Source organism: Salvelinus sp. IW2-2015, linkage group LG7 (assembly GCF_002910315.2).
Source record: "Salvelinus sp. IW2-2015 linkage group LG7, ASM291031v2, whole genome shotgun sequence".
NCBI lineage: Eukaryota > Metazoa > Chordata > Actinopteri > Salmoniformes > Salmonidae > Salvelinus > Salvelinus sp. IW2-2015.
The window spans coordinates 15983927-16128105 of NC_036847.1; the positions used below are offsets into that span (position 1 = coordinate 15983927).

The window sequence follows — 144179 nt, forward strand, 5'->3', positions numbered from 1 at the left end:
GTAGGTTGGTGGTTGAAGATATCCCTCTAGTGGTGTGGGGGCTGTGCTTTGGCAAAGTGGTGGGGTTATATCCTGCCTGTTTGGCCCTGTTTGGCCCGGGGGTATCATCGGATGGGGCCACAGTGTCTCCTGACCCCTCCTGTCTCAGCCTCCAGTATTTATTGCAGTAGTTTATGTGTCGGGGGGCTAGGGTCAGTCTGTTATATCTGGAGTACTTCTCCTGTCTTATCCGGTGTCCTGTGTGAATTTAAGTATGCTCTCTCTAATTCTCTCTTTCTCCTAAGCCCTAGGACCGTGCCTCAGGACTACCTGGCATGATGACTCCTTGCTGTCCCCAGTCCACCTGGCCATGCTGCTGCTCCAGTTTCAACTGTTCTGCCTGCGGCTATGGAACCTTGACCTGTTCACCGAACGTGCTACCTGTCCCAGACCTGCTGTTTTCAACTCTCTAGAGTTGCAGGAGCAGTAGAGATACTCTTAATGATCGGCTATGAAAAGCCAACTGACATTTACTCCTGAGGTGCTGACTTGTTGCACCCTCGACAACTACTGTGATCATTATTATTTGACCATGCTGGTCATTTATGAACATTTGAACACCTTGGCCATGTTCTGTTATAATCTCCACCCGGCACAGCCAGAAGAGGACTGGCCACCTCTCATAGCCTGGTTCCTCTCTAGGTTTCTTCCTAGGTTTTGGCCTTTCTAGGGAGTTTAACCTAGCCACCGTGTGTCACGTTCTGACCATAGTTCTTGTGTGTTTTACTTGTTTTAGTGTTGGTCAGGATGTGATCTGGGTGGGCATTCTATGTTGTGTGTCTAGTTTGTCTGTTTCTATGTTTGGTCTAATATGGTTCTCAATCAGAGGCAGGTGTTTTGTGTTGTCTCTGATTGGGAATCATATTTAGGTGGCTTGTTTTGTGTTGGGGTTTGTGGGTGGTTGTCTTCTGTCTTTGTGTTCTGCACCAGATAGGACTGTCTCGGTTTTCACGTTTGTTATTTTGTATTTTGTATAGTGTTCACGTTATCGTCTCTTTGTTCATTAAACATGTTGAACACTAGCCGCGCTGCATTTTGGTCCTCTTCTTCACCAACGGAAGAAAACCGTTACACCATGCTTCTACACCTGCATTGCTTTCTGTTTGGGGTTTTAGGCTGGGTTTCTGTACAGCACCTTGAGATATCAGCTGATGTAAGAAGGACTATATAAATACATTTGATTTGATACAACATAGCTGATGAAAAATATTATACCTGCTATATCATTGGTACAATGATGCTGTTGTTAAGTTGAAGATTGGGTTGTTCCACCAATTGAGTACCTTTTAGGTAGTGTAACTTTGTAAACAAAATGTGTTATTTCACCTAATTTTAACATTCTGTCATAAAGAGCACATGTTAAACTTAATAAAAAGATCCCATCTCAAGAGGTTAAATAAAAAAAAATACTATACTAAGTTCTTATGAAGTGCCAAATAAAGTAACAGGGTTGACTGTAAKAGAGTTGACCGTAACAGGGTTGACCGTAACAGGGTTGATGATTACATCTTAAATCAAAGGGAGGGGCAATTTAATGCAAGCTTAAATTTTTTTTTACATTGATAAAACATTTCTGGCCTGTCTATCTATTGGTAACAAGGTTGACGTGTTAAGTTGACCGATCAGTTCATCCACCACAAAACACTACAAAATGGCCAAAAAGACTAGAACAAGCTTTTAGCTATGATTTAATGTTCAATGTTTATTTAGAAAAAAAGTAATAGTTTAAATCAAATTAAACTGTATTTGTGCCGAATACAACAAGTGTAGACTTTACCGTGAAATGCGTACTTACAAGCCCTTAACCGACAGTGCAGTTCAAGAAGAGTTAAGAAAATATTTACCAAATAAACTAAAGTTAAAAAAATTAAAGTTACACAATAACATAACAATAACGAGGCTATATACAGGGGGTACCGGTACTGAGTCAGGTTAGTTGAGGTAATTTGTATATGTACTGTAGGTAGGGGAGAAGTGACTATGCATAGATAATCAACAGCGAGTAGCAGCAGTGTAAAAATCAAATGGATGTAGGGGGGTGTCAATATAAATAGTCCGGTGGCCATTTGAATAATTGTTCAGCAATCTTATGGCTTGGGGCTAGAAGCTGTTAAGGAGTCTTTCGCTCCGGTACCGCTTGCCGTGCGTTAGCAGGGCAAACACTCTATGACTTGGGTGACTGGAGTCTCTGACAATTTCATGGGCTTTGCTCTGACACATATTATATACGTAGGTCCTGGATGGCAGGAAGCTTGGCCCCAGTGATGTACTAAGCAGTACACATTACCCTCTGTAGCGCCTTACGGTCAGATACCGAGCAGTTGCCATACCAGGCGGTGAACCAACCGGTCTTTTTGAGGATCTGGGGACCCATGCCAAATCTTTTCAGTCTCCTGAGGGGGAAAATGTTTTGTCATGCCCTCTTCACAACTGTCTTGMTGTGTTTGGACCATGATAGTTTGTTGGTTATATGGACAACAAGGAACTTGAAACTCTCGACCCACTCCACTACAGCCTCGTCGATGTTAATAGTGGCCTGTTCAGCCCTCCTTTTCCTGTAGTCCACGATCAGCTCCTTTGTCTTGCTCACATTGAGGGAGAGGTTGTTGTCCAGGCACAACACTGCCAGTTCTCTGACCTCCTCCCTTTAGGCTGTCTCATCGTTGTCTGTGATCAGGCCTACCACTGTTGTGTCGTCAGCAAACTTAATGATGGTGTTGGAGTCGTGTTTGGCCACGCAGTCGTGGGTGAACAGGGAGTACAGGAGGAGACTAAGTACACACCCCTGATGGGCCCCAGTGTTGAGGATCAGCGTGGCAGACGTGTTGTTGCCTACCCTTGCCACCTGGGGGCGGCCCTTCAGGAAGTCCAGGATCCAGTTGCAGAGGGAGGTGTTTAGTCCCAGGGTCCTTAGCTTAGTGGGCACTGTGGTGTTGAACAGCATTCTCACATCCTGTTGTCCAGGTGAGAAAGGGCAGTGTGGAGTGCGATTGCGTCATCTATGGATCTGTTGGGGCGGTATGCAAATTGGAGTGGGTCTAGGGTATCCAGAAGGATGGTGTTGATGTGAACCATGACCAGCCTTTCAAAGCACTTCATGGCTACCAACATGAGTGCTACGGGGCAGTAATACATTTTTATTTTAACTAGGCAAATCAGTTAAGAACATCTTCTTATTTACAATGACGGCCTAGGAACAGTTCAGGGGCAGAACGACAGATTTTACCTTGTCAGCTCGTGGATACGATCTAGCAACCTTTCGGTTACTGGCCCAACGCTCTAACCACTAGGCTACCTGCCGCAGGTTACCTTCGCTTCCTTGGGCACAGGGACTATGGTGGTCTGCTTGAAACATGTAGGTACTGTATTACAGACTCGGTCAGGGAGAGGTTGAAAATGTCAGTGAAGACACTTGACAGTTGGTCCGGCATGCTTTGAGCACACGTCCTGGTAATTTGCCTGGCCCCCCGGCTTTGTGAATGTTGACCTGTTTAAAGTTCTTGCTCAGATTGGCTACAGAGAGCGTTATTACACAGTCATCCAGAACAGCTAGTGCTCTCGTGCATGCTTCGGTGTTGCTTGCCTCGAAGCTAGCATAAAAGGCATTTAGCTCGTCTGGTAGGCTCACGGCACTGGGCAGCGTCTGGGTTTCCCTTTGTAGTCTGTAATAGTTTTCAAGCCCTGCCACATCCGACGATCGTCAGAACTGGTGTAGTAGGATTCAATCTTAATCCTGTATTGATGCTTTGCTTGTTTGATGGTTCGTCTGAGGGCATAGCGGGATTTCTTATAAGCATCCGGATTAGTGTCCCGCTCCTTGAAAGCAGCAGCTTTAGCCTTTAGCTCGATGCGGATGTTCCCTGTAACCCATGGCTTCTGGTTGGGATATGTACGTATGGTCACTGTAGGGACGACGTCGTTGATGCACTTATTGATGAAGCTAATGACTGAGGTGGTATACTCCTCAATGCCATTGGATGAATATGAACATGAACATATTCTAGTCTTTGCTAGAAAAACAGTCRTGTAGCGTTGCATCCGTGTCATCTGGCCACTTCCGTTTTGAGCGAGTCACTGGTACTTCCTGCTTTAGTTTTTGCTTGTAACTAGGAATCAGGAGGATAGAATTATGGTCAGATTTGCCAAATGGAGTGCGGGGGAGAGCTTTGTATGTATCTCTGTGTGTGGAGTAAAGGTGGTTTAGAGTTTTTTTCCCTCTAGTTGCACATGTGACATGCCGGTAAAAATTTGGTAAAACTGATTTAAGTTTGCCTGCATTAAAGTCCCCGGCCACTATGGGGCGCCAGTTCTGGATGAGCATTTTCTTGTTTGCTTATGGCCTTATAGAGTTGGTTGAGTACTGTCTTAGAGCCAGCATTGGTCTGTGGTGGTAAATAGACKGCTACGGATAATATAGGTGAGAACTCTCTTGGTAGATAGTGTGGTCTAAGGCTTATCATAAGGTACTCTACCTCAGGCGAGCAATGCCTCGAAACTTCTTTAATATTAGACATCACGCACCGGATGTTATTGACAAATAGACACACACCCCCACCCCTCTGTTCTGCCGGTGCATGGAAAATCCCGCCAGCTCTATATTATCCATATTAACATGTTAATTCAGTTCACGTAACAGGGTTGACCTTAAAATGAGGGACTGACAGAAATGAATCACTAATAAGTAAATAAGTAATAATCTCCAGAAATGACTTTGTCAAATCAACAAAATAACTAGGGCATAACTAGGGCTTTACAATTATGGTGAAAACATGGAGAAATGTTAGGGTTAAATGGGTTAAAATCTTCCAAGAAGTCACAGAGGGTGCACAGAGGGACATGTCAAAATACTGAACTTTGGAACTTTAGAAAGCTCTATGCAGTCTGGCCGTCCGACCAAACTGAACAGTTCCTTGAACTTCATGGTATAGTGTCTGCTCTGACATGCACTGCCAACTGTGGGACCTTACACTGAGTGTACAAAACATCAAGAACACCTGCTTTTCCCATGACCTAGCCTGAACAGGTGAATCCAGGTGAAAGCTATGATCCCTTATTGATGTCACTTGTTAAATCCACTTCAATCAGTTTAGCAGAAGGGGAGGAGACTTTTAAGATTTTTAAGCCTTGAGACAATTGAGACATGGATTCAGAGGGTGAATGGGCAAGACAAAAGATTTAAGTGCCTTCGAACAGAGTATGGTAGTAGGTGCCAGGCACACCAGTTTGTGTCAAGAACTGCAATGCAGCTGGGMTTTTTCACACGCAACAGTTTCCAATGTGTATCAAGAAGGTGTTCTTAATGTTTTGTACACTCAGTGTATATAGACAGGTGTGTTTCTTTCAAAATCATGTCCAGTCAAATTACTTGGCCACAGGTGGACTCCAATTAATTTGTAGAGTCATCTGAAAGATTATGAAAGGAAATTTGATGCACCTAAGCTCAATTTGGAGTGTCATAGCAAAGGGGTGTGAATACTTATGTTAATGAGATATTTCTGTATTTAATTTTCAATAAATTTGATAACATAAAAAAAAAGGGGTTCAATTTGTCATTATGGGGTATTGTGTGTAGGTGGGCAAGAATATATACGTATATATTTTAATAGTTTTTGAATTCAGGCTGTAACACAACAAAATGTGTAATAAGTCAAGGGGTTTTGAATGAAGACTTAAAAAAATTGAAAAATACAAATATGTGATCTTGTCTCATCGCTACAACTACCCAATGGGCTCGTGAGGCGAAGGTCGAGTCATGCGTCCTCCAAAATATGACCCGCCAAACCGCGCTTCTTAACACCCGCCTGCACCAATGTGTCGGAGGAAACTTTCAACTGAAGACGGAGGACAGCCTGCAGGCGCCGGGCCCGCCACAAAGAGTCACTAGAGTGTGATGAGACAAGTAAAGCCCCACTAGCCAAACCCTCCCCTAACCCAGACGACACTTTGCCAATTGTGCGCCACCCTATGGAACTCCCGATCATGGCCAGTTGTGATACATAGTGTCTCCTCTAGCACTGCGATGCAGTGCCTTAGACCGCTGCGCCATTTGGGAYGTCCCAAATTAATACTTTCTGAAGGAACTGTATATCATGTGTATATGACAAATAAATAAACTTGAACTTGATAGTTCCATCTGTGCCACTGACTTAGTCTGGCTTTAATTCCAGTTTGTCTATGAATTAATAATTGATATGATGGATTCATGTCTCCATCTCAGGGCTAAATAGKATAARTAATGATATATGAGTGATAAAGTATGGTCACATTTCATTTTCTCTGTTAAACCTACCCTTTGGAATGACTTCGATAGCAACAGTGAATCTATTTCATTTTTAAGTGGAGATCTCTCAACAATCATTCTAACGACAGCACAATTGGTAATAGTCAGTGACAAATATCATAGCTAAGCAGGGCTTGGTTAAAACCAAGGGTTGGAAACGGTTGCGGGAACAGAACCAAAAACCAGAAAATATAGAAATGATTTGAGGAACGGAACCCAAAATGGAAAAAAAGTGATATATCCTCTTCCGGAACAGAACTGTTATTTTAAAAGCATGGGAACTGGTTAATTACATTATTTTACATTCCGGGCATTTTTTTCCAGTCCCACAAAAATCGCAACACAGCGCCTATGCAAAGCCCTCACTCTCACTCAAAAACMTATTCCAGCGTCTGCCTGCCAGCTGGAAATCTGTGTCAGGGTGTGTGTGTAGGCTACCTTTCCCTCCCCTCTGAAGCATAGGTTACTGTAGCCTACTGACAACGTTACAAGCATGATTCAGAATTTAGGGAGAGATGTTTAAAATAATGGATTAACCTATTCAATGCTAGTTAAGGATATTATAGTAATCATGTTTGTTAACTTCAAAATGGTAAGATGTGTTTTTAATTATTGTGCTGCTCTGCACACACAAGCATGTTAGCTAGCTAGCTAACGTTTGCTCTGTGTCACGACTCCCACCGAAGGTGGCTCCCCTGCCTGTTCGGGCAGTGCTCGGCGGTCGTCGTCGCCGGTCTACTAGCCGCCACCGATCCCCTTTCCCTTTTCTGTTTGTTTGGTCTTATTGGTTGCACCTGTCTCTTATTTTGTTTCTTGATTCATATCTATTTAAGCCTGTTAGGCCCGCCTATTTTTGTGCGGGATTGTTTTTCTGTTCGTCAGGTTGTGCGTGTTTGTGTTCCTGTACGTTTGTGCCCTGTGTTGGGTTGGACTATTTTKTGTCGATTTTCGCCCGTTGTTTTGGGCGATCGTTTTGGGATCCTAGTATCCTCTGCTCTCTGCATCTGACTCTGCACCAACCACTCCTGGCGTTTGTGACACTCTGGTCCAACATTAAACCAACTCGGAAATTCAAAGACATTCAAAGTTCCTCCATAGAAGACGCTCCTTCGTAGATATAATTCTGTGGGCCTAATTCAGATAATGTATGTCATAACAATATGCCCAGCGCTTCAAAGCAAGCTTCCTCATCCTCTCTCACTCTCTCTCACCGGCAAAATTTCAGTTGCCTCTCGTGCCCTACAAAGTGACTGGCAGCACAGTGTGTGTGCTTGTCTTTCATTATGATTAAACCATGCTGTTACGGCAAAATACAATTTTCTCTTAACGACTTTCCTATATAGATTAAATCGCTTACCCACTCCATAGCAAGATGCTCTACATTTACATTTACATTTTAGTCATTTAGCAGACGCTCTTATCCAGAGCGACTTACAGTAGAGTGCATACATTTTATTACATTTTACATACTGAGACAAGGATATCCCTACCGGCCAAACCCTCCCTAACCCGGACGACGCTATGCCAATTGTGCGTCGCCCCACGATTGGTGAAGTAAAGATCTGAAGTTGTTTTCAAGGTACAAATTCAACATATTTTKTACAATTTAAATTTGGTTATCATGATGATATAATCCTGAGGTTGTAATTTCACCCTCAAAACAACAGTTAATGTTGAGGACTTTTTTTAAATCCAATATATTTTCCATGTAGATTCCACTTCACAATATGCTGACAAATTATGTTGAAACAACATTGATTCAACCAGTTTGTGCCCAGTGGGATACTACAGAAAATCCTTGGTATGGTGCTTGGACACTGTAACTGTAACTGTAACTGTAGCATGATCCTTACTGATACACTGACAAACTAACTCCTGTTCTGAATACATTAGATGAAATCTCCATTCAGTTATCACTCCATTTGGTTTTGTCAGTGAAGCTTTTAACAGTCAACATGTGCTTTGCACTTGGATGTGGTGGGAGATGCATGCCACCTGTTCCTCTGTGAGAGTGAACGTTTGTATTATAATGTATTTGTTAAAATCATGTTTGTAACACTTTCTATGAACCACATCATATTTTATGTAGGCTTTTATAAGGTGACATTAGCTGTTACTAAAGCTTATAGCAAGTARAATACACTATATTATTATATATTACACTATATATAAGAAAATATAGTGCATAACAAGTCAAACATACTCTTTTGCAGCAAAAAAAACACTGAATGTTCTTTACGGTCTCTACCTGGCTTTGGACTAACTCCAGTTACCCAGGTATAGCCCAGTCCTCCCAAAGCAGGTCTCTAATTGTCCTCTAGAAGCAGCCAAACTGTATTGACCAAGAACAGGATTTATCCCCAACTGGATCTCTCCCTTCTTTAATGGGGCCTGGCTCCCTCATAGAGAGAGAGAARTCAAGGTACTCGGACCTAATGGACCCCACACGCATGGAGCTGCAGTGGGCAATAAAAGGTATGCCGGGTCGTTAGTCTTAGGCAAGGCTGTTGAAACCATCCTGGCTAATGAAGTAAGGCTACACCAAGAGTCAACCATAGAGTGTAGGAATTAATGAAGCAACCCAAGGAGGGCATCCTTCCTCAGTGCATTCTTAAATTAGCAAACAGCTCAATGACAAAGCAAAGTTTTTAGTTTTTTTTACAGCTATGTTCATAAAAAGTTTGTACAACTCGTGGTAAAGTCTTGTGTAGTCTAGAATACAAAGTTATGGTGGAAACAGGATTTGCAGTCCTGCATAGTTTAATGCATTTATGCTTTAGAGTATTTATGAGCAGTTTTAATTATGAAAACAATATTGCTTTTTTTTTTTGCTTCATTGCTTGCACAGTATTGAAGATACAAGTAACTGGATAAAGGTAACTTGTGAATATTTCACACAACATATTTGTGTGAAAAGGGAATCTTAAAACTTGGACATTTAGTTGTTTGTGTATTAAACTTCTACTTCTTTGGTAGAAACGGCTGAGTCTTACTGCCTGGCTCAAAGATATCCAAGTACCTCAACTCCTCCATGAAGTTGAGCGCAGACTAGAGTTTTTTAAATTAACCTCGGACTCGTCGATACCTAAAAAATGTACATTCTTAAACCCTTTCAATGTACCTATGTTTTCCCTTTGTTGTTGCGGGCCATTCTTTGTTTGCTGAAATCCATACTCTTTAATTAAACGTTAATCAAATACAACCACTGACTGTTTCCTCATTGCTGTTGCTCTAAGAGGGCAACTCAGCATGCCCATGTGCCAAATGAATCTCAATAAGGAAACAGTCGGTGGTTGTATTTGATTAACGTTTTATTGAAAAGAAAGGCACGCAACAACATAGGTACACGMTAAGGGTTTAAGAATTTTWATTTCTTAAGTATCAATACATAGCGACCCGAAGGAGTTGGAGGTTAATTTAAAAAACTATGGAGGAGTTGAGGTACTTGGCTAGCTCAAAGATAGACATGCAGAGGGAACAAATTAATTGAGGCTGTTATTCTCTAAAACTGGGCCAAACATGGAGGTTGCTCCATTGTGCTATTAACATGTTATCTTGCATCCATTTGCACTTTTCTTTGTAACTCCGGGTATTAGACAAGCTAGTCATGGTGGAGCATTTACATTCACTTCTCTGAACGGTTGAGAAATATAGCCTAATGACTTTTACAGCTTAACACACACACACATACAGARGGAGGTAATACCTTCAGGGTTCGTGCTAATCCGTGGTGCCTCGAGGCGGGATAAAAATATTCCTAGAGGCGGCTTTTCACAACAAGCTCCTAGGATCAAGTGCATGAATACATTACGGAGATAATTAAAGGAAATGTCAAATGGTGGCTGTATGGAGCATTATTAACGATGCCCTGGCCATGTTAAAGAATCCTGGGCTGAAGAGAGGATGATCAATGTGTGTTTAATAGGCATCTGGTAGACTACACAGGCACTGACTGTAGTAAAAAAGAGTTTGTTTCACTGGGTTTGTCCCAGCTATTGACCGTGTGTGTTTGTGTGTGTGTGTGTGCGTGTGTGTGAGCGAGCATACGTGTTAAAGACAGACAACTGGCTGATAATATGTGGGCCTTGTCTGAAGATAATTTATGAACTACAGTTATAGAGTGGGGAGGAGAGGTTCTCTCTAGAGGACTTGAAATAGATTAATAGCCTATCTTACTTTGTCATCAGAATAGTAGCATTGATTATTATTCCTTTACTCTGTGTGACAGGAATGTTGGAATGCAAATATAACTGATCCAGGACACAAACTCAGAACCATCTGCACTATGACACAATGTACACCAGAAGGTGCATTGCTCAAGTGCAAAATGGCAGGGGATGTCATCTAGGATACTCATGTTAGCAATCTTCTGGTTACCAGCTCATTCCCCACTAGATTTCCCCCATCAGATTTGGGATTTACACCGGTGACCTTACAGTTGCTGGCCCACCTGTCCAACCTTTAGCCTAGGAAATAACAGAATTCTTATGCAGAAATGTCTTCTTCAAGTAGCCTACAGATCAAGGGGGGTTATTATGACACATTGAAATCATGTAAAATATGATTTATAGATCGCTTATTCATGTTTAATTAGCCTACTGTAGCCTATCAAGAAATGTCAATATTTTCCCAAAACTTTGATCAGTTGAAAGGTTACTACACACAATTAAGAGTTGCCCACAATAATTGATCATAGCTTCTATTCAGTCTACACCAGCATTGGGGCAGATTCGGACCGCCATGGATCTACACTGTGCAATATTTCAAGTACACAATATATAACGGGCCAACCAGGACTCAGGGGTWGACGTAACATAGTAATTGTAAATCGGAGAAACTCTAATTAGTACGATATGTTACCTTACGTATGATATGTATTAATTTCTGGATGTTATTCATCCATTTCGTAGGATATGTTGTGAATTACAATTTGTATCATATGTTATCAATTGCAATTCGTACAATACGTTACGAATTGCAATCGTACAATAAATTACGATTTTATCAAACGTATGATATGTTACAAATTCCAATCTGTTGTGGCTAAAGTTAGCTAGGGTAGGGGTTAAGGTTAGGGATAGGAGTTAGGTTAAAGGGTTTTAAGGTTAGGGTTAGCAAACATGCTAATTAGCTAAAAATGCTAAAGATGAGATTCTAACTTTGGGTTGCTAGACATTGCCATTATAGCCCACCCCAACCAATTTAAGTAACCTACTGTCTTATGTAACCATATCAAATGTAACATAGGCTAACGTACTAATTTGAGTGTGCCAAATGTACGTTTACTATGTTATCTACTCTTCTGAGACCAGGCTGACCGTGCAGTTATCAACATATCAATTTTCATAATCCTATCAATACATTTTGATATCCTGATCATTTTTACGCAGTGATGTCCCCACAGTTTTTCTGTCTGCTCAGATCTCTGGCGAAGACTGGCGCAGTTCTTTGGCTTCGGCAGGTGCGTCTGCCATACCTTTCCATCATTTCTGCTTCTATCGTCTGCTATAGCCTTTTCACATGGAATACGGAGATCACCGCAAAATACTATTTTTTAACATAATCTGCCAACATGAATGTGGCTCGGAGATAGGTCTGCGTTTGTGCTCATCTTTCGTAACGTTGCCGATTTGATTCATGAGCAAACTGTGTGGGTGTTGTTTTTGGGAAAGAGAAAACGACGTAGGCTATGAGACGCTTGCCTATTTAGTGCCTTCGTTGATTGCCTGTTTTTTCTTACACTGACTGTTTTTTCTTACACTGACTGACCAGTGTTTCGGTTTAACCTGTATGAACGAGCTTGTGTTTCCGACATAAATCGGTGGAAAACGCGTCCGTGGCGGGTCAACTATTTATTATGGCTAAAAGAATTGAATTAGTGCACTGCTGGTCTGAATATATTTCAAGATAAGGAGAAAACGGCCGCTAGGTAAGGAAATTATCAAGCTTGGCATGTGTGGCCATGCCATTGAAACTGAAAAATCACTGAAACAATGTATGGCTGGATGTACATTATGATGGCCATGGTGACAATAAAACCAATTTACTTTCAATAAATTGTTATTTGATTGGTAGCCTAATTCGTTTTCTTGGTGGGCATCTATCTACCAAAGCCATATGCCTATAGGCTTTGKCATGAGGTGTTTCCTCTCAATTATAAACTCAATATAACAGTAACATAATAATAATAATAGATATTGGAAATATAATGGTGTGTGTGTTTGGTTTGATTAACGTTGATTGAGGATTGAGGAGCATATAGCCTAGGCTACTCGCAGAAACTGCAAGCACTCACGATGTGTTTGCCATTGATACACATTTGTTGGTTTGTACAGMTCATTTCTGAAGCTCTTTGACATATAGCCAGCCTAATGCTTGTTTGTCAGTTGAATGAGTTCTTATATATTTCTTACCTCATCTTTCACATCTCTTTGACTTTCCTATAGAACCCATAGGTGTTATCAACATCTATTGACATCACATCTAATTTTACCATTTCAAATGTAACAAAGCATAGATGTAAAATTGTACATAGGCCTAATGGGGGTTGCACTCAAAGCTGCATGTGTATTGAAAATTCATTGCATTGCCATGATAGAACCATTTAGGTGTTTCCAATGAGCTGCTGCTCAATGATACATTTTTCAAGGGACAAATGATGAGAGGTGGGTGGGTGCCTATTAGTTCAGTATCTTGAATATTTCTCTATGCAGAGAGATTCTGACTAACCTGCCAAGGTATGGCTCTGAATGAATGAGTCTGTCTGTTCATGCTTGGGGAAGTAAAACAATAATCAAGTAATATGCATATTCTTCTATTGAGTAAGTCAGTGGGAAGTCCTATTATTGTTATGAATGCAGATGTGGCCTCTTTCAGTTTGGGTTGCCTTGCTGTTGAAATGCTGTGTTATTTGGTTACTTGCAGATGCAGAGTAGAAGAGAGGGAGATGTGCTGCTTTTATGGGTTTCAATTGCTGTGATACAGGAAGTGACACAACTCCTTATCATCTGTCATTCATCCTGCTACAATTATTTGGCCTATTTATCACCAGCACATGTGGTGTCACATGATGTGAATTCTATGTATGGTGACCAAACACATGAAACCGTTTATTGAGCAGCTCAGGTTTCAAATAACTTATTTTACACAACTCCTATCACACAACAATCGTCAGCCCACAGTGAAGCCTATACAGTTTGCAGGGCTGTACTGTAGACCTACTGGAGAGGTAAAGCATGCAGAATTCTTCATGAGAAGGCGTGGAAAATCCAATTTAGGAGACTTCCAGCAGGAGAAAAGACCCAGTAAACATGAAAGACTGGAGGAAATACTCCCTGAGACCTTACAAATCTGACATTACAGCAGCCAACACACAATTAGCCCCTATAACTACACCACTAAAGCAGACTAGCCCAAGGATTATACCTTAAATTAGGTGTACATCATGTTTGAATCTGTGTGTATGTTTGTGTGTGTGTGTGTGTGGAGAGAGAGAGAGAGAGAGAGAGAGAGAGAGAGAGAGGAGAGAGAGGAGAGAGGAGAGAGAGAGAGAGAGAGAGAGAGAGGAGAGAGAGAGAGAGAAGGAGAGCGAGCGAGAGAGAGAGAGAGAGAGAGAGAGAGAGAGAGAGAGAGAGAGAGAGAGCATTTGTGTGGTATCACATTTGTGTGTGTTTTGTTCTTCAGTTTATTTGTATTTGGGAATCACTGCTTTACTGCAATTAACCTTAGTATTGCAATGCAGACCACGCAATGACCAGCCACTCGCCCTTGATCATGTACCTGTGGGGAATGGATTTTTCATCAAGCTCTCTAGATTCCCTCAGCATGTGGCAAGACATGCTGGTGTCGGTGAGACTAATTGATTGGATGGCACCCAATTCACAGGTCCAGGCTCCTTGCGCCTGAGAGGATAGATTTGTCTCTGTGAAAGATGGAGCTGGGTCAACAGTTGTTCTCCTAATAGATTGGCGTCTGTCTTGTCCCATATGCCAATGAGTGCTCCCTTGCTTGCTCGTATTGTTTGTMTCCATATCAGAATACACAGGATTCATTAACGCTGTTGCTCAATGGGAATGTTGAAACTGGATATTGAAAAAAACATGGTTAAGAGAAATGGAAGGTTCCCACATTCAGTCCCAACATTCCATCACTCAATATTTCTATGTTGCCAATGTCAATTCCATATCCGTCTTCCCTGCCTGTCCAAATGATGGCTAAGCACGAAAATAGATACAGTATATTTGAAGTTTTCATGAGGTGACATGTATGCTGAGTTTGGTGTTTTTGCTATAATGACTGTCTCCTACAGGTCAGGCCTGTCTGTTCCGGAGAAAAGAGTGTCGTTTAGAGCTTATTGAATGAAAGTCTTATTCGTCCTTCCCTGCCAAAGATGACGTTACCATGGAAACAGCTTCTTCTGCTATCAATCATCGACTGTCTCGCAGGTAGAATTTTTTTTTTTTATGTGTAATGATTCTTTTGTAGGGACATTTACGATTTGAGTGTGACATCCGAAAAAGCTGGAACTCATGTCACAACCAGAATATATGAGTTAAACATTCTGCTACATTGAAGAGTATGTCTTCCCCAGAATGTTTGGACAGTGGATCATTCCATGGTCCAAGATGGAGGATGGAACCCGGTGACTTGTTTATCCCTGTTGATTCTATGGAAGAGGAGGCCACTCTTACTTGTGACGCTAAAGGAATCCCCCCTCCTCAATACAGGTAGGATTCAGACTCACTCACCTGGTTTGAATTTCCATATGACTACGACTACAACTATGACTACATTTTACACCAGTGCCGCGGGGTCTACTGGTTTTTATCTTTGCTTTTCAATCAGCAACTAATTTACACCTGTGAAATTAGGTGTTTTGACTGTCTGGCCGATCAGGGACTTTAATGGGTCAGGTTTATGTGGCGCTTCTCCCCTGCTCATGCTTTTCACATTAATAYCTTGTTGCTATTTTACAGAGGGGTGAAAAAACCAGTTGCGCAAACAAAAAGATGCATTGACTGTCAACTCTTTGCTGTGTAACCCACACTACTCCAGCACAGCCGGTGTAAATGAGAAGAATAAAAGTGGTATTGAGCTCACACTACGTTCATAATCACATCTGGTTGGTATCTCCCCAGCTAAGATGAGATATTTCCATTTTCTGATTAAAGGTCGAGACGAGAGTGTTTAGCACTGCATCTCTTCAGGCTTGCTGTGCTCTGCACCACATGCCCTCAACACCTCCTCAGCTCCTCTCTTGAAGTGTAAATGGAATACACTGCTCCTTCCATTTTATCTTCTCTCGCACTCTCTCTCTCTCCCTTGCTTTCTCTCTCACTCCTGCCACTCATGCTCTCATACCCCAAAGCTGGGAACAGGGTTTCTGAGGTAAAACACAGAAAGACATTGGTCTTGTGCTGCATATTTGGACTCATACAATCAATGAACATGTAAACAGTGTTTATTATTTGAGATAAAGAGAAACTGAACTACATAATTCAAATCAAATTGTATTTGTCACATGCTTCGTAAACGACAGGTATAGACTAACAGGGAAATGCTTACTTTCCTAACAATGCAGAAAGAATTTATTTKGAAAAATAGAAAAATAATAACACAAGTAATGTAACCATGCTGTTTATAATGCATTATGAATAGACTAATGTGTTTTTATGGCACATGTTTAGTGCTGTGGGGGCTTCACCCCATAGTGCATTATAACTTACTTGCTATAAGCATTCATAACAGCTCACAGCTCAATTTAACAGCCTTTATATATGCCACAAGTCACTGTCTGGGATCTAATAAGATCCTCTGCCTTCCCCTGTTTGGCAAGAGCCCCAGGTCATCAAATCCTATCAATTAATTGCCATGATATAGTAGCGGGATTGATGGACTGAGTTTCAAGGTGCTTTACCTCTCAAATACTATGACATCTTTTTTTAATGACTTTTCTGGTTAAAAACGGTCTATGTGGCGTCAGCAGTAGTCATAAACATCAACTGTAGTCCCAAAATTGAATAAAAAGTGTAAGTAGGATAACTTTGGTCATAAAGTCAGTATATTCCAAAACTGAGATTTGCGAGATTTAGGAAGTGAATGATGTTAACATTTTCCTTGGACTTGATACCAGCTTTGATTATTGTCCTCTTTTCTATGAGAGTGCAGAAAGGGTGCAATGAAAGGAATGTGTGAAAGCATTGCTGTGTGGGTAGTGTGAGCTTGCACCTGCTGTGGTGTTTCATGGTGCTAATGTTCTTATTTAAACAGAGAAGAACTGAGCATATTATACCAATCGAAAAAGAACAAGGTGCTACTGTTTGTGACTATAGTATGTGCATTTTTGACCAATAGGCCTCTGTGGAGAGTGGAAACAATGTATTTGAGAGTTTGTTTTAAGTGGATGGGATATCCATATCAACCGTAAAACTGTAATAACACTAAATATTATGAATGCATTTGCATATTATTAAAAGGACATGACACACAATTTAAGTTTGTCGGATGTCTTCAAACTCCAAAAGAAGTCTGTCAAGATGAGTCCACATTCCCTTGCCATCCGTTGTGTAGGTCCAACTACAGTATACAGTATGTATCCAATTGAATGGAAAGGATAACACAAATCTGGTAATGATATGGTTCTTAGTATTTCATTTGGGATTGTGGGATATAGTTGGACCTACAAAGTAGATGGCCTGGGACATGGACTTATCTCAACAGGCATTCTTTTTATTTATCTTAGCTTGAAGATTTACACATTGTTATGAATGGTTATGGATATTGATATGTACTTCAAATATRAACATAGTAAAGACTCATGCACAGTATGTCCCTTCATTTGAAATGACAAAACAACAAAAGCAACAAACAACCATAAACCATACCTACCTGTATATGTTATTTTTTATCATTGACCTCAAAATAACAATAAACTTTAAGTACCGTCCAAATAACGGTTGCTGCCTTTATTGAGTTTTAGTTTTCAATTTGCTCCCATAAATCCAGTGTGGTCAATAGATAGAGATGTTTTGTGAATATTGCCAGCAGCTGATGGTATTTCTGCCCTCACAGATGGTCACTGAATGGAACTCTCATAAATCTGGAGTTGGACCACCGGCGTCGGATGTCTGGGGGCAACCTCATCATAAGAAGTCTGGACCGCTACCAGGATGGGGGAAGGTATCAGTGTACAGCCTATAACACAATAGGAGCCGTTCTCAGCAGAAGAGCAAGCCTACAGTTTGCCTGTAAGTTAAGAACAGGCCATAATGCCTCCTGTCACACTGCATTATATTGCATTATTAAATTGTCACCATTGATAATAACACACCATACCTTATAAATGCATTATAATGCTTTACATGCAGGTGGTTCATAGGGGGAAATGAGTGTCATCAGTGCTGTATTTATATTCTTAGATGTCATAAATTGACCTGTTTCTCTTCTAGACTTGGATCATTTTAAACTCCACACAAGAAGTGCGGTGTCAGTTCGAGAAGGACAAGGAGTTGTGTTACTCTGTGGAACACCCACCTCCTCAGGAGGTATTGAATTACTTTTGTTATCTTCTTTTACACTTGACAGTCCTATATGAATCGACACGGCATTTCAACTATACTTTAGCACTACTACTTAAGCATGATTTTGRAGTCATATTACAGTTTAATCAGTGCTTTTGGTGCAATTTTTTCAACTGATAGCACAYAACTCAAATAGTCAGAAAGGCTTCATATCCAAATCGTCCTAAAGTATCGTCCTAGATTGATTGTGTTGCTCAARTAAGTTACATATAGGTCAATTCCACACCAGTTTGGCCTYAAGATAGTCATGATGTTTTCGATCTTCCTTGAATAAAATCCATACAAAGGTTGTTTGGGGGAATTAAGAAATATTTAAATAAAGTTGTAACATCTGTGAGATTTTGTTGTTACCCAGGTCTCCTTTAAGACACTACAATGATTAGTCTGTAGATGCTACAAAGTAAGTCTTGGTGTCTTTTCAAAACTTACCGTGCGCTCTGAAATATGAGTYCTGTTTACATTAAGAATGACATTTATTTACTTTAATATATAGATAACATAAATATAAATATAACCTATTTAACATATATAATATCTGAGAGCAGTGTGTAGGTATATGGATGTTGACTGTCCATAGGTGTTGGCACTGAGGAAAAAGTAATTTGATGGTAGGGGTTGTCTCATGACACATCCCTTTTGTCCTCTCTCCATCCCTTTGGGAGCTTTCCTCAAAACACGTGACGCCAGGTATAAGGGGTTATGCCACCCTTTATAAAGRATAGCATTTTGGGAAATTGACATATCTGGCTATAAACCCTATAGAGGGAGTGGTTATGTCACCCTTTATACACAAATCCAATCCAAATTAAATCCATCCCAAAGACACATTGTCTTTATGGCTGTGTTTACATAAGTGGCCCAATTCAGATKTTTTTTACACTATTAACCTGTGAATGTGAAGTCATACTTCCGMATCATGTCATCTCCCGGGTCTTTTGAATGGGCTTCAAGATTATATCATAAAATGTATGAAAATACGGTCATTTAAGATATATACAATTATAATCGTATTTGTTTATTGATTTACTCACACCCAATGCCTTTCATCAAAATATTTGATGCTCAAGAAGTAAGACACATCGTTGAAAATTAGAAAAGTCTCTTGCAGCGTTYTTAGCATGCTGGAGCGCGCCTGCTCAAGCTGAGGACATACAGGATGGTAAGAACCCGTTAGCTACAGGCAATTTGATGTGTTTCATAATAGATGCTTTTTTTGGTGAATGTTGCCACCCAGTACTTTTTGAAAATGTAAAAGAATATATGTTTCTGAAGACTGGCAAGCTGTCGAAACACCTTTAAGCAGTTGTTGTTTATGGCTGTAGTTCAAATGAAAGAGTTGTAACTTTTTGGCTTCGTACTTTTTCTTGGGCGTCAAATTCGCATAATTTTTTTTCAAAACACWTATACATTTTAATATATATCTTAAATTACCACGTTTTCATGGATTTGAGGATGCATTTTTGAAGCCCATTCTTAGCCTACAAAACGAGGATCCCAGAAGTAACAATTAGCATCACTTTCATAGGGTATTGGTGTTTTGACAAATCACATCAGATCTTTGCCAATTGGGCAAAAGATCAGAACTGGACTGCCTGTATAAATGCAGCATTTGTGTTCTTGGTTTCAAGTTTTGAATGTTACGTCATATCAGTAGTTGGCTAAATCTCCCCCGCATTTCCCTTTCTAGACCTTAGTTATTCATGGGTCTTCAATGAATACCCATACTTTGTCCAGCAAGACAACCGGCGCTTCGTATCTCAGGAGACTGGCAACCTGTACATCGCCAAAGTGGAGCCCTCAGATGTGGGCAACTATACCTGTGTGGTTATGAACAGCATCACAAAGGGCAAAGTTCACAGCTCACCCACATCTCTGGTCCTGAGGAAAGACGGTAAGCTTATTCATCAGAATACCTTGCATAATGYTTCATAACATACAGATAGCAGGCATTGTAGGTAGGCTTTCATTGAGCCAGATAACATTTTGTAGTATAATAAAAATMMACTTTTATTTTGAAGACACCTTATACATGATGTTGAATAAATGTGTTATGAATGTGGTATGAATGATACAGCGACATTCATGTAGGTGTCATGACTGGTTTCGTAAAGGCGTTATGTACAGTATACCTCCTTCGTATAAGCTAACATTGTTATTATCTGATATGCATTGTTTAGTTGCCAGGCCATGTTCATTATAGCACTATGTAGGCTTTATCACCGATGATCCAGGTGCGTTATTTTCTTACTCTGCTTTTTTAACAACTGCCTGTACTTGGAGGAATCCAATGAACTGTTCCTTATAACTACAGTTTCTCTGCAGCTCTTCACGCTTTTGCAGAAAGTAAACACTGCCTTTGGGTTGAATTAAACATTTAAATATTAACCATACATTCAAAATCAGCCAGACCCTCAAGAGATAACCTTAGTGTATTCCACCCAGGAACTGAGGCTTTAAATTATTTGATGCTGTTATTTCGCTACTCTCCRTCGACTGCATGCTTAAAGCTGCAATATGTAACTTTTTAGGGCGACCCTGACAAATTCATWAAAAACAAGTGTAAGAAGTTGCAGATCTGTCCTATGTGCGCTATTTCTARGCTTCCTSTTCTTTAAGTGTCGTTTTTGCCTCTTTTACTTTCGTTTTTGCACACCASTTTCAAACAGCAGAAAATACAATATGTTTGGTTATGGAAAATATATTTCACAGCAGTTTAGATGGTACAATGATTATCTACACTATACTTGCTTGTTTTGTCACATAAACTGAAATTAGGTGAACTATTAGAATTTCTGCAACCAGGAAATGATGGAGCGATTTCTGCATAGTGTACCTTTAAGTGGAGTAGTAGTTCAGTTCACCTAAGAAATAGTGTTTATGCATGTATTTTTCCTGTTAGTTTTACCATGCTTTTGTTGGGCCTCACAATGCAAGGTATATATAGCTTGTAAGTCATGAATAATGGAAACATGAACAACAACTACTTGTACTTGTACGTCATAGGAGTAATGGGAGAATATGAGCCGAAAATAGAAGTTCATTTTCCCGACACCGTACCAGCAGCAAAAGGATCAGTGGTTACGCTGGAGTGTTTTGCTCTTGGGAAGTAAGCTGTATTTCTTGGAGCATGTTTTCAATCTTCCCTCTTCTTTCACTCACTTAAAGCATTTTGGGATTTTTATAGAGAAGTGTCACTGGGGCAATTATGTTTGTTAGACTGTGGCATCTCTCTATTATTCGTCAGAACAGTTTTTGAATGCAATGATTGTCAACGTCAGTTTGTGAAGGGCCACATGCATACTTTCTTCAAATGACTTTCTCTCTTTATTTAATGGATAGAATACGAAAATAAGTTGCATAAAATCTCGTCAGATATGGTCTAACAGAGAAGATGTGGAGTCGACACTCTAGATCTCTAACATGTTTTGCTTTCTGTCTTTCCTAGCCCTGTCCCTGAGATTACGTGGAAGAGGGCTAATGGAGTCCCGTTCCCCAGCAAAGTGAAGATGAAGTACTCCAATGCCGTCTTGGAGATCCCCAGCTTCCAACAGGACGACACGGGTGGCTATGAGTGTGTGGCCGAAAACAAGATGGGGAAGAACATCGCTACAGGCCGATTGGCCTTCCATGGTACTGTCACCCCGTGGGATCGCAAATATAATTTTAACCATCAGGCGAGTCAGTTAAAAACACTCCTTTTTACAATGACAGCCTGATAAGTGGCTAGAGGCAAGTGCAGCAATAGATAATGAAAATMATATGTACAATAAAGTTACAAAACAAGACCGACATTTTTTWATTTTTTATTTTATCTCACCTTTATTTAACCAGGTAGGTTAGTTGAGAACAAGTTCTCATTTACAACTGCGAACTGGCCAAGATAAAGCAAAGCAGTGCGACACAAACAACAACACAGAGTTACACATGGAATAAACAAGCGTATAGTCAATAACYCAATAGAAAAAAAGAACGTCTATATACAGTGTGTGCAAATGGCGTGAGGAGGTAAGACAATAAATAGGCCATAGTAGCAAGTAATTACAATTTGGCAAATTAACACTGGAGTGATAGATGTGCAGATGATGATGTGCAAGTAGAAATACTGGTGTGCAAAAGAGCAGAAAAGGTAATAAAAACAATATGGGGATGAGGTAGGTAGATTGGATGGGCTATTTACAGATGGGCTTTGTACATCTYCAGTGATCGGTTASCTGCTTGGATAGCTGATGTTTAAAGTTAGTGAGGGAAATTGTAACGCTCGTCTTCCTCCTCGTCTGAAGAGGAGCAAGGATCGGACCGAAGAGCAGCGTGGTTTGAATACATGCTTTTAATAAATTTAAACGAAGAAAAACACTGGACAAAATACAAAACAAATAAACGACGTGAACAAACGAACGAAAACAGTACCGTGTGGCGAAACAAACACAGACACGGCAACAATCACCCACAAACCAAAAGTGAAAAGGGACAATCAGGGACAACGATTGACAGCTGCCTCTGATTGAGAATCATACCAGGCCGAACACAAAACCCCAACATAGAAAAACACACATAGACAGCCCACCCCAACTCACGCCCTGACCAAACTAAATAAATACAAAACAAGGGAAATAAGGTCAGGAACGTGACAGAAATATAAGTCTCCAGCTTCAGCGATTTTTGCWATTCGTTCCAGTCACTGGCAGCAGAGAACTGGAAGGAAAGGCGGCCAAAGTAGGTGTTGGCTTTGGGGATGACCAGTGAGATATACCTGCTGGGTGTTGTTATCGTGACCAGTGAGCTGAGATAAGGCGGATCTTTACCTACCAAAGACTTATAGATGACCTGGAGCCAGTGCGTCTGGCGATGAATATGTAGCGAAGGCCAGCCGATTAGAGCATACAGGTCGCAGTGGTGGGTGGTATATGGGGCTTTGGTGACAAAACGGATGGCACTGTGATATACTGCATCCAGTTTGCTGAGTAGAGTGTTGGAGGCTATTTTGTAAATTACATRGCCGAAGTTGAGGATCGGTAGGATAGTCAATTTTACTAGGGTATGTTTGGCGGCGTGKGTGAAGGACGCTTTGGTGTGGAATAGCAAGCCGATTCTAGATTTAATTTTGGATTGGAGATGTTTAATGTGAGTCTGGAAGAAGAGTTTACAGTCTAGCCAGACACCTAGGTATTTGTAGTTGTCCACATATTCTAAGTCAGAACCGTCCAGAGTAGTGATGCAAGTCGGGCGGGCGGGTGCGGGCAGCGAACGMCTGAAAAGCATGCATTTAGTTTTACTTGCATTTAAGAGCAGTTCAAGGCCACGGAAGGAGTGTTGTATGGCATTGAAGCTCGTTTGGAGGTTTGTTAACAGTGTCCAAAGAAGGGCCAGATGTACACAGAATGATGTCGTCTGCGTAGAGGTGGATCAGGGAATCACCCACAGCAAGAGCGACATCGTTGATATATACAGAGAAAAGAGTCGGCCCYAGAATTTAACCCTGTGGTACCCCCATAGAGACTGCCAGAGGTCCAGACAACAGGCCCATCACAATACAAAAGGACAAAAACACATGGCAAGAACAGAACAAACAGTAAAAACAATCCATATATGGTCAGCAATCATTTGTTAGGACATCAAATACAACAAGCATACTTTCAAGAGGGATGGATTTATCCATTTGGAAAATGTTCACTACATTTAACAACCATGAACACACACTATTGGTCATTATGAAAGCTGTGCTATATTCAAGATAATGCACAGGCTCTCATGCCATCATTATATTGCTGTTGCTGTCACGAATCCCGCCGAAGATGGTGCCTCTTCCTGTTCGGGCGGCGCTCGGCGGTCGTCGTCGCCGGCCTACTAGCTGCCACCGATCCCCTTTTCTGTTTCATTTAGTTGTGTCTGATTTGTTGCACCTGTTTCGTGTTTAGGTTTGGTTGTGGGCTATTTAAACCCAGTTGGCCCGCCGGCTTTTGTGCGGGCTTGTTTTTCTGTTTGTGGTGTTCGTTTATTCTTGTGGTGTCTGTTCCTGTTCAGTTTCGTCCTGTTTGTTGGACTGGGACTTTACGCGCCCTTGTGTGTGTGGCGTGACCGTCTCTCTGGTTATTTGGAATATTAAATCCACGTCTTTTGGAACTACCCTGCTCTCTGCGCCTGACTCCTTCACTCACCACTTTTGAAGTCCTGACAGTTGCTACTACTCATTGGCAAAGTACAGCCACTGTTGGTATTATAATGTAATAATATATTGTTTGTTTATTGATTTTACACTGAACAAAAATATAAATGCAACATGCAACAATTTCAAAGATTTGACTGAGTTACAGTTCATATAAGGAAATCCATCAATTGAAATCAATGAATTAGGCCCTAATCTATGGATTTCACATGACTGGGAATACAGATCTGTTGGTCACAGATCCCTTTGTTTTAAGTAGGGGTGTGGATCAGAAAACCAGTCAGTATCTGGTGTGACCATTTGCCTCATGCAGCGCAACATCCCCTTCAATTAAAGTTGATCAGGCTATTCATTCCTTTACACTTGTGTGTATAAGGTAGTTGTTGTGAAATTGTTAGATTACTTGTTAGATATTACTGCACGGTTGGAATTAGAAGCACAAGCATTTCGCTACACTCGCATTAACATCTGCTAACCATGTGTATGTGACCAATAAAATGTGATTTGATTTGATTGTGGCCTGTGGAATGTTGTCCCACTCCTCTTCAATGGCTGTGCGAAGTTGCTGGATATTGGCGGGAACTGGAACACGCTGTCGTACACGTCAATCCAGAGCATCCCAAACATGCTCAATGGGTGATATGTCTGGTGAGTATGCAGGCCATGGAAGAACTGGGACATTTTCAGCTTCCAGGAATTGTGTACAGATCCTTGCGACATGGGTGATGGCGGCAGATGAATGGCACGACAATAGGCATCAGGATCTCGTCACGGTATCTCTGTGCATTCAAATTGCCATCGATAAAATGCAGTTGTGTTCTTTGTCTATAGCTTATGCCTGCCGATACCTTTAACCCCCCTCCCGTCACCATGGGACACTTTTTTCACAATGTTGACATCAGTAAACCGCTCGCCCACACAACTCCATACACTGTCTGCAATCTGCCTTGTACAATTGAAACTGTGATTCATCCGTGAAGAGCACACTTCTCCAGCATGCCAGTGGCCATCGAAGATGAACATTTTCCCACATTTTCAGGTCAAMWCCCTGGTGAGGACGATGAGCAAACAGATGAGGTTCCTGAGACGGTTTCTGACAGTTTGTGCAGAAATTCTTCGGTTGTACAAACCTACAGTTTCATCAGCTGTATGGGTGGCTGGTCTCAGATAATCCCGCAGGTGAAGAAGCCGGATGTGGAGGTCCTGTGCTGGCGTGGTTACACGTGGTCTGCGGTTGTGAGACCGGTTCGAATAACTGCCAAATTCTCAAAAACTATGTTGGAGGCGGTAGATAAATGAACATTAAATTCTCTGGCAAGAGCTCTAGTGGACATTCATGCAGTCTGTGGCATTGTGTTGTGTGACAAAACTGCARATTTTAGAGTGGCCTTTTATTATCCCCAGCACAAGGTGCACCTGTGTAATGATCATGCTGTTTAATCAGCTTCTTGATATGCCACACCTGTCAGGTGGATGGATTATCTTGACAGAGGAGAAATGCTCACTAACAGGGATGTATGGAACATTCRGGGGATATTTTATTTCAGCTCATGAAACATGGGACAAACACTTGTTGCATTTATATTTTTGTTTAGTGTGCATTGTTGTTATCTGTAAGCATTGCAGGCAACTCTATTTTTGATTTTCAGTTATCATTCTGGTAGAAAACAATTCCAGTTGGGACAGGCATAGTCTCATATTGGAAGTATATTTGGTAATGTTTTTACTTCAATTATTTCATTTTTTTTCTTCTGCTTCCTCTCCTTTTCTTTCCCATGGTCTCGTGGCTGAGGCAAAATAACACTTTTCTAATTGGAGTTGACAGGATGTTAACAAGTGACAATGGTGTTAAATGACTTTCTGCAAAAGCTCCTTGAAACTGAGTTTGGTGCTGGGAATAGGTCAGAGGTGAGTTGGGCTGTGAAACCGATTTGAATTATGATCATTACAGRCTGGGAGCGTTGCAGGTGAAGAGCTTTGTGTCATCTCTGTAAGAATTCCCTAATCTCTAGTGCATTCAAGTACATGATAGCGCTGCTTACAGAGGGTGACACAGTTTGAACAGAGAATTGCACATTGTTCCTCACTGTGAAGCCAAGTACATGTTTGTGTTACTAAAGATAGCAGATACAGTAGATACTGCCCCTTTGCAGTGAAAGGGACATTGTCCTGTGTAGGGTGCAGCTTTCGGGTTGGGACGTTAAACGGAAGTCCTGACTCTCTGTGGTCACTAAAGATCCCGTGGCACTTATCGTAAGAGTAGGGGTGTTAACCCCGGTGTCCTGGCTAAAATGTACAATCTGGCCCTCATACCATCATAGCCAGCTAATCACCAACAGCTTTCAGTTGGCTCATTCATCCCCTCCCCTCTCCCTTGCAACTCTTCACCACGTCGTTGCTCTAAAAGAGAATGTGTTCTCAGTCAACTTACTTCGTAAAATATGGGTTAAATAAATTTAATAAATAAAAAATACACTAGAGTTTTGTCTACTGTTTTGCAAAAAAAGTGTTTAGCATTTGCATTTAGTGTGTAAACAATGAGAAATTACTCACGTAGATCCCAGTTTTTCTCACGTAGATCCCAGTTTTGCTCACGTAGATCCCAGTTTCCTTCACAGTGTTCAAGCAATCGAGAAAAACTGTAAGAGGACTTCCCCTTTGAAACCCTCTACTAATATGCAGTCAGTCATTGACATGGAGTATTTTGGATCTTTCATAGCCAAACCTCAGTGGATTCAGACCATGAGAGACACAGCCCTGGCCATAGAGGAGAGGCTTCACTGGGAGTGCAGGGCCAACGGGAAGCCCAAACCCTCCTACAACTGGCTGAAAAATGGCCAAGTGCTGATCACTGAGGTAAACCCCACCTTCCCATCCATCTCTCATGAGTTCTTTGTCCGTCTTACAGAAATTAAGGCGCTAGCACACTGAACATTTCACAATCGAATCCAACTTTTAGGAGTATAAGCAATATCCAGGCACCTTCCTTACATTGAAACATTGCTTTGCACCTGTGACATGGGTGTGCATGGAGAGAGATATTGCGTGTGTCTGAGAGAAAGATAGCGTATCAGACTCTCGACAAGCTGCTCCATTTCAAGAGAACAGGCAAACACTCTCCATTATTCATAGCCCATGTTCAAGCTTCTGCGGATTGAGTTAATCTACTGTGAAAAGTACACGGTAGCAAACCAAACTTAATCCCCCAGAGAAGTGCATCTAGATATTTCTAGCACATGCACTTTTCTACCACTTTGTTATTGTTTACATTAGCTGGATATTTTGTTTAATTTCACTCCTTACCAAAACCCTCCTAATGGTTATTTTTACTGTGATAAATGTGTTTTATTATGTTCATATGACCTTAACATTTACTTGTACTCCACATGCTACTTGTGTCTGTGCCTCGTCAGGAGAGGGTCTACGTTGACAATGGGGTCCTGTTGATCTCGTCTTTGAACCTGTCTGATGCCGGGATGTACCAGTGTGTGGCTGAGAATAAATATGGTGTCATCTATTTCAGCACTGAGCTCATGGTCTTAGGTATGGTGGCTTTTATCCATTTCTTAAACATTGTGTGACTCTGTCCAACAAATCAAAAAGGTCATATTACTGTTCTTTGAAAGGTTAGAAGGATTCGATAATAATGGGGTCAATAATAATGTTTTTTACATTTCCTGTGCCCCTTCAGCATCTTCTCCAGACTTCACTGGTAACCTGCTCAGAGCCCTGCTTAAAGCCAAGGCCGGCACCATAGTGACTCTAGAGTGTAAGCCCCAAGCCTACCCCACCGCTAGCATCCTGTGGAAGAAAGGCAACCAACCCATCCACACCAATGACAGGTAACGTCTTACAGTACATTCTATATATGGTTCGATTCCCCCTTTCTTCTCCACCCATATTAGTGTTTCAGACGATCAGACGATGATCTGTTCCTAATTTATTTTAGCCTTATTTAGACAGGTACAAGAAGATACTGATTTCTGCAAGAAAGGATGTATTTCTCATGTAATTTTTCTTTGGTAGTACATACAACCTCCAAAAAGATAAAGACCTTGTAGATGTTTTATCAAGAAGGAAGAGCTTACATACAAATAATCTCTACTTATATCATTTGAAATCATATCAAGAAAATATCTAAATGTCAATGACTTGCTATTAGTTTCATAACTGATTGTGTACACTAAAAATGTTGAAATAGAATGTTCAGAATAACAGACACAATTCAAGGTCAACGGGTTAGAATTTACCCACTGGGCACAGACGTCAATTCATTGTCTATTCCACGTRGGTTCAATGTAATTTCATTGAAATGACGTGGAAACAAAATTGATTCAACCAGTTTTTAACCAGTGGGTAGATTTATTTCAAAGAATTTTAGGCACTGGTGCCCACTGGTGTTGATAGGATTAAACACATGACAAGTTGAATGTAAATAGGGTCATGTTCATTTGGCAAGAAAACAGACAAACTCATTTTTGTTTTCCATTACAGAACATTTTAAAACGTTTTCCGTTCAATGCCTTAATGAAAATGACCCAATGTAGAGGACATGAGTCAGGCTGATGGTATCCCGGTGAGGTAGCCCTGCCTGGGAGAATAACAAAGCACCCTTTAATGGTTCAAACAGCCGACCAATCAGTCTGTTACCAGCGCTTAGCAAACTTTTTGTTCTACCAAATACAATGTTATTTTGCAGAAAACAAATTAACAACATACTTTCAGCATGCTTATTTGAAAGGGCACTCAACATGCTCGGCACTGACACAAATGACTGATGATTGGCTGAAACATGCATGTCAATCTCTTCTGGCTCAAAGTTGGGTAGAGAGTGACTGCATCACTATTGGTCTTTGTGCGAGATGTTGATGTGTTGAAGGTCGCAAACTGTCTGCTTAAACAGTTTGGACATTCATCTGTACCACACAAGATATGGAACCAGAGGTCTTTTCACAGTCTTCAGGTCTAGCATAGAAGCTTGMAAACACACAGTATTAAATAGAGCCATAACTGCATGTAACTCTCTGCCACCCCAGGTAACTCAAGCTAGTAATAAAATAAGATTTTTTAAAAACAGATAAAAGAACACCATACGGCACGACGGGGACTTTGAATAGACACACAGACTTTTTTATGTATTTTGGACTGTATTTCGCATTGTATTATGTATTGTATTACGTAGTGATATGTAATGCGAGATTGTCTCGCCTGGCTATCTTGAGATGAATGCACTAGCTGTGGGTCGCTCTGGATGGGAGCATCTGCTAAATTACTAAATTGTGATGTACATGTAGTGTTTTGTATATTATGTATTTTATTTGTTGTGTTTTGATTTCTGTTTGGACCCCCATAAGAGTAGCCGCTGCCTCGGCAGCAGCTAATTGGGGATCCTAATAAATACTACTAATACTAGTGCCAGCCTCGGCCCCTGATGGAATTTCCTATTCGACTAACAGTTAAGACGGTTTCTCCCGTGGGAGACTGGGGTTCAGATTCTACCCGTGTCACCAGCTTCTCCATCTACCCCCACAGAATCACTCTCTCTGCAGATGGAACTTTGAGAATCACTAATATGACCAAGTATGATGCAGGCAGCTACACCTGCTTTGCCAGAAACCGATTTGGGACCTCCAGCACCACTGGAAGACTCCTCATCACAGGTAAGGTGTTGCATTACAAAGTAGTTTAGCCCTAACCAACCTACACTCTGTCTAACTAAGGGTTACCAAAGGTAAGAGCTAAGCTAGCTCTTCTCTGATACTGAGCTCAGATTTGAGGGCAGAAAACATTACCAGATTCATGGTTTGCATCCCACTGTTTTTTTTGGTCATGGGAATTTCATTGCGTTGAGCTGTGTTCCCTACTGTAGAGTACACCCGACTGTACATTTTGCAGTAGGTATAATAATGCATTGGAAAGGTGTTTGTGAAACTACTTGATCTTTGTATACTTGGATGCAGCCAACCAATTGACTCAAACAAATGAAATGCCCCTGAGCCGAAATAACAAAGTTGTTATAAAAGTAGGCTTTTATTGCCGATTTTGAAGTGTATTTCTAGAGGAGGGGTTGTTGGTTGCTCATGCAACTATTAACCTCTTCAATTTTGACGCCCTCTGGTGGCATTTTCTAAACGATGCATAATATTATATACTACCCTCATAAAGTACCTTTCGGTTTCAAAGCTATAAGTCCTACAAACACATGCTTAGTACTGTTAGAAAGATAAGAACTGTGACTACTTTTTTAGGTTTTATATAAAATATGTCACCAATGAATGTTACAAAAGGATTTGTAAAATAAAATTAAGCATGCACACAGCTATTTTAAAAGTGCAGGGCTTGTGCAACGTAATTTTTTGTCTCATAGGAATCTTTTTTTGTCTTACAAGAATGATATACATAATGAGGAGAAAGCTTTAGTCTATCTATCCATTGATGCAAATATATCCCCTGTCTGATTCCCAGTTCATCCACTAGAGAGCAGTAGGAGATCACATGACATCTCTTGGCCACTTGAAACCAGTTGTGTCTGGTTTGGGTAGTGAGTCACTGTTCCAAAATGTCTGAACAGATTTTCAAGCATGACATATTATAATGACCATAGGAATCAGGCCTTTCAAGTTATTGGGTTAATGTTTTAAAATAAAACACAGACAGGTGAGAAAACGTCAAACTATTTTCCCATTCACTTTTCCTATTGTATATTAGTGAGATAGATCAACGGCGCATGTGGAGGATGCACACAAAGGAAATGTGGATAGATAAGGAAATGCATTGCTTTATATTGACCATCAGGGTATACCCTTTCCATGCATACTAAATGTTTTCACTTTTGGTGACTTGATCTGCACAGCATACTCTATGAATATGACTATAGCTCATGATTTTTGGCCTTTATGGAGGTGTGGTGGGGGGTGGAGGTAATCACATTTCCAGCAGTACGATTTGAGTTCAATATCCAAAAAGACAAGGGCTGTAGCATTCAAATGATATGTCAATTTCAATTTTAGAACAAAAATAAATGTGGGGGGATACCCCCCACACTRGCCGGGCCCTGTACAGGGCCAAAAGAACAACCCCTCAGAGGTTAACAGGTGAGCCGAATGGTAACTGTCCAATAATTTGGCTGCCAAACACTGCATTTATTTTTAAACCGTACTGTGGTAGTTGCATTTTCTGAGGATTTATTCAGAGAATAGATATATAGAGACTCATGAGACATCTTTTACATATCATTGTTCATGCCGAGGCTCCAAATACAATCCCTGCAATAGTGATACATTTCTTATCCCTTCATTCTTTCTTTTGTGATTTATTGATTTTATTTAGCAAGATAGAGCAAGGTTTTAATTAATTGCCCTGACTTTTGATGCARAGCGGCCTCCGACAAACAATGGCTGTAGTTGTTGCAACTCAGTGTGCCCTTATTGTGTGGTCAGCAGGTGCTGTGTGTGTGTAAGCATGTGTGTCTGTGGGTTAACTCATCTCGTGGATAACAGTCCCACCACCTCGAAGTATCAATCACCTCTCTGCTTTTTTATCGGATTTATCTGGGTATTGTAATTGCTTTCAGGATTACAAAAGATTATTCCAGTCATGTCAGCAAACAGTATCAGCTCTTATTAGTAACAAGCCTGTTTAATAACCCTTTACTTGGCTAATCTGTTGTAATACTTCCATAATTCTGGCCTGAATACTGTAAGACTTATTGCTTTACATAACCTGTCTGTTTATGACAGCAAGTATAACATTTCCACTATCCATAATTACCTTGTTTAAGGGTTGGGTAGCTTACTTTCTAAATGTAATCCATTACAGTTACTAGTTACCTGTCCAAAATTGTAATCAGTAACGTAACTTTTGGATTACCAAAACTCAGTAACGTAATATGATTACATTCAGTTACTTTTAGATTACTTTCCCCGTAGGAGGCATTAGAAGAAGACAAAATTGTATGTTACTAATTGAACTATTGCAGGATAAATCAATGTAGCTGGCCATATATGGATGTTACATTTTACTTTATTGGGTTGGTTATGTAGGCTTCTTCTAACCCATCGCTATCTACTACATAATAATAATACGATTAAATTATATCTTTACATTAAAAACCAAAGTCAACTGTTTTTTATGTAGGCTGGGATCCGCACTATGTAGCTGTTGCAAGAGTGCATTTTTCACTGGCTGTCCACTGGTTTCAAAAACAGTTTATACTTCTTGAATTCAACCACTATTGGTTTAAATACACATTTAGATTCGTGAACAGCCATCCACAACACCCACAATCCGTAAGACGCAAATAAGAGAGCAGCACTGTGATTCACATCAATGCGCTATGTAGATATCAATAATACGTGATATCTGTATCGCCGTAGATAGACTACACCACTGCAGTCATCCTTACCTCCAAGCGTTTATTCAAGTTGGATAATCTTTGGATGCCAACAGCAGTCGCACCATTGGAAGACATAGCTTGAACTGTAGCCTACAAAATACTATTCCTGCTCTATTCCCGCGATCCATCAAGCACATTTGGTGTGTCATCATAGTGGTCTCTGACTTGTGGTCAGACTCGCTCAGGTGTAACTAACTTAAACTTGCGCCTTTTTTCAATGCTGATTTGAATGTCATTGAGAAAACAGAGAAGTGTCAATGATTTATTTTTCGCAAACATCCTTTCTGAATTTAAAAGTAATCCTTGAAGTAATTATTTAGTTTTCCAAAAGTATCTGTAATCTGATTACAATATTTTTGCTGGTAACGTAACGGATTACAGTTACCGTTTAAAAACAATCCCATACATGTAATGGATGACATGTAATCTGTTACTCCCAACCCTGTTTGTTATTGAACAAGATATAGACAAACAGAATAGCTTGACTGAATAGCATTTGATCATACATTGGAATTTTCAGTATACTTCCTGAATTGACTGAAATGTAATTGACCCCATCCCTGGTGCTTTGTGCGTGGGCCTTTGTGCGTGGGATTGTTTGTACATTTTGGACAGATCCAACAAGAATTACTCAGGGGCCAGTGGACATGGAGATCATAGTGGGTGAGAGCATCGTGCTGCCCTGCCAGATCGCCTGTGACCCTGTCCTTGATGTTTTCTTCTCCTGGGCTTTCAACGGACAGCTCATCACCAAGACAGACAGGCATTTTGAGCTAGTGGGAGGGGTGAGTGACTGACACACTTTCTTCTACAATATTTCTTTGAACATTTGGATATCTGGCATATCTTTCTCAATTCGGTCACATTTGTTCAACTCCAGGGTGTGGTGTCCCTTGATTTCCCCTATTTGTTTTTAGGGGAGACTTTGGCCCTGTTCAAATACTTTAAACGCACAGACTCTTCCTAACACATTGATTTCTGTAAGCAATGGCTCTATCACATACCTTTAACTTAACCAATCCAGCCATGCTGTCATTGTAAATAAGAATTAGTTCTCAATTGACTTGTCTGGTTAAGATTTAAATAAAAATCCAGCCATGTCAGATGAGTGATCCAAGCAGGCATTCTTTAAAGTATTTTTTGAGCAGGGCCTTTGGCTAGTTGTAGCTCTGGGTTGGTTACTGTGGTCAATAGCACATACCCATTATTGCGCAATATCCGTGCAAGCCAATTTGTGCTAAGTACACTGAAGCTTGAAAATTGAGAGACATGAGCTTTACTTTCATGTAAATAAGAAAGTGGCATGTTCCCATTGGCTTCTGTCCGAATCTTCCGCATGCTCGCGGGAGTTACCGGAAGTAATTAAAACACTTGTTGAGTCTCGATTTTCAAGCTTCTCTGGCACTTGCACACACTGGCTCGCGCGCAAATATCAAACTAGACATTGTCTGTCTGTCTCTTAATTTGAAAAACTCAATAGCAGTCTTTGATCAGTCTTCAATCAATTTTTCCAATTGTAGTTTGTCAATAGTAGCTCAACATGATTTATTAAGTTAGCCTGATCAAAACATATTAAACTTTCTACTGCATCTTTGGTTTCAAGTACATTTTACAGTGTCTGAGTTTTTCAACCTAACATTCATCTTTTGCCTCTGGTTGTATCCTCTGAGGTTTTCTATTTTGATGTTCAGCTGCAAAATGATCACTGATCAGGGTCTTGGAACAGATCTTCAACTGTATTGGATATCAGTGGGATAAAATTGCGTCATGCAGGTCCTGGACTACAAAAAAATATTACTGGATGAAATGAAACACCCACACACTCTGAGATTATACATCGGGCATATGTGTGTGTGACTGACAATTTTCTTATCACTAATGAGATTCACTCCTCAAAAATTCTATAATGTCCCCAAGTCCAAAGAGATTATCAACTAACTTGCCCGCTTCAAGGAATTAATTACCATAATTAAACCAGATCAGCCTCGCCACTATCGCTCCACCACAGCCAAAGGAAGGGATTCCACCTTTAATTTAGCATTCGCTGCTGGCAGTCGTCTTCAGAAATGAAAATCTACAGGGCCCTATTTTTTTTTAAATTACAGTGGAGAAAACTGCCCGAAGACCCATAGACGTAGGAGGGGGTTACATTACAAATGCCCTTTACTTACCCAGGTTGTTTGGGATTTCTTATGATTGCCTTTGTAGAGAACAGCTGGGGATCTGATGATCAGAAACATCCAGTTGAATCATGCCGGGAAGTACATCTGCGTGGTGGACACAGACGTGGAGAGCCTGTCAGCAGTGGCCATATTGATTGTAAAAGGTAAGAAACCCTCCTTTTCGCAGAATTACCACTCACTAATTATAACTGGAGTCAGTTCCTGTAAACACAGAGGGAGTATGGTTGAAGGCCCATTTAGTAGCACCGTTAACAGGGGAATATAGTGGTTAGCTTATTTACAGACATAGAATAGCATCATATAATTGAGCTGTTGTTGCTAGGGGGAAACGTACAACTGACACACAGGAGGCATTCTTAACTATTGAGAGAGAGGCCCTTTAAGGACTACATGACACATTTATATTAAATTAATGATAAGCATTTTGCCAATGTCAGCTTAGGTTGTACATTGAGTCGTCATCAATATTATCTTACTGAATTCCATCACTTTTCTGTCACAATATCCAGTAGATGGCGGATCTGAAGGAAATAGAGTAGGCCTACCGGGCCTAAAGCGAGTTCTGTCCTGGGGCATCAATCGTCAATGTCATTTTGGGCTTACAACGTGCTCTTTGCCAAAAATGTATTCTTAGGGTAACACACAAATGTATGTACAAATGTATGTTGTACAATAGATAAATCAAGATCCATTTCAGTGTTACTGATACCTTTTAGTTCTGAAATGAAAAGGGACTTTTATTTAGAAAACTCCTTACTAATGATATTGAATTTTTTTTTTATGAAGGTTGGTATGAATCATACTACAATACTCATAAATGTGTTTCATAAACGTGTTGTGAATGTAAAATACCTAAATATGTCCATACACTGTACTGTATTAAAAATGGGACATTTTTTAATTCCCATTGTAGTGATGCCTATAACAAAGCAAATCTAGTATGTTCATTTTAATCTCAGATTATTTTAACACCCCTGAGATTCTGACAGTATTCTCTCGGCCCTGCCAAGAAAATATAATTAACGAGATAAAGAATTGATCCTTGATTGTAGGTTCCATTAATAGGTTTTAATGAGGGCGACATATCAAAGCTTCTTATTGGAAAGAGCTAATGAGTTTTACATAGATCGATATCGTAAAAATTAAGCTGATGTTGACATTCTAAATATAATATATTTAGCATGTCTTTATTATAGAACATAGATTTACAGTACAGTGTTTAGGCTTTGAAGAACAAAGGTGTGTGTTGTTAAACAACATTAATACAATTAATGCACAATACGACACGACTCAAATTGTTAACGTGCGAATCACAACAACTTTTGACAGTTATTATACATTATTTGATTAAATATCAAGTCACGTTTGCAGTTCTTTATCGTGTTTTTGAAGTGTTGCACTGGCAAAATGCTCTAATAATTGAAATGTTTAGAATTCTGTTCAAATTCCAGCAAATGAGGAGTGTCAGTGGTCCTAGCATAAATATTAAATATCTATTTAATTCTGTGGTTCTTACTCATTGTTCGCTGGTGGTCTATGTATTAGCTTTGGCGAACTGACACCTTCATTACAACAGGAAACAGCAGATGAGCTTTAAACATCAGCCCCTCCAATTGGTTGGATAATAAAACAAAATAATTGAAAAGGGGGTTCTCGAAGGCTACAGAGATGGTTTTCATTTTCACCTTTTAATGTAGCCCTGTGACTACTACAGTACTGTTGATGAGTGAGAGGAGGAGAATTAGAGGGGGAAAATGTATAAGCCTGAAGTGGCTTCCAATTCCTTATTAATAGTGTTTTTTCCATTACAGCACATAGTGAGCTTTGGGCAAGAGACATATCTTTCTCTGTATTTTGGCTCTGGCCAATACAAGATAATATACAATAATATATAGTGCCTTCAGACAGTAGTCACACCCCTTGACTTTCTCACATTTTGTTGTTACAGCCTGAACACACAATAACCCATAATGTCAAAGTGGAATTATGTTTTTCAAAATGTTTACAAATTAATGAACAATGAAAAGCTGAAATGTCTTGAGTCAAGTATTCCACCCCTTTGTTATGGCAAGCCTAAATAAGTTCAGGAGTAAATGTTGCTTAACAATCACATATTGGAATGAACGTTATTTATAATAAGGGTTACATGGAGAAAATCGGACCTCTCTGAAATGAAAATGGATGGCCCTCCCTTCAGCAAAATATATATTTACCTTAACCATCCCTAAATGGTTGAAAAAAACAACAAGTAACCCTACCCTATACCCAAAATAATAAATAAAACAAAGAGAACATGTCTACCGTTTACCCCCACTTCTTGGACAGGCCAGAGCCTAAGATGTGCAGTTTTAGAAACTGTTCTTCGTCTTAAGCATTACATAGCAATGCGTGAATTTTGATAGGACACAGGGTTGCGGGCCAGAAGGTTGTGGGTACGCAGACAACATGGGGTGTAAGATCTCCTTTATAGTAAAAGCATTGCATTGTATTGTATTTGCAGGTCGGCCTTTTATAAACATTTCATGCAACTCAACATCATTTCACATATTAGCGAAGTCTTTTTTTAATACCACACAAATTACCAAAATTACAGGCTAAGAATTGACAGAGTGTCACGAACGTCGTAGTGAGGAGACCAAGGCGCAGCATGATTATAATACATATTCCTTTAATAAAGATCAATACTGAACAAACTATACAAAATAACAAAAACAAACGTGAAAGCTATAAGAAACGAGTGCAGACATGCAACATCACATAGACAATAACCCACAAAACCAAAATGGAAAATGGCAACCTAAATAGGATCCCCAATCAGAGACAACGATAAACAGCTGTCTCTGATTGGGAACCAATTTAGGCCACCATAGACCTATATTACCTAGACAATACCAAAACCCCATAGATATACAAAAAACCCTAGACAAGACTAAAATTCCCATACCACCCTCGTCACACCCTGGCCTAACCAAAATAATAAAGAAAACAAAGATAACTAAGGTCAGGTCGTGACACAGAGAGATGTGTTCATCTTATCATATTTCTCCAATGCCAAATCAGTGTGTCTTGTTTGTAAAGAAACTGTCCATGTTGACAAATAATTTAATCTGAGATGTCGTTAGGAATCTGATTATGGCATTTTCAAAAGTTAGGCCTACCTTTCCACCCCAGACAGAGTAGACCTACCGACACAGAAAAATGTAAGCTTTATCTCCTGGCTACTTCTTCCGTGGCTTAACCCAACGAGCGATGATCAGAAGTGTTTCCCTAAAAGTTGTCTGGGTTTAAACATCTATTGTACAGAAAGTGAATAGCTTAATCAATTGATAGTGACCGAATTAGATTACTTCCCAAGCAAAGCCAGCCTCTGAATGTCAAAGAAACAAAACAATTATATCCCCATATGCATCGGAGTGATGTCTTTCCCAGGTATTTTACGGCTTGTTTCTTTTTTTTAACTTAACAGCCCTTCACTGACATGGAGGTAGGCTATTTAAAGTGGTGGGTGGAGGAATTGACCGACAAATCTATTGGTTATAGCAGCCTGTAGCCTAATTTCGTTTGTTTGTCAAACAGGTAGGTTTACCTCTTATTTCTTAAATAGGAAGAAATATTTAAGCTTAACCACAAAAGCCCTCTTGTTGTTAGTAAAGTCTAAATAAAATATAGGCGGTTGAAATGAATTATGCCTACTCGAATTTGTCTTTTTTCAGCATCATGAGCTGTCCATTTCCCATTGTGCCACTGCTTCTGCTACAAGTTTCAGCACCACTATGTAAATTACTCCAATCTGGCTTATTGTGAGGTCAATAACTCTGATAAATACATCACGGCCAAGAAACATCATGTTTTTAATAAAAATCTATTATGGTAGTAGCAAGCTATCAAAGTTGACCACTGGCCCTCATCTTTGCACTCTCTTTCTCAAACTGAACAGAACATAGGCTATAGGCTAGTCCATGCATTTTTGAGACTAGGCCTAATCAACAACAAAAAAATCTAAAGAAACCTTTTGGCACTCCTCCTAAACTGTCACCGTAGCCCTACACAGCACAGCCATTGGTTAAGCAGCACACACAAAAGTATTTGATCAGAAAGAGCAGAGCAGGTTGGGGCTCAGGGTTGGAATATCCATTGCGCTGTGTAATGCAGCCTAGTTTTATCAAACTAAATCAAACTTTATTTGTCACATGTGCCGAATACAACAGTTGTAGACCTTACCGTGAAATGCTTGAAATGCGTCTTACCAGACGTAGCTTRTCTGTCCTGCCAATGCATGGAAAATTCTGCCAGCTCTATATTATCCGTGCCGTGGTTCAGCCATGACTCGGTGAAACATAAGATATTACAGTTTTTAATGTCCCCTTGGTAGGATAGTCTTGATCGTATATCATCCATTTTGTTTTCCAATGATTGCTAAAGTAGTTTGAAATGTTTTGGCAAAGTTTACAGGTAACCTTTGAGATATTTTGTAGTCACATTTCACAAGATGGAACCGGTGTTTTTCTGGATCAAACGCGCCAAATAAATGGATATTTTGGATATATATCGACGGAATTAATCGAACAAAAGGACCAGTTGTGATGTTTATGGGACATATTGGAGTGCCAACAACAGAAGGTCGTCAAAGGTAAGGCATTAATTATATTTTTATTTCTGTGTTTTGTGTCGCACCTGCAGGGTTGAAATATGCTTCTCTCTCTTTGTTTACTATGGTGCTATCCTCAGATAATAGCATCGTTTGCTTTCGCCGAAAAGCCTATTTGAATTCTGACATGTTGGCTGGATTCAAAACCAGTGTAGCTTTAATTTGGTATCTTTCATGTGTGATTTAAGGAAAGTTAGATTTTTATAGTAATTTATTTGAATTTGGCGCTCTGCATTTTCTCTGGCTTTTGGTCAAGTGAGACAGTAGCGTCCCGCCTAAACTCAGATTTTTTGATATAAATATGAACTTTACCGAACAAAACATACATGTATTGTGTAACATGAAGTCCTATGAGTGTCATCTGATGAAGACCATCAAAGGTTAGTGATTAATTTTATCTCTATTTCTGCTTTTTGTTACTCCTCTCTTTGGCTGGAAAAATGGCTGTCTTTTTCTGTGACTTGGCTCTGACCTAACATAATCGTTTGGTGTGCTTTCGTCATAAAACCTTTTTGAAATCAGACACTGTGGCTGGATTTACAACAAGTGTGGTGTAAAATACTTGTATGTTTGAGGAATTTAAATTATGGGATTTCTGTTGTTTTGAATTTGGCGCCCTGCAGTTTCACTGGCTGTTGACGAGGTGAGACGCTAGCGTCCCACATACCCTAGAGAAGTTTAAGAAAACATCTTTGTCCAGTTCAAGGTGTGTTATTGCTGTTCTGATGTTCAGAAGTTATTTTCGGTCATAAGAGACGGTAGCAGCAACATTATGTACAAAATACGTTTTTTTTAAAGTTAGAAACAACGCGAAAAAAACTAGCAAAATAGCACAGCTGGTTAGGAGCCCGTAAAACGGCAGGCATCCCCTCCGGCGCCATTCTACCTATTTACACCATCCCAGCAGCTATCTCAGAAATACTGTATAACTTTGCTCTGTGCTTCTCCAAGCATGCACATCGAAACCTATAAGCTGTTGATAATTTGATTGAGACCACTCTAAATAGCCTATAGATGCAAAAAAAAAAWWMTTRACCTTTATTTAGCCAGGTAGGCAAGTTGAGAACAAGTTCTCATTTACAACTGCGACCTGGCCAATAATAAAGCAAAGCAGTTAGACACATACAACAACACAGAGTTACACATAGAATAAACAAAACATACAGTCAATATTACAGTTGAAGAAAATCTATATAGGCAATAAATAGGCCATGGTGGCAAAGTAATTACAATATACCAATTAGACACTAGAGTGATTGATGTGCAGAAGATAAATGTGCAAGTAGAAATACAGGGGTGCAAAGGAGCAAGATAAATAAATAAATACAGTATGGGGATGAGGTAGTTGGATGGGCTATTTACAGATGGGCTATGTACAGGTGCAGTGATCTGTGAGCTGCTCAGACAGCTGGTGCTTAAAGCTTGTGAGGGAGGTAAGAGTCTCCAGCTTCAGTGATTTTTGCAATTCATTCCAGTCATTGGCAGCAGAGAACTGGAAGGAAAGGCGGCCAAAGGAGGAATTGGCTTTGGGGGTGACTAGAGAGGTATACCTGCTGAAGCGTGTGCTACGGGTGGGTGCTGCTATGGTGACCAGTGAGCTGAGATAAGGCGGGGCCTTACCTATCAGAGACTTGTAGATGACCTGAAGCCAGTGGGTTTAGCGACGAGTATGAAGCGAGGGCCAGCCAATGAGAGCGTACAGGTCGCAGTGGTGGGTGGTATATGGGGCTTTGGTGACAAAACGGATGACACTATGATAGACTGCATCCAATTTGTTGAGTAGAGTGTTGGGGGCTGTTTTGTAAATGACATCACCGAAGTCGAGGATCGGTAGGATGGTCAGTTTTACGAGGGTATGTTGGCAGCATGAGTGCAGGATGCTTTTTTGCGAAATAGGAAGCCGATTCTAGATTTAATTTTGGATTGGAGATGCTTAATGTGAGTCTGGAAGGAGAGTTTACAGTCTAGCCAGACACCTAGGTATTTGTAGTTGTCCACATATTCTAAGTCAGAACCGTCCAGAGTAGTGATATTGGGCGGGCGGGCAGGTGTGGGCAGCGATCGGTTGAAGAGCATGCATTTGGTTTTACTTGCATTTAAGAGCAGTTGGAGGCCACGGAAGGAGTGTTGTATGGCATTGAAGCTCGTCTGGAGGTTAGTTAAAGAAGGGCCAGAAGTATACAGAATGGTGTCGTCTGTGTGTGATATTGCGCGCCCAGCTGAGAATCAGAGATGAGGGCACACATCGATATACAGTATAGCCTAATAAGCAACTAATTCTAAAACACTGAGAAATATTGAAATTTCATCAATTACAAATTACATGACWCTCCCCTTGACTAGATGTAAAAAAWWAWAATACTAAACCCTCCCCTTCACTGAAATTAAAAAACCATGACCCTCCCCCATTTTCTTTCAGATAACCATTCTGTACATTTTCATCCATCTGTAAGTTGCATCAACTCACTCTGTGTGCAATAATAGTGTTTAACATGATTTTTAAATCACATCTCGTCTCTGTACCCCACACATACAGTCTAGTCTCTATTTCCCGAAACGACTCTTCAGATATTTTCATATCTTATCGAGTACAGTCTTGTATTTATGTATCATTATTACCTCATCAGTTCTCATTACTGAACGTCACAAACCCTTGGATATCTGCACAAACCCTAGCCTCCATAATGTTTAATTGTTTATTTACTAACTAACTAATCAAATCACAGAATTACATAAACAAACAATATAGTTATTGGTTACTAACACAATGCATTGATAAGTCCCTAGTGGGCTAAACCAGTATGACGGCTTGGTAGACAATGGAAAGGGGTGAGGACAGATAAAAAGCGGGAAAGATAAAATGGACCCACTACACACAGTTGATAATTATATTCAATTAAATGTATATATCTACGCCCGTATGCCATTGTTGTCTTCTCTGTTGGAATCACAGGCCCGTCTGCTGGAGAGTCAGTTCATCAGAGAGTCTCTGGTTAACTTCCCCAGAAGTCACAATGTCTTTCATAGTTGTCGCTTTCTCAGCGACTCTGGATAGTGTCTGTTGTAATGCATACGTCTAGCGTACAGATGGTCGTTGCATGGAATAGATGCTTCCYCGGTTATTGGTTATCTCGCGCTAGACTTACATAATTTCCAGCTGCAGACTAGTAATTCTACGTCTAGGATTTGTTCTTATTCTGTAGTGATCGATAGTCTCAGAGTTGAACCATTTCCAGCCGTGTAGCCAACACTACACGCTGTCTGGTCTCCTGGGCCTATTGTTATCTTTTCAAAAGTATTCTTATACTTATTCATTAGGGGTGAAACAGTTCACAAAACTCACTGTTGGGTATGATACGGTACAGTGGCATCACGGTTTGGTACGGTTTCGATACATCGACAAAATAAATGCCTGAGAAATATGTCATTTGTATTTAGATTTTCCATTTATTATCATAGTAAACATGGGTAGCTTGAATTCCCAGGAGCATATGGAAACAAAGGGACAACAAAAAACAGCAGCGCCTAGTCATTTAAAACAGAACTTCAACAAGAGTGCATAGTCCAGCAGCATATATCAAATTTGGTCAAATAGCAGTGTCTTAAACAAAATAGGACCARTTGAGACAGGTTATTTGAAAAAAATCTAAAATCAAAACATTTTTATCCGATTTTCAAGTTTTTCTTTAAGAAGATTAGTCTATCCAAATTATCTGCAGTGAGCACAGATCGGCTTGCTGTGACAATGTCAGCCGCTGTGGAGAATACCCTCTCGCTAGGGACAGAGGTCCCAGGCACAGCCAGGTAGCGCCTTTCTAACATGGCAACATGAGGGTATATTAACTGTTTGGTCTTCCACCATGTACAGTTGAAGTCGGAAGTTTACATACACCTTAGCCAAATACATTTAAACTCAGTTTTTCGGTTTTGGAGCAGTGGCTTCTTCCTTGCTGAGCGGCCTTTCAGGTTATGTCGATATAGGACTCGTTTTACTGTGGATATAGATACTTTTGTACCTGTTTCCTCCAGCATCTTCACAAGGTCCTTTGCTGTTGTTCTGGGATTGACTTGCACTTTTTGCACCAAAGTACGTTCATCTCTAGGAGACAACGCGTCTCCTTCCTGAACGGTATGACGGCTGTGAGGTCCCATGGTGTTTATATTTCCGTACTTTTGTTTGTACAGATGAACGTGGTACCTTCAGGCATGTGGAAATTGCTCCCAAGGATGAACCAGACTTGTGGAGGTCTACAATATATTTGCTGAGGTCTTGGCTGATTACTTTTGATTTTCCCAMGATGTCAAGCAAAGAGATACTGAGTTTGAAGGTAGGCCTTGAAATGCATCCACAGGTACACCTCCAATTGACTCAAATGATGTCAATTATCCTATCAGAAACTTCTAAAGCCATGACATAATTTTCGGGAATTTTCCAAGCTGTTTAAATTCACAGTCAATTTAGTGTATGTAAACTTCTGACCCACTGGAATTATAATACAGTGAATTATAAGTGAAATAATCTGTCTGTAAACAATTGTTGGGAAAATTACTTGTGTCATGCACACAGTAAATGTCCTAACTGACGTGCCAAAACTATAGTTTGTTAATCAGAAATTTGTTGAATGGTTGAAAAACGAGTTTTAGTGATTCCATCCGAAGTTTATGTAAACTTCCGACTTCAACTGTAAGTGGATCAGCATCCAGGGGAATACATTCCACTTCCCTGTATAAGGTCACCTCCTCCTCTATGACCTTGACCTTTGACTTAGTTCCCTGCTCCTGGGTCGTGAACAACTCCAGAAAAAGCTCAGCCATGGCAGATTTCTTTTCTGGAGGAGAATCCCTGTCGTCTGTCGTCTCTGGAGAGGGGTTGGCTCCTGTGGTATCTATAGCTTGACCCTGCAGAATTAAATTAGATGGAAATGACTATCTCTGAAGTGGCTTTAAAAATATGATTTGTTGTTAGAAGTATATATCAGACACTTATTACAATTATTACTTTATAATTAATTGTTAAATAAATCACTAATTAATTAAATAATAAATGTCACATGAACAAAATAAATACAATACCTGTTGTATATTGGTCACAATCTCTGCTGTGAGTTCATTGTAGACTCTCAGACGAGCAGCAGCATCCAAGTGCAGCAGGGACTTGAACCGGGGGTCCAAAGCGGTGCTCTTGTGTAAGAAATCTTGGACACCAGGGTCAGCATATCTAGGCTCCAGGTTAACTCTGATAGCAGTCTTGACATCCCTTACTGTGGGTTCATCTTCATCAGATGCCACCATTGATTTCAGGATCATTGTTTTCATAGGCAGGACCATGGAAACTGATGGAATGCTCTCAGTGCATGTCAGTGTTGTGACTGTTTTGAGAGGTTTGCACACTTTGGATAACTTCCTCTGCTAGTCTTATGTCATTTCAGACAAAGTCACAATATCTTTGACATTCTTCCTCACAGCTTGATCAGTCAGTGTAGAATACACCGCAACTTTCTGCATGGTTGAGGTATCTCTCAACCATGTCATGGCTTGAATTCCATCTAGTAGGGACATCTTGGATTAGTTTGTGGTTTGGCAGCTCCAGCATCTCCTGTTTAGTCTTGAAAAAATGTGCAGCAGTTGTGCTTTTATGAAAGAATGATACCACCTTCCTGATCTTTGCTAGGAGGCAAGAGATTGGATTCACTGACATTTCTTTTTGAGATGCTAGATTAATTACGTGAGCAAAGCATCTTATCTGTGGCCCCAATCCAGCTAGTGCAACTGCATTTACAATATTTCTAGCGCTGTCAGTGGTTACAGGAATCGTAACATTATCCCTCTCCAACTTCCACACTGCAACTACTTCCCTTAGCTCTTCCCCCAAGTTTACACTGGTGTGACTACTCTCAAGGGGATGTGTTTGAAGGACATGGCTTTTAATCTCCCACTCTGCCATATTGAGATGAGCCGTTACAGTAAGGTAGCGCTCTGTAGCTCTAGACGTCCAACTGTCTGTTAGAGCAACAGACCGCATTTCTGACAACTCGCTCTCAAGTTGTAATTTTGTTTTTTTTTGTATCAGGCAGGTATTAATGTCTGGGAGAAATGTGTACGGATAGGAATAGTGAAGCGCAGCTCGACCACTTTAAACATGTTTCTGAACACCGCATTCTCTACCCCAGAGAAGGGTCTCATATGTAAATGAATTTTGCTATCGCTGCGTTGATTTCTTTAGCCCTACCGGAGTCAGCCGCACTTTGGGGTGATGTCGGGGCAAATGAGTAGTCATGMTACTCGTATTGCCACTCGAATAGTCTATCGGCAATGAACAGAGCCTACATGTTGAAGAAGTTTTATCCACCACTCGTTGGCAATCCCCGTTATAGTTTACAGGGAAACCGAAATGTTCCCAGATGGCAGACCTGAATGATACTGGGGCGTCTTCTAGTTCTGGCTTGCCATGTTGCTCRTTTGCATATAGCTAACTGCTAATTCCTTCATCAGCTAATTGCTGCTACGACGGTCTCTCAGCTCTGTTCTCGCTCGGGTCACACATATCATATTTAGTCAGGCGGAGCTGCATAGAGAGACAAGGATACAATCCTTTCGCTTTCATTAAAGATCGACTCTATTTCATTGTGACTAATCTTCTCAGGAAAAGACATAGAAACGCTACCTAAATCTTCAGGACCCTGTTCCTTTCAAAGCATATATGGATGGGTAAAAAAGTCACTCACTATAGACAGTAAGAGTCTTCACAGAATCCTTCTGTTATCATCTGTAAATCGGTTTCAGGGAGTCGATGCTTTTCCATGGCATGGTCTTGCGTATCTCAATGTAGAGGTGATAAATTAATGGGTGTGTATGCACTGCACCTGTCGGAAGAGAGAGACGAACTAACATTGGCTCTCTACAGTCGCGATCACGTGCAAATTATAGGTCACAGTTTATTGAAAACGTTTTAGATTCAACCTAAAAGAGACGCTATTCTGGCTACTGACTGAAGAACTCAACTACAGAGATAAGATTGCCCAATCCCTAGATCTTCATCTGCGTTCGAGACGTGTCTTGATTGCAGTGCTGCAAGGAAGGCATGAGGATGAGCAGATGTGGCCAGGGCAATAAATTGCAATGTCCGTCGTGTGTAGTACGGCCTAAGACAGCGCTAACAGGGAGACAGGACGGGCAGCTGATCGTCCTCACAGTGGCAGTCCATGTGTAACAACACCTGCACAGGATCAGTACATCCGAACATCACACCTGCGGGACGGTCAGGATGGCAACCACAACTGCCTGAGTTACACCAGGAACCGCAACTCCTCTCCATCAGTGCTCAGACTGTTGCAATAGCTGAGAGAGGCTGGACTGAGGGCTTGTAGGCCGGTTGTAAGCAGTTCCTCACCAGACATCACAGCAAGCAAACGTCGCCTATGGGCGCACATAACGCCATACCCACTGTCGCTGGAGACAGACAGGACTGGCAAAAAGTGTTCTTCACTGATGAGTCGCGGTTTTTGTCCACCCAGGGGTGATGGTCGGATTCACATTTATCGTCAAGGAATGAGGCGTTACACCGAGGCCTGTATCTGGAGGGGATCGATTTGGAGTGGAGGGTCGTCTGGTCTGGGGGGGTGTGTCACAGCATCATCGACTGAGCTTGTTTGTATTGCAGGCAATCTCAACGCTGTGCGTTACAGGAAGACATCCTCCGTCCTCATGTGGTACTCTTCCTGGCAGGCTCATCCTGACATGACCTCAGCATGACAATGCACTCACCATCTGCTCGTTCTGTGTGTGATTTCTGGCAGACAGGAATGATCCGTGTCGATGCACCGATAGCCCAGACTTCATCCCATCCGTTACGTGTGGCAGTAGGCAGGCCATTGAAATTCGTGACCAGGTAGCCTGTGAGGTAGTCCGAACTCTCACACAACTGAAATCGTGGTGGCGATCTGCAGACAGGGCCGAATGGCACTGCACGGTACTTCAATGCAGCTGAGCACAAGGATACTGACTGTTATCTTTGATTTTGACTCCCCCCCCCCTTTGTTCAGGACACATTATTCAATTCCGTTAGTCACACGATGATCTGTGAAACTTTTTCAGTTTATGTCTAGTTGTTGAATCTTGTTATGTTCATGCAAAATATTTACACATCTTAAGTTTGCTGAAAATAAACACAGTTTAATAGTGATAGGACATTTTCTTTTTTGCTGGATTTATATGTATATTTTTTCCACATTAATTTATACGCCATAGATTTATGCAATAATATTTCTTTTCACAATGAAATATATCATACATTGGGAGAAAAGTATTTGATACACTGCCAATTTTGCAGGTTTCCTACTTTACAAAACATGTAGAGCTCTGTAATTTTTATCATAGGTACACTCCAACTGTGAGAGACGGAATCTAAAACAAAATATCAGAAAAACACATGTGTATGATTTTTAATAATTAATTGCATTTTATTGCCCCACTGTATTATAAGAAATTACAGACCTTACATGTTTTGAAGTAGCGAAACCTTGCAAAATGGCCGTGTATCAAATACTATGTTGCCGCCACTGTATATATACATATATATTTATCTTCCTTAGCTGGAATAAATGATTAATGTATTGTTAGGTTCGCAGTACGTACCGAACCGTGCATCCTGGACCCTGTACCGAACGGTTCAATACGAATACACGTACCGTTTCACCCCTATTATTCATTCATCTTATGCAACATTCAGAAGTAAACCTGACAGTTGGGAAATGTCCACTTTAAGAGATACAGTTATGTGTGTTTCCTGTCCTTCATGAGATCACCAAATGAAACACACTCAACATGACTGTCCCTTAAGTGTCCACGGACCATTCCCAACATTCTCAAAAATAGAAATATTGTTTAATTCTCCCATTTTGGGGATTATGAGTTTCGGCAAGAGAAGCTCTGTTCTCCATAGACTCTCTCCCTCAATACTGCATGGCAGTTTCTACCAGGTATTTTTGACCGTTGTAAAACCTGATTTGGGAGAGAGAATGAGAGAGGGGGAGCCACGATCTACACCCAAAAAGCGCCACGTCGTGACAGATTCAACTACAAATACCAGGGAGGTCGTCCAATGCCTCGCAATGAAGTGTACCGATTGGTAGATGGGTAAAAATATATATATATCCCTTTGAGCATGATGAAGTTATTAATTACACTTTGGATGATGTGTCAATACACCCAGTCACTACAAAGATACAGGCATCTTTCCTAACTCAGTTGCCGGAGAGGAAGGAAACTGCTCAGGYATTTCACCATGAYGRCAATGYTGACTTTAAAACAGTTACAGAGTTTAATGGCTATGATAGGAGGAAACTAAGGATGGATCAACAACATTGTAGTTACTCCACATACTAACCTAATTGACATAGTGAAAAGAAGGAAGCCTGRACAGAATAGAAATATTCCAAAACATGCATCCTGTTTGCAACAAGGCACTAAAGTAATATTGGGGAGTTTTTCAGGATAAAAATTCATAAAATAAGTCAAGGGGTATGAATACTTTCAGAAGGCACTGTATGTCATTTAGCAGACAGTTTTATCCAAAGTGACCGACACTCTTGCGCYCATATAGTAGCACTGTATAGGGAATAGGGAGTCATTTGAGATTGGCTCAGTGTGGATGGCWGCTGAATTAAGGAGCTGTTGCAGCAGCAGATYATYAAGAGGGGTGTGTGTGTATGTGTGTACGTGCCTGGATGTGCGTGTACAGTAGGGGGGACTCTAACTCTGCTTATTTTGCGATTGAGTCAGGCCCCCCTGGCCCTCCAGACACAGTGGCAGTGGAGGAGGTAACGGACAGCACAGCCCAGCTCTCATGGAGCCGCGGCAGGGATAACGGCAGCCCCATCACCAGCTACCTCATCCAGACCAGGACCCCSTTCACTGTGGGCTGGCAGAGGGTGGACACAGGTAGGCCTGCACATTGATCTAACCTCTTTGTTTATCTGTGAAGATTTAATTGATAGGTCATACATTTCATCAGGTATGGAAATTAAGCTAGCCCGCTAGTCCGTAGCTAGTTCTTTTCAGACTGGGATAGCAGAAAATGTGCCCAACTAGCCTSCRGGCTAGTGAAATTCTGTCTTTTCAAATATGGCTTGGCACAGATTTTGGACCCGGGCTAGTAAAATTTGCAGTCTTCTTGGCCGGCTGGCCAGTGCCCAATATCCATATGTTCCATCCCTGCATTTGGGCTCCCGAGTGATGCAGCGGTCTAAGGCACTGTATCTCAGTGCTAGAAGCATCACTACAGACCCTGGTAGATTCCAGGKTGTATCACAACCAGCCGTGATTGGGAGTCCCATAGGGCGGCGCACAATTGGCCCAGCTTCGTACAGGTTTGGCCGGGGTAGGCTGTCATTATAAATAAGAATTTGTTCTTAACTGACTTGCCTGGTTAAATAAAGGTTAAATAAAATAYAAAATGTGATAATGAACATGTGAAAGAATATTTAATGTTGAACCACAACAACAGATCATGTAGATGCCCTATCCTTATTTATTTTACCATAAGGGACTATTCGATTGAAATTATGGTTTATCTACGTTGATGGGATGCCTGATCTTAGCCTTATTTCCCTCTGTCCCTAGTTCCTGAGGTAATTGATGGCAACACACTGACAGCCACAGTGGTGGATCTCAATGCCTGGGTGGAGTACGAGTTTCGAGTTGTGGCAAAGAACAGTGTGGGAGTGGGCGAGCCCAGTCCCACCTCCCTCCAGACACGGACAGAGGATGCAGGTGAGTTGTTCACACAAATTCCACTCCATAAAACGCTTCATAAAAATGCTTCATAAAACGCTTCATAAACTTTTCATGACAAGTAGCTGGGTCATTCCACGAATAGAGTGCCTTTTGCATCCCTTTTGATTTTAAGTAGAAATTGTGCACCATATTGAATTTTAAAATCCTGTTATATTAAATGGAAGTGCCCTTTAAAAGGTTGAGTAAGTTCGATTTTTGTCCTCACATTGTACCCACATTTCTATTATATGTAAATAGTTTATGATAAGTAAATGCCATAATGTAGATATTTTGTTAGATACTGCTCGCTATTAGATTTTTTCATTTTAGCTGTCATGCTAGCTATTCGGTCCAAACCACTGAGCTATATATGAACTAGAGGCCGCGTTCAAGACGGACGACCATTGTTTTCAATGTAATCTACTCATGTTTGCATGCACTGTTTCGTGGTTGTCCAGATTCGGTTTTAGAGAGCTGATTACGCCTGCGCATGAGCACTTAATGCGCACTGGAGCAGCGCGAGAAGTGACAACATCATCAGGTCATCCAGAAATTTGACAGAGTGAATTCATATAAAATGTTAATATCTTCAGCTGTGAGTGATGGAAAAAATCAGCCTGTAAGACAATTTACTTTAATAATTTAATGGATGTTTTTGTACAGTGTATTATTTGCAATTTCTCATTTGACTTCTCCTATGGGAGCTGCGGCAGATAGCCTAGTGGTTAGAGCGTTGGGCCCAGTGACTGGAAGGTAGCTGGATCAAATCCTGAGGGACAAGGTAAAAATCTGTTGTTCTGCTCCTGAGCAAGGTAGTTTAACCAATTGTTCCCCGGGCGCCGTGGATGTCGATTAAGGCCCCCCCCCCCCCCCCCCGCACCTTTCTGATTCAGGGCGTTGGTTAAATGCGGAGGAAACATTTCAGTTGAATACATTCAGTTGGACAACTGACTAGGTACCCCCCTTTCCCCCATCCTATGAGAATGTTAATTTTGGGCTTGACTTCAGAAAACTGCAATCCCGAAAGTGTCCTCTGGGTAAGTGAAAAGCGTGCTTCTAGACTGGAACCCTGGGCCTTGGTACCAAGTAATGTAAAGAGAGGGAACAGTCAGATGCGTCATAATAATCCCGGAAGTAAAGCCCGCACTGGAAAGACAGATTTGAAATGGAATTACATTGAAAACAATGGAGCAGGGTGGAAAAAATCCCATTTAAGTATTTTTTGGAAGGTTCTGGTCACAATTCTACTAAGAATGAAATACAGTGCATTCGGAAAAGTATTCAGACTCCTTACTTGTTTCCCCAAAAAATTTCTCATCAATCTACACACAATCCCCATAATGACACAGAAAAACTGAACTATCACATTTACATAAGTATTCAGTCCCTTTACTCGATTAGCAGCCTTGAGTCTGTCTTGGTATGAAGCTACAAGCTTGGCACCACTTGTATTTTGGAGAGTTTTCTCCCCATTCTCTCTGCAGATCTTCTCAAGCTTGGTCAAGTTGGATGGGTGAGCAATTGCTGCACAGCTATTTTAAGACTCTCCAGAGATGTTCGATCAGGTTCAAGTCGCGGCTCTGGCTGGGCCACTCAAGGACATTCAGAGACTTGTCACGAAGCCCACTCCTGCATTTGTCTTGGCTGTGTGCTTCTCGTTCGTTGACCTGTTTGGAAGGTGACCCTCCCCAGCCTGAGCACTCTGGAGCAGGTTTTCAATCAAGGATCTCTTCGTACTTTGCTCCGTTCATCTTTCCCTCGATCCAGACTAGTCTGCCAGTTCCAGCGCTGAAAAACATCCCCATAGCATGATTCTGCACCACCCTGCTTCACCATAGATATGGTTCAGGTTTCCTCCAGACATGACGCTTGGCATTCAGACCAAATTCTTGTTTCTTGGTTTCATCAGAACCAGAGAATCTTGTTTTTCATGGTCTGAGAGTCCTTAGGTGCCTTTTGGCAAACTCCAAGGTAATTTGCCTTTTACTGAGGAGTGGCTTCCGTCTGGCCACTCTACCATAAAAGCCTGATTGGTGGAGTGCTGCAGAGATGTTTATCCTTCTGGAAAATTCTTCCATCTGTCATAGTGACCACCTCCCTGACCAAGGCCCTTCTCCCCCGATTGCTCAGTTTGGCTGGGCGGCCAGCTCTAGGAAGAGTCTTGGTGGTTCCAAACGTCTTCCATTTAAGAATGATGGAGGCCACTGTGTTCTTGGGGACCGTCAATGACGCAGACATTTTTTGGTACCCTTCCCCAGATCTGTGCCACGACACAATCCTGTCTCGGAGCTGTACGGACAATTCCTTCGGCCTCATGGCTTGTTTTTTGCTCTGACATGCACTGTCAACTGTGGGATCTTATATAGACAGGTGTGTGCCTTTCCAAATCATGTCCAATCAATTTAATTTACTACAGGTGGACTCCATTGAAGTTGTAGAAACATCTCAAGGATGATCAATGGAAAAAGGATGCACCTGAGCTCAATTTCGAGTCTCATAGCAAAGTGTCTGAATACTTTYTCATTATAGTGTATTGTGTGTAGACTGATGAGGGAAAAATGTATTTAATACATTTTAGAATAAGGCTGTAAAATGTGTAAAAGTCAAGGGGTCTGAATACTTTACGAATGCACTGTATTTGCAGCGGATGCTATTGGCAAGCTATTTCATTGTTTTTTTTATGGGTCCATTATTATCCCATTTCAATTTTATAAGATGCTTTGGGCAGAGCAATTTAATGAATTTAATTTGTCAAATTCAAWATAACTAAAATATCACAAAGATATCGTAATAAACCCCTAGTAACAACTTATTTTCGTCAGGGAATAGGAAACAAGAACCTCAACCTACAGCGGTCAATTGTTTTTGCCATATTTAGAAGCAAGCACCAACACACTTGATAAAAACTGAAACACACATGTGAAAGCTTAATTACATAAACGATGGAATATGTCCATGATAAAAACAAGAGAATGAAATATAATTGGATACATTAGAAAAAAGATTAGTTGAGAACCAGCCAACACTCGTGTGTGGATTGCTATTCCTAAAATCAATATGGACATCACCTGGTGCTGAAAGTTGAGTATGCTAATTTAATAACAAGAGGGCTTTGTTGGAGCCCTATTTAAGAAATAAGAGACAGGCTTACCTGTTTGATAGATGCAGTAATGTTATTCATATATTTGTTGGTAGGCCTAGCTATTTCCTCAAATACTGTCACCAGGTCTACCTCTATGTCTGTGGAGGGCTTGGTGTATGGCTGAAAAAAGGGCTTGAATTGAGGGGGTAAAGGGCAAAAAGCATACCCCTTGTTAGCTTGAGGGAGGAAATAAAATGGATCCAGATTATATAAAGCAATCAATAACGATGATAAACTCGATGATTAACACAATGCTTTGTGCTAAAAATGAGCTGTAAAATACACAAGAAAGKCACGGCTCTGATGCACACGGAGATAAAGTATATTTGGTTAGTCTATGACATTCAGAGGTTGAGCTACGGCCTTCTGCAGGTCAAGGACACCAACAATATTGACTTTGTTTGMGAAGTATTTAGTAATCTAATACAATCACAATGTGACTGTTGCTATCAATTGAGATATGCATGTTATGTAAAAGAGAATATGTTTTTAAGCCCAGGCAGCTTTTAGGGACGCACTTGTACCTTCTGCTTTTGGGTTAAGCCACGGACGAGTAGCCAGCTTCAAATTCTTCATTGGACTCAGGCCTCATGTTTGGGGTGGATTCATGACGACGTCTCATATTTAATTATTTGCTTACAGCGACAGTTTTGTTGCAAACAAGAKACTGGTTTGGCATCGTAGAAGTATGGTAAGATGAATATCACTTAATAGGGTATRAATAGAGACATTGACATTTTTATGTTATTGTCATTTAATTAATTAGCCCACTAACCAGATGTGTTCAATGTGTAGTGTAGGCCTATGAATTGGGCTGTGAGTCTTTGCTAGCCTTTGCTGTTCTGGCCCGCTGACTAGCTACAAGCTCAGGAAGAAATTGGCTGGAGACCAAACCTAGTTGCCAAACCCTGTTGCATTTCGTAAATTCAATCACCCCCTTCACGATCTTCATCATCATTCAGATCGTTCAAAAATGTGTGGATACAGTGCTAAACTTGAAGAACTCATGGTTCTCTGTGGTTCTCTCTGTGAAGTGACATTATGTTGTTGCTCGCTAGTGCGGTCTGCAGAAGAAACAATATACTGTACAATGTAACAACAATTGCTCACAAACGGCACAGGTGTGAGATTTGTTTCACTATAGAAGCACTGGTCCTCTTAAATTGTAATTCCAGGTTGCACAAAAATATTTTGGGGCATATGACTGTCAGGTTTTGGCCAGGACTGTTCAGGTTTTGGTCACTAGATGTCCCCATTGCACCTTTTTTGTACCTTTTGTTTTTTCCTTGCTCTAATTATTGTTTGCACCTGTGTGTCGTTCCCTTGTTAGTATTTAAACCCTGTGTGTTCCTCAGTTCTTTGCTCAGTGTTTGTATGTTAGCACCCAGCCCCAGCCTTGTTGTGAACATATATTTCTCTTATTGGATTTTCCAGAGGTTCTCTGGTTTAGTGCTTGTGTATTTTTGAGTAGTCTTTTGAGGTTTGTTTTTCCCTGCTGTTTTTACCACTTTGTGGAGTTTCTTTGTATTTTGGAGGATATCCATTTTGTGCCTCTTGGCTTTATTTTTGGACGTGGTGGATTTATATTCTTTGCCTGAAGATCTTGTCCTTTTATTAAACCACCATCTCTAGTACTGCTGAGTCTGCCTCATCTTCTGGGTTCTGCCGACTATTAGTGACTGTTTCTCTCACCGGGTCCTGACAATGACGGTCTGCTCTGCCATTGCTCTTCTTCACAAAAAGGCTGTATACAGTCATGCTATAAGACGAAAATAGGAAAATAATGGAACCGTGATAAAACTATGAAATAGCTCCCCAAAACCATCTGATGTATATATGTAATTTATTACTAGAATTTTGATCACAGACCTTCCCAAAAATACATTGAATTGAGTTTTAATATGCTCGACCCTGCTCCATTGTTTTCAATGTAATTCCGTTTAAAATCTGGCTCCCAGTGTGGCTTTACTTCCGGGTTATTATGATGCATCTGACTCAGTGCTTGATTTAGGCCGGAACTGTCCGGAGTGCCGTCACGGCACCTCCAATTTTGGGGGAACGTCGTATGGGCTCCTCTATAAAAGAAAGTGCCTTATCACCAGCCTGGATTCACACACACACAGCGTAAAAAAAAGGTTGATCAAAGCGGAATTAAGGCGAGATCTGCAATGAATAACAATGGAGAGTGGGCATTCATATCCTGATTCCACTGTTTATTTGCCGCTAGTCTGTGAATCCGGTGTATACGTGCCAGTAGTCTGTTCGAGTTTGAGAATTCGCAGATTGAGAATGCGCCAGACTGAATGTGCAGGATGTGCTGTTCCAAATTGCCAAATGAGGGTTCTTACGGTCATGAAAATCCTGGAAAAGTCATGGAATTTTAACATGTTTTCATTTTTTAAATATATGCTCAATCACTTAAAAATGTACATATCAGCCATGATCAGAATGAGGCCTACCCTTCAGTGCGTCTCTCTGTGTGTGCTGTGCTTCATCTGCATGTGTGCCAGTGCGAATGGGCTGTTGCTCGAGGAGAGAGAGACATTTCAGCAGCAGGTAGCCTAGAAAATAATTAGATTAACTATATAGCCAATTCAAAACATAGCTTGTAGTACGGCTAGTTATCTCGCTAGTTAACTTTTTAGCTATAAGCATTAACGTTGTAGACTCGTTGTCGTCTTTCCACCGGCACTGTTGAGAAATACTGTACGATTCAAAAGTTGGACACACCTACTCATTCCCAGTGGCGGAAGAAGTACCCAATTGTCATACTTGAGTAAAAGTAAAGATATCTTAATAGAAAATGACTCAAGTAAAAGGGAAAGTCCCCCATTAAAATACTACTTGAGTAAAGTCTAAAAGTATTTGGTTTTAAATATACTTAAGTATCAAAAGTAAATGTAATGTTAATATATGTTAAGTATCAAAAGTAAAAGTATAAATAATTTCAAATTCCTTATATTAAGCAAGTAATTAACATTTTTGGATAGCCAGGGGCACACTCCAACACTCAGACATAATTTACAAACTAAGAATTTGTGCTTCGTGAGTCCATGAATCCACCAGATCAGAGGCAATAGGGATTACCAGTGATGTTCTCTTTATTAGTGCATGAATTGGACCGTTTTCCTGCATTAAAAATGTAAAGACTACTTTTGTGTGTCAGGAAAAATTTATAGAGTAAAAAGTACATTATTTTCTTTAGAAATGTAGTGAAGTAAAAGTTGCAAAAAAAAAAATAATAAAGTAAAGTACAGATACCCCAAAAAACGACTTAGTTTTCTTTACTGAAGTACTTTACACCACTGCTGATTCCAGGGTCTTTCTTTATTTTTACTATTTTTTACATTGTAGAATAATAGTGAAGACATCAAAACTATAAAATAACACATATGGAATCATGTAGTAAACAAAAAAGTGAAACAAATCAAAATATATTTTATTTTTGAGATTCTTCAAAGTAGCCACCCTTTGCCTTGATGACAGCTTTTCACACTCTTGGCATTCTCTCAACCAGCTTCATAAGGTAGTTACCTGGAAGGTGTGCCTTGTTAAAAGTAAAATAGTGGAATTTAWTTCCTTCTTAATGTGTTTGAGCCAATCAGTTGTGTTGTGACAAGGTTGGGGTGGTATACAGAAGATAGCCCTATTTGGTAAAAGACCAAGTCCATATTATGGCAAGAACAGCTCAAATAAGCAAAGAGAAACGACAGAGTATCATTACTTTAAGACGTGAAGGTCAGTCAATCCGGAAGATTAAGAACTTTGAAWGTTTCTTCAAGTGCAGTCGCAAAAACCATCAAGGACTATGATGAAAATGGCTCTTATGAGGACCGCCACAGGAAAGGAAGACCCAGAGAGTTACGTCTGCTGCAGAGGATAAGTACATTAGAGTTACCAGCCTCAAAAATTGCAGCCCAAATCAATGCTTCACAGAGTTCAAGTAACAGACACATCTCAACATCAACTGTTCAGAGGAGACTGCGTGAATCAGGCCTTCATATACAGTGGGGCAAAAAAGTATTTAGTCAGCCACCAATTGTGCAAGTTCTCCCACTTAAAAAGATGAGAGAGGCCTGTAATTTTCATCATAGGTACACTTCAACTATGACAGACAAAATGAGGGGGAAAAATGCAGAAAATCACATTGTAGGATTTTTAATGAATTTATTTGCAAATTATGGTGGAAAATAAGTATTTGGTCAATAACAAAAGTTTATCTCAATACTTTGTTATATAGCCTTGTTGGCAATGACAGAGGTCAAAGTTTTCTGTATGTCTCACAAGGTTTTCACACACTGTTGCTGGGATTTGCCATCTCTCATGCAGATCTCCTCTAAGCTATGTGATTGTTGTGGTGTGCGTGGGCAAACACGGATTTCAACTCCATCCAAAAGATTTTCTATGGGGTTGAGATCTGGGAACTGGCTAGGCCACTCCAGGACCTTGAAATGCTTCTAGAAGCCCACCTTCGTTGCCGGGCGTGTGTTTGGATCAGTCATGCTGAAAGACCCAGCACGTTTCATCTTCAATGCCCTTGCTGATGGTGATTGTTACTTTGGTCCCACTCTCTGCAGGTCATTCCATTAGGTCCCCCCGTGTGGTTCTGGGATTTGCTCACTCGTTCTTGTGATCATTTTGACCCACAGGGTGAGATCTTGCGTGAGCCCCAGAATCGAGGGAGATTATCGTGGTCTTGTATTTCTTCCATTTCTAATAATTCTCCCACAGTGATTTCTTCAAACCAAGCTGCTTACTATTGCAAGATTCAGTCTTCCCAGCTGTGCAATCTACAATTTTGTTTCTTGGTCCTTTTGACAGCTCTTTGCTTGGCCATAGTGGATTTGAGTGTGACTGTGTTAGGTTGTGGACAGGTGTCTTTTATACTGAACAAGTTCAAACAGGTGCCATTAATACAGTAACGAGTGGAGACAGAGAGCCTCTTTAAGAAGAAGTTAACAGTCTTGAGGGCCAAGAATCTTGCTTGTTTGTAGGTGACCAAATACTTATTTTCCACCATAATTTGCAAATAAATTCATTACAAATCTTACAATTGATTTTCTGGAATTTTTCTCATTTTTCTGTCATTTTGAATGTACCTATGTGAAAATTACAGTCCTCTCATCTTCTTATGGGAGAACTTGCACAATTGGTGGCTGACTAAATACTTTTTTGCCCCACTGTATATATATTTTTTTCACTTATTAACCAGGTAGGGCGTTGACAACAATGTCTTCATTTAAAATTGTGAACCTGGCAAGCATAAAAGCCAAGCGTTCGCACATACAACAACGACAAAGTTCAAATGGAGTAAACAGAAGCATACAGTCAATTAATAACAGTAGAAAAAATAATCATATACCAATGTGAGTCAAATGGATGGTGAGATAAGGGAGGTTAAATAGGCAAAAACGGCCATGGTGGCGAATAAATAACAATTATAGGAAGTTAAACATTGGAATGGTAGATTTTGCAGTGAAAATATGCAAAGTAGAAATAGAAATAATGGGTGTGCAAAAGGACTTAAATAAATAATAAAATAACAGTACGGGAAAGAGGTTATTGTTTGGGCTAGTTATAGATCTTAATGTACAGTGCAGTTAATCTGTGGAGTCTGACTCTGACAGCTGGCGCTTAAGAGTGAGGGGAGTAAGTGTTTCCAGTTTGACAGATTTGTGTAGTTCGTTCCGCAGTCATTGGACGCAGAGAACTGAAGAGAGAGGGCAAAGGAAGGTTGGCTTTGGGGGTACCAGAGAATAACCTCTGGAGCGCGTGCTAAGGTGTGCTGCTATGGGTACAGCGAGCTGCAGAATAGGGACTTTACCAAGCAGGGTCTTGTATAATGGACAAGGAGCAGTGGGTTTGGCGCGAGTTAATGAAGCGAGGGCCAGGCAACGAAGATTTACTAGGTCACAGGTGGTGGTGTATATGGGCTTTGGTGCACAAAACGAGGCACTGTTGATAGACTGCATCAATTTATATGAGTAGGGGTATTGCGAGGCATTTTGTAAATGAACTCGCCGAAGTTGAGGATCGGTAGATTGGTCAGTTTTACGATGGGTATACGTTTGGCATGGGCATGAGTGAAGGATGTTGTGTTGCGAAATAGAAGCCAATTCTAGATTAAATTTTGGATTGGAGATTTGATGTGAGTCCTGGAAGGAGAGTTTACAGTCTAGCCAGACACCTAGGTATTTGTAGTTGTCCACATATTCTAAGTCAGAACCGTGCAGAGTAGTGATGCTGGACAGGCGGGCAGGTGCAGGCAGCGATCGGTTGAAGAGCATGCATTTAGTTTTACTTGTATTTAAGAGCAGTTGGAGGCCACGGAAGGAGAGTTGTAGGCCATTGAAGCTCGTCTGGAGGGTTGTTAACACAGTGTCCATAGAAGGGCCAGAAGTATACAGAATGGTGTCGTCTGCGTAGAGGTGGATCAGAGACTCACCAGCAGCAAGAGCAACATCATTGATGTATACAGAGAAGAGAGTCGGCCCAAGAATTGAACCCTGTGGCACCCCCATAGAGACCGCCAGAGGCCCGGACAACAGGCCCTCCGATTTGACACACTGAACTCTATCAGAGAAGTAGTTGGTGAACCAGGCGAGACAATCATTTGAGAAACCAAGGCTATCGAGTCTGCCGATGAGGATGTGATGATTGACAGAGTCGAAAGCCTTGGCCAGGTCAATGAATACAGCTGCACAGTATTGTTTCTTATCGATGGCGGTTAAGATATCGTTTAGGACCTTAAGCGTGGCTGAGGTGCACCCATGACCAGCTCTGAAACCAGATTGCATAGCGGAGAAGGTGCGGTGGGATTCGAAATGTTCGGTAATCTCTTTGTTGACTTGGCTTTCGAAGACCTTAGAAAGGCAGGGTAGGATAGATATAGGTCTGTAGCAGTTTGGGTCAAGAGTGTCCCCCCCTTTGAAGAGGGGGATGACCGCAGCTGCTTTCCAATCTTTGGGAATCTCAGACGACATGAAAAAGAGGTTGACCAGGCTAGTAATAGGGGTTGCAACAATTTTGGCAGATCATTTTAGAAAGAAAGGGTCCAGATTGTCTAGCCCGGCTGATTTGTAGGAGTCCAGATTTTGCAGCTCTTTCAGAACATCAGCTGACTGGATTTGGGAGAAGGAGAAATGGGAAAGGCTTGGGCGAGTTGCTGTGGGGGTGCTGTTGACCGTGGTAGGGGTAGCCAGGTGGAAAGCATGGCCAGCCGTAGAAAAATGCTTATTGTAATTCTCAATTATAGTGGATTTATCGGTGGTGACAGAGTTTCCTATCCTCAGTGCAGTGGGCAGCTGGGTGGAGGTGTTTTTATTCTCCATGGACTTTACAGTGTCCCAGAACTTTTTTGAGTTTGTGTTGCAGGAAGCAAATTTCTGCTTGAAAAAGCTAGCCTTGGCTTTTCTAACTGCCTGTGTATATTGGTTTCCAACTTCCCTGAAAAGTTGCATATCACGGGGGCTGTTCGATGCTAATGCATGGTCGAATTGCTGCAAGAAACCACTACTAAAGGACACCAATAAGAAGAAGAGACTTGCTTGGGCCAAGAAACACGAGCAATGGATATTAGACTGGTGGAAATCTGTCCTTTGGTCGGATGATTCCAAATGGAGGTTTTTGGTTCCAACCGCCGTGTCTTCGTGAGACGCAGAGTAGGTGAACGGATGATCTCCTCATGTGTGGTTCCCACTGTGAAGCATGGAGGAGGAGGTGTGATGGTGTGGGGGTGCTTTGCTGGTGACACTGTCAGTGATTTTTTTAGAATTCAAGGCACCCTTAACCAGCATGGCTACCACAGCATTCTGCAGCGATACGCCATCCCATCTGGTTTGAGCTTAGTGGGACTATTATTTGTTTTCAACAGTACAATGACCCAACACACCTCCAGGCTGTGTAAGGGCTATTTGACCAAGAAGGTGAGTGGTGGAGGGCTACATCAGATGACCTGGCCTCCACAATCACCCGACTTCAATCCAATTGAGATGGTTTGGGATGAGTCGGACCGCAGAGGAAGGAAAAGCAGCCAACACGTACTGAGCATATGTTTTGAACTCCTTCAAGACTGTTGGAAAACCATTCCAGGTGAAGCTGGTTGAGAGAATGCCAAGATTGTGCAACGCTGTCATCCCGGCAAAGGGTGGCTACTTTGAAGAATCTAAAATATATTTTGATTGGTTTAAGACTTTTTTGGTTACTACATGATTCCATATGTGTAATTTCATAGTTTTGATGTCTTCACTATCTTCACTTTACCTAAAATGTAGGTAAATTACTAAAAATTAAGAAAAACCCTGGAATGAGTAGATGTGTCCAAACTTTTGGCTGGTGCTGTATATATATTTTTTTGTTTTAGCAAAACAGGTGGGGCTCAAAATAGGTGGGGCTCTGCCCCTGCCCTGAATGACGGGTCGCCACTGCTCCTGCACCTCTCATCCCAAGTCAAGCACTGATATGACAGTTGCTTCTCTTTACATTTCTTGCTTTGTCCGAACCTAGCATTGAATCAAGGCGATTTGTCGCACTATGCAGAGACGTCCCAAGGATCCCGGATAGCATGGACGACGCCACTAGTTGCCACAAGTCATGAACCCCCCCTATTTCTACAATTTATTTTCTTGAATCTAGCCCTAACCTTAGCGCTAACCATAACCACACTGGTAACTTTTGCCTAACTCTAACATTAAATTATTACATTTTGTGGTAACTAGTGTAAACCATGTAGATGTTGATCTTTTCCGAGGCGCAGGTTGCTCGGCAACCCTCCTGGACTTGCCCGGGCAGGCCTGCCCCTCACCCGGCTACAGCCAGCGTGAGAAACTTGATGGCAAAAGTTTGAGATTTAAAAAATTCTGACCCACTAAACATCTTATACAAAGCAAGTGAACTTCAAAACGTGGTGTAGTTTTATTGGGATTTGCAGCTGTTGTTTGTAAGTAATGAATCTACTAGCTCCTGAAATAACTTACTCATCCTTTAATATAGACCACATGGAAAAATTTATAAATCAGATTTTCAATATGAATAAAGACTGCATTTTGACATGTCCCTCGTGTTTTTCTGACTTCTAGAAGAGTTTCAACGTCATTTCTGAAGATTATTATTTATTTCACGTGATTAATTTAGCTTTGTCCCTCATTTTAAGGTCAACGCTGTTAAGTGAACTGAACTCTCGTTTTAATATGGTGATATTATTCCCCCAAAAAACAAAAAAAKWTTGAACATCTAGTAGTCAAATCATAGTGTAAAAGCAGGTGAGTTGGATCTACTGGTGTTTTGTGGTGGAAAACTGAGACGGATGACAATAACACGTCAACCCTGTTTCCTATAGATAGATAGGCTAGAAATGTTTTAGCAATTACATTTTTTTGTGAAGCTTGCATTCAATTGCCCCTCCCTGTTGCACACAGCAAGCTTCCATTCTCCATGTCACAAGAGTTATGGCTAATTTAATATGAAATTAAACCCTGTTACGTCAACCCTGTTAATTGGCACTTACTTTATTAATTTTTCTTTATTACTTTATACAATTTTCTATAACAGAATGTCATAGGTGAAATAGTTTTTTTTGTGCAAATTACACTACCCAAAAGGCACTCAACTGGTGGAATGACCCAGCTYTTGGATACAACCCTCCTCCAATCGGGCCTGGGCTCAAACAGTATTTGTTTATATAAAAGATTCTCAAGCCGTGTTTAAACGAGCTTGCCTGGCGCAGTGGAACCAATGGAATTGGAAGTCCCAAAACTACAAACCCCAACCATCTGGAACTCCAGACAGGCTCAATCAAATGTTCAAAGTATAAAGCAAAACAAATACTATTTGAACCCAGATCTGCTTCAAATAGCTGTGTCAATACAAATGTCTCAAGCTATCTGAAACAAAAGACATGTGCCCATGTGCCAGACTAGTGTTGTCATAAACATGGTCTCTGTTGTGTAGTTCCTGATGCTGCACCCACTGATGTTGGAGGAGGGGGCGGCAGCAGATCAGAGTTGGTTGTTACATGGGAGGTAAGTCATCTTTTGTTCCAGTCTCCTCTAATTTATTTATTTTACCGTTATTTAATTAGGCAAGTCAGTTAAGAACAAATTCTTATTTTCAATGACAGCCTAGGAACAGTGGGTTAACTGCCTTGTTCAGGGGCAGAACAACAGATTTTTACCTTGTCAGCTCAGGGATTTGATCTTGCAACCTTTCGGTTACTAGTCCAACACTCTAACCACGAGGCTAKCTGCCGCCCCTGTAAAGGGAAACTGTTGTCCTTACTTGTATATCATTGAATAAGGTGCTTATTATTTTACATTAAATCAGTTAGTTGGCTTGTGGGTGTTGTAAATCCAGAGCTGTTGAAATGTGGCTCCGGAGCAGCGGTTGTAATTCCTTAGCTGAGGCGCCCGTATAAGCACTTGGCAAACAAAAGCAGAACATGCCACCTGACAGATGAATTGTTTTCAATTAATGATACTTTGAATGGTTAAAAGGGTACAATTCAATCAAATCAGAACCTTGGAAATCCCACACTGCTGCAAAACTGCAGTACTGCAAAGTTACATCAGAACAAATGTTTAGGCATCATAAGTGCCAAACAAATAATGTAATGATGATATAAGCTAAATACATTAAGAATTCTACTCTTCACCTAATGTGTTATTATTGAAAAGATTTAATTTCAATAACTGTGGGAATAATGTTCCATTAAAAAGGCTTCAGGGAAATATATAATGCTCCCAATAGTTTTAATATCTGCTTTTCTTGCTCATTTCAATTATAGTCAGGTAGCAAAGAAAACAAATTTGCAGGTCATGGTTGTGAGATTGGATGTGTTGGTGTCTGGCGTGATGACTCTCTGAATGTGTGTTTTGTATGTGTTTTAATATCACTATAGTTGTGTTTCACTCCCAGCCTGTTCCCGAGGAACTGCAGAATGGTGAGAGCTTCGGTTACATTATCGCGTTCCGTGGCCTCGGTGAGATGACCTGGACCCACGTCGCCACCTCTGCTCCAGGGGCATCCCGCTATGTGTACCGGAACGACAGCATCGCTCCCTTCTCACCCTTCCACGTGAAGGTGGGAGCCTATAACAGCAAAGGGCAGGGCCCGTTCAGTCCCGTGGTCACCATCTACTCTGCAGAGGAAGGTGAGAGATAAACCATGTATACTCCAACAGTTCCAAAATAATGTCCTTTCCTTGCTTCATTGGTTTCCACAACCACTCATTTGAAAGGGTATGATAGGATTTATTCCATGTACCCTGACTGTTTGACTGTATTAAAGCACAAGGCGAGACCCAAATGCACGCATAGGAGGCCAGATGGTTGGAGTCTTACAATGATTATTAATCAAAAAGGGTAGGCAAGAGAATGGTCGTGGACAGGCAAAAAGGTCAAAACCAGATCAGAGTCCAGGAGGTACAAAGTGGCAGACAGGCTTGTTGTCAAGGCAGGCAGAATGGTCAGGCAGGCGGGTACAAAGTCCAGAAACGGCCAAGGGTCAAAACCAGGAGGATGAGAAAAAGGAGAATGCAAAAAGGAGGAGAACGGGAAAACCACTGGTTGACTTGGAAACGTACAAGACGAACTGGCACAGAGAGACAGGAAACACAGGGATAAATACACTGGGGGAAACAAGCGACACCTGGAGGGGGTGGAGACAATAACGAGGACAGGTGAAACTGACCAGGGTGTGACAGACTGTTGTACTGTGTGTCCAAAATGGCACTCTATTCCCTATATCGTGCACTACTTTTGACCTGAGCCATAGGGTGCTATTTCAGACACAACCCCAGTTCACATATTGAAAGAATGCATTGTTGTGTTAGGGAGGTGCACATTATGATAATATACTCAAATGTAACTATAAATCAATCAAAACAAAGCGTACCCCACTTTATTTGGATAGTCCCCTAACCATGGTCTACAAATGCTCAAAATATCAACAAACTATCAACTGCAACACTGTTGATTGAAATACAACAACATGCAAGAATTAGAGCTAGTGTTAGGGTTAGTGGATAGCTAGTTTAGTTTGTTGAATATCTATAAACCACCTATAGGGGACTATCTTAAAGTAACTGTCCAGTGTTTCCACATTTCTATGAAATATATGTATATATAATTGTATAATTATTTTAAATATGAGTGAAATAGTTTTCCATCCAACAAAATGGGGATTAAGTAGGTTAAAAAGCAGCTTTTCTGTGTTGGAAGGGTGTGGGAATATACCAGTCATAAAAAATATGAAGTTGAGTAGACAGCTGATTGGCCAGCTCATCCTCTTCAGGAAAATGACATCATCATTTACGAGGAAATAGCAACAAAAAAAATTAAAGGTCTGTTTGAGATACAAGTTTGAAGTGGGATTTGTGAAGTGTTTTTTTAATCCAATTTATGCTTTGGCCACAAATACAAGTATAGGATGAGTCATATAATGTCAACAACATTATTTGGGTATGAATTAACAGAATATTAACTTTTAAAAGTGAGATTTTCACTGGACAGTTACTTTAAATAAAGTACCAAAGTTAATATACTCAGCAAAAAAAGAAACGTCCCTTTTTCAGGACCCTGTCTTTCAAAGATATTTCGGGAAAATKCAAATAACTTTACTGATCTTCATTGTAAAGGGTTTAAACACTGTTTCCAATGCTTGTTCAATGAACTATAAACAATTAATGAACATGCACCTGTGGAACGGTCGTTAAGACACCTTCAGCTTACAGACGGTAGGCAATTAAGGTCACAGTTATGAAAACTTAGGACACTAAAGAGACCTTTCTACTGACTCTGAAAAACACCAAAAGAAAGATGGCGCCAGGGTCCCTGCTCATCTGCGTGAACGTGCCTTAGGCATGCTGCAAGGAGGCATGAGGACTGCAGATGTGGCCAGGGCAATAAATTGCAATGTCCGTACTGTGAGACCCTAAGACAGCGCTACAGGGAGATAGGACGGACAGCTGATCGTCCTCACAGTGGCAGACCACGTGTAACAACACCTGCACAGGATCGGTACATCCAAACATGACACCTGCGGGACAGGTACAGGATGGCAACAACAACTGCCCGAGTTACACCAGGAACGCACAATCCCTCCATCAGTGCTCAGACTGTCCGCAATAGGCTGAGAGAGGCTGGACTGAGGGCTTGTAGGCCGGTTGTAAGGCAGGTCCTCACCAGACATCACCGGCAACAACGTCGCCTATAGGCACATACCCACCGTCGCTGGACCAGACAGGATTGGCAAAAAGTGCTCTTCACTGACGAGTCGCGGTTTTGTCTCACCAGGGGTGATGGTCGGATTTGCGTTTATCGTCGAAGGAATGAGCGTTACACCAAGGCCTGTACTCTGGAGCGGGATCAATTTGGAGGTGGAGGGTCCGGTGTGTCACAGCATCATCAGACTGAGTGTTGTCTCAAACGCTGTGCGTTACAGGGAAGACATCCTCCTCCCTCATGTGGTACCCTTCCTGCAGGCTCATCCTAACATGACACTCCAGCATGACAATGCCAACAGCAGTATGGCTGTTGGCATTGTCATGCTGGAGTGTATGATTGTCATGCTCATTCTGTGCATGATTTCCTGCAAGACAAGAATGTCAGTGTTCTGCCATGGCCAGCGAAGAGCCCGGATCTCAATCCCATTGAGCACGTCTGGGACCTGTTGGATTGGAGGGTGAGGGCTAGGGCCATCCCCCCAGAAATGTCCGGGAACTTGCAGGTGCCTTGGTGGAAGAGTGGGGTAACATCTCACAGCAAGAACTGGCAAATCTGGTGCAGTCCATGAGGAGGAGATGCACTGCAGTACTTAATGCAGCTGATGGCCACACCAGATACTGACTGTTACTTTTGATTTTGACCCCCCTTTGTTCAGGGACACATTATTTCATTTCTGTTTGTCACATGACTGTGGAACTTGTCAGTTTATGTCCTCAGTTGTTGGGAATACTTGTTATGTTCATACAAATATTTACTCATGTTAAGTTTGCTGAAAATAAACGCAGTTGACAGTGAGAGGACGTTTCTTTTTTTGCTGAGTTTACAATAAACCAGTGGTCACCAACCGGTCGATTGCTATCGACTTGTCGATCTCCAAGGCATTTCTAGTCGATCACCAAACATTTCTGTAGAAAACCCAACGATAAAGCCTTGTGTTCTTTTTTGTTGTTGTCTCGGGCTGTTGGTGGTAGGTGCAGCCAATTCAGCTGCCCTGCGCGCCATGTAGGTAAACTGTTGCCAATTCATGTGTCTGAAGGTAGGCCTGGAGAGGAAATCAAGTGCATTATGCCACCGCTGGCCAATCAGATTGCTCAGGTGACCGAGTCTGCAGTTACCTAGCAGGCATAAAAGAAAACTACGGCAAAATTGATACTGTAAGATTCCTAACGTTTAAAACCATGAGAGACTGTCAATGAATACAGCAAAGAGCTGCTGTTTTTGAGTGAGTTAATGTTTAAGTTCMTACTCAGCACTGTCAACACTTTGTATTCAACACTTTTTTAACCCATAAAATGCGCGTTCTTCCTATTTCCACTCAGCGCTACAACAAGCAGTGCAGCAGTAATGAATGAGTAGGAAAGTGTATATAGGCTTGCGTTGTTGTTATTATTAGCGGCTTGGGTCTTTTTTAATATCAAGGAATATTTCACTTTCTCTGTTCATAGGAGTAACAACATGGAATTGTGCATGAGGCAGAAATAATGCGGTGCGGTGCGACTCGAGTTTCGCCATCAGCTGGAAGACGGTGTCCCTTTTTGGTCAGTGTCAGTGGAGGAAAGGGAGAGCGAAGGGATGTTGAGAGACGTCCCTCAGTCTGCTGCTCTTTCCCTCCGCTGAGACTGACCATCAGATGCAGGCACCATCAGCCCAGTAAAATAAAAAGCAAATTATTTAAATGTATGCCTACTCAGCTGTGCCTCACAAGTAATACAACAATGGAAATATTACCAGTGTGATCATATAGCATACCTCAAATTTTAAAAGAATGTCCCGAACAACAGTGCATTGGCAGGTAAATTCATGCAAAGCCAGTATGCTGTTTAATGTATTGAGCCTATAGCTTACTGCACAGACCTCATTGCAACAGTATTTTTTTTAAATTTTAAGTCGTGTTAATAAAAAGCGGTAGATCTCGGCATGCATTTTCACTCAGAAAGTGATCTTGACTCAGAAAAGGTTGGTGACCACTGCAATAAACTGAAGGATCATAAATGTTTGTTTGAAAGGGGTTGTCTTTGTCTGTAGAGTCGTTTGCCTTGGTTGTTTTTCAATAATGGGTGAAACTCTCCTCGGTTGTGTCTTTTCAGAGCCGAGTGGTATGCCAGGAGGAGTTTGGGCCAGAAGTGTTTCCGCCTCAGAAATTGAAGTGAATTGGCAGGCTCTATCCTTTACTCCTGAAAGAGTTCTCGGCTACGAGGTATATTTCCTGTTTTAAATGTAAATGAAACAGCGAGTTTGTGCAACACAATTACAATGCCTGTCGTCACCCACAGTGTACCTCAAAGCCTCAACTTCAAAACGTCATGTTCCCATGGTAACGGCTGATTTAATTGGATGACTTGTGTGGCAAATTATACAGGCCTTCACAGCAGCATCCTGAGAGCACTTTGTCCCTTTTAAAGAATACAAAGCAAAATGCTGATCTACCTGCTTTTTTACTTCCTGCCACCTGTACTCAACACCACAAACACATGACGCAGGCTGTGTTTTTGGGCCAGAAACATGCCAAGCATTTAACCACTTTCCAGAACCTTTACCCTAAACCAGGGCTGCCAACTTTTGAAGATAGGAAATCTCACTCCAAGCTATCATAAATCTGAATGCTCTACCCAAAAGCAAATTTTCTGCAATTCTGTATATTTTCACACATCTTTGGCCGTGACCAGGGTGGAATAATTTTTTTTTWAATTCAAGATTAATTTAAAATTGAATACACACTCATGGCCAAAGCTCAACGACTTGGTTTTAAGTTACTTTAAGATTATTTGAACATGAAATTTGGAGACTGCCAACTGGTGGAAAATGCTAACATTAACGGTTGGTGGCCGTGGCTAACCATAGGATGGATTGCAGTCTCTCCTTGTCCATAAGAAATAAACAAGTTAAAATGTAATTAATTTGGTGAACTATCCCTTTAAATTAGGAATGTAGAAATTCATGCATAGAGGAAGCTCCCCAAGAAGGTTGGCCACCCCTGATCTATGTTTCCCAAATACTGGGGATTTGAACATGTGACATTCTACAAATTACCCCACATTCAAAAAGATCTAATGAATATCAATCTTCAGGTGGTTGAGGCTGATTTTCAAAACCTTTCTATCATCTTTCTGTACATAGGAAACATATTTTGCATTCATACCTACCACATCTGTCTAGCAGCTTGTGCACAGTACTAAAATGACAAAACAGGATATTTGAGACAGGGGCATTTCAATATAGCCTATTCTCATTTTATGACGTAGCCTATATTCAGCACTGCCCATAAATGCGTACATAAATGAATAGCCCTCATTGAATAGCCCTCATTGAATTGTTAAAAAAACTAAAAAGATCCATTCAAAGACAAGTTGGCATATCAGATTTCACATTTAATTACACCAGCAAAATTGGTAAGAAGTGAAATAGTATAACTATGGGGAATAACAGTAGTGTTCTTGTTAAGATAGGCACACAAATTAATATATATGTGACCGACCGGCTCAAATCGGTCTTATATAACAAAAGTTGAGATGTTTTTTTACATTGGATAAAATTAGAGTATCATACAATGGTTTATCATACACTACAGTTGAGAAACAATGGGAAAGTAATTTTGCTTTGAAAGTTTTTGAGGAAATGGCCTTTGAATCTTTTGGTACAAATACTGGAGAGCCCTTCAAAAAGACAGAAGCGTCCGATATGGCAGACCAATCCAAACTCATCTCTCAGCATTTTCAGCCCACACATTATCTCAGCCAATCATGGCTAGCGGGAAGGTTGGTGACTTTTTAAGTGGCTTAACCAACTAGGCTCGTAATTGAACAATTTTATTCGTATTTACAGATGGCATACAAGTTTGTTATTAAGGCACATGAAAGTTCACATGTTCAGAAGGCATTCTGCCAACAAAAAAAATAGTTTATGTTCAAATGGATCTCTTGTGAAGTAGTCACCTGCGACATATGCCTAGTTTCCTGAAGCGGGTCATATATTTAGCCCATTGTAGGGGATGGATATTGTTCTAATGACTTAGACCAAATACATTATTGTGAAAGACCCCCCCCCCCCCCCCAACTAGAGCCAGTTAAACATTTGGGTTCCCAATCTGGGCAAAATAATATTCATGATACAGTAATACAAAATCAGGTCACCCTTCCAAAATTCCTGCTGAACAAATGATGTGAATAATGTGACCTATGGATCTGGGCTAATGCAAGTGGTGAATTAAATCACTATGGTAGGCTATATTATCGCATACTGTCAAAAGGAAGCATTTTGCGACAGGGGCAGGTTGTGACAGCAAATGTATTTGTTGATAATTATGTGTACAAAACAGTGCTACAAGTTGTTGTGCTGCTCTTTGACAATTGAGTTCATAAACTTTGTTCAGCGTAGAACGAAGATGCCTGTCCAGTCTGTCGTGGCTGTCTTCCACAATCGTGGGAGGTGTTTCTTTACAAACACGTATCCAATCACCATTTGTACCTGACCCTTACTAAACCAATCACAAGCCTCAATGTGACGCGGTTCACAGTGCGGTGGCAGGAAGCTGAAGCATCTCCCAGGTTGAGATGCCGCGGTTGAAATGTGAATGCACTGAATATACACTGGATTAAATAGAAAATAAAAGCAGTACTTTTTTCAATGCATGAGAAATAAGAGGTGTGGCGTGTGAAGAGGGTCAAATGTGTGTGTCTCACCCCCAATGCCTGGGAGTTGACAGCACTGCCCTAAACTTAACCTTAAACCTAACCTTTACCAAGTTCTTGCTAAAAGTATCACCCTTCGGGATTCATGAAAATAATTACCTTAAGCGAGGCGGGAGTAAAAGGCGTATAGCCAACCAGAGCTCAGATATTAGCATAAACCAAATCCCCAGTTTGAGATGTCTCCACATGTCCACAAGTCTGTAGCATCGGATGGTTGTTTATTCAGTGTGTCAATGTGTTTACTTCTGTCCCTATTCAAGTAATAGATGAAAAAATAAACTCCCATTTCCTCCAATTTCAACAGGTGGTGTACTGGGAGGATGACACCAAGCCAGAGACGATGGGGAAAGTGAGGGTACCCGGGAGTCAAACCTCAGTCACTGTTAGTGGCTTAGAGCGAAACACTCAGTATTTTCTCACAGTCAGCGCTTTCAACACAGCTGGTACTGGCCCTTTCCTCCCCGCCATCAACGCCACCACCAAGAAATCACGTAGGTGTCTTGAACACACTAAAATACTGACCTAGACGGTCAATGGAGGGAATTCCATCAATTGCTCAGCAAAAGGGAAAATGTATTAATAAACTGGACAAATGTGTAGTGGACAGAGGTGTAGTGTTCACCATTCTTTTTAATTAATGCCAAGTGGGGAGGACAGAGGAGGGCGTTAACGTATTTCGGCACGTTTACTTTTTGTCACGGCAGTGGTTGGGAAATGGCTCTAATTTAAAGGGTACATTTTAACTGCATGGTGGGTAGCTGTCAGGAGAAAAGTGTGTAGAGTAGAATGAGCCAAGCCATAGAGACACTATGACTGGTGATGATGACTGGGTGAGGTCATGACTTGTTATGGTAACATACAAAGAAACTTAACGACAGAATGCTGCTTGTGTCCAACAGCACCCGGACAACCTCCTCTAAATGTTGAGTGGACCTTGATTGGCTCCCAGATCACTATATACTGGGAGCCGGTGGTAGCCATGGAAACAGAGTCAGAGGTCACCGGTTACCAAGTGAGTTCATATTATCCTCAAACTTCCCACTTATTTCCAAACTAGTAATGGCAAATTAGTCCAGCTACATATTTATCAATATCTGCTGTACTACATATTTCTGCTGTACCTACATCTTTTAGTTATTTCTGATACATGTCCAGGAAGAATCACATACCTTGAGTGGTTGTCTGGTCCATCACCCAGTATAGTTTCTAATGATAAATCCCATCCTAATTTTTCACCAATCAACTTGCTGATTATGAAGAATGCTACTCCATGTTTTCTATTTTCCCCCCCGTCAGCTGTCTTACAGGAGTCTGAAACATAAGGAAGAGAACATGCTCTTGACAAACAATTCCACAGCCGAGCTGACCCTCGTTGACAACGAAGACTATGTCATCCACATAAGGTCGCTGAGCGAGGGAGGGCTTGGCCCAGCCACAGATCCCATCCGCATCCACAAACTAAGTAAGCTGCTCATAATGTAAAGCATTAACTGATCTGGTTTCAGCGAAAATATACAGTACCAGTCAAAAGTTTGGAAACACCTCATTCAAGGGTTTTTCTTTATTTGTACTATTTTCTCCATTGTAGAATAATAGTGAAGACATCAAAACTGAAATAACACATATGGAATCATGTAGAAACCAAAAAAGTGTTAAACCAATCAAAATATATTTAAAATTTTAGATTCTTCAAAGTAGCCACCCTTTGCCTTGATGACAGCTTTGCACACTCTTGGCATTCTTTCAACCAGCTTCAACTGGAATGCTTTTCTAACAGTCTTGAAGGAGTTCCCACATACTATGAGCACGTGTTGGCTGCTTTTCCTTCCTCTGCGGTCCGACTCATCCCAAGCCATCTCAAATGGGTTGAAGTCGGGTGATTGTGGAGGCCAGGTTATCTGATGTAGCCCTCCATCATTCTCCTTCTCGGTCAAATAGCGCTTACACAGCCTGGAGGTGTGTTGGGTCATTGTCCTGTTGAAAAACAAATGATAGTCCCACTAAGCCCAAACCAGATGGGATGGCGTATCGCTGCAGAATGCTGTGGTAGCTATGCTGGATAAGTGTGCCTTGAATTCAAAATAAATCACTGAGAGTGTCACTAGCAAAGCACCATCACACCTCCTCCTCCATGCTTCACGGTGGGAACCACACATGCGGAGATCATCCGTTCACCTACTCTACGTCTCACGAAGACATGGCGGTTGGAATCAAAAATCCCAAATTTGGAATCATCAGACCAGACCAGTCTAATGTCCATTGCACGTGTTTCTTGGCTCAAGCAAGTCTCTTCTTCTTATTGGTGTCCTTTAGTAGTGCTTTCTTTGCAGCAATTCGACTATGAAGGCCTGATTCACGCAGTCTCATCTGAACAGTTGATGTTGAGATGTGTCTGTTGCTTGAACTCTGTGAAGCATTTATTTGGGCTGCAATTTCTGAGGCTGGTAACTCTAATGAACTTATCCTCTGCAGCAGAGGTAACTCTCTGGGTCTTCCTTTCCTGTGGCGGTCCTCATGAGAGCCAGTTTCATCATAGCGCTTGATGGTTTTTGCGACAGCACTTGAAGAAGCTTTTAAAGTTCTTGAAATTTTCCAGATTGACCTTCATGGCTTAAAGTAATTATGGACTGTCGTTTCTCTTTGCTTATTTGAGCTGTTCTTGCCATAATATGGACTTCGTTTACCAAATAGGGCTATCTTTTGTATATCAACCCTACCTGGTCACAACACAACTGATTGGCTCAAACGCATTAAGTAACTTTTAACAAGGCACATGCATTCCAGGTGACTTCCTCATGAAGCTGGTTGAGAGTATGCAAAGCTGTCATCAAGGCAAGAATTTTGATTTGTTTAACACTTTTTTGGTTACTACATGATTCCATGTGTTATTTCATAGTTTTGATGTCTTCACTATTATTCTACAATGTAAAAATAAAGAAAAACCCTTGAATGAGTAGGTGTATCCAAACTTCTGACTGGTACTGTATTTGTTAATGAAGATATTAACAAAATACGATAGGCCCTTGGACAAACTTAATGTGACATAATGTGATGTTTCAATCCCCATCGGGACAGGGGCAGGTTATTAGAAATGGATGGATCTTGGAAATATGTGTAGACCGTGTGTGTTGAATCAAAGAAGAGATTGACCGGAGTCTTTTGTAGATTTAATACGTTCTGCTCACAAAGGAGAAGCAGTTCAGAGGGACCAAGAGTCTTGTCTCAGCTTATATCCAAAACTAGTTATATCTATATTATGTGAGTGCATATTGTCATTATATTACCATCAGGTAGTTACAGCTGAGATGGCACTGGAAACACTATTTCCATCAAGATGAAAACAGTTTTTCAACAGTTTTTCTCTAGATTAAGTCATTTAGGAACTTGATAACCTAGCCAAGACAGTTTGTCCTCCTGTGACTGCCCTCTTTTGGGCTCCGCAGGCTCATATTTTGCTGAAATATGCAGCACAATCTATCTATGTCACTAAGTTTCACTTCCCTTCTCACTGGATACTATATTACCTTCCTGGGAGACTACAGGAGGAGACCTCTTCCTTTCCTTTAAATGCTAATTAGAGGTTCAAGCAGCGAAGCTCGCTTTGGGCCCACAAAAGGCTAGAGCCGGCACTGTTTATTGTTTTTGTTGAAGTTCATTATTAGTAGTTCGAGCTGCAAAGCATTGAGAAACCCTATTGTCATTATTTTTAAACCGGTTCTTCCATCACAGAAAATTAACATGCAAATGTCTGTGAGATGGTAAGGCCTAGGAGGGTGCATCTTGGCATGATGGTAAAGGCTTATAGTCCACACCCTCTCATGCAATGCCATGCCAGTTAGCCAGATGGTGGCGCTATAACACACAATTGAAAATGCCCCTCACCCCGTTTGACCTAGAGTCGCAAAATACGTAGGTACATAGGTCCGCCATGATGGATATTCCTCCATTCAGAATTTTGTGGAAAACACTGGGCAGACCTGGATGAAACTTGATATATAGCATCTATGGACCAAGGTCTCTGAAAACAATATTTTTCCGACTAGTATCACAAACAACATGGCAGCTATGGACAAATAAACATTAAAGTGGGCGTGACCTGACACATAAATGCATATGACTCTGACATGGATATTTATATTGATACATTGTAACAAACACTGTCAAGACTCAACATATGCAAGCACATGCAGATTAACAACACTGTGGCTCTACGACAGGCACATATTTATATCTATTGATCTGTTTGACTTTGGCACACATGCTCAGCGATGTGAGCCTAGCAAACCTCTAGAGTATGGTCAGTTTGGCCCAAGGTGGCGCTGTTGGACAGGAAAAAACATTAACGCAAGATCATTGGCTTATAACGGCCATGTTGTTTAAACTAGAGTCTTAGAAAATAAAGACGTGGGTTTTAAGACGTGGGTCCATAGAAGCTATTTACCAAATTTGGTGTCCGTCGGTCCAGTGGTTCTGGCAAAAAATACATTCAGTTGTCAACATCATTAAACATTTTTAAAAATCCATCAAAAGCATATTGCATGATCTATTTGATATGGAGTTATGATATTTGGCAGGTGTGTTAAAGTTAGAATCCTTAGTTGCAACATCGATTTTTAGACATAAATGAATGATATACACTAAGTGTACAAAACATTAGGAACATAGACTGACAAGTTGAATCCAGGTGAAAGCTATGATCCCTTATTGATGTCACCTGTAAAACCAATTCAATCAGTTTAGATGAAGGGGCGGAGACAGGCTAAAGAAGTATTTTTAAGCCTTGAGACAATTGAGACATGGGTTGTGTATGTGTGCCATTCAGATGCAATTTAAGGTCCTTTGAACGCGGTATGGTAGTAGGTGCCAGGCGCACCGGTTTGAGTGTGTCAAGAACTGCAACGCTGCTGGGTCTTTCCACGCTCAACAATTTCCTGTGTGTATCAAGAATGGTCCACCACCCAAAGGACATCCAACCAACTTGACACAACTGTGGGAAGCATTGGAGTCAACATGGGCCAATATCCCTGTGGAATGATTTCGACACCTTGTAGTCCATGCCCCGAGGAATGGAGGCTGTTCTGATGGCAAAAGGCGGCAAACTCAATATTAGGAAGGTGTTCCCAATGTTTTGTATACTGTGTATACCCATTGATTCTTGAAGAATATAACTTATATATGCCTCCATGAGCTTTGTTCAACTGTAWTACCCCATCAGAACCCAAGATATAAGCTTGTTTAACTCCAATGTTTGTAAACAATGTAAATGTAAACCAACACTGTATATCCTCAAAACATGGTTAAAAGTACACTGAACAAAAATATAAACTCATCATGCAACAATTTCAAAGATTRTACTGAGTTACAGTTCATATAAGGAAATCAGTCAATTGAATTGAATTAATTAGTCCCTAATCTATGTATTTCACATGACTGGGAATACAGATATGCATCTGTTTGCCTCATGCAGCGCGACACATCTCCTTCTCATAGAGTTGATCAAACTTTTGATTGTGGCTTGTGTAATGTTGTCTCACTCTGCAATGGCTGTGCGAAGTTGCTTGATATTGGTTAGAATTGGAACACGCTGTCGTACACGTCGATCCAGAGCATCCAAAACATGCTCAATGGGTAACATGTCTGGTGAGTATGCAGGCCATGGAAGAACTGGGAAATTTTCAGCTTCCAGGAATTGTGTACAGATCCTTGCGACATGGGTCTGTGCATTATCATGCTGGAACATGAGGTGGTGGTGGCGGATGAATGGCACGACAATGGGCCTCAGGATCTTGTCACGGTATCTCTGTGCATTCAAATTGCCATCGATAAAATGCAATTGTGTTCTTTGTCCGTAGCTTATGCTTGCCCATACCATAACCCCACCGCCACCATGTGGAACTGTGTTCACAATGTTGACATCAGCAAACCGCTCTCCCACACGACGCCATACACGCTGTTTTCCATGTGCCCGGTACAGTTGAAACCGGGATTCATCTGACAGTTTCTGACAGTTTGTGCAGAAATTCTTTGGTTGTGCAAACCCACAGTTTCATCAGCTGTCCAGGTTTCTGGTCTCAGATGATGCCGCAGGGGAAGAAGCCAGATGTGGAGTTCCTGGGATGAAGTGGTTACACGTGGCCTGCGGTTGTGAGGCTGGTTGGACGTACTGCCAATATCTCAAAAACAACCGTTGGAGGCGGCTTATAGTAGGGAAATTAACATTGAATTGTCTGGCAACAGCTCTAGTGGACATTCCTGCAGTCAACAGGTCAATTGCACGCTCCCTCAAAACTTGAGTCATCTGTGGCATTGTGTTGTGTAACAAAACTGCACATTTTAGAGTGGCCTTTTATTGTCCCCAGCACAAGGTGCACATGTGTAATTATCATGCTGTTTAATAAGCTTCTTGATATGCCACACCGGTTAGGTGGATTGATTATCTTGGCAAAGGAGAAATGCTCACTAACAGGGATGTAAACAAATTTGTGCCCAAAATTTGAGAGAAATAAGCTTTTTGTGTGTATAGAACATTTCTGGGATCTTTTATTTCAGCTCATGAAACCAACACTTTACATGCTGCATTTATATTTTTGTTCAGTATATAATTTTTACATCGTGGATGGTCAGTCATTGTATACATAGCTCTGTCTATGAATTTGAGAGTGGTTACATTTCTCCAGGCCCATCCCTCAGCTTTTTACCAAAACAGAGGCGGGGTGGCAGCTCTGTTATTGTTTCAACTAGGGATTCTAGCTTTAAGGAGTACAGAAGTAGCTCATCGAGAATCCCATTTTGTCCTGATAATGGCACTGTGGTGCCATGAGTTTTGAACCCAGCTATGGTTGCTTGCAGCTATATTTTGTAATATTGATATTCTGTGTTGAGCCACTGAAAAGGATGGAGAGGATTGCATTCTAAACTGGCCTTATTTATAAAATGTATTTTCAGATAAGAAGTGTCCCCCCCCTCTATGGTGTATATTTGTTTTGTCTGAAAATAAAGAAATAGAGTCTGTATTTGTACTTCTTTTTTGTTTTCCTTTAACACCCATTTTGTGTGGAAGCACAAACCGTATTAGAGCGAAGCAAATTTGCTTCGCCCTAATTTTTCTCTTGAGTCAGCTTTCATTTGGTCTTAATTGTTATATTTGATTATGTAACATGCTGTGTTGAAGGCATGTGTTAATTAGCTAGGGATGTATATTAATAGGAATGCATTATTATTCATGTGAAAATGACATGGGTAGTGTAAGTTGGTCTAGAGGTAGTGCTGTCGACTCTGGACTACATGTGTCGCCCCTGGAGACCAGGGTTCGATTCCCTAGTCCCACCCCTTCACTATTTGATTTGTCTGCATCTCATAACTGCTATTTGGCTCTATTATATAAAAAAATAGGAGGGGGAAAAAACACAAAAATAACATTACATGGGGCAAATTACGTTGAGGTACTATCTCTCTCTGTTTCGTAAATCCTTAATGTTGGTGTTGTGCTTTGTTCTAGGTATGAGTGCGCGAGGCTCGAAGGCCTGGAGTCTGAACACATCCCCTGTCTCTCTGCTCCTCAGCATCGCATTTTCAACGTTCAGGTCTACATCGTGACAGAATGTCAGGCTACTATCTGGTTTACAGATAAAATAAGCTGTCTCTGCTCCATTCCAAATGACCCATCTACAATTATAATTTTTTCTAACTGTGTGAAAGTAATGGTAGAGACCATCCATTTTGGAGGCAAGACAATAAGCGCATTCATTTAGGGAGTTTGTGAAGAAATATTTGTTGTTGTTTGGGCACATGTTTTGATGAACATTGTGTTAGGTCAAGTGCTGTCAACTTCTGAAGGTATCTGCTTGGGTTGTACATTTTAGGTGGATGTTCAGATGAATGCGCTGTTTTGACTTTTTGGAGCCCTGAATGATACAAATGCCTTACTTCCATTCATGTGCCAAAGTAGTTTGAATCGTTTAGTTGTAGGCTAAATGTTAAGCTAGCAATGCCATGCTTTTTTCCCCTTCATATTTTCATTTGTAATTAAACCTTGTCACACTCAAAGCTAGTTATGAAAGTTATTACCTATGGTAATAATACTTGTCATTTAAACTTTCAAGGTTGCGATATGAAGTTGACTTTTGTAATTTTGACGTACTCTGAGGTGGTCATCGAAGCAAAAACTTTTACTGGTGTTTGGCTGAGCCAAGTTAAGTTCTCTTGCTTACTCATTGAGTAGACACCATTTGCCTGTGCCTGTGCCTTTGAAGATCTGTGTAAGAGTGTGACAAAGAAAATCGCTTCACTTGACTTATAGTCAGTGTTGTGCAGCATTTCAGAGCTCTTTAAGTGATCATTATCGTATAATTATGTGCTACATGAAACCCATAAGACGAGAGCTGTTTGAGAGAGTGCAAGCCATTTTCTTAATGTTTTCATTTTGTCATTGTGGTAGAGACTTGATTGTATCACGAGGGCTCCTTACAACTATAATGAGACAAAATCTAAAAACTGACCTTACAGTGGATGGATAGATTGCTTTTAATAGGAGGACTGTCTTTACCGCACCGCACCCACTACCAATATGACACCCACCTGGGTGATGCACGGCAGCCATTTTGTGCCAGAGTGCTCGCCTGTTGCGTGGTGAAAATGGTGCCAAATGTGCCAGTCTGACATTGAAATTGAGCCACTAGCTGAGACCCAAGCAGGCAAAGACATTTACCCCCAAGAAATCCATGGAGCCTTACTGTATATGGAACTCATGCATGACATTGACTTATAGTCAGCTGGGTTAAATATGTACTAGACTTGCCTATCATTTGTTCAAGGTTCAATTAGCCTTTTCTTGAAACTTATGTATTGTACTATAGGCCCTACATATTTTTCAGCGTAGCCTCAACTGCTCAGGTGTTCGGGCTTTTACACACCAACTTCACTGGTCATAAAGCAGAGAGCAGCTATATCAGACGGCTGACAGCACATGATGCAGTGGTCTATTTAATGCCCTGACTTGACAAATGAAAAGTCTGATATCTGCCATGATTTAGCAGCAATTAAAACATATTAATAAATTAGAGTGAGCCTAGGGGCCTCTATGGGAAAGGGCATAGGACTAATGGTTCTATGACACCACAGAAGATTAATGTATCAGGATTCAGTGAGAGGAGCTAAATCAGAACGATTCCATCAGATGGAAAGATGGTTGTGTGTGTGTGTGTGTGTGTGTGTGTGTGTGTGTGTGTGTGTGTGTGTGTGTGTGTGTGTGTGTGTGTGTGTGTGTGTGTGTGTGTGTGTGGTGTGTGTGTGTGTGTGTGTGTTAATAGGATGCATATTACCTTGCTTCTCTGTGTGTCACAGATCAAATCAAACACTATTTGTCACATAATGCCGAATACAACAAGTGTAGACCTTACCAAGAAATGCTTACTTACAAGCCCTTAACCAACAGTGCAGTTCAAGAAGAGTTAAGAAAATATTTACCAAATTAACTAAAGTAAAAAATMTAATAAAAAAATAATAAAAAGATGACGTTGTCTTTTGGAAGGCCAGTGAGTCATTTTTATAAAGCTCTAAATAATTTATTGCTCTGGCAATCAAACATTTGGAACATTTTTGTGCTCACTTTCAAATAGAATAACAACACCATGAAGTTGCACATCTGCGATGGTGTAAACTGAGTTGTGTTTATTAAGCACCAAATGGAAGAAAACTAACTCAAACATGGAGGGACTACCTGGACCAAGAAAGGCTCCTTTTCACTTCCCATTGAAAAATGTTTTCCATTGCGTGCCCTAATGAGCACGATCCAAGTTCAACCGATACGTTTAAAAAAGGCAACAGTTGTAAAGGGCTTTGTTGGATGATAAGATCAGATCTCATTACCACTGCTGGCAACTTAAAGAAAGCTGTCTTTGAGTAATGTGTTTTTGTTGATATGCTTGTTTTCGTGGCTTTCTCGTGGTTCATCTGTACACTCTGTTTTATTTCATTACAAACCAACCAGTGTTTACAAAAGAAACTGTATCTTTATGACTGATTTCAATGTTTAACTGATTAGAAACTCACAATATACAGTCTATGAACTTTGTGTCCTTGATGCAGAAAGGTCACCTCCATCTTTGTTTTGTAATGTATACCGTAAGTACTGTGGAGATCTTGTTTTTTTATGTTTGATTATAGGCTTTTTTAGTTTTGACAATTCTACACAAAGGTCAAGTGTTGCTTTAAAGAGATAAAAAATATAAGTTCTAACTTGTTTAGAAATACATTTTGATTGGTCTGTCGCTCCCGTGTACTATGATATGGACCAATGCCCTCAAAGGGGTGTAAAACCTTGAAGGAAACTTTAATTTGATTTGTCCCTATTATGCAATCCCTATTAAATTCAAGAATTCTTAACTATACCAGAGTGATATTGTGACGATTTGGTCAACGGACAGCAACGTTTTCCCTTATGAATGGTACTTGGAAAACCGATCATCTGTTTTTTGTAGCACTATATTTGTACAACATGATTCAAACTTATTGAGCTTGACTAATGCATTATTAAAAGTAAAGACTGACATCAAACAGTACTGTATAGTTAATTGGTCACCTATAATGCCAGTCTTTCGTGACAAAAAAGTTTAGGGGCTGTGGTTAGCAACACTTGGTCTTTATGTTTCACACTGCAGTATTAAAACAATGTTAAGTGATCTCCATGAGATTGTATCAAGAATGTTTTCACGATGAAAAGTAATTGGCTGATCTTGTATACTGAATCTGTGCATGTACAATATTGTTTGGTGCATTTATGTTTTCTAAAACAAAAAATTAAAGGAAAACGATTTACAGAGGATTTTCTCTTCAGTGTTGTTGAGTTGTGTGACTTATACTGTATAATGGCAGTCTACTTTGACCAAGAAAGTAGAATAGTCAGTATTTATTTCATTCATATTTTTTTCTGATTTGTCCAACTACTGATATTGATTTGCTGACATTGAACAGCTGACCAAAGGATCCTTCCATGAAGTGCACATGAGTGCACCATTAAAGACTTAGTTCTGTGTCTTCCTATTTTTAAAAGATCAAATAGATWTTTGACATATGCACAGACATTGCATAACTGCAATCACAAGAAAATGATAGTACTGGACACAAGCATAATGCTACTATAATAACAACTTTTCAGGATTTTCAGGACTTTTCATGTGTCCATTAATATCGGTTAAGGCAGAACAAAAGTCTTCCGTAATTGGTCAGATGCTCGGTTAAATTCTGGGTCCATACTTAAGAGAAGAGATAGAACGACGATCGAAACCGGAAGGAAGAGCTCCACCCTCTTTTGCAAGTTACCCGTAAGTCTATGGGCCAAATTTCTCCTACCCTTCCGAAATTCGAAAGATGCTGGTTACGTTCGACTGTTTAGACGTTGCCAGATCTTACAAAGCCTGGATAGGTAGTGTAACGACCCAGGGTTTATAAGCGCGGAAATCGACTCTGCCGCACGAGCATGCTTTTGCGGCAGAGTCGATAGCGCGCCGGACCTCGGGCTAGAAGGTCGAAGGTTCGAGACTTGCCCCCTGCTGTTTCATTACATTGGTATCAGAAGTGATCGGACCTTGGTCGAGGGTTCGAGACCTGCCCCCTGCTGTTTCATTACATTGGTGTCAGAAGTGTGCTTGGCCGGTGAGCGCGTTCCTGTACTCTTCCTGACGTAGAGTCGCAAGCTTGCGCGAGGACGCGCTCTTTGGAGGGAGTAGTATAACGACCCTGGGTTTATAAGCGCGGAAATCGACTTTACCGCACGAGCATGCTTTTGCGGAATAGTCGATAGCGCGCCGGACCTCGGGCTAGGGGGTCGAGGGTTCGAGACCTGCTCCCCGCTGTTTCATTACAGTATTTTACCTATCAACTAACCATATCATATTTTATAGCAATCTGTCGGTCGATGACACGGTCGATACCGTGGCATGCAACCATTGGTTGATGATGCAACGTCTAAGCAGTGGAACGCGAACGCTAACACCTGCGAAATCGTGATTTATCCAAAGCACGGGAACTAACGCTGCTCGTTATCTCCCGTTGTATCATGATAGATCTACCATCTATGGATCTGCAGTACAATTTATGGTTACATAGTCTGTCCACGAGAGTCTTTTTTTGTAATATTTTTTTTCTTACATTTTAATTGTCTGACATTTTACTGTATCGTTAGGATCTAGTAACATAAGCATTTTGCTGCTCCCGCTATAACTACTGCTAAACCAATACACTTTTTTTATTTGATTTGTGTGTCCACTGTTCAAGTCCAGCCCCTTTCCTCTCACAAACAGCATATGAAGGTACTCTATGTGCTGAAATATCTATCAACCCAGTGTTGCAGAGACGCTTTTAAAGGTCCAATGCAGCCGTTTTTATCTCAATATCAAATCATTTTCGGGTAACAATTAAGTACCTTACAGTGATTGTTTAATAATAAAAAAATGTCAAAAAGAAACAAAATAGTTTCTTAGGAAAAAAGCGATTTCTCTAGATTTTTTTTTAGGACTGTCTGGGAGTGGTCTTAGGGCTCCCGAGTGGCGCAGCGGTCTAAGGCACTGCATCTCAGTGCTAGAGGCATCACTACAGACCCTGGTTTGATTCCAGGCTGTATCACAACTGGCTGTATTTGGGAGTCCCATAGGGCTGTGCACAATTGGCCCAACTTCGTTAGGGTTTGGCTGGGGTAGGCCGTTATTGTAAATAAGAATTTGTTCTTAACAGACTTGCATGGTTAAATAAAATAGTGGGGAAGGGAAAACTGAAGACTAGCTGTAATTGGCAGAGAGGTTTGGAACTCTTTCCTATTGGTGTATTAAATAATTTACTGCCTGGTGAAGGTTCATCCCACCAAAACAGGCTGACATTTCAGGCGGTCTTTTCAAACAGCTCTTACACTAAAAGGGCATTATCATAATTTTCACAATTTCACAGTACAATCTGAACCTTATAGTGTGGAAATATATATGAAACACAGGAAAAATCTATTTAAGATAKTAAGAGAAAAGGACCCTGTACAAAGATCAATATGAAGAGGAATGGAAGAGAAAAGGTTCCTCTCCACACACCACAGATCCAAATAATGACTTGTCTATGTGTCAATMCCCAGAGCGCTGCACTACACATGCTATTGATCAGTGGATCAAAAGGAAACCACTTTAACACCTGAAAGACCATTGCTCCTGTACCCAAGAAAGCGAAGGTAATTGAACTAAATGACTATCGCCCCATAGCACTCACTTCTGTCACAATTAAGTGTTTTGAGAGGCTAGTTAAGGACCATATCTCCTCCACCTTATCCGACATCCTAGACCTACTACAATTCACATACCGCCCCCAACAGATCCAAGGACGATGCAATCGCCATTGCACTGCACACTGCCTTTTAATGTCCCCAGCACAAGGTGCACGTGTGTAATGATCACACTGTTTAATGAGCTTCTTGATATGACACACCTGTCAGGTGGATGTATTGTTTTGTGAAATAAGAAATGCTCACTAACAGGGATGTAAACAAATTTGTGCACAAAATTTGAGAGGAATAAGCTTTTTGTGTGTGTGGAAAATTTCAGAGTCTGTAATATATATATATATACTGTATATTAACGACTGACATTGCTCATTCTGATATTTCCTAATTTCTTATTATTTACTTGATTATGGAATATGTGCGTATTGTTTTGTATTTATAGGTATTACTGGACTGTCGGAGCTAGAAATACAAGCATTTCGCTGCATTGCGATAACAACTGCAAATCTGTGTACATTTTGATATACATGGAGGAAGATGGGGACAATACTCAGATGAACACTGCCATCCGCTGGTACAATCTTCTAATTACAACAGCCTTATGGACTTGTGTGAGGAGAGAAATAGAATGCAGGGGCCGCAAAAACAGGCCTGCCCTTTAATTAACCTATGCCTACACAAAGCTTAATAAAATATTTGTGCATTTCACAGTAGTGCCAACACAGGGTGGGTGCAAGTTGGTAGATCATAGGCTATTGAGCAGTGGGAGATGGGGGACAGAACAAACAATTCTAGGGTTATTTTACTAAGGGCACTCTAGTCATTTAGGGGTTTTAATTGTATGTGAGTGATATATGCTATATATATTTTTCAAAGTTACTCAAACCAACTGAAATATGGTGCGTTCTGTCTCTGCTCTATACTCCAGTCCGGATAGTGGCGCTATTGCTCATCTAATGTTAGTGTTACCCATAAAATCCAATGGTGAAGAAGAAAAACCAAGCGCGGTTGCTTCCTGCCACTCGCATGTACAGAAATTAGAGATGGATTCTTCAAACAGTAACAAACAAAATAATAATCAATCTCTTAACGAAGACCCAGCTGGTGTGGACAACGAGTTTTGTCCCGGTTTCAAGGATGTGGATGCATTTGTGAAGGTAGTGAGCTGGCTAACGAGCTGTACTGTGTCTGCAGCGTGTAAAACGTGGACCAACTAACGTTAGCTAACTAACGTTAGCTATATGTCTCGTAGTAGTAGTAGTAGTAGCAGCAGCTACGTTAGCAAGCCGATCTAATGCTTTAACATCGATTCTAACAAAATAATTTATGCACAACATAAGCAAGAGCTTTGTCTCGGGTGTTCAGGATGGTCACGCCAGGTTCCACTTCTCGCTACCTAGCTAGGGAGAATCCTCACACAGTAATACCAGAGGCCCAACTCAGCGTAAAACCTGTCTCCCTCCAGCCACCAGCAGGTGGAGTTTTTTCGTTGTTTAGACAAAGCAAGGATATTTTGTATGGAGGTCAATGATAATGTCACATTGGGTCAACAACAAAAAAAWTATGACTTCTTTTCTACGAGAGGTTTGTTTATTTGCTCGAATAGAAGTTTCATAATGGTTAAGTTAAGAGTGTACTGCTGTGAGTAGGACACGTGACATCCCGGAAACTTTGAGAAAAAACACTCGGAGTTGTCTGAGATTGCTATTCATGGTATGAGCATAGTAGCATTTAACCATGTATCTTGTCAGTATATCCATTTTTGGTGACGCTAGCAAGATGGATTATGCATAAAGGTAATTTTATCTTTGAGTAAGCCTTACCCTTTCTCTTCTATAGTATGGACTTGGCACTGTCGTAGCAGCTACCAAGGCATCTGCCAGTCTACCACAAGTAGGGGATGAATATGACTTATATCGCAGCTTCCCCGGATTTCAAGAATTCTGTGAAACTCAAGGAGATGGACTGTTGRATTGGTGAGTTATAATTTGTAACCCCATAATGCATTGCTTTATTTCACAGGAGCTTGGTGGTGCCATAATTGGGGAGGATGGGATCATAGTAATGACTTGAATGGAATTCGTGAAATGGTATCGAACTCATGGTTTCCATACATTTGATACCATTCCATTTACTCCAGTCATTATTATGACCCGTCTTCACATCAGCAGCACTGAATGCTGATTGGCTGACAGTCATGATATGTCAGACCATATACCACGGGTGTTCTTTTTACTGCTCCAATTACTTTGGTAACCAGTTTATAATAGCAATAAGGCACCCTGGGTATTTGTGGTATATGGCCAATATAACACGGCTAAGGTCTGTGTCCATAAGAAAACGTCCCTTAGCTGTGGTCGGGCCACATGTACATACTGGTAAAGTAGTACTGGATTGTAAACAGTTTGACATTGCTGCCATGAAAAATGGTTGGCATAAAAGTCACTCATGCACCATCTTCCCAACATGTTTGTCTTTTTCTTCCCATGATCAGTATGAGTCAGATAATGCACCACCATGGCTGCAGAGCTCACATGAGAGACCGCAACAAACTGACGGGGTTGGAGGAAAGATTTGACTTGGTGGTTGACTCCAATGATGTAATTCTTGAGAAAGTGGTATGTATACCAAAGTGGCAGCATATTCTGAACTAATCACTTTTCTAATTCCCCATTATTTTGGGAATTATTCTGAAGTCAACACTTTAAAAAAAAAAATGCTTTTCAGGGTATTCTGCTTGATGATGCTGCCGGAGTCAACAGGAGCCAGCAACCTGTCATGCCCGCAGGTTTTCAGCCCCCTAAGATCGTCGTATCCAGTTGGAATCGTAAGGTGCAGAAACAAAGCTTCTTGGCACAGGGGCCACAAAATTACAAACCTGTCAGAACTATTGTCTAAACATCACGACTGTTATCATGTTACTCCATGGATATCAGTCTGAAAGAAGTCGCTGTAAAAGACGCAATAATCTCTACTAGACAGAATGTTGAAAAAAATATTTAACCGTACACTGCTGTTCAAAAGTTTGGGGTCACTTAGAAATGTCCTTGTTTTTGAAAGAAAAGCACATTTTTTGTCCTTTAAAATAACATCGAATTGATCAGAAATACAGTGTATAGACATTCATTTTGTAAATGACTATTGTAGTTGGAAACGGCAGATTTTCTTTTTAATGGAATATCTACATTTATCAGCAACCATCACTCCTGTGTTCCAATGGCACATTGTTAGCTAATCCAAGTTTATCATTTTAAAAGTCTAGTTGATCATTAGAAAATGGCAAAAGGGTTATGTTAGCACAGCTGAAAACTGTTGTATTAATTAAAGAAGCAATAAAACTGGCCTTTTAGACTAGTTGAGTATCTGGAGCATCAGCATTTGTGGGTTCGATTACAGGCTCAAAATGGCCAGAAACAAAGAACTTTCTTCAGAAACTAGTCAGTCTATTCTTSTTCTGAGAAACGAGGGCTATTCCATACGAGAAATTGCCAAGAAATAGAAGATCTTGTACACCGCTGTGTACTACTCCCTTCATAGAACAGCGCAAACTGGCTCTAACCAGAATAGAAAGGAGTGGGAGGCCCCTGTGCACAACTGAGCAAGAGGACAAGTACATTAGTGTCTAGTTTGAGAAAGACGCCTCAGTTTTCAGCTGTGCTAACATAATTTCAAAGGTGTTTTCTAATGACCAATTAGCCTTTTAAAATGATAAACTTGGATTAGCTAACACAACGTGCCATTGGAACACAGGAATGATGGTTGCTGATAATGGGCATCTGTACGCCTAAGTAGATATTCCATTCAAAATCGTCCGTGTCCAGCTACAATAGTCGTTTACAACATTAACAATGTCTACATTGTATTTCTGATCAATTTGATGTTATTTTAATTGACAAAAAAATTGCTTTTCTTTCAAAAACAAGGACATTTATAAGTGACCCTTAACTTTTGAAAGCTAGTGTACTTTACCGGTTGTCCTTTTGGCGGTAGGAAGTGGAGATAAAATGTCCACATCTAACGAAAAGTTAATGTTTCTAACATTGTTTGGAATGTTCCTCTTCTATGGTAGTATTATTGTTTTTTGTCTTTATTGAACAGGGGGGTGACTCTGGTTCTGGACGTAGTTCAGAGACATTCCGACTCCTCCAAGCCAAAAACGTCACCAGACCTCAGTTGAAATTCCGGGAAAAAGTTGACAATAGCAACACACCGTTTACTCCCAAGATCTTCGTCAAGCCCAATGCAGTAAAACCACTTCCTTCATGTAAGTCGCGTTTGCCATAATTTCAAATAAATTCAGTTGTAACATAATTTTTGTGCCAACACTTTCCTGGTATTTAGAAATGACACATCAGCATTGTATTACCCAATATGATCACCTGATCACAACTCTTTTGGCCTCTTAAGGGTTCATAAGATAACTCAACTATGTATCATTGTGTTCCATGTAGTTGCCAAAAATACAAAATGATTTACTAAAAAGTACCAATTAAATAAATTGTACATGCAATAATGAAGTGCGATGAAGACGTCCATTGATCCCACATTTCCTGTCGTAGATTTTACCAACAAACACATTCGCAAAGAGAGACCAGAGGATTTGGATGTCCCTGCCGCCCTGGCTGATTTCATTCACCAGCAGAGAACTCAGGAGCATGTAGAAGACATGTAAGACATTCTGAGTCAGTGTACTCTCTTGTTCCAAGGTAGAAATGTGATAATATCCCATCTGACATTGCTATAATTTTTCCTCCATAGGTTCGCTCACCCATACCAATACGAACTGGATCACCTTGCGTTACCCGAGAATCTTCTGTCCAAGCCTGAACTCCAGGTAAATTGTTTGGTTAACACTTTATTTGAGGTATAGCGTCATAACTAGGATCCTGCGTTTTGGCCGATAAAATTAGACACTGCTTTTACCGGTATTTCAAGCATTATCTTGCTAGTGTCGCTGCAGGTAAAGAGTTAGAGGAAATGTTATTTACACAAGTTGTCTATAATCAATGTCTGGTTGTGCGTGTGTGTGTTTGGTGGGGGGATTGCCTGAGTCAGGGGAGGCTCTGAATCTTGTTCGCACAAAACCTATTATTTAGCAGGGAATATTATTTGTAGATCAATGATTATACATCTCACTTTGCTCAAGTTGACTCTTTTAACGGACTCAAAATCTAATTGTGTTAGTCTCATACACAGTTCACTGCAGATATAAAAGTACAGTAAAGTGCTTTTGTGCTAGCTCACTCAACATTGCAGTACAATATCAATAATATGCAAAGGTCAAATAAAAAATTACTAGTAATTATAAGGTATATACATAGTATTATAACTGATATGTGCACAATAGTATATACAGTACATATTAATGTGCTATGACAAGTATGACTGTATACAAATATAAAATGGATAGTGTTTTGGTCGCACAGTTGAATAAATGTTATAAAATAGAACAGCAGCACTGACTTTGTGGTTGTGTGCTTGTGTGGAGAGTCAGTGCAAATAGTCTCTGAGGTGCAGGTCTGAGCAGGTAGACAGCTAGGGTTATCTGTCTGATGGCCTGGTGGTAGAAGCTGTCTCAGAGCCTGTTGGTCAGATGGTAAGAGTTAACAGTCCATAGCTCGAGTGACTGAAGTCCTTGATCTTCCGGGCCTTCCTCAGACACCGGATGCTATAAATGTCCTGGAGGGCAGGGAGCCCGCCCCCGGTGATGTATTGAGCCATCCTCACCACCCTCTGTAGAGTCTTGCGGTTTTGTGTGGTGCAGTTTCCCTACCAGGCAATGATGTAGTCGGTCAAGATGCTCATTGGTGCAGCTGTAGAACTTCTTGAGGATGTGAGGTCCCATGCCAAGTTTTTTTCAGTTGCCTGAAGTTGAAGAGGCGCTGTTGTGCCTTCACCACTGTCTGTGTGATTGGTCCATGTCAGGTCCTCTGTGATGTGTATGCCATGGAACTTGAATCTTTTGACCCTCTACTGCAACCTGTTGATGGAGATGGGGGGTGTCCCCTCCTGTGTCCGGTAGTCCACGATCACCTTGGTTTTACTGACATTGAGGGAGATGTAATTTTCCACTGCAAGTGCTCTCACCTGCTCCCTGTCTCGTCGGCTATCAGGCCCACCACTGTTGTGTTGGCAAACTTAACGATGGACTCTATTAGTATGGATGCAAACTGGTGAGGGCCCAAAAAGGTTATTTTTCTCTCTCTTTTTTTCACTGAAACATGCAAATAATCCCTTCTAGGGGGAAATGCAGGTTTTAACTAATTAAACAAAGAATATGACCTACATGATCAGTCTGTGTAAAATAAAGTGGTTAATGTGAACCTAACTCACAGCACACAAAAAAATGTAAGGAAAGCATTCCAATTATTTGTTGCCTCGACTTTATTGCAAATGACACTCAAGTTAAGAAAAAACAATYCACTGATTTTGCTGTTTGCCATGCCAGCCTTTTATAATAGAACGKTTGTGACCACGCACATCTAAATATTGCACTTGGGGAAAAAACATSTTAACTTCTTTCGGCTGAGATCCTGTTAAAACTTCTTATGGCTGCATCCCGCTACCGGGATCGATATGACAGCAGCCAGTGAAAGTGCAGGGCGCCAAATTCAAACAACAGAAATCTCATAATTAAAATTCCTCAAACATACATGTGTRTTATATCATTTTAAAGGTAATCTTGTTGTTAATCCAACCAAAGTGTCCGATTTCAAATATGCTTTTCAGGGAAAGCACCACAAACGATTATGTTGGGTCACCACCAAACCTCAATAAGCACAGCCATTTTTCCAGCGAAATATAGCAGTCACAAAAAGCAGAAATAGAGATCAAATTAATCACTYACCTTTGATGATCTTCATCAGATGACACTCATAGGACTTCATGTTACACAATACATGCATGTTTTGTTTGATTAAGTTAATATTTATATTTAAAAAATCTGAGTTTACATTGGCGCGTTACAAACATCAAGTGATTTTGCATAGCCACATCGTTTCAACAGAAATACTCATCATAAATGTAGATGATAATACAAGTTATACACATGGAATTATAGATATACCTCTCCTTAATGCAACCGCTGTGTCAGCAGACCATGCAATAATCTGAGATGGCGCTCAGAACAATAGCCAAATTAGCCGCCATGTTGGAGTGAACAGAAACCAGAAAATACATGATAAATGTTTCCTTACCTTTGGTGAACTTCATCGGAATGCAGTCCTAGGAATCCCAGGTCCACAATAAATGCTTGAATTGTTCGGTAATGTCAGTTATTTATGTCCAATTAGCTACTTTGGTTAGCGCGTTTGGTAAACAATTCCAACGTCACAAAGCACGTCCACTATAACGTGACAAAATGTCCAAAYGTTCCATAACAGTCAGTAGAAACATGCCAAACGATGTACTGAATCAATCTTTAGAATGTTGTTAACATACATCTTGAATAACATTCCAACCGGAGAATTAGATTGACTTAAGTTGAGCGATGGAACGGAGCTGCCTATCACGTGAATGCGCGTGGTCAGCGGTGACTAATTCCTGTCTCCTATGGGCCCCCCTTCACATTAGAGTCATCAGACAAAGTTATATTGACTGTTGACATCTAGTYGAAGCCGCAGGAAGTGAAAACTCATCAATATCTCGCTGTAATTTCAATGAGAGCTTGGTTGAAACTCTGCCACCCTCAGAAAAAATCTAAACAGGAAGTGGAACTTCTCAGGTTTTTGCCTGCCATATGAGTTCTGTTATACTCACAGAGATCATTCAAACAGTTTTAGAAACTTCAGAGTGTTTTCTATCCAATACTAATAATAATATGCAAATATTAGCCACTATGACTGAGGAGCAGGCCGTTTACTCTGTGCACCTTTCATCCAAGCTACTCAATACTGCCCCTGCAGCCATAAGAAGTTAACGGGATTGACTTGACAACAGCCAGTGAAAGTGCAGGGTGCCAAATTCAAACAACAGAAATCTCATAATTAAAATTCCTCAAACATACAAGTATTTTACACCATTTTAAAGATACTCTTCTTGTTAATCCCACCACAGTGTCCGATTTCAAATAGGCTTATTTACAGAAATAGAGAAAATGAATCACTAACCTTTGATCTTCATCAGATGACACTCATAGGACTTCATGTTACATGTAATGTGTATGTTTTGTTCGATAAAGTTCATATTTATATCCAAAAATCTTAGTTTACATTGGCGRGTTATGTTCAGTAATGTTTTGCCTCAAACATCCGGTGATTTTGCAGAGAGCCACATCAATTTACAGAAATACTCATAATAAACATTGATAAAAGATACAAGTGTTATACATGGGACTTTAGATAAACTTCTCCTTAATGCAACCGCTGTGTCAGATTTCAAAACAACTTTACGGAAAAAGCACACCATGCAATAATCTGAGTACGGCGCTCAGACACAAAAACAAGCCATACAGGTACCCGCCATGTTGTGGAGTCAACAGAAGTCAGAAATGGCATTATAAATATTCACTTACCTTTGATGATCTTCATCAGAATGCACTCCCTGGAATCCCAGTTCCACAAATGTTTGTTTTGTTCGATAAAGTCTATAATTTGTCCAAATACCTTCTTTTTGTTCGCTCGTTTAGTTTAAAAATCCAAATTCATGATGACGCGCAGGCCAGACAAAGTCAAAAAATTCCATTACAGTTCGTAGAAACGTGTCAATCGATGTATAGAATCAATCTTTAGGATGTTTTTAACATAAATCTTCGATAATGTTTCAACCGGAGAATTCCTTTGTCTTTAGAAACGAAAAGGAACGCAGCTACCTCTCACGGGGGCGCGCCTGAGTGAGCTCATGGCACTCTGCCAGACACCTGGTTGAAACAGCTCTCATTCCCTCATCCTTCACAGTAGAAGCCTGAAACAATGTTCTCAAGACTGTTGACATCTAGTGGAAGCCTTAGGAAGTGCAATATGACCCCATAGACACTGTATATTGGATAGGCAAACCTCAGATTTCCCACTTCCTGGTTGGATTTTTCCTCAGGTTTTTCCCTGCCATATGAGTTCTGTTATACTCACAGACATCATTCAAACAGTTTTAGAAACTTCAGAGTGTTTTCTATCCAAATMTACTATTATGCATATCTTAGCTTCTGGGCCTGAGTAGCAGGCAGTTTACGCTGGGCACRTTATTCATCCAAGCTACTCAATACTGCCCCCAGCCATAAGAAGTTAAGTAGAAATAGAATGAAACAAACAGGCATTCTATTTTTGCTCTATTATAGTGGCCCAATTATTTATTTATTTAACCTTTATTTAACCAGGTAGGCAAGTTGAGAACAAGTTCTCATCTACAATTGCGACCTGACCAAGATAAAGCAAAGCAGTTCGACACATACAACAACACAGTTACACATAGAGTAAAACAAACATACAGTCAATAATACAGTAGAAAAATAAGTATATACAATGTGAGCAAATGAGGTAAGTGAGGTGAAGGCAAAAAAAGGCCATGGTGGCGAAGTAAATACAATATAGCAAGTAAAACACTGGAATGGTAGATTTGCAGTGGAAGAATGTGCACAGTAGAAATATAAATAATGGGGTGCAAAGAAGCAAAATAAATACAGTAGGGGAAGAGGTAGTTGTTTGGGCTAAATTATAGATAGGCTATGTGCAGTAATCTGTGAGCTGCTTTGTCAGCTGGTGCTTAAAGCTAGTGAGGGAGATAAGTGTTTCCAGTTTCAGAGATTTTTGTAGTTCGTTCCAGTCATTGGCAACAGAGAACTGGAAGGAGAGGCGGCCAAACGAGGAATTTGTTATATTATAGTGGCCACTATAGTGCACTTGATCAGTCTACAAGGCTACATGTGTGCAAAAATAAAGTTCACWGAGTAAAAAATGTAATAATCCCCCCCTCACTCACAAGTGTTACTGTCAAATTCAACACAACAAAAGCAGTATCTTTGGGCTACTGCACATTATTACATTGTAGAACAGATGTCCACAGGCAGAAAGTGTACAATGTGCCAGCAGAGCATGATACCCTTTGTTGACATAATTGATCTCTTTCAGGCAGAGAGTACACCTGTCATACCCCTTTTTATCCACTGTATTGAAAAAGTGAGAAAGAGGGAAAGTGTGTGGTGGTCCTTTCACCTCTTTAGTGGCATCCAGCTTAAGCCAGCCCCAGCGACACTTAACTGTTTAACAAGCAACACCTCATTTTCACACAATTCTCTCATTCTGAAAATGAATTTACTGTACTGTGGAGGGAAAACATTAGTTCACAGATAGTTCGTTAGCTAGTTAACATTTCAGATTGCCAGCGTCCAGTAAGTAACTAACGCGTTCTAACTTGAGGAACGGCAAGGAGTCGTGTAACGTTATCATACTAGAGCGAATTGTTTAYGTTACTAACGTTGGGTCATCTGATGTTGTAACATTAACTAGCTAACGTTAGCTGTCTGACTTTATTTTCACACCATAAACTAAATTATTTGATCAGTTCAGTTGGCTAATGTTGCTCAACATTTCTCTGGCACGCTATATCGGATAATTCGATCCAGCTAGCAAGATACAAACTATTTTGGTTTCATAACGGTGAATTTCGACAAAAGGTGTCTAGTTTCATCCCTGTATTAGGGGCAGTTAAAGGGGAGAGTCAATAAAAACAACCATGAAAGTATATAGGAAATAATAAAGTCCAATATTTTCACTTGAAAATGCCCCACATGGGTGCTTGTTGCAGATTACAATAATATATTCAGCAAAACCTGCAACATTGGGCTACTTTACTGCAAACGAAAATGTGCATTATCATGCCTGAGACCTTGTCAAGTCCATCCGGTGTCACTTTTATTTTTGAATAGCTAAATACACGGTCATGAAGCATTTTGACCATGACGCCTGACACTTTGTTGACCTTGACATTGCTGGATATCTTTATTGAAAGCTGTTGGATATCTTTATTGAAAGCTGTTGGATATCTTTATTGAAAGCTGTTGGATATCTTTATTGAAAGCTGTTGGATATCTTTATTGAAAGCTGTTGGATATCTTTATTGAAAGCTGTTGGATATCTTTATTGAAAGCTAATATTAGTCAAGTTCGCCTCTAGCACGATTAAGGAAATGTCTGTTTTTTTTATCTTTGTGTGACACATTTTCTCAATTGATGCCAGACTTCATTTTCTGTGTTTTGATTTTTCAGATGTACAAACCACTTGCTGAGACAAAGTGCTCATTCATTGACAATCTGGAGGATCTGGTGGCAGTAAACGAGAAACTGGCCAAGACGTCGGAGTTTGCAGTAGATCTGGAGGTAAATTGTACCTCAAATAACTAAGCTTTAAAGATGGGGAAAATGAACGCTTGCTAGTTTTAGCCTTTTGTGACCTCTCYTCTGTCCTACCCATCCTATTTTCTGTTGAATCATGTGTATCTTCTTTCTTAGCACCACTCCTACAGAAGTTTTTTGGGCATCACCTGCCTGATGCAGATTTCAACACGGGATGAAGACTTCATTATAGACACCTTGGTGCTGCGTAGTGAGCTGTACATACTCAATGAGGCTTTCACAGATCCCGCCATCGTCAAGGTCATTGCCTGGTTGTCTAGGCACATTTTGGATTTCACAGCACAATGCCCAATAATGGCAATGGTAGCAGGCTTAGCATTTCAGTTTACAGAAACTTCAGTATAGCCTAGAATTTGAGTCACTAATGTAGGTTTATATGACTTTTGCAGGTTTTCCATGGTGCCGATTCTGATATTGAGTGGCTGCAAAAGGATTTAGGCCTTTACATTGTCAACATGTTTGACACCCACCAGGCATCACGTACCCTTAACCTGGGCAGGCACTCGCTTGACCACTTGCTTAAGCTGTTCTGCAACGTGGACTCTGACAAACGCTACCAACTGGCAGACTGGAGAATACGGTAATGTKATTTCGCTAACCCTCTATTATGCACTTTGATGTTGTAGATGTTCATGTGTGCTCTGATTGTTCATGAATGTGTACTAAATAGTTTTCACTTAAATCTGTTCATGTTGGCCTGGGTGCAAAATATGATTTGATTGAATTGCTTTTGATTTTCCCTAGGCCTTTGCCAGATGAGATGTTTCAGTATGCCCGGGCAGATACCCACTACCTCCTCTATGTCTACGATCGGCTGAGGGTGGACCTGTGGGAAGTGGGCAACGGGCAGCCTGCCCTGCTGCAGATGGTCTGGCACAAAAGCAAAGACATCTCATTGAAGGTATGCTTCTCAAGCTGAATAGCGCGACAGAACATTACCGCACCACCTAGGCCTAGTTAACTTGTTCAGACACTAACAACGAAAACCCCTCTCTGCAGAAATACATGAAGCCACTCTTCACTGAGAACTCCTACATGGACCTGCTGAGGAAGCAGAAGAAGGCGTTCAACACGCAGCAGCTAACTGCCTTCCGACTGCTGTACGGCTGGAGGGACAAGCTGGCCAGACAGGAGGATGAGAGCACTGGGTAGGGAGGGTCTTGCCTATGGACCCATTTGCCGTTTGCTCGCTTAGGAGCTGATGCTCAAGAGTATTTGGTTAGGATTGTGAAGTTGGTCTATGAAAGCCAGCTTTATACTGTCTGCTACATACAACTGTTTTTATATTTCCTACCCTCTTTCCCCAGTAAGCACCTCTCACACTGCTTGAGATGTAAAATCACCTGATTCATCTCAAACTGAYATAGAAATAATGAAAATGGCAAGGGTTTTTGTTAAGTATATGACTTTTATTTAAACTTGCTTGCCGTGTGTTTCAGATATGTCCTGCCCAATCATATGATGATTAAGATCTCTGACATCCTGCCCAAGTAAGTTGAGAGATGCCTGCCCCCCCCCCCCCAAAAAAAAACACACACCTGTGCGCATGCACACACAAACATTAATACCATGTTAAACAATCCCCATCTGTTTGTTTTTTTTCTACCAGAGAGCCTCAGGGCATCATTGCTTGCTGTAACCCTGTCCCCCCATTGGTGCGGCAGCAGGTCAACGAGCTCCACCTATTGGTGCAGCAGGCCAGGGAGATGCCCCTTCTCAAGGTGAGACATGCCTGGGGGCAGTGTTGATTGTTTACTATATTTAACCCCAATCAACTACCTGAATTTATTGAGTAGTATCTATTTTCAATGATGACAACCTTGCTAACCAGCCTGACACATCTTGGTTTGGGTGACTTGATGCTGTTATAGTGTCAAATAAGTAACTAGTGAATAAAGGTACTCAAATCAAATTTTATTGGTCACATACACATGATGTTAACAAATGTTAATGCCAGTGTAGCGAAATGCTTGTGTTTGTGCTTCTAGTTCCGACAGTGCGGTAATATCTAACAAGTAATTAACAGTTCCCCAACAACTACCTAATACACACATCTAAAAGGGTTAATGAGAATATGTACATATAAATATATGGATGAGTGATGGCCGAGCGGTATAGGCAAGGTGCAATAGATGGTATAAAATACAGTATATACATATGATATGAGGAATGTAAGCTATGTGAACATTATTTAAAGTGGCATTGTATAAAGTGACTAGTGATCCATTTATTAAAGTGGTCAGTGATTGGGTCTCAATGTAGGTAGCAGCCTCTCTGAGTTAGTGATTGCTGTTTTAACAGTCTGATGGCCTTGAAATAGAAGCTGCTTTTCTGTCTCTCGGTCCCAGCTTTGATGCACCTGTACTGACCTCGCCTTCTGGATGGTAGTGGTGTGAACAGGCAGTGGCTCGGGTGGTTGTTGTCCTTGATGATCTTTTTGGCCTTCCTGTGACATCGGGTGCTGTAGGTGTCATGGAGGGCATGTAGTTTGCCCCCTGCGTTTTATACCATGGGTTTCACTTTAATCAATGTTTTCCGTGTGTGTGTGTATATAGGCTGAAATTGTGGCTGAGAAGAAGAAAGCACTCACGCCCATAAAGGTTTGTAAAACTAATTAATTGATACCACATCCACTTGGTTATACATTTTCACAGGTCATTTATGAGCAAAACTGCCTGTATCTGAAGTGCCATGGATTGGTTCTTTTTGCAGCCAGAAATTCCTCTTTTTGGTCCTCATGATACATCCAGAGTCTCTGAAAGGGATTTCCCCAGCTTTACCCCAAATGGTAAGATATATCTTAAGTCCATTGTTAACATTGTTGTCCTTGGCTATAGTCAATTAAACAAATGAAAATGTACTTTGCGTCTACTTTCAGAACTCTCAACCAAAAAGGGGGCACTCTTTTCTGACGAGGAGCAGGGAGAGGAGGTTGACATGCATAAAATGATGGGTCTAGTGGTTTCAGCGAAAATCACATTGTTTGAGGTAAGAACTATCTGTCTGTTTGTGTTTTGGCCCATGAATGAATGGTACACTACAGTACACCTCTCAGATTTGTTGTCTGTTATAAAACTGTTTGAAATGTGACTGTAATGATGTCGGTTGGTGACTTGTGTGTTTTGTGCTTCTTTTGAAGGAGGACACAGTCAAATACCCTGGTCACCTCACAGTGGCTCAACAGAAAGCATGCAGGGTTGTCGAGTCGTTTCAGAACCCTTTCCGAATGGTAAGATGCATTGACCTGGTAGTGCTTGGTTAACCAATGATGTGTTTTGTTTTGCTATAATGCATCCTCTTATTTTTAGTATCTACCGTCAAACGACATCCATATCTCCAAAAATGCTAAGTTCGACCCCTCTACGAAAATATATGAGGTATTTAATTCATTGATATTTGTTCATAATGATTGTGGCAGAAATGATGCCACTGAAGTCTGAACTCGGAGATGGTCAATATTATCTTTAAGTTCGAACTGTCGAACTTCATTTGTCCTGCTTGTGTTATATTATCCACGATGTTTCAACAGATCAGTAATAGATGGAAGCTGCAGAGTATGGAACAGCAGCAGAAGGAGGTAGAGGCCAGAAAGAAAGCGAAGGAAGAGGCAAAGGCAGCAGCAGGTGTGGTGTACTTGACTTGATTCAAATTAACTTTCTAATATTATTTCCAACCATCCTTTGTGAATATTGTGAGATTTCTTGTCCTACAGAGGAAAGGAAGAAGGCCAAGCAGAGCTACCAGGAATCACTTCAGAATGTTGCGACTGTGCGTCAGCAAGCTTCAGTGGGTAGTTTTCACATTTCTTCAGAGCTATAAGAAAACGTTTTCAATTCTGTGCAGGCAAGTTATCTCATTACATTGTGTTTACATTTCCATCAGGAATCTATAAAACCAGGAGGAAAGAAAAGGGAGAGGGTTGCCAGTGAGACAGGAGAGTCGACCCCAAAACCTAACAAGAAACTAATGAAAGCTGCTGAGAAGAAAAACGAGGACTCTACACCACCTCTGGTTTTCAAACCGTATGACTACAGCCAGTCAGATTTCAAGGTCTTTGCTGGTATGCAACCACATGTATTTGTTTATGTTCTATCTGACTTTGGTCATGATATTTGTAGTTGGCTGATGAGATTATTTTGCATCTCCACACATGACCTTCTTTTCTCATTGTATGTGGTGAAATAAATCATTTTTTGATGTTCTAGGGGCCAAAGGAAATGATGGTAAACAGTTTGATCCAGACAGACAAGGCCATGAACCCAGGAAAAAGGTATTATTAACATCAAGTTATAATTATTACATTTGCCAAATTGACCCACTGTGTGTACATTGTGCATTCAACATCATCTTGCTAAGTCTACCTTTAACGCTGGCAAGATATTTGTGGGAAAGTAACAGTTCTCATGATTATTGTAATATCAAGTGAACATTCCTTTTGGTTTCTGTAGAAAAATGCAAAAGCACAAAAATCGAACGCCTGTGCTGGAAACCGAAGTATGTCCTTTTTTGAAGGAAAATCCGAAAGGTAACAAGATTCATGCTTGCTGTTTTGGAGACACCATCGCACTTGCTTGCAAAGATATTTGCTGTAAAAAATAAAATTAAAATAAATAAAAAAGAAGTAAATAAGTTAATTGCTTAGCCACAGTTAGACATGGTGCTTAGCTAGCCACCTACAATTGTTTACAGTTAATTAACACTTCTACTTTTGCTAGCTAGAAAATGGCGGGTGTCTCCAGTTTACATTTTACCATTGTGACGTGCATCCATGCATATCCATTTTCTATGCCTATCACAATTCCAGTTTTGATTGTTCCACTAATAACACTGTTGGTTTTCTTTATTCATCTTGCAGAGGAGTCCGTCGTAATTGGCCTAAAAGATAGGTCTACCCATCAATGAACTTCTCTTCTCAAAAAGGAAACATGTTTTAAAATTAGATTTTTTTTTGTCTGTGGATCTATTTACCCTATGTTAATACAATGGTGCAGAAAATATTTTTTTCTTTAACAAAGTATTTGCAACCTGCATATTAAAATCGTTTTTAAGGGAATTTGTCTAACTTATTTTCTTTGTTGATGGAATCCTWACAAAATGTGCTTGCAAACATTCCGACTAGACTTTCAGGTACATTTTTAAACGCACTTGGCTGCCGCTCATTAAAAGAGGAACTGGTCAAAACTATGCTGACTTTGGGAATTATCATTTTGAAGACATTTGCAGTAGTCTTCATAAATTGAGTACCTTTCCAAGATTAGTTGTGTAAATGAACAGCAACCAGTGACTTGTCTAATGTGCAACAAGTACTTTACCTGACTTGTCTGATGGGCAACAAGTTCTATTATACCTGGCTGAAAGTAATGGTTGAGAGGGGAGAGCCAAAGTACAGGAACATAGGAAATCTCCATTGTTATACTGACTGTTGCTCTGAAAAAGTATGTACTAATGTCTGTTGACTGATACTATCTTGTAAAGACAGAAAAAAAAGTAACCAAATTGACAATATATCTATTCTAGGCTACCTCAAAATACGCAGATGATAAATGACAAAATATACTGTATATTATATGCCATTTAGCAGAAGCTTTTATCCACAGCCAAGGATTTGTGCTTTTTTTTTCTCGTATGGGTGACCCAGTGTTAATTTCGTAAACAACAGTAGTATTCATCAAACACCTATTTTTCAGTGGCAATTGGCGGGATTATAACTGACTAAATAGACCTAGAAAAAACAAAAAGGATTTTTCAGTTGACTAAAACGAGGCAAAACAAAATTATCTCTGACTAAAATCTGACTACCTAATGCATTGTTCCCGAAACTGGGGCGAGGGGTCTGCAGGAGGAGCGCTTTAAAAATAAAAATAAATCAAGAACTTTGTGTTTATCACTGAAAAACTCTTAATCTCAAACTCTTCTCCAATCCAGTAGGTCAGGTGTTCCAGAATTTTTTCACTCAGGCCCCCCCCCCCCTTTTCAGCATAGGGGAAAATCCTGCACCTGCACGCACACCACATCTATTTAAGCACTGTTCATGAKGCAAACTGTTTTAAAGCTTATCTTCTGAAATTCTACACTTTGTCATGGGGTACAGAGAAAATGTTGCAGGTTTTAGTCACAGGGATATGGACGATGCTCTCTGCTGGTGCCAATAAGATAGACTACTGTTCGCTCAAATTTAGAATTTTGATAAGTAAAAGACCGTCTCATTGTCTTCTCTTTACACCAATAGCGATTTTCATCCCAAACGATGTTTTCCTGCGATGAAGTTGGGGGTAGAAAATCTATTTTCAATTTTTTTACAATTCTAAACTTGGCGAACGGGGTATGAGAACAATATTAGATTAGGAACATGCCATTTTTTCACCCATGGCTCGCAGGTCTGCTCCTGATAATGGCAAGCATATAGGCTTACTAGCCCACTAAGCAAATCAGTGCTGGGCAAGGCCCTGTGAGTTTTCCACCTGCCAGTGCTGGATACAAGGCAGAGGTTTTCTTCGCAATGGCTCGCATAGCTGTCAATGGTATTGAAACCGTTTCTTTTTGTGCTCAGTTTTATTAGCCACAATCTTGCGTATATTCATTTAGTTACAACGCCCCTCTTATCTCTCTCACTCACACACAAACCCATTGTAATTATGCGGTAATCTATAAAGAAATGTGCGTGCTGTTCACTACAGGCTTTTTTGCAAACAGCCATGAGTTACATTTACATTTAAGTCATTTAGCAGACGCTCTTATCCAGAGCGACTTACAAATTGGTGCATTCACCTTATGAGTTAAATTAATTTAGGCTGCAGTGATACTGTTAGTGAATCTTGTCCTATGCTTAGGCTACTCATCACATTAGGACTTGGATTGTGTTAGTCTGCATAGATGCATGCAATGCCGATTTCTTTTTTGTATTTTGTGTTCAGCACCCGCTACTCAAAACAACTTCCCGTAGCTATGCAGGCTTGTCTGCAACCTATGAAAAGGGGAGACAAATACTGGTTGTGAGGCCGGTTGTATGTACTGCAAAAATTCTCGAAAACAACGGTTGTTTTCCCGCGATTGTATTTTGAAATATTATGATTATATGCTTAGAGATGAAAAGAATGGACACTTAAAATTAGTTCAATACAATTAAGCTTGGTAATGAATGTGATATAGTATAGGCAGAGCCGGTCCTGACCTCCCTGGGGCCCTAAGCAAAATTCTGCTAAGGGGCCCTCCTACCTGACCCGTGAGACATGTAAACCGATAGCCATTGCCACACACTCACACCTGACACCCCAGTGCTCCCACTACAATCCTCCCTCCTTTAAAACAGTTTGCTCCATCTGTCGGTCTAAGAATAAGTAGACCTATACAGAACAGAAGGAGGTATAAACAAACAATATTTATTGAATTCCTCCAGGTTTTTTTTTTTGAGAGTTCCTCCAGGTTTTTCTCACAGAGAAAGGAAAGCAGCTCAAATGCAGTCATCTTATCTGATGGCAGATCAGGTCAATTCTGAATGACGTGTGTCAGATCCATTCCACTGATGTCACAGTCATCTCTGAAGGTTAGAGTTTTCAACTTCCATGCAGRGAGCCTTTAAAGATTCACTGGACATCTGAGAGGCAGTGCTGAAGTTCAGCAGCACTCCATATTTGGTTTTCACCTGGTTGAGTGTTTCAAATCTCTCATCCATGGATGTCACAGCGGAGTCGCTGTGTTGAATGTTGAAGTAGTTGACTTCAAGGTTTTTCAGTGCATCAGTCACTGGTTCATCAGGAGCCTCATAGCTGAAATGCGTTTTGCTGTTTCACAGTCTCTTCTCTTTCAGAACAGCCTCCACATTCATTTCTTCACAAATGCTTTTGGCTGTTGTCTGGACCTCAGACAATCCAGTTTCCTGGTATGTAGTGAGAGAGGTCTTTGCATTTGAGATTAAATTCACTGCGATATCTAACTGCATTGAGGTGGATTGGAGGAGCTTGTTCACCTTGTTTGTCATTGTCAGTATCTCACACATACGACACAGCAAATCAAGAAGCGGTAGGACCCAACTTCCTCTGCAAGTGCTTGTGCCTTCACTTTGGCCACAGGATCGTTGATCGTCTGTCTGGCTTCCAGTAATGCCTCCCGAACCTCAGAAGCCTGATACCTGATTGCATGAACACTTTGGAGCCTACTCTCCCATCTTGCATCACTCCATGACTTCACGGTTATGTTCCCGTGTTTCTTCAAAACACTCAATCTTTGTGTGCCAGCTGAAAAGAAGGTGAAGAGCTTTTGCACATGCCCCAAAAACCCAACTGCATCTTTTGAAGWTTTGGCAGCATCTGCAATGACAAGYTTTAGAGTATGTGCTCCACATGGGATGAACARGGCTCTGGGATTTTTTTTTTTAGCAGTCTGGATTGTACACCTTGGTGCTTGCCCTTCACGTTGGCCCCATTATTTTAAGCTTGCCCTCTGCAAGCTTCAAATGGAATCTTCAGCTCGTTTAGCTTATCTAAGATGACAGTGGACAGATTCAAGCCTGTTGTAACCTCAACATTCACAAAGCCGAGGATGTGCTCCTTGATCTCTGGCTTTCCCTTTAAAGCCATGCTTCTCAGAATAATGGACATTTGCTCCTGGTGACTAATGTCAGGTGTACAGTCCAAGATAATGGAGAAGTACTTTGAGTCTCTTACTTGAGTCACTATTGCTTCCAGAATCTTGTCACTCACAATCTGTATCAGCTCATTCTGTGTGCGCTTCCCAAGGTAACGAGGATGTGTCTCTCCATCTTTAATTTAGCTGAGATTATTTTCCATAACGGGGTCAAATTCTTGCCATTAATTCAACCTCTTAGGAAGTTTCCATTATCTGGTTGGAAGAGTTTGTCTGATGAACACCTGAATGCTAGGTTTCTTTCCGCCAGAGACTGGGTGATTATTAGTAAACGTGTAAGGACATCTCACCATCTTTCTTTCTGCCAGAGTCTGGGTGATACTTATTAAACGTGTAAGGACATCCCGCCATCTTTCTTTCAGCCCCCAAAATTGTCATTTGTATCTGGTCAAGAGTCTGTCTTAGGCACAGATCAAGTTCTCTCCACTTAATCATATTGTGTGTGTGTTCAGGACTACCCTCATGGTGTTTCAGAATGGCGTAGATATTTGACCAGTCATTCACGCCTTCCTTTATTATTTTGTAGTCTTTTGTAGAAAAGAGCTTACAGCAAAAACAATACACAGCGTTGTTTTTGATTGAGTATGAAAGCCAGCTCCTGGTAATCTTTTCCCCATTTGACAGCTGTCTCTGTAATAAGCCTGAATGGAAACCTCTTCTAGACTTGTCTTTAGGGTAAGAAAAATACAGTCCTGGTTTGAATGAACCTCTGTGCACTAACTCAGTCCTCATAAAGTCTGTTAACACTGGGGGCCAATCTGCTGGGTCATTTGGTGGAGCAGCAACTGCTCTATTAGGGTCTGAGCTTATTGTATCTGATGCTGGCTGAACACCTCTGGGTGTGCTAGTACTGGCTGAGGCTGCCTGTACTTCACCTGGGTCTGTGTTAGTACTTGCTGAAGCCAGCTGTACTGGGTCTGTGTTAGTACTTGCTGAAGCCAGCTGTACTGGGTCTGTGTTAGTACTTGCTGAGCTGCCAGTACTGGGTCTGTTTTAGTATTTGCTGAAGCCGGCTGTACTGGGTCTGTGTTAGTACTGGCTGGATCTGGATCAACTGAGTAGGTGCTTGTACTGGTTGATGATCCAGCATCTCTTCTACTGACAAACTTAAGCATAGCACCTGTAAATTATAGATAAAAATACTATTATACATTTTATCAGCTGCATCAGGCCCATTCAAACTGGCTCCCCCAGATTTCCTTTTTATACATTTTCAAATATAAAATACTATTTATWCTATGGCTTGGCTGAATACTTGATGGTTATTATTTACTGAGAGATGTGCATCCGTATTTCCCAGTATGCACAGCTAATCAACATTTTAAATTCAATATATAAATCAATAGTCAATGTCAATCCATTGCTTTCCATCTTGCATTAGTCCAGAGTTGTAACTAAACCTTGACTGAGAGACTAGATAATTATTGTCTTATTTTAAAATGATGTGCACCTATGCGGAGTGCCATCACGCCCATATATTGTCTGGACTTGTCTCCAGAGGTTGCTGCTGGAAAGTGCAAGTTTCATTTCGTGCACGTGAATATGAACGCATGTTCACACACGACATAGTTATCTTTTCCCAGCTGCAAATTATAAACACCGTTGCCCATTGGCGTTTATCAAACGTAATAAATAGTTGTATTTCACTCTCACTTTTGTCAGGCACAAAGTCACAGCCCTGGAAGTGGCTGGCAAGCAAGACATAGACAGACCAAGAGATGCACTGCCCAGCTAGGTTAGCAAGACAGACAGACTAGAGAGAGATGCACTGCAAGCTAGCKCATCAACCTAATGTTASTGTTATTTGCTGACATCAAACTTGCGGTTCCCGCAATTCACTCTCCATGTTGTTGTTTTTCTCTGTTCATGAAGGATAGTTCCGCTTCATCCTCTCATCGAAGTTGTAAACATTGACACCTGCTTTGACACGAGGGGGAAGCGGGGCCCTTGCGTAATTTGCGGGGCCCCAGGCAACTTGCGTAGTGAGCYTATAGGGCCGCCCGGATCTGAGTATAGGCTACTACTATGGCAGTACAGAAGTAATAGATTACATTTGACTCCAGGGTGCTGGCCTTCTAGACAGAGTTGCAAAGAAAAAGCCATATCTCAGACTGGCCAATAAAAATAAAAGATTAAGATGGGCAAAAGAACACAGACACTGGACAGAGGAACTCTGCCTAGAAGGCCAGTCTGAGTTTCCAACTACACTAGTCATTTACAACATTAACAATGTCTACACTGTATTTCTAATAAATGTGTTATTTTAATGGACAAGAAATGTGCTTTTCTTTTCAAAAACAAGGACATTTCTAAGTGACCCACAAACTTTTGAACGGAAGTGTATATTTTTAAGTTCACGTGTACCTTTATGGAGGGTTCAAGGAAGGCAGCCTAATGGACAGGCACATTTCTTCAGGAAGACGCATGTAGAGGTGCAGTCATCTTTTTGCGTGTCATTCGCCATAAAACACCACAGAAGAAGAACGCATGCTAGGTGCGTCATAATGTGACGTACTGGTTGATGTCAACAAGCGGGCAGAGTAACCCATATTTTGTGAGCATGGAGAGGCCGGAGATAGCCAGACTAGTAAATTGGGCTAAGGAAGAGAAGGTGGGTATTGGAGAAAGGCCATCAGTGCATGTTCTGCAAGCAGTACAGKGGATGAAGGCACGGTATGAGCATGGTGAACGGGTAGATGTGGTTATGGACAGCGAGGAAGAAGGAGAAMAGCCAAGTGCATTGGGAAGATGTGTGTTGAGGAAGAATGGGGCCAAATACTGATGGCTCAGAAATTTTACTTGACGAGATTGAAGATGAATTACCTGTGGTCTGAGCCTCGCCCGAACGTCATGCAAAGGATGATTCGGGCCCAGTGGGAGTTGCATTTTTGGAGAAAGTGGATCCCTGCCTTTTGGCTGATCCATGTGTAGTATCAGGCTGGGTAGAAAAGAAGTTGGGTACTGTGAAGTCGGTAAAGGTAGCTTGAAGTGGACTTGTGATGATCTTCTTTGTTTCTTCCATCCAGAGGGAAAAGGCACTTTGTGTCACTCGCCTGGGGACAAGACCTGTGACTTGCTTTGCTCTCCGGAGCAGGGTGCCTTTGAAAGGAGTGATTACTGGGGTGACATTAAGGGTTGAGGTGATGCAACTGAAATTGAAGATTCCCTGAGTCTGTGACGCCCGCCGTTTGGTGTGACGTAGACCTGATGGCGAGCGTGGTGAAACTGAGAAGACACTCTGTCCTTTTGAGTTTTGAAGCAGAGTCTTTATCTGATAGTCAGGTTAGGATATGTCAGTTATCCCATGAGAGCTTTTGTGCTGAACCCATTAAGGTGTTTCAGATGCCAAGCTTATGGTCATGTTGTAGCAGTGTGTAGTAGGGAGATTCCGAGATGTGAGAAGTATGCAGGAGGGCATGGGACAAAGGAATGTGTAGTATCGGTGAGAGAAAAAAAACATGTCAATTGTGGGAGTGCCCATGTTGCTGAGGATCAGGAGTGTCCAGTGCGTGAGAGACAGGTTTAGGTTGCCAGGGTCAGAGTAGCCCTTGATCATGACTCTCAGTTCCATTACATTACACATAAGTAATTGGACGAAGGTATCTTCTGTAGGGGGTAGTTTTCTTAAAAGCTGTGGTGCTTGGTCTGAAAATGAATACGCATCGCTTGCGGTACGGTTTTGGAAGAATAAGGACCTTTTATCTTTCATATCGTCAATAAATAATAATAAAATAAAGGTTACATTGATACACACCTTTTATAGGGTAAGGGTTCCCACATGGCCATATTTCCATGTTACGGCGCTTGTTTACGGAAAACAGATGGAAGACAGAGTGGACCACCTGTGCTAATTAGCTATCTGAGTCTCTGAACACCTGTGTGTAAACGGAAGACAGGTGCCACAAATGTGTTTTCACTGAAAAATACTGTCTGCTGCAGATGTGTTAAAACATTGTATTTTGCATTTATGAAATTATTTTGATGTGATGTGAAAGTAGAGGGATTTATGTTTCTAGAACCGTACCGCAATTGAAAATCAATTCACATTTAGATTGAGTTTTTGTCTGTTTTGGCTTCCTGAGCCAATTCGGCCTTTAAACAGAACATGTAAAGTCTTTGGACTAAGGAGTAACGTTAGGCACCTTTAGTCCAATATTGGGCTAGGGTCAGAGTAGAACAGAAGGTGGCTCAAAGAGCGGCCGGATGATTCGGAATGAAGGAGAGTATAGGAAAAGATGGCGGAAACTGTGGTTTTGTTTTAAACTGCTAGTGAGTCGGGTGAAGATAATAGCACAGAGAGTGAGAATGAGTGGGTTACAGTGGCGAAAAAGAAGAGAAACACAAGAAGTAAAGTTGTGGTGGGAACTAGAAAACCCCTAGCCTGGTGTAGTATCAGTTAMGGTCAAAGCACATTGGAGACTCCTCAGAGGAGGAAGGGGAGGACCATCCTCAGTGAATTTCATACAAATAAAAATAGTGAAACATTAAAATTATCCTTTTAGATAACTATACTAAATATATTCACGTCACCAAATAATTGATTAAAAAACACTGTTTTGCAATGAAGGTCTACAGTAGCCTCAACAGCACTCTCTAGGGTAGAGTCATGGTGTAGCCTCTGGATACATTGACTTAATACAAACAATACAATACAAAACCTAGGAGGATCGTGGTTCCCACCCCCTTCCATACTTACACAGTAATTATGACAACTTCTGGAGGACAGTCCTCCAACCTATCAGAGCTCTTGCAGCATGTACTGGCATGTTGTCCACCCAATCAAAGGATCAGAATTAATCTAGTACTGAAAGCATAAACTACAGATAGCTAGCACTGCAGTGCATAAKATGTGGTGAGTAGTTGACTCAAAGAAAGACAATTGTTGAACAGTTTTGAACAAATGTAATTATTTAAAAATTAAGGAGAACCAAGAGAGATTTTGTATTTTTTTAGCTAGAGAATGCAGTTAGCTAGTTTTGCCTACTCAAACACCCGGCTCAAAAAGAGAAGGACGGGCCTCCCGGGTGGCGCAGTGGTCTAGGGCACTGCATCGCAGTGCTAGCTGCGCCACCAGAGTCTCTGGGTTCGCACCCAGGCTCTGTCGCAGCTGGCCGCGACCGGGAGGTCCGTGGGGCGACGCACAATTGGCATAGCGTCGTCCGGGTTAGGGAGGGGTTGGGGCCCGGTAGGGATATTCCTTGTCTCATCGCGCTCCAGCGACATCGCCTTCCTGTGGCGGCCGGGCGCAGTGCGCGCTAACCAAGGGGGAGGTAACACGGTGTTTCCTCCGACACATTGGTGCGGCTGGCTCCGGTGGAGGCGTGCGTGTGTTAGAAGCAGTGCGGCTTGGTTGGGTTGGCTTCGGAGACGCATGGCTTTCGACCTTCGTCTCTCCCGAGCCCGTACGGGAGTTGTAGCGATGAGACAAGATAGTAATTACTAGCGATTGGATACCACGAAAATTCCCTCAGTAAGAGCATTGAAGATGGGTCATGGGTGGGTCTTCCAGCATGACAACGACCTGAAAACACAAGCCAGGGCAACTGAGTGGCTCCGTAAGAAGCATCTCAAGGTCCTGGAGTGGCCTAGCCAGTCTCCAGACCTGAACCCAATAGAAAATCTTTGGAGGGAGCTGAAAGTCCGTATTGCCAGCGACAGCCCCGAAACCTGAAGGATCTGGAGAAGGTCTGTATGGAGGAGTGGGCCAAAATCCCTGCTGCAGTGTGTGCAAACCTGGTCAAGAACTACAGAAAACGTATGATCTCTGTAAATGCAATCAAAGGTTTCTGTACCAAATATTAAGTTCTGCTTTTCTGATGTATCAAATACTTATGTCATGCAATAAAATGCAAATTAATTACTTAAAAATCATACAATGTGATTTTCTGGATTTTTGTTTTAGATTCCGTCTCTCACAGTTGAAGTGTACCTATGATAAAAATCACAGACCTCTACATGCTTTGTAAGTAGGAAAACCTGCAAAATCGGCAGTGTATCAAATACTTGTTCTCCCCACTGTATGTAATTGTACGTGTACTCCAGGCTGGTTTGCGCCGGGTTATTGTAACCCGTGTGTGTTTAGTTTTCTGAGTGCCGTGTTTTGTTCGCCTCYATAAAGGGCTCCGTTTGCTACCCATTTCTGCTCTCCTGCACCTGACTTCCCTGCAGCCAGTTATGCACTCCTTTACACACTGAGGCCTGCCGGTGTAACTGCTTGCTTAACTGTACACTGTACTGCATGATTGTAGCGGGTTTACTAACACGTTAGTTCTAGTAGCTATGTTTACTTGACGTTAGCTAATATGTTGACAACGATGTAGGCTGTGTGTAGCGGTTATGATATGCAAGWTTGGCTTGGAAAGATTTTTGTTGCCTGGTCACAGTCAGCTGATGTGTTGTGGACTGAAGGGAAAAGGTGAGAGAATGAGAGCGCGTAGATGCGAGAAGGAATCATCCAGCGTTCAAAGGGATTATGCTGTTTGTATGTGGCTGCTATAAAAGTTAACTGTTTGTGTGTGATATGGGGTGTATTCATTCTGACGATTCTGTTGAAAAACGTTTCACAAACGGAATGAAACGTTGAAAAACATACCTGAATTTGTCTAATAGAAACTCTTGTTTGATCTAGGGTGTTATAAGTCCAACAGTTGCAGTTAGATGCAGGCAGCATTGTGCAAGGAGGTATTGAATTTGTCAATGTCTGTCACCTTGATTACTCAAATTTCTCTTGACCTGTGCACCTACATTGTAAACTTTCATTCATAGGCTAGGTTGTAGCAACCTCATGATGGGTATAGAGAAAATTTGAGTATCATGTAAAGGCCTAAACCTATTGACGATACATTGAYCTGGATGAATGGAATAGGAATGACAGTCGTCCGAAATATGCTGTAAAAGAAATAAGGCCATGCTCATAAAAAAATAAATATCATCCTCATCTTAAACCACACTGACCACCACTGTCAAAGTAGTGGAATGGGGTGGTGATTTAATTTGTATGAAATAGTGGTAAATTGATGTAGAGTTAGTTGGTCATTTTTCCACACTTCCTTGCAATTTTTTGTATCACAAAATGTAACACGATCGACCACACACTACGGCACAGTAGGTGACGCCATGCACAAACAAAATGTTTGAACGCCATGATACCAAAGTCAAGCTACTCCCGCCTCCATTCGTTCATCTAGTGTTGGAGAGACTACTGAAAGAAAGGGAGGGTGTTGATCTGATTTGTTTAATAGACGTCTGGATACTGTGTATCAGGATTCTGTGGCCATTTACACAGATGGTTCAAAAGATCCAAGGACAGGARGGATCATTACAGATCATCTGGCTGTACTGTGTATATACGGCGGAGCTGGTGGCGTTACTGTTGGCCTTGCAGTGGGTGGAGGAAGTTAAACCAGACAGAGTAATTATTTTCTCTGATTCATATGCAATGTTGATGAGTCTGCAGTCCTTCAGATTACGTAGCAGACGAGACCTAATTTAGGATGTACTACAAACCCATGGCAGGATTAGACAGATGGGTATACAGAATATTTACTTTCTTCCCAGCCCATGTGGGGTGGAGGGGAATGAGGCAGTTGATGTACTGGCTAAACAAGCACTTAGTAGTGGGGATGTTGATGTTGTAGTTTCAATGAGCAAGGCAGAGGCAAAAGGCCTGTTATGGACAGTGATGATGCAGAGATGGCAGGAGCAGGGGAATAGAGATACTAAGGGCAGGCATGTATTTCAAGTACAGAGGAAAGTCAGGGAGGGGGGGACGGCAGCAAAGGACAGAAGAGAGGAGGCTATTTTTACTAGATTAAGGGTGGAACAAAGCCGGTTGAATAAGACTTTAAATGTGATAGGAAAGCATCCAACAGGAAAGTGTGATTATTGCCAGGAAACAGAGACCATGGAGCATATTTTATTTTTTATTTAACCTTTAAGGTAAAGGGAAAGGGGGATACCTAGTCAGTTGTACAACTGAATGCCTTCAACTGAAATGTAACCCAACCCCTCTGAATCAGAGAGGGGCGGGGGGCTGCCTTAAATCGACATCCACTCTTAGGCAAGTCAGTTAAGAACAAATTCTTATTTACAATGATGCCCTACCCTGGCCAAAACCTCCCCTAACCCGGACGACGCTGGGCCAATTGTGCGCCACCCGATCACGGCCGGTTGTGATACAGCCCAGGATCGGATCAGGATATGTAGTGACGCCTCTAGCGCGGCAATGCAGTGCCTTAGACCTCTGCGCCACTCAGGAGCCTAAATATTGCTATAGTGTGGGCAGTATCAGAGGGAAGCTGAGATCTAGTTTGAGGAAGAAGGTGATACAGGAAATTAGTTTAAAGATTAAATTGAGTAGAAAGTCATTAGATATAGTCTCACATATTTTATATATTTTTAAGAGCAACGGGCTGGCAGGTGGGATTTAGCTTCTCCCTCTCTGTCCCACACTCCAGTACAGTAGGTGGCGGTAATGAAACATAACGTTGGATGCCAACCGCTGATAAACCCACCGAAGAAGATACCAAAGCGAAGAAGGCATGCTACACGCCCCAACGTGGTTCACAACTCAGTCAGATTTATTTTGAATGAAACATTAACAAATATTTTTTGTTTGTTAATATAACGAACTGTAAACTTTGACTGCATCAATAATGGACAGCATAAAAGACGGATGGTTCACAGAAACGTGTACGTTATGGCCTGGACAAGCGATGAGTCTGCAAGTAGAAGAGGTTCTTTACCAACAAAAATCTAAATTTCAAGATGTCATGGTTTTCAGGAGGTAAGTAGCTAGCTATTTAACTAGGTTGCTAACGCTAGCTAGCCAGCAATACAACTGTTTATGCTAGCTACGTTAGCTAGTTATGTAACGCTGAGTGGCTGGCTAGCTAGTATTTAGGCTGTTTTTAAAATTGAGAGGTTAAGTAACTGATCTCTCATCTAATCATTATTGCTAGAAGTTTAGCTAGCGCTAACTAGTTAGCTCACGTTAATTAGTTAGCAAACGTATCTACCTAGCTAACTGACAGCAATACCTTAACGTCGTTAACCTAGCTACTATAGTTACTTAATTGGTTCTAAGGGAGGAAACGTGTCCCAAGGTTTTCTAGCTAATTATTTGTTTTGATTGTGTGTCGCGGTCATTTTATTCATGTTAGCTCGTTAGCTAGCCAAAGCTAACTATCTAGCTAGTTTAACTTGCCAGATGTCATGAACCCAAATGTTGCCATCTCTCACTTTTGTCATTGAAATTGCTGCAATATTATGTGTGCTAAGTAACGTAAGTAGGCCTACATTCGTTAGCATGTCTTGGCACAACTTGTCTCATATACATAACGTTAGTTGGCTAACTAGGTTGCTAGCTTTATCTTGCCAGTCATGACTTGTATTTGACACCCCTAACCCATCCCTGATTTATTATCATGCAACCACATCCAGTCTGTTTATTTTTGACCTGTTCCTGCTCTTCTAGTGTTTTCTGGGGTTATTTGTTTGCACTAATTAGTCATTCAAGTAAGTAATCTCATACCATATATTTTCAGCAAAACCTATGGAAATGTACTTGTGCTGGATGGAGTTATTCAATGCACAGAGAGAGATGAGTTTTCCTACCAAGAAATGATAGCCAACCTACCTCTGTGCTCCCACCCTTGCCCCAAAAAGGTATAGTCATCCCACCATAAATTCAGTTGAACATATTATACTACAAGACTTAATTGTGCCTTGTAGAGAATCCAGGACAGATTACCTTTTGGGGAAGTTTTGGAATTTGGTGTCTTGTATCACTTATTATAATGAATATTCCCTTCTCTTTGCAGGTCCTGATTATTGGTGGGGGAGATGGTGGCGTCCTGAGAGAAGTGGTAAAGCACCCACTTGTTGAATCAGTGGTTCAGTGTGAAATCGATGAGGTAGGTACCAAACACTGACTGGAATCGTGCTCTTTTCTCAAAATGTAATTGACTGGTAACAGCATAGAAGACACAGAAGTGTGAAGTTTGTTATAATATTCACTTTGCCCTTAAGGATGTAATCAATGTGTCGAAGAAATACCTCCCTGGTATGGCACAAGGGTTCTTCAGTCCCAAACTCACTCTGAATGTTGGGGATGGATTTGAGTTCATGAAACAGAACCAGGATGCCTTTGACATCATTATAACAGATTCATCTGACCCTGTTGGTAAGGAAACAGATGCCTGCGACATGAGTGTTTTATTTACTCATATTTCTGTGTAATTAGTGTGCTTGTTCACTTTTCTGTAAGTCTAATCCYGTTACTTATATTTTTCTTGCTGTTACAGGGCCTGCTGAGAGTTTGTTRAAAGAGTCTTATTATGAACTAATGAAGACAGCCTTACGAGATGGTGGAATTCTTTGTTGCCAAGGTGACATGATTTCTACTGACACTTCAATCCTGCTTCAGATATCGTTAATAGAAAAAAGATGGCAAAGTGTGTGCAATTCATAGCAGTATCACGAGGTAAATAGACAGCCAATCTAAACTTGTCAGGAACCTGTTGCTACCTATATCACATTATTATAGCAAGATTGCCAATAAGATAAATGCTCAATTGGTGAGGGGAGTCAGAAGACCATCCCTATCTTTATTTGCAGCAAATGCTGCTCAGCAGCTTACTTATTGCCCTGTGAGGAAATAGTTTGATTCTATAGCAGTCGGTTAGATCAATAACACTGACGGAATTGACCCACCTTTTTTTGTTTGCCTCRGAATTCCACAGGAGAGTGTCAATGGCTCCACTTGGAGCTGATTAAAGAGATGCGGACCTTCTGCAAGACACTGTTCCCAGTGGTAGATTATGCCTACTGCACCATTCCCACCTACCCAAGTGGTCAGATTGGCTTTATGCTGTGCAGTAAAAATGCTGTAAGTGTCAGTCTTTGTCCCGGTTAGCTTTTTTCTGTCTTCAGTAACGTAATTCTTAGTGGTTCATTACCTATGGAATTTAATGAGTTAAAGACATGTTAATGTTTTTGTATACTTTAAGCAAGTCGTTTTGAAACTAGTGCTCAACAGCCAAAAAAAGGTCCCTGAAAATGTATTTGTATTTATGAAGGATCCCCATTAACTGATGCCAAGGCAGCAGCTACTCTTCCTGGGGTCCAGCAACATTAAGACAGTTATGACATTACATTTCATAAGACTTTTCACAACACATTGTGTGCCCTCAGGCCACTACTCTACTACCACATATCTACAATACAAAATCCATGTGTGTGTAGAGTYCGTGTCTTATGTGTAAGCCTGTGTGTGTACAACGTCACGTACCACGTCGTTGCTCTCCGTCCATGCAGGTGTGTGCACCGAGTTAAAATAAATTCTTAGGTGTGCTTGGGCCCATCCTGTAACCTCATTACTTTAACCTTACAACATAATTGGAAATTATTCCATCTGCCAATGAACATTGTTCATCAGGTTACAAGCCAGCGATTGACAAAAAAAAGGACAATATGGAATTATTGATTTGGATCATTGACATTACAGGAAGGCAGGCCACAATGTACTTATCTATAAAAAATGGAAACAGTTGCCTTTGATAGCCTCTATGGAATGAATACTAATGTGTGTTGTGCCCAGGATATCTAAATGGATTAAAGAAAAACCTTWAAAAAATGTTTAACCTTTAACTAGGCAGGTCAGTTGAGAACAAATTCTTATTTACAATGACGGRCAAACCCGGACAACGCTGGGCCAATTGTGAGCCGCACTATAGGACTCCCAATCACAGCCGGATGTGATACAGCCTGGATTCGAACCAGGTACTGTAGTGAAGCCTCTTGCACTGAGATGCTGCGCCACTCGGGAGTCCACGATAAATCCTTATCGTGAAATAGTACCCAAATTCAACAAGAGACATCAGTGATACCATTTAGGAAGTAAGATTGTGACCACAATGTTTCTGATCGGGCTGAAAATTATCAATGTATTTGCAGCTGAAATGCCATCTCATCTGTAGCCTATACATTTGCTTGTCCAACCAGGGCGGCAGGTAGCCTAGTGGATCAAATCCCCGAGCTGACAAGGTAAAAGTCCGTCATTCTGCCCCTGAACAAGGCAGTTGGCCTACCGGGGAACAGTGAGTTGTCATTGAAAATAAAAATGTTCTTAATTACTTATTAAGCCTAGGCCTCCCGCMAGCGGTGAAACTGGAGGGCACGCAATTCAAATAAATAATCATAAAAATTGTGAATATTAAACATTTAGGTACATACAAGTGTCATGTCGGTTGAAAGCTTAAATTCTTGTTAATCTAACTGCACTGTCCGATTTACAGTAGCTATTACAGCGAAAGCATGCCATGTGATTGTTTGAGGACGGCGCCACACATCAAAATATTTTTCCACCGGCACAGGTTTCATAAATTCACAAATAGCGATTAAATATTCACATTTTGAAAATCTTCCTCTGATTTTTCATCCAGTGTCCCAGCTATAACATGTAGTGTCTTTTTGTTAGATAAAAATCCTTCTTTATATCCCAAAAAGTCTGTTTAGTTGGCACCATCGATTTGAGTAATCCACTCGTTCAACATGCAAAGAAAGGAGTCCGAAAATCTACGCCTAAACTTTGTTTCAACAAGTCAAAATAGATTTCTATTTATTCCTCAGATACCCTAAAAACTATAATATTTCTTACGGAAAGAAGTATGTTCAATAGGAAACCGATTTTAGCAGGTGCGTCTTGGCGCTCGCAAACACGGATTTCCATGCCGGTGTCCTTGTACTAAAACGTATTTCTTATTCGTTATTCAAGTTACAAGCCTGAAACCTTMYACAGACTGCTGACATCCAGTGGAAGCCATAAGAATTGCATCCTGGGAGCTAGAATTTAGTATTCCCTTATACTGGTCATTGGAAGAGCATGGTCTCTCTCAACAACAAAAAAATTCTGGTTGGTTTTTCTTTGGATTTTCTCCCACCATATCTATTGTTATACTCTCCRACATTGTGTTTTCTTTCCAATGGTACCAATTATATGCATATCCTGGCTTCAGGGCCTGAGTAATGGGCAGTTTACTTTGGGCACGTCATTCAGACAGGAAGTGGAGAAAAAAGGGGCCTTTTAACTGACTTGCCTAGTTAAATTAAATATATATTTTTGGGATTAGGCTACTTTGTTTCCGAATAAATGCAGTGAAAGAGAGAAGTGACACTAACAAGGTCTAATACTTCCAATCCAAGTGCCAAAGACGTTTAGCAAACTCCAGGCGTTTACATGAAAATAGAGCCATTTGGCCACACACACACCAGTGGTGGGTTTTGATGTCGAAATGAGAATGCATGAGCAGAAAATAACCCCACACCTACTGTAAAAATATGGTGGATCTTTTATGGGGCTACTATGATTTCACTGGTCCTGGGGCCCTTGTTAAGGTCAACAACATCATGAACTTTACCCCGTACCAGGACATTGTTGCCTCTGCGGGGAGGCTGAAACTTGACTGCAAGATGATAACCCCAAGCACACATCAAAATCCACATTTAATGGCCATCTCAGTCTCCGGACTTGAAACCCATTGAAAACCTGTGGTTTGAATTGAAGAGGGAACTCCATAAGCGCAGACTAAGGATATAAAGAATCTGGAAGGATTCCGTATGGATGAATGGTCTAAGATCCTTCCCAATCCAACTTGTAGAACATTTTATCTGTATATCTAACTTTGGATGCATTCATAATTGTTCTATTGATTTATTCTCACTGTGATCAAAAAAGGCATGCGCTTATCTAACATGCATGAAGTCCTTAAATAATTGCATGTAAGGATTTCTGGGATTCATATGTTAAAAGATGACTTCAGATGGTTTATAATGCATGTATGAACCTTACATTGACAGGTCTATTCCAAGACGTGAGAAAGTCGTATTTCAGGCCTCTAAACAAGCAAAGTATTTAAAAACATTCTGAAACCCACTTCCYTAGTGATTACTTTTTTCCCAAGGTCAGTCACAGTCCCATATTCTTACAATAATTGTCTTTTTGTATTTAGCAAACCACTTTCAGAGATCCAGTGAGAGAACTCTCAACAAATGAAGTGGAAAGTATGAACCTGAGGTATTACAACCCGGAGATCCACAGAGCATCATTCATCCTCCCTGAATTTGCAAGAAAGGTAACCCTGTTACAAATACAATCATTTACTGTACGTGTCAGACACCTCATACAGCAATTAAGGGCATTTCTCCCACCCTAGTGAAATTCCTACACCAGGTATTTTCCGTCCTTTCTTTGTCTCACTTATCCATACTATTTTACTCTTCACAGGTACTGAGTGAAGCATGAGTGGCATGATGAACAAAATCTTAATCCTTGACCTGATTCTCTCTGGCAACAGAAGCAACACAACAGCTGCTACGCCTCTTTTCTCGGTCTCCACCAGGAAGGAAAGACCTTCAGTGGGCAATTCTGTTCCTTTCAGAGAGTATTAATTCCTTCCAGTGCTTCCTTCCAGTCTTACAAACTATTTGTATTTATTTGTTCTGGAATTTTTGTCATGTCTTGATTCTTAAATGGTAATCACTTATGTCAACATCTAGTTGGAAAATGAGGTGGGAAGGAAAACATTCATACCCTACTCTTTGGAGCAATGTGATTCTATCACATTATTAGTATGGATTTAATCATAGTACTTGGTTGTATAAAGACCAGATTACCTCTTAAAATGAAGGTACACTCAATTGCAAAACATGCCCACTCTGGTTTAAAGAACTGATAAACGTATTCCTCTTCGCACCTCTGTCAACTCATTCACCCAAATAATTCAAGATAATCCAATAGTGCCTGGATTGTGTTTTTCCATTACAGTAGGCAACATTTGTTGAAGTGGTTTCTATCATAGTTTACCTCCAGGCAGACGAACGGTATGATTTTATATTGGTTGAAAATGTATTATCTGCCACAATGGAAAAGCTCAGGTCAGAAGTTGAGTTGAGAACATTACCACTTTAAAATGTCAACAGAAGTGTTGATTGTTTCCTATATAACACTTGTTTAGATATAGTTTATTCACCAATGGAGATGAAGTTACATGTGTAAGTTGATTGAATGCTGAGGATGTACTGCACATCAATTTAGTTGGTTTCTTATCCTTTGCTATACAATCCCTATATTTGGTACTATATGGTTGTTGATCTAGTATGGAATAATCCAGAATACTGATGTCAAAATTATGCCTTTTGGTTTTTATTTCTTGGGGACCTGATTTGTTATGAACATAGGTGTGAAATATTGAAAACTATAGTTCTCCATGGAGTACGTATCAGTAGTGCATCCATACTAAACCTATGTCCAAGGCAATGGTGTTACACATGAACATTAAGATCATGTTTTTTATAAGAATTAGGAAATATAATAAATCTGAGGTAAACTGGATATCTGAGACTTGTTTCTCTGTTTTAAAGCTCCACATCTCTTCTAAAATCAAGTGATTATACAAACTGTATGAAGTGAGAAATCCACCTGAACTAGCTCAGGCATGAAAATTGCGATGAACCAATGAGGTTTCAATCCCACATTGTATGTAGAATTGTGTCCACTGCACAGTGCCTTCAGAAAGTATTCACACCCCTTCATATTTTGTGTTAGAGCATGGATTAAATTGAGATTGTGTCATTGGCCTACACACAATACCCCATAATGTCAAAGTGGAATTGTTTGTAGATTATTTTCACAAATTAATTAAAAATGAAAAATCTGAAATGTCTTGAGTCAAGTACTCAATGCCTTTTATGGCAAGCCTGAAGTTCAAGAGTAAAAATGGGCTTAAGTCACAAATTGCATGGACTCACTGTGTGCAATGTGTTTAACATGATTTTTTAATGACACCATCTCTACCCCACACAGAATTATCTGTATGGTCCCCCAGTCTACCAGTGAATTTCAAACACAATGACCAGGGAGGTTTTCCAATGCCTCGCAAGGAAGGGTACCTATAGGTAGAAGGGGGGGGGGGGGGGCATTGAATATCCTTTGAGTATGGTGAAGTTATTAATTACATTTTGGATGGTGTATCAATACACCCAGTCACTACAAAGATACAGGCATCCTTCCTAACTAGTTGCCGAGAGGAAGGACACCGCTCAGGGATTTCACCATGAGGCCAATTACTTTAAAACAGTTAAGAGTTTAATGGCTGTGATGGTAGAAAGCAGCATATGGATCAGCAACATTGTAGTTACTCCACAATACTAATCTAAATGACAGTGAAAATAAGGACGCCTGTACAGAATAAAAATATTCCAAAACATGTATCCTGTTTGCAATAAGGCAATAAAGTCAAACTGCAAAAAATGTGGCAAAGAAATTAACTTTGTCCTGAATACAAAGCGTTACATTTGGGGCAAATCCAACACATCACTGAGCACTATTCTTATTTTCAAGCATGGTGGTGGCTGCATCATGTTATGGGTATGCTTGTCATCGGCAAGGACTACAGTTTTTTGGGGGATGAAAAGAAACGGAATAGAGCTAATCACAAGCAAAATCCTAGTTCTGTCTACTTTCCAACAGACACTGGGAGACAAATTCACCTTTCAGCAGGACAATAACCTAAAACACAAGGCCAAATATACACTGGAGTTGCTTACCAAGATGGCATTGAATGTTACTGGGTGGCCTAGTTACAAGACTTGAACATGGCTTTCTAGCAGTGATCAACAACAGAGCTTGAAGTATTGTGCAATCCAGGTGTGCAAAGATCTTAGAGCCTTGCCCAGAAAGACTCACAGCTGTAATTGCTGCCAAAGGTGATTCTAACATGTATTGACTCAGGGGTGGGAATACTTATGTAAATTAGATATTTCTGTATTTAATTCTCAATAAATTTGCCAACATTTCTAAAAACATGTTTTCACTTTGTCATTATGGGGTATTGTGTGAAGATGGATGAGATTTTTATATATATWTTTTTTTAATCCATTTTGAATTCAAACTGTAACACAAAATGTGGCGTATGTCAAGGGGTATGAATACTTTCTGAAGGCACTGTACATGTAATATCCATGGTTCTCCGATATCATAGATAACTGCCACATCTACCTACAGCATACATAACAGTTTTACCTGCAATGTTCTGCTTTGCTCCCTCAGTCTACACGTTKATTCGATATTTCTGAAGTCTGAAAGTAAACAGTGTTTAGTTAGTCTTGCATCCATACCGCTGGGTGAGCAGCTTCACTTTAATATTGTCCTGCGGATATTGCATGAAGGAGCACATGCCATTCTTTCCACCATTGTAAATGATCATGTTATCTAGTTTGTTCCGTGGTTGAACTCATCAAATAAATAAATATTACATGCTGATTCCACCTTCAAACTTATTGACCTCATAGCCCTTTACAATCACAACCCGTATACTGTAGGAAAATTATAGATTTGGTCACTGATTTCAGCGCCTAAGTTGGAACGTAGTGGCTGTACAGTAACATGCTATACATGTCAGAGCTTAGGGTCTCCGCTTTATAGCTATGAGACCGTAAATATAGCTAGATTCCATTTATGGACTTCTCTCTACACATTCTAACCTTGAACTTATTCTGTTAAACTCTGGTGGCATTTTCTAAACAACACATTATATTGTATGCTACCCTCAAAGTACATTTCGGTTTCTAAACTATAAGTTCTGCAAATACATGCTTAGTACTGTTAAAGGCAAGAACTGTAGAATTCTGATTAAGATGTCAGAAACAACTACCACTACTACAGAGCCCGAGATACAGCAGCTTGAGCAACGTGCCATGCCTTCTATTTTTGTCTTACAGGAGTGACATACATACGAGAAAGTCTCTACCTATCCATTGATGTAAATCTGTCCCCTGTCTGACTCCAAGTTTGTCCACTAGATCGTAGTAGGAGATCACGAGGTCTCTTGGCCGCTTGAAACAAGTTGCGTCTGGTTTGGGTAGTGAGTTGTCGTGGAAATTCTAATCAAGTAAGGGAGAAGAGACTCAATTTCTTCAATCAATCAACCTTTAATACCGATTAATTATTGCAATAATGGAGCTAGTCAACTACCATCTGTAGGTGATCTCTGAGAGCCCAATAAAACAGAAAAGCAAGGGGTTTATATAGAAACCTAAAAACGACTTAGTCATGGTTGGTTCCACCCCTCCCGGGCAGATCGGGGCATCATAAGCTACCTTGTTTTCTTCTTATGGCTATGTGTATCGGGTGTGTGAGGTCATTGCGCACAAACAAGTGATAACAGAAGTTCCGTTACTCCTTTCTTTACCAAGCTAGCCTCTGTTCTCTTCATATCTCCACACAGATGTGCCCTTGGAAAATAGTAAAAGAACAGGATGGACTGAAGAATTGTGGTCACTCTCAAAGGCTCTTTGTCTAATGCCGTGTGACCAAGTTACTCAGACGCAAAGATGATTGGAAACAATACAGGTCTATTCTGTTCGTCAAGTTTATCTCTATCCAATGTACTTTACTACACTCCTAGACCAGTTGAGGGGAGTGAACGTGGAAGAGAGGAACCAACCATGAGGTGGGGGAAGTGGTGAAACTATGTTGTATGTGCACACCAATAGGCCTCCTTTATGCCTTTAAGCAGAGAGCTCTTTATCATCACTAAGCTCCAATACTAAGCTCCTATTATAAAGCTACAAATATGTATATAGGTACATCTCATAGATCCTGCAAACAGTTACTGTGCCAAAATGTCTGAATGATGATGTAGTACACATACAAATACCTTTTATGGTTAAATACCCATGTTCCAAATAAAAAAATACAAGTTAAATGGGTTTCCATTGCATTTTCAACTCTACTGATGGTTTAATCACAAAAAATATGTTGCATTACAGTGCATTCGGAAAGTATTCAGGCCCCTTCCCTTTTTCCACAATTTGTTACGTTACAGCAGGTAGCCTAGTGGTTAGAACGTTGAACCAGTAACCAAAAGGTTGCTAGATCGAATCCCCGAGCTAACAAGGTATAAATCTGTCATTCTGCCCCTGAACAAGGCAGTTCACTGTTCCTAGGCCGTTATTGTAAAGAAGAATTTGTTCATAACTGACTTGCCTAGTTAAATAAATAAAACAATTCTAAAATGTATTAAATACTTTTTTTTCTCTCACAATACCCCATAATGACCAAGTGGAAACAGCTTTTTAGAATCTTTTGCAAATGTATTAAAAATGAAAAACAGAAATACCTTAAAATAAGTATTCAGACTATTTGCGATGGGACTCGAAATGGAGCTCAGTTACATCCTGTTTCCATTGATCATCATTGAGACGTTTCTACAACTCCATTGGAGTCCACCTGGGGTAAATTCAATTAATTGGACATGATTTGGAAAATCACAGCTGTCTATATAAGGTTCCACAGTTGACAGTGCCCGTCAGAGCAAAAACCAAGCCATTAGGTCGAAGGAAATGTCCGTAGAGCTCCGAGACAGGATTGTGTCGAGGCATAGATCTGTTGGAAGGATACCAAAAAAGTTCTGCAGCATTGAAGTTCTCCAAGAACCCAGTGGCCTCCATCATTCTTAAATGGAAGACGTTTGTAACCACCAAGACTCTTCCTAGAGCTGGCCACACGGCGAAACTGAGCAATCGGGGGAGAAGGGCCTTGGTCAGGGAGGTGACCAAGAACCCGATGGTCACTCTGAGAGCTTCAAAGTTTCTCTGTGGAGATGGGATACCCTTCCAGAAGGACAACCATCTCTGCAGTACTCAACCAATGCCTTTCTGGTAGAGTGGCCAGACATAAGCCACTCCTCAGTAAAGGCACATGACAGCCCACTTGGAGTTTGCCAAAAGGCACCTAAAGGACTCTCAGACCATGAAATACAAGATTTACTGGTCTGATGAAACCAAGATTGAACTCTTTGGCCTGAATACCAAGTGTCACGTCTGGAGGAAACCTGGTACCATCCCTATGGTGAAGCATGGTGGTGGCAGCATCATGCTGTCGGGATGTTTTTCACCGGCAGGGACAGGAAGACTAGTCAAGTTCGAGGGAAATATGAATGGAGCAAAGTACAGAGAGATCTTTGATGAAAACCTGCTCCAGAGCGCTCAGGACCTCAGACTGGGGCGAAGGTTCACCTTCCAACAGGACAATGTCCCTAAGGACACAGCCAAGACAACGCAAGAGTGGCTTTGGGACAATTCTCTAAATGTCATTGAGAGGCCCAGCCAAAGCCCGGACTTGAACCCGACCGAACATCTCTGGAGAGACCTGAAAATAGCTGTGCAGCAACGCTCACCAACCAACCTGACAGAGCTTGAGAGGATCTTCAGAGCAGATTGGGAGATACTCCCCAAATACAAGTGTGCAAAACTTGTAGCGACGCTGTAATCACTGCCAAAGGTGCTTCAACAGTACTGAGTAAAGGGTCCGAATACTTATTTAAATGTGATATTTCAGGTTTTTATTTTTCGTTAAAAAAATAAAAAAGGTTTTGCTTTGTCATTATGGGGTATTGTGTGTAAATTGATGAGGGAAAAAAACAATTTAATCCATTGTAGAATAAGGCTGTAACGTAACAAAATGTGGAAAAAGTCAAGGGGTCTGAATACTTTCCAAATGCACTGTATACCTAGGTCCAGCCGGCCAGACATTTATCCGGCATGCCGGCCGATCGGACCCATCTGTCTTGTTGGCCGGCCGGCCGGACCTAGCTGTCTGGCTGGCCAGATAGGTATGGCAGGCCGGCCAGACAACTAGGTCCTGCCAGCCGACGAGACAGATAGATCCGATCGGCCGGCATGCTGGATTGCTAGTTCTGGAAGTCCGGTCTGCCAGATAGCTAGGTCGGGCCGCCCAGGCCTAGTTGTCTGTCTGGCCGGACCTAGAAATCTGGCCAGCTGGATCAAGCTGTCTGGCCCGGCCTGACAGATTTCTAGGTCCTGCCGGCCAGACAGACAGCTAGGTATGGCTGGCTGGCCAGAGGTCCAGCTGGCCTTCAAGACAGCTAGGTCCTGCTGGACGGCTGGCCCGATAGGTCTCCATCTGTCTGGTCGGCCTGTAGGACTTAGGAATCTAAGTACTACAGGCCTTTCCAGACAATGATTGGAACCATTTCCCTGTTTGAGCGCTAGGTTTTAAGGGTATTATGACACCTCCACTGTGGGGTTCTATTATGTGACTTATTAAGCAAATCTTTACTCCTAAACGTATTTAGGCTTGCCATAACAAAGGGGTTGAATACTTATTTCAGCTTTTCACTTTTAATTCATTACCTGAGGACTACACTGGAAATAAGTGTTTTTACACTTCCATGTGTCATCCTCTGGATTTTCTTGTTCTTCAATTGTTTTTTGTTTTTTTAACTCTACAATGTGTTTACCCAAAACAAAATCAATGGTCTTTTTCTTCACTCTTCACCAAATGCTCAATACATCAAGGGTACTCCCACCACCCCTCTCAGCCCATATTTATCAGTGGAGGAGGGAGAGACGAGATCAAAGTTTCCCACACAACTGGCGGAGCAGTGAATGGTTTGATGACTGAACGAGAGGGATAAGCATACTAACTAATTCAAATGACAGGGAAAAGGCTTTGTTATTATTGTGCAGAAAGATGGGGTAGGGAAAGGTGGAGAAAAAGTATTGTATGTTACTCTCTCTCCTTCTATAGTGTGTAGCTACATTCATCTCTGAATGACTTCGTTCTGTAGCGATGGCCTTCATGGGGTGTGGAATAGATGAAAAGTCTTCATGCAAACTGAAATGAATGTAATAGCAATAGTAATTTTCAGTCTGACAGCCTGAGTGACAGTTTAGCAGTTGGATTTTAATCACATTTCTCAATAAAAAAATCCAGACAGGATTTTGATGTGTGCTTGGGGTTATTGTCTTGCTGGAAGTTCCACTTGCGGCCAAGTTTCAGCTTCCTGGTGTGACAGTGCAGATACAAACCCTGAATCTACTGCAGGAGAAACCAACGTCTTACCATTACACCAAGAGGAGATTTCCTATTGGGCCGAGGGCAGACACTGATTTTGAAGTCGCAGGTGGGGCTACACCTTCACGTGACCATGAGCAACCATTCCTCGGCTTATGTCCGCTACTCTGGCAGAGATAACCAGGTTTTTGGCTAAATACTGTAAATTAGAAAAGTTTTATGAGCATCATGCTGACCATGCTATCAAGAGACAACCTTCTTCTTCGAAGCAATTTGATCTGACGATGATCTGACTCTAGAACTGAAAAATGACAGGATCTAGAACTGAAAAATGACATGATTTTTAGAACATGAGTTTATCATGTGAATACACACGGATGCATTCTGCCATAATTGTAATTCATATCTGTCATCCAAAACAGCAACTTGATCTTTGATTAAATAAAGTCAATATGTCATTATTTATCTTGCTTAAATATATGTCTGATGCTTCTGATATCCTTAATAGGGAGTATAGAAATAGTTCTTCTTTGTGGAGAAAAGAAAACAAAGTGTATATTTACATTTATAGGTTCAAGTATTTTCCAAATAAAAGTGAAAACAACTGAAAACAATTAATACAAGGAAGGAATTGATYCAGAGGCCTGCGATGGCTATCCTKGTGGGACTCACATGCTAAAGTGACGATTATAMTCTGCTTYATGTTGCAACAAACTAGCTGAGTCCGACATTCCTGATATCGTGAACTTACAGTGCCAGACAAATATATGGACACCCTTGCACTTTTSTGATWTAYTTTKCTWTTMKWMKAAWAGMAAYRTAWAAGTAATTTTATGTTGGTGCTTTTTTTATTCATACATTTCTGTGTTCTATGTTTGTGCTTTTCAAATTATTTTTAACCGTTCTACCTACCAGTGTTTTACCCAGATGCTGCRAGTGGTTTGCGGCTATCAAGAATGATGCTTACTGTAACCAAAGATTATCAGAGGGATTTTCAGGCTGAACGGATTTTAGACAACAGCTGAGAAGTGATGCGATACCATCTGTTTCAACCTTCACAACAAAACGGAAGATTTTCCATTAGAGGTAATGTTAGCTAGACTGGGTAAATGAGCTACGTTAGCTAACGTTACAGTCCTGGTAGTCACTGCTAGACTGGTAGTTACCTTCAGCAGAGTAAACATGTTTGTGTGTTTGTTCTATCTTTGACTAATGTTAGCTAACGTAAGCTAACTAACATTAGCAAATAAGAGTAACTCAATCTGGTAGCCATCTACTATTCCACCCTTGTCTGGAAAKCACACAGTTCTTGCTCATATAAGTAGAACTTCTTGGCAGTGAAAACATCATCAATGTACCACTTCTCTTCACACGCCCGTTCTCTGAGGGAATGGAGCACAAAGAGCCTTTGATTGATTTGAACCTCCCCATCATCCTCTGCTCCTCCTGCTCTCRAGTGCCAAACAGTGCTGTCCACCTGCACTGCATCTTCATACACCAGTGCCTGTGGGAGCTGTGAGGACAAACCTTGTCTCCTCAGATGGTACCCATTTGCGTTTTTTATGCTACTGCCGACCGTGGCAAGCCTTTTGGACAGGCAGTTGGCAATACCTTGACCATCTATTAATAACAGATAATACAGTCAAAATAATATGTTAAAGGTAATCGTAACAAAATCGAAACAAAAAAACATTAAAAAGTGACAAAAGCTGCTGTACAATTATTGTATTACCATCCAACAATAGACCGTTAGCAACAGAAATATGTTCAGCAAAAAATACAAATTATCATTATGCATTTTTTCTCCTCAGGCCACAGAGGAACACCAGGCCAGACTAGCACCAGACTGAAGGTTCCCTGCAGATTGGTCTTCAATCTGTTACTCTGCAGTCTGTGGAGTGCAGTCTGGAAGCGACTGCTGGTGGGGGACCATCGATGGAGGATYCAGAAAGATTCTAACTACTTTGACCAGGGAGATCAATTACGTTAATTGATCTAACAACTGCACTGTTAAAAACTAACTGAGGAAGTACCTCTCATTCTGCACAAGCTGAACAACAGCTGTGCCATCAGCACTTTCCTGCTGTGCCCTGAATTTTTCTATTTTATTAGAGAAGGCATACAATGCATGCGAAAAAATAACAACTTTGTTTAGTAATTTGAAATGAATTACATACATTACAATTATGTTGCAATGKTCCAGGGTAGAGCTGCTGCTTTCAATGAGCGGGACTCTAACCCGGAAGCTTATAAGAAATCCCGCTATGCCCTCAGACGAACCATCAAACAGGCAAAGTGTCAATACAAGCCTAAGATTGAATCGTACTACACTGGCATACACTGGCTCTGATGCTTGTCAGACGTGGCAGGGCTTGCAAACTATTACAGACTACAAAGGGAAGCACAGCCACGAGCTGCCCAGTGACACGAGCCTACCAGACAAGCTAAATTACTTCTATGCTCGCTTTTAGGCAAGCAATACTAAATCATGCATGAGAGCATCAGCTGTCCCYGACGACTGTGTGATCACGCTCTCCGAAGCTGATGTGTGTAAGACCTTTAAACAAGTCAACATTCACAAGGCCGCAGGGCCAGACGGATTACCAGGACGTGTACTCCGAGCATGCGCTGACCAACTGGCAAGTGTCTTCACTGATATTTTTAACCTGACCCTGACTGAGTCTGTAATACCAACATGTTTCAAGCAGACCACCATAGTCCCTGTGCCCAAGAACACTACGTTTTTTTATTGAACTAGGCAAGTCAGTTAAGAACAAATTCTTCCTTACAATAATCTGCCTAAATGACTACCGACCCATAGCACTCACATCTGTAGCCATGAAGTGCTTTGAAAGGCMGGTCATGGCTCACATCAACACCAGTATCCCAGAAACCCTAGACCCACTCCAATTTGCATACAGCCCCAACAGATCCACAGATCTGCAATCTCTATTGCACTCCACACTGCCCTATGCCACCTGGACAAAAGGAACACCTATGTGAGAATGCTGTTCATTGACTACAGCTCAGCGTTCAACACCATAGTGCCCTCAAAACTCATCACTAAGCTAAGGACCGTGGGACTAAACACCTCCCTCTGCAACTGGATCCTGGACTTCCTGGCGGCTCTCCCCCAGGTGGTAAGTGTAGGTAACAACACATCTGCCACGCTGATCCTCAACACGGGGGCCCCTCAGGGGTGCGTGCTCAGTCCCCTCCTGTACTCCCTGTTCACTCATGACTGCATGGCCAGGCACGACACCGACACCAACACCATCATTAGATTTGCAGACACAACAGTGGTAGGCCTGATCACCGACAACGATGAGACAGCCTATAGGGAGGGCAGGTCAGAGACCTGGCCGTGTGGTGCCAGGATAACAACCTCACCCTCAACGTGATCGAGACAAAGGAGATGATTGTGGACTACAGGAAAAGTAGGACCGAGTACGCCCCCATTCTCCTCAACGGGGCTGTAGTGGAGCAGGTTGAGAGCTTCAAGTTCCTTGGTGTCCACATCACCAACAAACTATCATGTATCATGGTCCAAACACACCAAGACAGTCATGAAGAGGGCACAACAAAACCTATTCCCTCTCCGGAGACTGAAAAGATTTGGCATGGGTCCTCAGATCCTCAAGAAGTTCTACAGCTGCACCATTGAGAGCATCCTGACTGGTTGCATCACTGCCTGGTATGGCAACTGCTCGGCCTCCGACCGCAAGGCACTACAGAGGGTAGCCCAGTACATCACTGGGGCCAAGCTTCCTGCCATCCAGGACCTCTWTACCAGGCGGCGTCAGAGGAAGGCKTTAAAAATGGTCAAAGACTCCAGCCACCCTAGTCATAGACTGTTCCCTCTGCTACCGCACGGCAAGCAGTACTGTAGCGCCAAGTCTAGGTCCAAAAGGCTTCTTAACAGCTTCTACCCCCAAACCATAAGACTCCTGAAAAGCTAATCAAATGGCTACCCAGACTATTAGCATTGTCCCCACCACCCCCCTCTTTTACGCTGCTGTACTCTGTTTATTATGTATGCATAGTCACTTTAACTCTACCTCCATGTACATACAGTACTACCTCAATTACCTCGACTAACCTGTTCCAGGTGACTGCCTCATGAAGCTGGTATCTCATGAAGCTGGTATCTGTGATACGTAACGGCATAATCCGCAGTCGGAAATTCAGTTTTACCATCATACGGGGTCAACAACATAAAAAACTTCGCATTTCACATATTAAACATAATCAACAAGCTTACGAAGTTTAGGTTTGGTGAAAAATGTATGGGATATAACGTTACCTCTGGGTGCATTATAATTAGCCTTGTCCCAGCTATAACAGCCCATGGGGCAGAAGCCTATCTCCTGTTTCAGTAGTGTGAGGCAACTTGATATACAAGTATACCCCCTGGACAGGACGCTAGACTATTGCAATGCCTTACCCCAAATGAATCTGCTTAATGTAGAGTGCCAAGCAGAGATGCATTGGGTTCCGCTTTTTAGAGTCTTTGGTCTGACTAAACTGGTGATCAAACCCAACCTTCCAATCTCAGGGCCGACACTAACCCCAAGGCCACTGAGTTGATGGGTGAATTATGCTTTAAATAAACAACATCTGCTGCAGATTGTCAGCTGCTTTAACTCAAAACTGAGGTTTTAGGTTTTCTCCTTCAGTGATTTCACCTTGAAACGAGTTGTTTGAGGACAATTGCTTATCGAAACTGTCTTGTTCACTTTTAATACCTGCAAAACCATGCCTTCCAAGTTGTAAAGGGGTGGCCAGCCACATCATTTGTTTTAAAAGTGGCCCATGACAACAAAAACTATCCCATTGACTATTTCCAGTAATAGTTTCTTATCGTTCTAGTTATGATATCATAACACAGTTGCGCTACTACAATTAAGGCATAAGCTATAATCAAGGGGTATACATTGAGTATACCAAACATTAGGAAAACCTTCCAAATATTGAGTTGCACTGTGTAGGGTGCAGTCTTTCGGATGGGACGTTAAAATGGGTGTCCTGACTCTCTGTGGTCATTCAAACTCCCATGGAACTTATATAGGGGTGTTCACCCCGGTGTCATGGCTAAATTCCCAACCTGGCCACATCCCATTATGGCCACCTAATCATCCCCATTCGGCCATCAGATTTGCCACCAATGCTACTTATAGGACACATCACTGCACTCTATACTCCTCTGTAAACTGGTCCTCTCTGTATACCCGTCGCAAGACCCACTGGTTGATGCTTATTTATAAAACCCTCTTAGGCCTCACTCCCCCTATCTGAGATACCTACTGCAGCCCTCATCCTCCACACACAACACCAGTTCTGCCAGTCACATTCTGTTAAAGGTCCCCTAAGTACACACATCCCTGGATCGCTCCTCTTTTCAGTTCGCTGCAGCTAGCGACTGGAACAGGCTGCAAATAAAACACTCAAACTGGACAGTTTTATCTCAATCTCTGCATTCAATGACTCAATCATGGACACTCTTACTGACAGTTGTGGCTGCTTTGAGTTGTCTCTACCTTCTTGCCCATTGTGCTGTTGTCTGTGCCCAATAATGTTTGTACCATGTTTTGTGCTGCTGCCATGTTGTGTTGTCATGTGTTGCTGCCATGCTATGTTGTTGTCTTAGGTCTCTCTTTATGTAGTGTTGTGGTGTCTCTTGTCGTGATGTGTGTTTTGATCCTGTGCCACCCACAGGAGGCCTTTTGCCTTTTGGTAGACCATCGTCAGGCGGCAGGTAGCCTAGTGGTTACAGCTTTGGGCCAGTAACCGAAAGATTAATCCCAGAGCTGACAAGGTAAAAAGCTGTCTTTCTGCCCATGAGCAAAGCAATAACCCACTGTTCCCCGGGCGCCGAAGACGTGGATGTCGATTAAGACAGCCCCGTGCACCTCTCTGATTCAGAGGGGTTGGGTTAAATGCAGAAGGCATTCAGTTGAACAACTGACTAGGTATCCCCCTTTCCCTTTGTAAATAAGAATTTGTTCTTAAACTGACTTGCCTAGTTAAATAAAAGGTTATATAAAAATTGAAATAAAAATAAAGAAATCCCCCTCGTTCCTAATTGGCATATATCACTCCTCACTTCMCCACCTGATAGTTGATGTGTGTTCTGGCACAAAAATGGTCACCGTGCATCACTGAAGTGGGTGCTACACATTGATGGTGGATGAGGTGAGTTTCCCAACACTATGTAAAGCGTTTGACTACCTCAGTTGGTAGAAAAGCACTATATCAATCCAATCAATTATTATTTTTATATGATCACGTCTCTCTATTATGAGTGGGAATATTTGGGAACAGATTTCCAAAATGAAAATCACTTGGAGTTGATTTCCTGGTGTTTTTACAGACTTGTATGTCTAACAATGAAAATTCAACAACAAACAAAATTAAATATATACAGTACCAGTCAAAAGTTTGGACACACCTACTCATTCAAGGCTTTTTCTTTATTTTTACTATTTTCTACATAGAATAATAGTGAAGACATCAAAACTATGAAATAACACATTTAGTAACCAAAAAAGTGTTAAACAAATCWAAATATATTTTATATTTGAGATTCTTCAAAGTAGCCACACTTTGCCTTGACGACAGCTTTGCACACTTGGCATTCTCTCCACCAGATCATGAAGTAGTCACCTGGAACGCATTTCAATTAACCGGTGTATTTTGTTAAAAGTTAATTTGTGGAATTTCTTTCCTTCTTAATACGTTTGAGCCAATCAGTTGTGTTGTGACAAGGTAGGGGGTGGTATACAGAAGATAGCCCTATTTGGTCAAAGACCAAGTCCATATTATGGCAAGAATAGCTCAAATAAGCAAAGAGAAACYACAGTCCATCATTACTTTAAGACATGAAGGTCAGTCAATGCAATTGCAAATAACATCAAGCGCTATGATTTAATTGACTCTCATGAATACCGCAACAGGAAAGGAAAACCCAGAGTTACCTCTGCTGCAGAGGACAGGTTCATTAGAATAAATGTACCTCAGATTGCAGCCCAAATAAATGCGTCACAGAGTTCAAGTAACAGACACATCTCAACATCAACTGTTCAGAGGAGACTGCGTGAATCAGGCCTTAATGGTRGAATTGCTGCAAAGAAACCACTACTAAAGGACACCAATGAGAAGAGATTTGCCTGGGCCAAGAAACACGAGCAATGGACATTAGACCGGTGGAAATCTGTCCTTTGGTCTTGTGAGTCCAAATTTGAGATTTTTGGTTCCAACCACCGTGTCTTCGTAAGATGCAGAGTAGGGGAACGGATGATCTCCGCATGTGTGGTTCCCACCGTGAAGCATGGAGGAGGTCGTGTGATGGTGTGGGGGTGCTTTGTTGGTGACACWGTCAGTGATTTATTTAGAATTCAAGGCACACTTAACAAGCATGGCTACCACAGCATTCTGCAGCAATACGCCATCCCATCTGGTTTGGGCTTAGTGGGACTATCATTTGTTTTTTAACAGGACAAATGACCCAAAACACACCTCCAGGCTGTGTAAGGGCTATTTGACCAAGAAGGAGAGTGATTGTGCTGCATCAGATGACCTGGCCTCCACAATCACCCGACCTCAACCCAAATGAGATGGCTTGGGATGAGTTGGACCGCAGAGTGAAGGAAAAGCATCCAATAAGTGCTCAGCATATGTGGGATCTCCTTCAAGTCTGTTGGAAAAGCATTCCAGGTGAAGCTGGTTGAGAGAATGCCAAGAGTGTGCAAAGCTGTCATCAAGGCAAAGGGTGGCTAGTTTGAAGAATCTAAAATAAAAAATATATATTTTGTTTGTTTAACACCAGGACCCAGTGGCATAGGGTGGGGTCGAGACCCAGGGTCTCAAGCTTAATGATGAGTTTGGAGGGTACTATGGTGTTGAATGTTGAGCTGTAGTCAATGAACAGCATTCTTACATAGGTATTCCTTTTGTCCAGATGGGATTGGGCAGTGTGCAGTGTGATGGTGATAGCATCGTCTGTGGACCTATTGGGGCGGTAAGCAAATTGGAGTGGGTCTAAAGTAACAGGTAGGGTGTAGGTGATATGATCCTTAACTAGTCTCTCAAAGTACTTCATGATGACAGAAGTGAGTGCTACGGGCCGATAGTCATTTAGTTAAGTTCCCATAGCTTTCTTGGAAACAGGAACAATGGTGGCCATCTTGAAGCATGTGGGGACAGCAGACTGGGGTAGGGATTGATTGAATATATCAGTACACACCAGCCAGCTGGTCTGCGCATGCTCTGAGGATGCGGCTAGGGATGCCGTTTGGGCCAGCAGCCTTGAGAGGGTTGACACGTTTAAATGTTTTACTCACATTGGCCACAGAGAAGGAGAGCCCACAGTCTTTGGTAACAGGTCGTGTCGGTGACACTGTATTGTCCTCAAGCTTGTCCTCAAGCTTTCAGTTTTGCGCGAATGCTGCCATCAATCCATGGTTTCAGGTTAGGGGAGGTTTTAATAGTCACAGTGGGTACAACATCTCCTATACACTTCCTTATAAACTCGCTCACCGAGTCAGCCTATACGTRAATGTTTTGTCTGAGGCTACCCAAGACATATCCCAGTCCATGTGATTGAAGCAATCTTGAAGCGTGGAATCCGATTGGCCAGACCAGCGTTGGATAGACCAAAGCACGGGCGCTTCCTGTTTTAATTTCTGCCTATAGGAGGGGATCAACAAGATGGAGTCATGGTCAGATTTGCCAAAAGGAGGGCGGGGGAGGGCCTTGATACATCGCGGAAGTTAGAGTAGCAGTGGTCGAGTGTGTTACTCACTCGTGTACTGCAATCGATATGTGGATAGAATTTAGGTAGCCTTGTTCTCGGATTAGCTTTCTTAAAATCCCCAGCTACAATAAATGCAGCCTCAGGATATATCGTTTCCAGTTTGCATAAAGTCCAGTGAAGTAGCTTGATGGCCATCATGGTATCCGCTTGCGGGGGGATATACACGGCTGTGAAGATAACCGAGTAGAGTTCACTTGGGATATAATACGGTTGGCATTTGATTGTGAGGAATTCTAGGTGAGGTGAACAAAAGAACTTGAGTTCTTGTATGTTGTTACAATTACACCATGAGTCGTTAATCATGAAACATACACCCCCGCCCTTCTTCTTACTGGAGAGATGTTTGTTCCTGTCGGCGCGATGCATTGAAAATCCCGTTGGCTGTACGGACTCCGAAAGCATGTCCCCAGCTAGCCATGTCTCCGTGAAACAGAGTATGTTACAATCCCGGATATCTCTTTGGAAAACAACTCTTGCACTAATTTTGTCGACTTTGTTAACTAGGGACTGGACATTAGCAAGTAATATACTCGGGAGCGGTGGGTGGTGTGCACGCATCCGAAGCCTCACTTGAAGACCGCTCCGGCACCCTCCCCTCCAACGGGAATGTTTTGGGTCGGCCTCTGAATTCAGTTCAAATGCCCTGGGAGGTGCAGACAAAGGATCCGATTTAGGAAAGTCGTATTCCTGGRCGTAGTGCTGGTTGTGCTGGTAAATTGGCATCTCTCTGATATCCAATAGTTCTTCCAGGCTGTATGTAATAACACTTAAGGTTTTCTGGCTAACAATGTAAGAAATAATACATAAAAAAACAAAATACTGCACAGTTTCCTAAGGACTTGAAGCGAAGCTGCCATCTCTGTCGGCGCCATCTACATGATAGRAAGACTGTTGCGAGCATGTCTTTTTTCCACTGAACAATAGTGGATAAGTATCTGCTCTTGTATGTAGTGTGACAAGTGACAGGAGGAATTAATAGATCAATGGATGGATGTGTTCCTGTGAATTAATAGATCAATGGATGCTTGAGCCATGAGTGTCTCTCAGATTCAGAGGGGTTGGGTTAAATGCGGAAGATACATTTCGGTTGAATGCATTCAGTTGTGCAACTGACTAGGTATTCCCTTTCCCCTTCATATTATAAAGCTAATATGCTCTTAAAGTACTATTTATAGCTCTGTTAAATGTACTTTTAGTTTGTTTTAATGTATTTGTGCCTGCTGTTGCACATAAATCTTTATATATTTGTATGATTAATGAGCTGATAGATTTTCTGTTAGACACTAATAAAATACCCACCGTGTCTGGCCCTGTAGCCTCAATTGTGAAATTGAACGCTTTAGCAGGATGCTTTCTCTTCAAAACTGACTACGTGATTATTGCAGCTCAATGGGTGTAACTTTTGTTGACAATTTCAATACCTTTTGGAAACAAAAGGAGGATGGGATCCACCAAAATAATTTAGGTTCATGGATCCTTTCACAGCACTATAAGGCTGCGTTGAMACTAGAGGTTGACCTARTATGATTTTTCAACGCCGATACCGATTATTGGAGGACCAAAAAAAGCCGATACCGATTAATCGACGATTTATATATATTTGTAATAATGACAATTAGAACAATACTGAATTATCAATGAACACTTTCATTTTAACTTAATATAATACATAAATCAAATCTATTTCTATTTGTCTCAAAATGATAATGAAACATGTTCAATTTGGTTTATATAATACAAAAACACAGTGTTGGAGAAGAAAGTAAAAGTGCAATATGTACCATGTAAAAAAGCTAACGTTTAAGTTCCTTGCTCAGAACATGAGAACATATGAAAGCTGGTGGTTCAATATTCCCAGTTCTTCAATATTCCCAGTTAACCTCACTAGGGTATGTGGGACGGTAGCGTCCCACCTCGTCAACAGCCAGTGAAACTGCAGGGCGCCAAATTCAAAACAACAGAAACCCCATAATTTAAATTCCTCAAACATACAAGTATTTTACACCATTTTAAGCATACACTTGTTGTAAATCCAGCCAAAGTGTCCGATTTTCAAAAAGGTTTTACGACGAAAGCACACCAAACGATTATGTTAGGTTAGAGCCAAGTCACAGAAAAAGACAGCCATTTTTCCAGCCAAAGAGAGGAGTAACAAAAAGCAGAAATAGAGATAAAATGAATCACCTAACCTTTGATGATCTTCATCAGATGACACTCATAGGACTTCATGTTACACAATACATGTATGTTTTGTTCGGTACAGTTCATATTTATATCCAAAAATCTGAGTTTAGGCGGGACGCTACTGTCTCACTTGGCAAAAAGACAGAGAAAATGCAGGTGCCAAATTCAAATTAATTACTATAAAATTACTATAAAATCAAACTTTCATTAAATCACACATGAAAGATACCAATTAAAGCTACACTGGTTGTGAATCCAGCCAACATGTCAGAATTCAAATAGGCTTTTCGGCGAAAGCAAACGATGCTATTTTCTGAGGATAGCACCATTGTAAACAAAGAGAGAGAAGCATATTTCAACCCTGCAGGCGCGACACAAAACGCAGAAATAAAAATATAATTCATGCCTACCTTTGACGAGCTTCTGTTGTTGGCACTCCAATATGTCCCATAAACATCACAAATGGTCCTTTGTTCGATTAATTCCGTCGATATATATCCAAAATATCCATTTATTTGGCGCGTTTGATCCAGAAAAACACCGGTTCCAAATTGTGAAACGTGACTACAAAATATCTCAAAGGTTACATGTAAACTTTGCCAAAAAATGTCAAACTACTTTTGTAATACAACTTTAGGTATTTTTTTACGTAAATAATCGATAAAATTGAAGACGGGATGATCTGTGTTCAATACAGGATTAAAACCAACTGTAGCTAGCTTTCTGGTCACGGCTTCTAACAAACAGGACACTTCGAGTGACCTCCTTCAAGATGGCCGTACTTCTTCATTACACAAAGGATAACCTAACCAATTCTAAAGACGGTTGACATCCAGTGGAAGCGTAGGAACTGCAAGAAGGTCCTTAGAAATCTTGTTTCCAATGAAAGCTCATTGAAAAGAGAGTGACCTCAAAAAAAAAAAGTCTGAATGGTTGTTCCCTGGGTTTCGCCTGCTAATAAGTTCTGTTATACTCACAGACATGATTCAAACAGTTTTAGAACTTCAGAGTGTTTTTATCCAAATCCACTAATAATATGCATATCTTATGTACATTAATGATCTGCCTTCTGTCTGTACGGGTCTGAAGTTCAAATGTATGCAGATGATACAGTGATATATGTGCATGCAAAGAGCAAACAACAAGCTGCACAAGAACTCACTACTGTAATGGTCCAGGTTACAAAGTGGCTCAGTGACTCGTGTTTGCATCTCAATGTGAAAAAAACTGTTTGCATGTTCTTCACAAAGAGGGCAACAGATGCTACTGAGCCAGATGTCTATGTGTCAGGGGAGAAAGCTCCAGGTGGTATCTGATTTTAAGTACCTTGGCATCATACTTGATTCCAACCTCTCTTTTAAAAGCACGTGAAAAAGGAATTCAAATAACCAAATTAAACCGAGCTAATTTCCGATATATTCGAAATTGTTTGACTACAGAGGTAGCAAACTGTACTTCAAATCTATGATACTCCCCCACTTAACATACTGCTTGACTAGTTGGGCCCAAGCTTGCTGTACAACAGTAAGACCTATTCAGTCTGTCTACAAACAGGCTCTCAAAGTGCTTGATAGGAAGCCCAATAGCCATCATCACTGTCACATCCTCAGAAGCATGAGCTCCTGAGTTGGGAAAATCTTGTGCAATACAACTGATGCATGTCTTGTATTCAAGATCCAAATGGCTTGGCTCCCCCTCCACTCAGTATTTTTGTTAAACAGAAAACCAAACATATGCAGCAGATCCACAAGGTCTGCCATGAGAGGTGACTGGTAGCACCTTTATAAATCCGCTTTTTCTGTGAGAGCTTCCCATGTCTGGAATACACTGCCATCAGACACACATAACTGCACCACATATCACACTTTCACAAAATGCTTGAAGACATGGCTTAAGGTCAATCAGATTTGTGAACATGGTCCCTAGCTGTGTGTTGCCGCTTTCCATGTCTGTTTGTCTAACTTGTGAGGTGTGGAAACACTTTGTTGCTTTTATGAATTTTGTCTTGCTGCTTTTTGTTCTATGTTGCTCTGTCTGTATGCTACGTCTTGCTTGTCCTATGTTGCTATGTCTGTATGCTATGTCTTGTTCTATGTTGCTATTGTCTATATTGTAATTGTTTTTAATAACCTGCCCAGGGACTGCGGTTGAAAATTAGCCGGCTGGCTAAAACCGGCACTTTTACTGAAACGTTGATTAATGGTGCACTGTCCCTGTAAAAATAAAATAAACTCAAACTCAAACTCAAACTTATCTTCTGGGATGAGTAGCTGGCAGTTTCATTTGGGCATGCTTTTCATCCAAAATTCCGAATGCTGCCCCCTACCCAAGAGAAGTTAAGAAGTTTTAGGTTGTAGTTATTATAGGAATTATGACACATTGACTATTTCTCTCTATACCATTTGTATTTCATATCCCTTTCACTATTGGATGTTCTTAGAGGCAGTTTAGTATTTCCAGCCTAATCTTTTCATCCAAAATTCCGAATGCTGCCCCTACCCAAGAGAAGTTAAGAAGTTTTAGGTTGTATTATTATAGAATTAGGCACATTGACTATTTCTCTCTATACCATTTGTATTTCATATCCCTTTCACTATTGGATGTTCTTAGAGGCAGTTTAGTATTGCCAGCCTAATCTCAGGAGTTGATAGGCTTGAAGTCATAAACAGCGCTGTGCTTCAAGAATTGCTAASAGCTGCTGGCAAATGCAGTAAAGTGCTGTTTGAATGAATGCTTACGAGCCTGCTGCTGCCTACCACCGCTCAGTCAGACTGCTCTATCAAATATGAAATCATAGACTTAATTATAATACAATAAACACAGAAATACGAGTTTTTGGTCATTAATATGGTCAAATCCGGAAACGTATCATTTTGAAAACAAAACGTTTAATCTTTCAGTGAAATAAGGAACCGTTCCGTATTTTATTGAACGGGTGGCAACCTTAAGTCTAAATATTGCTGTTACATTGCACAACCTTCAATGTTATGTCATAATTATGTAAAATTCTGGAAAATTAGTTCACAGTTCGCAACAAGCCAGGTGGCCCAAACTGTTGCATACACCCTGACTCTGTTGCATATACCCTGACTCTGACTCTGCTATACCCTGACACTATTTCCCTAGTTAATATTGCCTGCTAACATGATTTTCTTTTAACTAAATATGCAGGTTTAAAAATATATACTTCTGTGTATTGATTTTAAGAAAGGCATTGATGTTTATGGTTAGGTAAATTTTTCATGAATGCGCTTTTGTTAAATCATCACCCGTTTGGCYAAGTTGAAGTAGGCTGTGATTCGATGATAAATTAACAGGCAGGCCATTGATTATATACAACGCAGGACAAGCTAGTTAACCTAGTAACATCATCAACCATGTGTAGTTGAATAGTGATTATGTGAAGATTGATTGTTTTTTATAAGATACGTTTAATGCTAGCTAGCAACTTACCTTGGCTCCTTGCAGCCACAAGGTCCTTTTGATGCTGCACTCGCGTAACAGGTGGTCAGCCTGCCACGCAGTTTCCTCGTGGATTGCAATGTAAATCGGCCATAATCGGCATCCAAAAAGGCCGATTACCGATTGTTATGAAAACTTGAAATCAACCCTAATTAATCGGCCATGCCGATTAATCGGTCGACCTCTAGTTGAGACAATGATTATCAATGACCCAAGCTCAGTTAATCCCTACCATTGTGTCGCTGAGTTGTCATAATGCTTCAGAAAATGTACATTATCCCAGGGGCGTTGGCAGACAACAGTTGGGGCTCCTAAGAGGAGGAAGGGGAAGACCATCCTCCTCAGTGAATTTCATAAAAAATGTAATTGCAAAAACATAAAAAGTTATCCTTTTTAAATAAAACTATACTAAATATTACAACAACAAAAAACAGATTAAAACACTATTTTGCAAAGAAGGTCTACAGTAGCCTCAACAGCACTTCGTAGGGTAGCACCATGGTGTAGCTGGAGGAAAACTAGCTTCCGTCCTCCTCTGGGTACATTGACTTCAATACAAAACCTAGGAGGCTCATGGTTCTCACCCCTTTTCCATAGACTTACACAGTAATTATGACAACTTCCAGAGGACGTCCTCCAGCCTATCAGAGCTCTTCCAGCATGAACTGACATGTTGTCCACCCAATCAAAGGATCAGATAATTAATCTAGTACTGAAAGCATAAACTACAGCTAGCTAGCACTGCAGTGTATCAAATATGGTGAGTAGTTGACTCAAAGAGAGAGAACGACAATAGTTGAACAGTTTTGAACAAATTTATTCCAAAATGAAGGAGAAGCAAGAGAGAAATAGATAGAGCGATTGTCATTTTTTTTCACTTTCAGTTTCACTTACTTAGCTTGCAAATGCAGCTAGCTAGTTTAGCTTACTGAAACACCTTGCTAAATCAGAGGGATGCTATGTTAGCTAGCTGGCTATGACACAACACTGGAACTCTTCCAAGTCAAGATAAGCTTTTGGTATTACTAATTTATTGCCACTGGGGCCCACTGGTGTAACTGCTTAGTGACTGTACACCAACGTCACTGCATGATTGTAGTTGGTTTACTAACGCGTTAGTTCTATTAGCTATGCTGACTATGACATTACTTTAGCTAATATGGTGACAACGAGGGCTGTCTGTAGTGGTTTGGCTTGGAAAGGTTTTTTCACCTGGTCACATACAGCTGATGTGTTGTGCATTGAAGTCCACAAGCGAAGGGAAGAGGTCAGAGGGGGAAAGCGCAAAGATGCAAGAAGGAATAAAACGTGGCTCCAATGAAAGTGAACTGTGTTTATGCGTGATAAGGAGTGTATTCATTCCGCCGATGCTGTTGAAAAATGTTTCTTAAAACGGAAGCAAACGGGGATAAACATACCTGAATTTGTCCAATAGAAACTCTTGTTTGCAACTGTTGCCCTAATTATTATACCGTATATCAGCTAGATGCAGGTAAGATTGTGCAAGGTGGTATTTTACGTCACTGTCTGTGCATTTGTCACTGTCACCTCAAATTTGTTTATTGACCTGTGTGCACCTGCATTGTACATTTTCATTCATAGGCTAGGTTGTAGCAACCTCATGATAGGTAATGGGAAAATTCAAGTATCATGTAGTAGCCGAAACCTATCGCTGTTACAGTGAACTAGGTGAATGGAATATGAATAAGAGTCATGAAATATGCTGTAATAGAAATAAGGCCATGCTCATGAAAAAATGTATTGTCCTCCCTCATCTTAAAACGGCACTGACCGCCACTGGTAGACACAATGTAAGTAACCTAATTTATGTCCCTCTAACTGCCCTGAATCCCTCTGCTGATCCCACTGCTATTGTATGCAGTAATCATGTTCCTATGAAACAGAGTTATACTGTTAGAAACAAGGTTCATGAAATCAATAACTTGCTAGTAACAGATTACATTCATATTCTGACTATCTCTGAAACTCACTTAGATAAACCTTTGATGATACAGTGGTAGCAATACATGGTTATAACATCTACAGAAAATACAGAAATGCCAATGGTGGAGTTGTTACTGTTAATATTCAGAACCACATTCCTGTAAAGCTTAGAGAAGATTCTAAGGGCCTGTGACTGACAGGGTCCCTAAAAAATTATTAGAACATTAGGTTAATAATTCAATATTGATTTTTTTTTACCTATCATCATTAATATAATATTTTACTTACAATGTACTAATTAAACTAACGTTTTCTTTTTCTTTTCGGCAAAAAGTAAACATCCAGAGAGACCCTCCCTCTCTCTATTTACATGAAATGGTTCGGTCCTGCCCCCAAACCAGGCGCGGAARGGTACTTGKTAGCAGTGAATTGCAAGTGAGGAGTGCCGTTGGAGCATCATGTCTCAGCTTCCTAAAGATAAATCTGGCTTCGCTTAGTCCATAGTGAAATAGGCAACTTTTGCCCCCTTAACATTAGTTACTTAATATCTTCACAGAAAATTCTGAGTGTTTACATTTCGCTCCTCTTTTAGCTGACATTTAATCAATGCAGGCAAACTTTTAGCAAGCTATTCATACTAAATCAGTTGTCCCTGCCCCTGCCTGGTGCCAGGCTCAGCAGCCCCGTCTCCCCATCCCCATACCCCTGAACCAGCCCTACTCATAACTGAAGGAGGAGGTGAGCAGCATTGTGGTGAATGACATGTCAGTTGGCATAATTGCAGGGGGTCCGTGGGAATTTCTTTTTTTATTATTATGAAAAGAATACAAATTATTAAATCCTTTTCGATGATAAGAATTCAAACACTGTAATTATTTTTCCAAATAATGATCATTATATGAAACAAAAACAGCCTATAGTCTGTATAGTGACTCAGTCTGTATAAGTGACTGCCAATGTTAAAATAATACCTTAAAATGGTCAAATGGCCAACGTATGTCTCCATGGCTTTGATGCAGACTGAAATATGGTTGTTTACTGACATCTAGTGGTGGTGATACGTAACGGCAGGTCATTTGGGTCAATATTCTGCAGGATTCAGTGCTGTTTAATTTTTTCTGTGGTGCATGCAGTTAATTTAAGTCAACAAGATGGTAGTAACTGACATTTTGGTTATGATGTTATTACAAATGGTATTATATTATAGGATATATTATCATATGCGTCATGTACACTCTACAGAGCCAGGACCCTCTTCAAGTGATACAGTTTGTCAGGGAGGAGTGTGGAAGTGGAGGAAGAGGTGAAATACAGTGCTGGCAGTACCAATGCAGATGATGAGGATGGAGAAAATGAGAGAAAGTGCACAGAAAGAGACAGACAAAGTGAAGATGTTGAAAAACAAGCTGATCAGTGACTTTGCTAGCAAGAAGGCTCGGCGCATGGTTGGTGAGTAAGGCTGAGCAAGGGCCAGTGATAACTGTTAAATGGCATGGCTATGGATAGGGGAACACTACACACGATGTCCACAGGCTGAGAACAAGACTG

At 41.0% G+C, this 144179-nt stretch overlaps 3 protein-coding genes across 3 annotated transcripts; all 3 read left to right on the top strand.

Annotated features, from left to right (window-relative positions):
• Positions 1 to 11822: 11822 nt before the first annotated feature.
• cntn3a.2 (contactin 3a, tandem duplicate 2) lies at positions 11823 to 80302 on the top strand. The gene is made up of 23 exons (XM_023991139.2): positions 11823 to 12248; positions 14628 to 14763; positions 14910 to 15045; positions 17390 to 17565; positions 17767 to 17862; positions 19586 to 19789; positions 20902 to 21004; positions 21344 to 21528; positions 26781 to 26917; positions 27475 to 27604; positions 27753 to 27903; positions 29594 to 29721; positions 33072 to 33241; positions 34665 to 34782; positions 49068 to 49226; positions 49908 to 50057; positions 63151 to 63221; positions 64114 to 64348; positions 68510 to 68619; positions 71415 to 71601; positions 72010 to 72122; positions 72407 to 72572; positions 78609 to 80302. The coding sequence occupies exons 2-23, from the start codon at positions 14709 to 14711 to the stop codon at positions 78704 to 78706; spliced, it is 3078 nt and encodes a 1025-aa protein (XP_023846907.1). The 5' UTR covers positions 11823 to 12248; positions 14628 to 14708; the 3' UTR covers positions 78707 to 80302.
• Positions 80303 to 85338: 5036 nt separating this feature from the next.
• Positions 85339 to 100762, top strand: exosc10 (exosome component 10). The gene is made up of 25 exons (XM_023991140.2): positions 85339 to 85522; positions 86205 to 86341; positions 86860 to 86983; positions 87093 to 87197; positions 88464 to 88629; positions 88925 to 89033; positions 89124 to 89199; positions 95563 to 95673; positions 95806 to 95949; positions 96099 to 96289; positions 96454 to 96610; positions 96709 to 96857; positions 97149 to 97199; positions 97319 to 97430; positions 98265 to 98309; positions 98422 to 98497; positions 98588 to 98697; positions 98849 to 98938; positions 99018 to 99086; positions 99239 to 99332; positions 99422 to 99495; positions 99592 to 99769; positions 99915 to 99979; positions 100158 to 100234; positions 100565 to 100762. Exons 1-25 carry the CDS (start codon positions 85409 to 85411, stop codon positions 100593 to 100595), a joined length of 2655 nt encoding a protein of 884 aa, XP_023846908.1. The 5' UTR covers positions 85339 to 85408; the 3' UTR covers positions 100596 to 100762.
• Positions 100763 to 112879: 12117 nt separating this feature from the next.
• On the top strand, positions 112880 to 119126 carry srm (spermidine synthase). The gene is made up of 8 exons (XM_023991141.2): positions 112880 to 113137; positions 113898 to 114018; positions 114174 to 114266; positions 114382 to 114535; positions 114657 to 114740; positions 115095 to 115240; positions 118362 to 118484; positions 118637 to 119126. Exons 1-8 carry the CDS (start codon positions 113007 to 113009, stop codon positions 118652 to 118654), a joined length of 870 nt encoding a protein of 289 aa, XP_023846909.1. The 5' UTR covers positions 112880 to 113006; the 3' UTR covers positions 118655 to 119126.
• Positions 119127 to 144179: the final 25053 nt, after the last annotated feature.